We start from the raw sequence: 144,179 nt of genomic DNA, 5'->3' as shown, positions 1-144,179 counted from the left end.
TTCTGGCAGGCAAGCTAAACATTCAACTTAATTGAAAAAAGGTCTTTGTTTTTCCTTCCAATTAACAAACAAGGTCACTAGATGACCCTTTTAGGGTCATCAAGTTGGGCTTCTTAGGCCTAATTTTCCTTGCATGCTTTATTACAAAGCTAAAAATCCTTACTATTGCCATCACAGGACTAATTTGCCCACACTGGCACTCTCAGACGACAAAAATGGCTCCAACAAAAGCCTGAAATACGCAAACACAGAATCCTTTCCTGAATCAAGTCTCCAATATTCACTATGTGCGACAGCAGAGCTGGAACCACACTTTGTTAGAGATAAGCTATGGGGTGACAGTAGAGGGGCTTTCTTTTGGCATGCATGCATTAATCATGCATTCCTCTAAAGAGACTTTCATTTTTAGAAAAGTCATGTGTCTTTTACTGAACAATTAAATCCATTTCAAACCAGGTCTACTGAATGTCCTTCCACTGTCACCAGGTATTCAACCTGGGCACCATGGTAAAGTTAACTAGAATTTTATATAGTTAAAACTTGATGTAGCAGAGAATGAAAATACCTTCATTCTCCTCTTTAAGGCTGAATAGGAACAAACCTTAGGATGGCCAATTTGACCATACCAGGCAGTACTTTGCTTGACCTGACTATAACTCGCTGCAGGGCCAGGATTCCCACAGTTTTGCAGGTGGCTTCGCAAAAGAGAAAGCAAATCTTACAGGTTTTCCAAATTCCTTTAAGCCTCAGAGCACAAAACTATTCTACATCCTGACCTTGCACTGAAGAGTTTTGTATTTAGTTTAAACAGATTGCACAAAACGGTAGTCTGAACAAGTCTAGTCTAGTCTGGGTTAGGTTTTGGTTGGTGCCTTTACAGCATCAGCACCTTGGATTTCGATCCATTTCTAGGGAGCGTACGTACTATGATCTTAAATGGGCTTATTTGTTTCTACGTTAGCAAATCCTCCATACTACCTTACTGAACTTATTTGTCTTTACTCCAAATGGAGCAGATCATCTAATTCGTCAGTGAAGTTTTGCTTGACTTTATCTGTATTTGACCTTCTGTATATTCTCCGTCTCCTTGGAATTAATGATACCAGCAATATGAGGATGATGATATTTTGATAGCTAATGAATTAGCATGAACAGATGTTGAACGAGATGTTGCACTCCTGCTTGTTTTAGCATCATGGCTCATAGAAAAATTTTTCTTAGCAATTCCAAAAGATAGTATTTAACTGCCGGAAGAGCATAAAAAAATCTTGATTTAGAATTCAGATCACTGAGAACTCACAGATATTCACGGGATAAACTTCATGAAGTAAAAGAAAATAATACCTGTCAGACTCCTTATATCACTTAACAATGTTGTCTCGGATCTCACAAAAGCCAAGTAATCCATAAAGTTTTGAAACAGAAAACACAATGCTTTCTGTGTGCAAAATAACATGATGTGAAATAAAACTAACAGATATGTATATTTGAAACCAGTGTTACCACAAGATGTCACTCTAAACTTTATTTAGAGAAAGGTTTTGACTACTTTAAGTTTAAAGTTAGCAAAATTACTTTTTTTCCAAGTATGTTTATTTCCTTCAAAATTGTATTTCCAAAACTTACAACATAAAATTAATTGCCTTTAAGGAAAAAAACAACTCAAAAAACATGAGAAATATAGTCCACCACTCCAAACTGCATTGGTAAATCCTCTGGGAACACAGGACAAATGAGAAAAGAAACCAAGTCCGTTCAGGTTAGATTTCCACGACCCTTCCCAGAATTACATGCTTGTGAAAGGTATGAGGCGAAGACCCTGTTTCCGTGGCTATGGGATGTTGCTGTACCCTCCTTCTGTGCTCCATCTGGTTTTATCAGATTGCTCCACAGAATTATAGAAAGAAAAAGTCTGAAGGTAGGCTGGGTATCAAATGACTAAGAGAATAAAAAAGAGCAGTCTTTTGCTTTTAGACAGAAGTTAAAAAAGAAATAAATTACAGTTTTATATTACACTTCAACACTGGAGATTCAACACTGGAGATTCAAACTAACTCAAGGAAAAGCAAGGCTTATGAGAAAATAGCCAGGACACTGCAGCTCTGGGTCCATTGCTCTGTCTCACTGTTTGCCATCAGGTGGGTTTTCTCCTATTTATTATCTGTTTGGAAACGTACTCCCCCAAACAACCCTTCTACTACCTACATGTACTCAGGTGCTGGGAAGACAGTGGCTCTGACAAACTCCCCATGGGACCTGAATTTTGTAGACTGATCTATTAAAAAAAAAAATTGGAAAATATTTCTACATATAAATATATATATGTATATATATAACCAGAATTCACCTACAGCTGATCCTCTAGATGGGAGAAGGCAACACGGGGACTCTTGATTCACGGTTGCTGCCTACGTGTGAGGGAGGCAGCAGGGCTGGCAGAGGTCATGCAGCAAAGCAGCAGCAGAGCCAGGAACCAACAACAAGTCTGAGCCAAGCAGGCAAGGGCGCTCGCTCCAGCACCATCTGCTCTGACACTGCTATCACCAGCAGAACATCAAAAATGATGGTGATCCTCATCCCAGTACCTCCAAGAAATATGTCCCAAATCATCACTTCTTTTGCAGAACAATCTAATTCAAATGCTGGGAGGGCAAAAATCAGATCCGCGAGAGCACCCCTGGGAGCATCAGCATCTCCGTTAGCACAAGGCAGCAAAGGCCTGTGCGAAGCAGCTGAGCTTGGACCTCACTTTAAAGCCATGTGTGCTATCCACATCGTTGCGTGATGCAATCGAGGGAGAGAGGCTCTGTTTACTGTCCTTAAAGTCTAAGATATAATCATATAAAATTAGCTTCGAAATGCCAATAAGGTTGTAAGGTTAATGCTCCAAAGGTAGAAAGTGTCACGACTAAAATTTGACCCCATTATGCACGTGCTTTCGGATACAATCTCTAAATATCTGATCACGTACTGTTTTACTCTCTTCTCTCACACCTTATCCAAAATACCACTTTGGGGATATTGGCTGGACAATCTTTGCTCCATTTCTCACAGCGGCTAGAAGGTTGAGAAGGGTAAGAAGATTTCTTGGAGGTATTTTTGCTCAGGAGCATTCAGTGACACCCTGGGGAAGGAGATTCTACCTCTGACTCTTAGAGAACCTCGTGATGATAGCAAGTCACATACACTGCATTTTTTCAAAATGATCACCAGTTAGGCGAGTCTCATTTTTTATGTGTCCAGTCTTGCTGGAATAGAGACATTCCCTGTTGCAGCTGGAGCTGTGGCCAGATACGTGCGGCATAAAGTTGTGTGTGGTGACGCATCAGGTCAGAAATGTCTCCAGTCAGGCCTCTAAAATAAATAGATATTTTTACTTCTATTTGTCAGGGCTTTGGCATCACCTCTGTAGAATGCAACCACAAGCAGCTCATCACAAAATAAATGATGGTGGGAAAACAATGTTATTAAATTAAAGTTAAATATTTGCTTACGGGCACTACTCCTTCTGTACGCTGAATGAAGAAGGATTTCTGAAGGAAAACAGTATAAAGTCAAATAATTAAGATGCATCATGCTGTATATACATAAGGGTATTGAAATAAGTTTGTAGAAGCTACCTTGATTATAGCACTGCCCAGCTTCTGACCACAGTTTTAATTATGTATGTTTTGTATACATCATCACACACATCATATCTGTATAACATAATATAGGTTTTCTTGCTAATTCCAATCCATTGCAATAGCAATTTTCTATTTCTAATATCTGTGATTCTACATAATAGTGCCTTACTCAACTACATCAGTAGAAATTCAAAACCAGACAATTTTGATGGCAAAATGGAGACAGGAAAGACCAAATGAAAGACATCATTCAGACTTCTTTAAAAAGATCTTGGAACCTCGGTGACAGGACAGAGTGATGGAGCCCAAAAGCAGCTGCCGAAAATGGACAACTCCATGACAGAATAAACACAAGATGGGAATGAACGCCACAGGTTTCAGGATTTCTTGTCAAGACATATTTTAATACCCAACAACTCTCCAAACTACAGAAGCACATGTGAGCAAACTACAATATACGTTTGAGATAAATATGATATCCGCAGTTACCATCTTTTTTCTTTAAGATTAGTCAGTCTACTTTTGTGCATCTTGCTGTTCAGTGCCCAATCCTGACTGCGCGTAAGTCAGAGGATGTTTATCACTGAGCTCTGATACTGGAAGCACCTCACTGACTATAATTATGGGGTTAAAAAAAGAGAGTCTTGCAATTCCGGAACAGCCAGAGGTTGCACCAGGCAACAAATTTGGCTCATTTCTAACAGCTTTGCAAACCATAAGCTATAACGATCTTCAAGGCTAACATATTGCTGTGATTTTAAAATTACCACACAGCTTCTTAAAAAGTTATATTCACTAAACAAAAATCGCATTATAGTTTAGCCTAAAATGACTCTACAGACCACAACATTAGAGAGGGAGAAGAGCTCTGGTATTTTAGAGACAAAAATAAACACTAGGATTACTGATGGAAGAGACTGGTCCAGATTATTTTCTTCCATTTTATTAGTAGACGTACAAACTACATTAGCAGGATATACATCCAGTCTTTCCCTACTTAATGCAAAAATTCTTCTATCTCATTGTTTCTTTATGTTTCCTTAGCCTGAAAAAGGAGAATGCATCATTTGAAATAAAAACAGATTATCTCAATGCATCTCAATAATTTGTCTCTAGCTCTCATCACAGACCAATAATAAAGGGCTACCTCTGGTTAATGCAAAGAGAAAGATAAGCTTCACACTGGGAGAGCAGCCACACAGCAACAGCTGCTGCAACTGCATTTTATTAATTATAATTACACATTCAATCAATATGGCCATGACATACTTTACAAAAGAAAACACTAGAGGAATAAAACCAGCTTTTATTCCTTGTTGGATATTGAAATCTAACAAGCTCAACACTTACCACATTGCTCATATTAAAAATTGTTCAGATGGTTTAATTCCAATGCCCCATTTTTTGTGTTTAAAATGAGAAAAGTCCACAAAGCCTCTGAATTCCTTCTCTGAGATGTAAATGTTATCATTCATTGGTTAAAAGGCAGCAAAACATCAGCAGAGGGTTGCATTAGGATTACCAGCGATTATGTATTACCTAGGTTGTAGCAGTCCTGTAATCGGTTTCTTCTTGTACACAGATAGGCTGAGAATCAAAACACAGACCTGGGTTGGGATTCAGAATTTTTCAGAGTCCATCAGCTTTCACATCCAGATTTTTGGTTCAATTTGTTAAGGAAAAGGTCAACAGCAAGGATGAGATCCTAATCAAAATTCCCACAAATTTAAGAGGTATTGGAGCTTTGCTTTTGGTTCAGGTCTTCTCCAGTAATTAACAAGCTTTTAATATTTAAAATCTTTCAAGCAAAAACTGATGTGGGGTACTTGCACAAGACTTCGTATCTTTGCACAAAGGCAGAAAATATGCAAATTATTTGAACTTCTTGTGGCACCTTCTCCTGGTGCTACTCACATCTCCAGGCTGGCTAGCAAGGACACAGAGCCATGCCCTGGCTCTGTTTGCTCCTCATATATAACTGGTAAGGCGTCACTGTAACACCCAGTAAGTCCCACTGGCAAAAGCAGCACTTCTGAGATCTTTTGGGAGTACAGAAAAATTTCAGTTCCTCCTTCACAGACACAGCTACGTAATACTGGACAATGTTTTAGACCTCAGTGAAATTATCTTCTGGGGATATCTTTAATCTGACTTCCCTATAGTAATGTGATGTCTGTCTGTCCTTTTCCTGTATGGCCACCTGTCTGCCGGTTGTCACCTGCTTTGAACCCTGTGCCCAGCGTCAATGAAACTTGATGAAAGTCAGGAAATCTCAGTTCCTGTAAATTTCGTAAAAGATAATGTTAAGTAGAAGAGGAGAAAAATCCAAACTAATGCCTTCAGAGAGAGATTGCACTGTGAACGGCACAGATTTCTCTTCTGTCTAGCCTGTCACTGCCTCATCAGCACGTTCATAGCTCAAAACCATCCGCAGCACCTACCAGACCAGCTTGCGCTCAGGGCACACGTGAAGGATCTGCAGATATTGTGGGGAGAGTTAAAAGAGCCGGAGAGAACTGAAGATACCGCAAGGGAAATTTCACATTGCAGTGGGAGCAAATATGGTGGTGGGATACAAATCTATAGGAAACCCGGTTACATTAGATCTGCTATTTGTAGAACAAATTGTTCACGCTGTACGTGATACCAGACTTTCACTGGAGAACTGCAAGGGTTATTTCCCTCAGCTGGCTGCAGTCCAACCCACAGCTCATAAAAAAAGATCACACGACTTCAAATCATCCCAAAGATCTAGCACTGCTACCTTTAGCTCCTTTGAGAGAAAGCACAAATTTGCTTACTAAGAGAATTGGACTTCAAGAATAAAAGCAGCTGCAGCTGTCTTCGGGCAAAACAAAAGCTGCCCTTGAATTTAAATTTCAGTTCTGCTGTAATTTATGCTGCAACAAAGAAAGATGCCAGTTTGGGAAAGTAGGACTCTGTGAGGAGTAATAACAGGCTTCCCCATTGTCAGAGATGTCATTTGAGTGCTTCTCAAATGTGACAAAGCACTGAAGGGTTTTTGCACATTTTTTTGCTCCTCAACATTTGTAATAGCCAGAAAGGGTTTAAATATTTTTAGATATGTCTATAGAAGAATCTTTATTTCTCAGTCAGGAAAGGTCTGAATATAAATTTCTGGAAGAATCACTCTAATACATGATCCAAGGCAGCCCAAGTCAATGGGAGTTTTTCTATTGACTTAGCAAATGTTGGATTCAGGCCCTCAAAAAGAGAATTGCCTAATGTTACTGGGCCAGATGCAGACTTGGCTATACTGGATTAACTCCTTTGGGATTCAGTGGAGTTATACTCAGTGGAAACAGGTTGACACAGTCAGAAACCAGCTCACTGAGATTACGTTTAGAGAACAATGACATAAGAGATCAGTAACCTTACATTAAAGAGCAGTTTAAGTAGCTGAACCTGCCAAATACAAAAACGAGGTAAAACATCTATCGAGAGCGAGCTTGGCGAGTGCAACTAGATAATACCCAGTTGTTCTTTCCTACTGAAAAGTTTCCCAGTACAGCAATTTATTTAATGTCCTTTTGGTTCCTGAAACACTTACACAGCAATATCTGCTGAAACACGACCCTTTCTGTGGATTGAGAAAGACTGGTACCAGCTAAGGTTGCCATCATTTTACAAAGGTGATTGTCAGTCACGTTCTCCATTTTGACATCCTCAACATTAACGATTTTATGAGCAGCCTTGTGAAATTTGGTGTTACTTTGTTTTCTGCAGTCCCATGAAGGTGTCAAGTCTCCTGTTCATCTGAAGCAAGAAGGACCTTTCTAGCTTTGGTGGCTGTGGAGAAAAGCCTGAAAATACGACTCCAGTGTTTCTTAAAGACTCAGATTGTAGAAGCAACTGATAACAAGCCACGGCATTTTATAGATTATTTCTGTGCTTTTTATGCAAATCTCATAGAGCCTTTTAACACTGGAGGCCAGCAGTACCATCTATGACTAACACTGGATTTTCAAGGTGTTGCATTATCCTGACTTTCCTGACTTCTATAATCACTCTTCAGCACCTACTTTGGTGCATCCTCCTTCTCCACCCCAAAACCATGTTGCAGGTCTCCTGCTCTTCTCACCATTTATCCAGCTGTTCCACACATCTGTTCCCACATCTTGACCCATCTCCTTCCATTGGTCTCAAATTTCCTATCATGATTTAAATGGTTTTCCTTAAACTTAACATGCCCAATCAAATTCCTTGGCTCTGCCTTCCCCTCAGCACTAAAGCCTACAAACGTGTGTGTGGGAGCAGGGGTATTATTATTCTTAATTGACACACATGGCTAAGTCTATCAAAATCTTGCCCCTTTTTCGTTCTTGGCATTTTCCTTTTGTCACAGGTGCAGGTTTCAATATCCCAATATTATTCCTATGGCAGCTTCCTCTCCACTTACTTTAATATCTAACTATCCTGAAGTTTATACAAAGTTTTCTAGTGGAAGTTTTCTTCCTTGCTTTTCCGTTGACTTTGTCTCTGAATTCTTGTCCATACGTCCTTACATAAGCATGGGTTATAATTACATTTCCATAGTTCCACACACTCAAAATTCTTTTTAAGTCTTCGGGTTAAAACTTTCCCCAGAAAAGACCCAAAGAAGGGTCTTTGTTTGAGACTACCTCTCAGTCCCCACTCCTCTGGCCATAAGATTGATCAGATTTGAAGTGGATCTGCTTATTAGATAATTCACATAGAAGGGAGCTCTAGTAAACGCCCTAAGGGCAAGAAGAGTTTCAGACACAGCTCACAGCTTTTTAGACACCAAAGTCAATCAAACTAAGACAAATCCATAGAAAACCAAGCTCGTCATCTGCTTTATGCTTAGAGTACTAAATATTGGCATCTGTCAATGGCTTATACATATTTTAATAGATATGCACTTTACTGGTTTCAGAACATTACAACACTAATTAAAGCAAATGGGAGCCTGCTTAGTTAGGCTCTCTTAAAGTGTCAAATGGCTGTATTTTATGTCCTCCTTTTATATCTTAGCTGTCTTATAGCACCTTCCAGTAAAACGGAGGGGTGCAAGATATAACATTCAGATACCAATGTAACACTGCTTAGTTAGACTGCCACTTAATTTATAAAAAAATTAATATAAAAATAATATGTGATTGCAGGATAATCTGACCTCCTTCATGACTTGGTTTAAAAGACATAGTCACTCTTTAAAATGGATAGTTATAACAGGGTTTATTTAAAAGTGAGACAAATGAGCTGAAGAGTCTAAAAAATAAACTTCTTATTAAAAACACAAAATCATATCCCAGGTCTCTAAATACGGGCTGTGTCACAGATGACCAGTAAATTATGTAATCCTTACCACAGTGTTTACCACAACAACTTTTAAGACAGGCAGTTTTATAATATCCACATTAGTGTGCAGATATGGTACAATACCATAAGAAAGAAGAAGATGATGGAGATTTTAGCTGTAAGCCTGCCAGTTTAAAATACAGGCAAAATTACACAAGTGTCAGAAAAAAAGACACGGTTTAAAAGTCCCCAGGAAACATGTCACCCTCTAGAGACTGGGTTTATCCAAATTTTAGAAAAACCTACAGAGATTAGGTTTTACCTAATACCGCATAAGATGATTATAGCTATTTGTGGCACTTTAATTCCTGCTAGAAACAAAATGATGCTTTACAGAGAAGTATCTACAAAAAAAAAAAAAAAAAAAAAACTCACATGAACCTCTTTCATCTATTCTCATCCCACAGAACGGCCTTCTAAGCTGTAAAATCATGTACTTTTCTTAATGAAACGAAGACTAGACAAATATATAGCAGAGGTTTTTAGAAATATAGTACACTAAACTGTATGCATTGCAATATAAATACTGATTAAGTTTCATAAAGAACAGAACTGAAAAAAAAATGCTTAGTAGTTTTCACATGTCCAGATGACTAGGATTTTTTAGTTTCTTATTACCATTGTTGCTGCTGTTATTATTACTCTAATTCATGGTTTTCCTCTTTTATCTCTATAATCTGCCCCATGATGAGACAATCCCAACAAACGAGGCATTTGGATTTCAGTAGGTTATGCTGAAGGTCAGTTTAATTCTCTCTTCCTTGTAGAGTTACTTCTAAAAATATACGCTCGTATCACAACAACATGTGCTACAATTTGCGAGGACCCAGTTATTTTAATGCCTTCTAGCTATGGATGCCTCTATTAAAAGCAAAAATCTTTATGTGCTCATGATAATGACAGTGCTATAACTTACATTCTCACCGTGCCATAGAAGGCAGCTATTGGTGCCATCCTTTTTGCGAAAATAATTTGGAATTGATTTAGAGAAATGTCGATATCTAGATAGGACTTCTTCCCCTTTCACTCCATTTCCATCCACTTCATCACTCAGAGATTTTTTTCCTTTTTTTCCTCCGCCCTCCTTTTAGAAAAATAGGGCTAGATTTTCAAAGCATTGTGTTTGGGCCACTTGAGTCTAATGGGACTCCAGAGACTGCAGCTCCACATGTCACTTTGAAAATGTGCCTCTTAGCAACTAACTCAGCAATAACTAAACCCGGCAACCCTAATAAGAAGTCTAGCAACAAGAACAGCCTGAAGGGAGAAGGAGATGCTTTTGAACCAGAATTAAAATGTAAAAGGCTAATCCATCAACAATCCTTCAGTAAATCACTTACAGATCTGTTACTTCAATATTTGTAGTCACTTTTTGCATGCGTAGAATATAGTCATGAAAAATACTGAATCCTCAGAAAATTTTCCAGCATCGCATCTCTCATGTTAATCCCTACGTCAGTAGTCAACACTTAATATTTATGAAACACATTGAAGATGATTAAAAAAAGTCATGCGACTATTGAGAGTCTACATTCAAACATGGTTGCATGAATCAAATCACACAAGCATAAATTTGAGCACAAACGGAGCTAGATAATACTCAAACTTAGATGTTCAGATTTGAAACATGTTTCTAACCATATCTATTCTTCTTTAGCAGTTCTTGTTACACTAAATTTAAAGATAACCTATGGATTTTTAAAGAAATTTGGAAGTTAACTAGAACTGAACACAATGCAATCACTTAAAGGACAGGAGTGATTACAACAACTGAATTTGGTCCTAAAGGAATGCAATTCCACCTAAGCTGTAGGACCAACTAAAGCTGAATTTTGCACATAAAACAACGTTAACGTTATGCCTGGTAGGAACATGCACTTCTGTATCCAGGCTAAGGCTTCTATACAAAAATCATATTTTTCGTTAACTGTTACAGGCTAAATAACTAAAAGGTCAATCAGTTATGGATAAAAACAGATGTTTGTCTGCTGTAAAGGAGATGAAGTTTGGGAAAGTGTTGAACACTCAGTCTCCGAATATTACTCAAAATTGGACACTTTCAAGATCACCAGACGTTTTGTAAATATAAAAGACAAAGGAACATAAGCAGTACAGAACTTTGACAGAGACCAAAAGCTCTTCTTTCTTTGGTGATCTGACCTAAAGGTGAGTGGAAGAAAATATGACGGGAAGCTAAAACAGATGTCCGGAAGTGGGTTTTTCTGAAATACTGTTTACAAAAGAACTTCATTATTGATTGTGTAATAACATCAACTTTCACACTTAAAATATTGATGAGAGGTCACTTTTTTGTATTACTCCAGAATCTAGACCAAACAGACAGCAAACCAAATGTAATAATGAGAGACTTTGAATGTCTTGTGATTCCCAGATCTCTTTAATAAAAAGAAGTGTTGAAGGATGAGGAAAAGATATCCAAAGGCCTACAAATTAAAATTCTATCTAACTTCTGAAACACCTCACTCTTCAGTGTGTTATTTTGGCAAACAAAAGATTTCCTTTATTCTTTGGATTCAACCTTAATGTAGCTATAATGACTTGTTCATTTCTCGCATATGTAATGTATCAAAAAATATTACAGGGTAGTCACACACAAAGAACACATGTTGTTGGAATACTTTGAAGGATTATTTTAAGTAAAAGTAAATGAACAACTAACAATGTTTCAGAGGTTTGCATATTTGTTCAATACATACTTTTATATTCATGGTTATCCTCATAAAAATTATATAGGAAATGTCCCATCTTTTTTTTCTTTAGTTCAAATTTACTTATAAGTATTTGGTAAAATTGTTATGAATTTATTTGCTTTTTTATAATATGTAGCCATTAAAAATTATATAGGATTTATAAAATAAAGCTTACCACTCTGAAGAAGCTTAGCAAAATTACAAGTAAAATAGCATTGACATTAATTACTTCCATTTGCAGGAAATGGAGACTGGTAACATACATTTTTCATAAATGCTACAGAAATTACTGAAACTATTCCCGGACCTCCCTTCTCTTCATAATAATAGTGCAATATTGATGTGCTTCTACTTTTATGATGTATAATCAAATTTTTTTCCCCTAATAGCTACTGAATGTAGCTCTGCAACAAGCAAAACTGGTACTCTGGCTTCAAATAGCCACAACTTTAAGGAACATTCGTTTCCACAGCCGACATTTGCACTAAGAAATGCTCCCTTCTGTAGCGGAGTAGTTCTGGACCAAATTTACAGATGTTCGTGAAGGAATAAAACTCAGGGGCCAACACAACGTGAGCCAGGTGGCAGAGAGAGGTGAAGCAAGAATGACAGGCAATCACTACCGCCACCTCCTCTGACGGGCAGCACATACACTGCACTGGGCAAGGCACAATAGGGAAGCAACAGCGCATATCTTAAACATCTCACGGTAGAGTTCAATGTAAGTTCAAGATCTTGAAAGCATTATTTTATATGTAATAACCTCTGCAACATCACATCGACTGGGAACATTCTGCAGAAGTTCCACTGTGTCCTTGAGCATTTTCCTTGACTAATTTCTGAGTTCCCTTGGCTGACGCTTCTCATAAAAACAATGTAAAAGCCACATAGAGATTTAACATATTTTGCCCCCAGCAAAGTCAATGAAACTTTGGCCATTTACCTGTGTGGAGGTGCAGTTTCACCTTCAACTTTGCATGAACAATTATATCCTACTGCGGTTCAGTAATTTTCATGAAACAAAGGAAAGCAGCAAGGTTTAGGAGTAACCACTCAATGTCCTACTTTGCATGACTTTTTGTTACTCTTTCTTCATTATAAATAAGGAAATGCCATTGAAATATCTGGACAACAAGTTTACCCATAAAGAACCTGGAAGGATCATCTCAATGTGCTGTTGCATTGTCAACACAAATTAGATAGTGACCAATAAGAAGAAAGTTATTAGGTCTGGCTTAGATCTGTCCTTCAAAAGCACGTATCTAGCTTTAAACATTAGTACCTACCTAGAAGTGCTTGAAATAAGCTGCTCTTAAAGATGCCCATCACCTTTCTGATGGCTTTTTTCAGTTGTTGCTCTTCTGGCTTCCTTAGCTTTTTACAATATTCTTCCAGCAGCACTAAAGCTCGGTCAGTATCTAAAAAATGAACAAAAACAGTCTTTTATCGACTCAGGAAAGCATTCAAATACTAACCCCCCATTTCTAAAGGCCTCATTCATATGTAATGAACACTTACACCAAATGGTGTTGCATTCTGTTGCTAACTGGATGCCATGAACAGCATTACAACACAGGCAAAATGGAAAGATTAACCAAACACCAAAATAGGAAGACTATTGCATATCTGAGATCTCTCTGCAAAGGGAAAACAATCTTTCAAATGACATGTACAACAAGCGTTTATCTTTTATTTATTTAAAACTAGCTGGAAGCTATGTGTTTTGAACCAAATTACAATTTGCAGAAGCCACAAAATTATAGACAATAACCATTATGGATATCCATGCAGAAAAACTGGCCTTAAAACATATTTGGAGAAGACATCTGAAGCATGGTTAGAATCCAAGGCTCACTTCCCTCTTCTCTGAATAGCAAATGTGTACCTGAAAGGCAGGTCTCCAAGAGGGGTCATGCAAAATCCAAACATCATCATTTTATATATAAGAAGGTACAGGAAGATGGAGAATCAAACTTCCCCTTTCCTTCTCCCTATCCTAGCTAACTCCCAGAGACATCCACTTACATATATATGTATGACACGGAAATGTCTGCACACACTCTTGTAATTACACAGTCCCATAAATTTGCAATAAAATTCCCAAATATTAAAAAGTGATACATTAATAACTACAATGAAACAAGTGCCTCAATCTAAACATCTTACAGTAGAGTTCAATAAAAGTGTCATTAGAGGGTCGTTAGACTCATTAGTTAGATTAAACTCAATGAAGTACTGTCAAAACGTTTGCAAAGGTAGAACAGACTGCTTTTATCATTTTTTTTCTCTAAATCTCTCAGAGCAAACTTCTTTATCACTACATGGAAATTGATCCTCTTTGTTCAACCGAAGATCTTGAACAAGGTTCAGCACTTGATGGGCCTTGTGTTGTGACAATTAAAGGAGTTCATAGTGTGTGAAGAAACAAGCTGTGCATTCTGCATATTGACAATATTCACAAATTATTTAATTAATAATTAATGTTTAAGAAGTTATGATTTCTCTTCCCTGTCCTCACAGAAATGTTGGCTGATCACATGCATTTTATCAGAGAAACAAAAAACATATAGTGAATAAAAAGGAATGGGAATTAAATATATATTTTTTCATATATATATATGTATGTATGTATACATGTTCAGCAGTGAGGAAGATTAGGGAACATTTTGGAGCAGTCACTGGAGGAGGCAAGGGTTAGGCAATTGCCTTGCCTCTTTGGTTAAAGCCAGTAGTGCAGTTAAGCCCCATTTATAATCTCAAAAGCCAACTTGGAGCACCTGGACACCTGTAAAAGAGCAGCTCCAAGAGGCAGAAAGCGAAGTGCTGTTAACAGTTGGTTCTGCCAAACCAGACCAGTCCACTGTTTCGTTGCTACCCAAATCAACAGTACAGCCCCAAAACAAGGTTCTGTGCCCAAGTGGAGTAATTCTGGCATGAAATTGTTGGGAATACAGAACTAATTCTATGTATGAGCTTGGTCTCGTTTCTCCTGAAGACCCTAGTCATACCATACCTTTCACTGAGATGATAAAAGTGTGTCCGGCCTGCCTGTGGTGCCTGTGCTTTTGTCTGTGTACTCAGAGTTCTGCCTCCCCTGTACAAAATAATTAGTTAATAGCTTAAAGCACTGACTGGAATCAGGCACCCACCTTCACCACCAATGCAGACAGTCATTCCCACATTAGCTCTTTGGTGCAACGTGTGCATGATGATTATATTAAAGTGAAACAACTTAGAGTGGAAAAAAACTACTGCAAAGTATCCAGTCCTGAGGATGCTCTTCAGAGTCTAAATGAGGGAAAGGGGATTTGAATGCATGCCTCCCTCTGGGCTACACACAAAGGAGACACCCTACCACTCCTTCCTTCTTAGTCATTTTGTGAATGGTATTGACATCTTCTTGTCAATTATTCCTTCCCTGAAGTGTTTGGTTCTTATTCAAAAGACAGTTACGAACACTTAAAAGTAGCTTTTTTTTTTTTTTTTTTTGCAATCAGCAGAGTTTTTATTTTAATTCAAATTATTATTTTTTAATTCAGCAAGATGAAAAAAAAGCCTGCTCTGGGTTGACCCCAGAGCAGTCCCAAACCCTAAAACTGCACAGAACTGAATAGTTACAGAGCACAGTTCTAGTGTTAACTCTAAACCCTGGCTAAATTCCAGATCAAGTAATTATCTGTCTGCCTGATTTTCTTCTTCAGCTTTAATAGGATACATTATTTTTTGCTTCCTATCCTAAGCCCTTGCATGGAGTTGCAGTTTTTCCCCACGCAACTGCACTCAGTAGTAGATCAAGTTTTCCTAATAGTCTGCTTTCAAAAAGCAATTTTCAGCCTTTTGGTCAAACCTTACTGATTATAAACTACTTGGGACTGGATCTTCAAATGGATTTGCACTGTACTTAGCGCAACGGGGCTTAATTCTGTTCAGCACCTCTGCATGACAACGGTCAGTGCCTCTGCATGGCAATCACACAGAAATATGAAATAATACAATAATATGGCCATGTTTGAGGAATATTAAGTGCTTCCTCCAAGATGATAGCCATCTTCAACTCCCAGTTACACCCAAAACAGATGAGGACAGCCAGCATGTTGTCATTTAGGCTTAAGTAATATCAGGCTGGAAGAACGAACTGCCTGGACTGCAGCGCTACACTTAAATAAGAACCACATTCCCCGCCACACAAATCAAACACAAATTCCTGATGCTGAATTCCAACACGTTCTTCTCGTCAAGGGGAACGGCAGACTGGTGGTTTTCAAGAAGGACTGGACCACCATGTATGTGGGATAACAACAGCCACTGGAGTACACAGTTAATTTTTTGGCATCCAAAATAAATCCTGTACCTTGCAGTCTGACTGTGTCATGAAATGCAACCAAGAAATCCTCATTCCATTGTTCCATTACTCTTCAGTGCTTATGCCAAAACCTAATTCAAGCAAGACCAAAAAATCTACTAAACAAACAATCTAATAGTCTGAGATCAGAGCCTCAGTGCCTTAAGTAGGTCCATTGTCCACTAACAAAAGACCAGTGAAAACTAAATATCAGCTATAGCCCGTGAAGTCTGCTGGACACAGTTCTAGCTTTTCTTACTGCTGCTTTGCATACTATGACACCATTGTTAAATGAATACACTAATCTGAAATGTTAAATAAAACCAAGCATAATATTCATTGGAGTCTACTTGTACAAACTTTGACTCCAATGACTGATCCTATTGGCTTTGAAAGATCACTTTGGTAGGAACCACTCAGATATACAGAGTCCTACAGAAACTCATATATATTCTAGACAGTACCTGCATTACTATTTTGTTTAAATAAGAAACAAAGTCATAAAATCTTAATACAATAGGAAGAAAAAATTCTTTCAGGATAAAATAGAGTTTATGGTCCTACAGTGTATTGTCCAAGAGATTAGCAGTTAAGCCAAGCTAGCTATCAATTCTGTAAATTTTATCACTTTTTTGCTACATAAATGTTTATCGAGTTCATAAATGTTCACGATTTATGTTACTTATCAGAAAATGAAAAATTTCTACAATACAGCAAATCAGAAATATATGTGATATTGACAGAAAACTGTAAATGGGTAACTTTGGTTATTAGATTTCTTTGGAAAACTGTTGCCTCCCTCAAACAATCTAAAGTTTTATCTTACAAGAAATGTTTTTGGTTTTTTTTTTACAGAATGTGTTTTTGCTTAATATAATGTATTAATTTCTGAAAGATTCAGAAAAGACCCTTTCCTTGGAGTTATTATTCTAGATGTGATCATTAGAGAATAATCCATACTTTATAGTCCCCAGATACATTTTTATGCAATGTAGATTTTTAAAGCTGTGTAAGTAGACAGTTACACCATGAACCAAAACATCTGTTGTATCAATGCTTATACAACTGAGGAAATAATAAAAAATAAAATGACACAAAAAATACATTGTTAATACAACCCAAATAATATTGGAAGGAGCATTGCTTCATTATCACTTACAGAGAAAAAGAAGTTTTCCAGGGACACTGCCAACAATAAATGCATGAACCCATCCATACAAACAGTATAGAGAAATATATATTACAGGTCAGGAGACATGAACTTCTTACCAATAGAAAACTGTTCCTTGAAGCATTGCTCTTAAATGTAAACTAAAAATATGCAAGACTAAATATTATATTATACCTATTTAAAAACAAGAAAGGAAATTCTAAAATGAATTTGTTTTATCATTCACTTTGGTAAAATGATGTAAAATCACTTACATCAGAAGTAAAGTACTTTTTGCAGAAGTAGTACTTAAGATACTTCTCAGTCTCCATATCAGAGATCTGGATGGCACTTGCAATACTAACCAGGACCTTAAAAGCAGAAGGATTTCTTTGCTCTCTGATCTTTGCAATGTTCTCTTGTTTTGCAAAGCAATTTTAGAATCACTGAAACTCCACATTTTGCAAGAAGATACAGAAAAATTTTAGCTCCAATTTTTTCAGTAAAAATGTAACAGGTGGGCACTCATTTTTGCATGAATATATAATAATAAACAGGAAATAATAAACTGGAAATCTTAATGGATTTATGTACACAAAAACTGAATTACAAGCCGATATGGAGCAGGCGCACTACGCTTGCATGCTTGTGACATCTACTCAACTGCTGAGTGAGTACAGAAATGTACATAAGGGCTGTGAAATCAGAATGTCATTATTTTAAATTCGCTTTACACTGGTATAAGCAACAACACAACTACAGCACAAGAGAGGAGTAAACTCCATAGTATCCTTTGAAATATCTGCACATTAGTTTGACCCTTTAAACCTAATGCTCAGCTATGCTTAAGCAAAATGGAAACATCCCTGGGAGTTTTGCTTGCCTGAAGGCAGCAAGGTTGGACCTCACTTACAAGCCATCTGAGTTCATCTAAATACACTTGTTGCAGCACTTGAAGTATAGGACCAACATACCAATTCAAACAGTACAACTCTGTTGGTGCAGGGACAGTTACATTGATTAAAAGGTCTTTGATACATACTGTGTCCTCACATGGGACAGAGAATAAGTGTGATCTTCTGTACTGATAGACCTTCTATACTGATAGAGCTGCTTCAGTCCTAAAGCTTTTACCAGCAAAAGCTTTCTGAATTTTTTTACCTAACAGAGTTTCCCCAGTAAAACATTTCAATCAGGTCCAAGAAAACTTCCACCCCAAACCCCTTAGTGTCTCCGTAGGAAAACATAAAGAACATGCTCCTTGCATTTCTCCCCAGCCAGCAAGTAGTCATCTACCAGTATATTAGTGCAAGGCTGGGGATACTGGTCAGGAAAATAGTACAGATCCTAGTGCTGTGCTGAGAAAAGAAACTAAACGTGCTCTGGGGAGGCTGAAGATATGTTTCTCTAGAAATGCTGTTGATAAACACAAGTATTGGGAACTTTTTTCATGCCAGACTCTTCTAAACCACTCCTGCATTGCTGCTAACGTGGTCAAGCCAGCCTTTGGCCATTCACACAACGTGATGTCCGTGGGAACGTCTGCAGCTATAGCATACAAGAAACTGTTTTCCTAAATACCTCCCAGATGTTATCCAACCCATTTATCCTTTAGATCAACTAAATATAGTGAGTCCGAAGATAATTTCTGGATACCTATGAATTTCAATAATTAAACTGGAAAAGATTTGACTAATAAGACTAATTCAAACTACACAAGAAAGAGAAAACTCATTCAAAACCAGGCTCTGAAAAACTCCATTTTCAAAAAACGCCAAACTAGGATATGCTGAATGATGATGAACCAAAGCAAAGAAACAACTGAGGGAAGCAGCACATAATTCAGGCAGAGGTCATTATCTGCCAATGTCCAAGCCTTATAGCCTCCTTCAGGCCACAATAAAGCCACATAAGCAACACTCTATATGGATCAGTATACAGTACTGATCAGCATCAATTACTATTTTTTTAGACAAGCTGCTATGTATTGAACACCTGCAAGATGCTGAGAGAGCTGCTGCTGCCTTCCATGGAGGTACGATACTGTCATCCAACCCCTGCTGTGAACCAGGGAGCTCAGAAGATGGAGAGAAAAAAAGAAAGTACAAGTCCAAACTCAGCAGGAACTGGAAATTTCTGCCTTGCACATGCAAGAAATCATAGTCAACTGATTAACAGTAACCTGCACCATTACAAGGTAGCATTAGGTAGCTACTGCCTCTCAGGAAACATCAGATTTGCTCAGAGGCCTCAAATAGCTTATTGGTAAGTTTAGGGTCATATTTGCATTTCTTTTTTCCTTTTGGCATCAGAGGTTGTGAACTAAAAGACTTCTGGGTTGCAACGGTATTGAAAAATGTTGGCTTAAAATAAATGACATATTGTTTCATCAGTGAGAGGTGTTTAACGTTAGGTGAGATCTAACCTAATGGACTTAACAAGATGAAGGTTTTACTTCGGTTTGTCTTTTTTTTTATAATTGCATCTGCTCCTCCTCCTAAGAAGGATTTTGACTATTTTATGACTAGTGAAGTCTTTGGCATAGGTGACTTTTTAAAGAAAAAGATGCCAACACATTTCAAGAGAGTCTTTCCAGCTTTCAGAGAACCAGAATTGGGAAAATGTAGGGCACTAAAGCTGGAAAAGGCATGAAGAATGGGGGAGGAAAAAAGCAGCAGCCAAAATAGAAGTGAGAAATGCAAGCAGAACATGCAAGCAAATGCAGAGCAGGAAGGAGAGCAAAGAAGTTTCCTCGGTGAACTTTGACAACTATAAAAGAATCTCAAAAACTACTTTTACTCTTGGACCTCAAACCTTAATTCAGATGACCGATGACAAACAAAAGAGCTAGAAGTCTGAGCAAACACTGTTTCCTGCCTCAATTATTTTAAGATCTCTTCATTTGATCCTCATCTCTGGAAAGCTCAAACATTTGAAATGTTATAGACCAAAGTGAGAGAATTCAGTATTTTCCAGGAAACTTTCAAGCAACTTGCATTGGACCTGATCCAAGCCTAAGCCATTGGTAACTCATTTACCATCCTTAATCTTCACACACAACAGCAAACACAAAGAGATAACTCCTATTAGCCCACAGTGCTCTTTTCATAGACCTGGGCTTTAAAACTCCTACGTGAGACTGTATTTTAAAATCTGAAGTTCTCATTTATAAATAGAAGCCTATTAAATTTTAGAAAGAAACACAGTGTACCAAGATGGCTGAGGAAAAACAAGTTACAGGCTACGGTGCTTCAAAAGGCTTGAGGACTATGGGAAGACAAATGACAATCATAAAAATATATATTTATACATAAATATGAGATGCAAAAAAATGCGTAGATTGCACAGAGGGACATCAGATAGGGAATATTTGGGCCTATGCAAACCAGAAACCTCTTGGCATCCCTGGCCCTTCATACCCGCAACAGGACATTAATGAACTACCTAGCAAAGGAACATATGGGTTATGCAACCTTTAGGAAACATAAGGCATTACGTATGTGACAACTACTATCACCAAGTGTGAAGACTATCACATCAAAAAAGCAAAAGGACTGCAAATAACAGCTCCTGAGAGCATGTGTGGCAAGCAAGCTGATCTTCTGTCCTGCTAGGGAGAACAAGTGGACAGAAAAGGCGGGGTTTAACCATTTAGTTTTAAGTGATTATCAGGCAGGTGTATTTCTGTGCTTTTAGTCTTTAAGGAATCAGATCAGCAGACAAGGGAGACTGTCACAAAGCTCAGATTAGCCTGTGAAGGTTAATCTTTAGTCAGCAGGCAGAGTTTTTCAGGAAATGATATTTAAAGTTAGGGTTATACCCTGAATTGCCCTGCAGAGAAACAACACACTCCGTTAACTGTAAGAAGTGTAGCCTCCCTAAATTAACCTTAACCTACACTAATTGTCTCCACAGACTGCCTTCCTGTAAAACACAAACTTAGGAATGGTTTAGTTGTGAAGTCATTCTAGACCTTGATGCTGTTAGCAGCCAAGAAATGTGCCAGATACTCTGTTTATAACTGCTATGCAAGCATAACAGCAAATTTTACAGAACAGGGCAGCATCATATGCTCAGGTATATTAAGGGAAAACCAGGCATCCAAATAGCAAGCAAAGCTAGAATAAGGACAGGCAGCTGCCTGCTAAACTATGGTAACATGCAGTTGTGTTGCTGCAGATCTCTGCACTCCAAACAGTCACTGCAAAAGCAGGCAGTCGAATTGCAGAACTTGTACAGCAGTGTCTTTTTACAGAATATTGATTTGTGAAAACGCTGCAACGAACGGGGCTAAAGGCTATGCAAGTGAGATTGCTTAGCAGAGCGTTAGCTATGCCATGATCTGCCAACAGTCCTCTGGGCCACCGGAATGACAAAAACGCAGAGCCTGAAGGGACTCCTCCAGGGTTTTTCGGTTTACCTCCCTGCTGTGCAGAAGGATCTGGACTTATGCATCATCCCGTAAATGTTTGCCTGACTTCTCTGGCAACCTCTTCCAAAAACAGGCCACAAGCTCCCTCACCACCTAATTTCAGTGCTTTAAGGTTCTAAAGGTTTTTTCCTAATATATAATTTCCATCTTTTCTGTTGTAAATTAGGACAATTACTTCTTGTCCTCCGGGGGTAGATGCATAAGGCAAATGACCATCATTCCCTTTATAGCCTCTTCTGCATCAGGTGACTGTTGTGTTGCCTCCGTCTGCTCAGGCTCCTCTTTTCCAGGCTACCAGTCCCAGTCCCTGCAACTTTTGTACAAGGTTTACATTTCTGAAACTTCTTCTTCTCTCTTCTGGAGTTAAATTTATCTTAAAGCACAGTCTCTAAATTCCAGCTGAAGACCCAGGAATGCCACAGAATAAAGACTGGTGGATGAAACTCGATAGAAAGTACTATGAGCTTTAAGAAATATGAATGACACACACAAATAACCAGGGAATAAATGGTAAAAAAGTGCTTGGGTTGTTTTTTGTTCGTTTGTTAAAAATCAGCCTAATTTACTGTATGGAAAACTGGATCTTTATGAAAATTTTAATGATCAATGATGATTTAATAACAATGTAAGTTCATTATCTGCATATCTTTGCACTTGATTTTACAACATGTAACTATATATTTATACTGCTGCGTTTAAATTCTTTTTAAACGTATTTGTCTAAACTTGACTAAATTTACTTACCAAAGTAATATGATACCTACATAAAGATCACCTGGGGAGAAGAACAACTTCTTCAACATTTCTGATTATTGTGAAAACAAAGCTGCAATCCTACTTTAGTGCTTCTAGATCCACCTGAGCGGATGGGAATATCTGACCCTGCAGACCCAATAGTTATCCCTCCTCTATTCTCTCCTTCCTGTAAGGTACAATTAACTCTTGAAAAAAACCTTAATATTTAGTGTACAATCTGCTTGTCTTATGTGCCACCCTTTGCTATCACAAGGGAAAAGAGTCCACTTATTCCTGCATTATCAGAGGCTCATTTGGGGACCAGTGGTCCCTGGGTTCTTCATACGGTATCTCTTCTTCTTTCCAGGGACCACAGAAGGGCTTTAGCAACTGCTGTTATCAGCTGCTAATCCCACATGGGCCATTCTCTTTTTCAAACCAGCTCTTTTTCCCAGCCATGTTGAAGGTAATACAGGGCCTCCTTGTTATTGATCCTTTCTCAGATTTCTTGTCCTGGCCGCACAGATTGTGTCTCAGATACTACAGCAAGCAGATGCTGGGGCCTTGAAAGTCCTTTTCCCTGCAGCTTCTAAAATAAGAGAAACCCTACAAATATAATTAGCTTCACTTGAGCTTCTTGTTCATGCCTTTCAATAAGATTTAGGTGTAAAATGCTAATATTAAATCAACAATGAAAATATGAAGACAGAATGAAAAATGAAGTCAGAAACCCCCAAAACTATAGAGGATCAAATTAAAGCTTCTTATTTAGGCAGCAGAATAAACATAACATAGCTTAAAACAGTCACATAAAAATTAGAGTCCTGCTTTGAGGAGCTTACAATCTAATTGTGTATAATATACAAGGCTACTGGAACTTGAAACATAGTTACAAAAGTAAAAACCAGGAGTTATGCACTCATCATAGCTACGGTGTAATTTTTTTTTCTATAAGAGAACAGTAATATATTAAAATTAACATAAAAGTGAAGATTCAATGAGGCAGAAAACTAACCAAAAGCAGCCTGTTCTGGGATAAATAATTTCCAAACTCATACAAAAAAAGTATTATTTCACAGGAAAGAAAACAAGGCAGAATTAAGAAAATTACTGATACTGTTACTAGAGATGCAAAAAAATGAAAGGGAAGGAGATTAAATTACCTTTATTACCAAAATATGCAATATGGTCTTACATTTTCCCAGATTCACTCTGGATTTTTTCCTTTAAGAACCTTTGTATTATACCACAGTCTCTGAGTTGATAAACCAAACGCGTGCCTCCAAGCGACTACAGAAAACGAATTTTACGCTTCAGCCATCAAATAACTGAATCTATGCAAAGTTTGCTTGGGGGGTTGTTTGGATTTTTTCTTAAAGCACAGATCAGCAGGCACCTGCAAGACAGTATTATAGGAGTGCGTAACACCTGGGCCTAAAGTTGAAGGTCACTTCAACTATTCCGCTATTGCATAATGCGATGCACGCCATACAGAAAAGCACTGTGAAACATAAAATGCTGGTTTCTACTTGTAAAACTATAAAATGGTTTTCCAGGAAACTCTACCTGATCCATTCTCTGATAAATGTGTTTTGAAGGGAAGAATACCTCTTCATCCCTAAAGTGAACACACATTAAGGGTATTTACACTAATGTATCTTTGCAAAGAGAGGTTATTGCCACAGAAAGGTCCTCAGAACAACAGATGTTAAAAAGAAAACAGTTTCTTCAGCTATTTTGTCTGGTGGTTGCTACTGTCATCCCCAATCAGGTCAGGGTAGCTTGGCTGGCTATTTCTGAGATGAATATTGCGTTAGAAAATGTGATCTTTATTTTTAAAATGATGTTTGGGACTATTTAAACTACAGTAAATACAACAAGATGCCATAGTAAAAGAGAGTTTAAATACTTGTGAGAATCAAGACCTGTCCAAAATAAGAAAATCTGAGTAAGGCAGTAATCCTCATTTTGCTGAAACAGGGACTGCAAAATCACCTTTTATCACATTTGGCCACTAGTTACACATTCAGCTTTTTCTCTGTGGTCACCCTCTGACATCAAACTTTGCCATCTGGCACAGATTCAGAAGGACAGATGAGAGGACCAGAAGGAAAAAAATGCTTATAAAGCAAGATACCATTACTTCTGCTGTGTGCAGTAGGCATTTAACAGGAATGGGGGAGAGGATGCACAGCTGCCTCTTGTCTCTGTTTCAACATTATGGTTGCATCCAGTTCTAGGGACTAACAGTTAAACAATTTACAAAGCCTTTTCCCCACGAGAAATTAATGTGTAATTTTAATTTATAGAACTCACTCTCATAAAGATCTCAGATAAGAAGGTGCCAGTTTCTATCTAAAACTTATATGAGAAACTGAGATTTATACCGTCTAACTGAGGAAAGTGAGTTAGGAATGTGGCTACACTATGTTCACTGCACAGCCTAAGAGGAAAGATAAGAGGACACATTCTTAAGACGACAGTTCAGATCTTCGGTGGGTTAAAATGTACCTGAAGCTGCATCTCTCTTCTGGCAAAAGAAGCCCCCCAGAACGACAAGATGGGCTCCCTACTTAGGTGAGGCAATTAAAATGGGATGGATTGGCATTAGAAATCTGACAAATACCAGAACAACGGTAGAACTGGGGAAAAAAGCATAAATTTCTCTGTTCCCAGTCCAGAGTCCTTTCAGCTTTGCAGCCTGCATTAATATAACAAAGACTTGCTCTGTATTGTGTCTGCTTCTACAGTCATTTTGTGTGCAAAACATCCCACCATTTCAGTAAGTTACTCATAGGGAAAAGACTGTATGATTGGAAAAGATTACTGCCATGAAAGAAGATACACGTTTAAATCGAAGCTTTAAGGCAAAAGTTGGGAAAGGTTAGAGACTTTCTGTCACACTTTTTTTTTTTTTTTTTTAACTCCCAGAAAACTAAAATTGTTCTTTTCGCAGTCAGTCTGTGAACCTAACCATCAGCTTTGCACTGTTCCTAGTCAGTTCACTGTAAAAACTGACAGGGAGCTTAATAGAGCTTGGCATGAAAAATGAGGCTTTTAGCCACATATTTATTTGGCAATATCTATACAGTAAAAACTTGTAATACCAATGACTTATTAGAAGGAAAAGGGAAACAAAAATCTCCTACTTCAACATGTACTGGATTTCCTACTTAATAGGCTATAATGAACACATATACAACTAGATTCATTACCATTTTTGAACCGAGCACCAAAAGTTACAAGCCTAAATCTGAATTTTGTTATCTGAAAAGAAGTTACTAGAGTTAAAGAGATTCAGGGCATGAAGAACTCCAATGCATTAATAGGAGCTAGCTTTGTCTGGTCCTTTATGAACTTTGTTTTAAAAATTCTTACCTAGTCATTTTTAGACCCTTTCAACAGATCAGCCACATAAAACTAGCATTACCACTACAAAATCTAGCATTTCATAAAACATATCTATCAGAAGATTTTTCTAAAAGGCACAGGAGTAGTCCACATTGGATCAGATTGAGACTTTTTAATTTTTGGTGTTGATCTGATTAATAAAACACGTCCTTGAAAGCATTTCTTAATCTAAGAGGTAAGATGAAAAAATGGTATTCAAATAAAAACAGAATCAACATGTCTTTATAAACTAGCTCCAAGATAGAGTGGGTCAAGAGGGTATTAATGGCAGCCCACAGGTTGCATCTGGCTCAAGAGACAATTCCTCTCAGTCTCAGCAGTGGAAAATGGGATGAAGGCAGTGCATAAAACCCAATATTCAGGGATTTTCTACTGCCTAGGCATAGCATGATATGTTAAGCGCGACAAGGGGGTTACACTAAAAGCACATGTGCAGCCAGGCATTTAGATGTGGGGGTTCCTGCCATGCCCATGCGAAGCACAAGCAGGGATCCAAAACTGGAACCTGCTCTCCATCACAGGGGAGTATGGATTTAATGAGCTCCTTCTGTCACTCTGATGTCACTGTGAGAAACATGAATGAACAGTAATAATATTTTAGGCTCTTCAGTATTCTGTAAATGAATACAAAATATATGCAATTGCAAATATAAATATAGTCCCTTACAGTTACTAGAAATCAACTGGGTAAGTAATTCAGGGAGGGAGGGAGAAGAAATCTAAAAACATACAAAAAACTGACTTCACTTACTAAGATTCTTCTGTGTGGTAGTATGATTTTATTTTACAGTAAAGCTTTCTTTAAGAAGCTCTATAAATTTGGTATTAATAGTTGTATTGAAACATATCCTAGTTTGTTTGTGAAAGTAAAGTAAAAATTAAGAGAAAATAATGTATCTACTTCTCTAATTTCTTCATCCCATATTGTCTCCACATGGCACGATGTCCAACAAATAATTTCATAACTAAAAACAAGTTTAGAGTTTGATTTCAAATTTTAAGTGTACTTAAAACAAATGAAAGATGAGGAACCAAAAGCCAAAGAGAATAGTCATTTGTTTAATCATGTAACAGCAGTGCAAATACCCATACAATGTCTCATCCCTTATCTAAAGGAAGCACATTCCAATCCTGTGGGGCACTTCATCCTCCCTTTCCAGCCTTGATTTTTTGTGTTGAGATTGTCAGCAAGCATGCCAACTTTGTGAATATTCTTAGGAACGCGGAGCCTTATTTCCCTCCAGAAACAGAGGCAACAAACTCACTTCACTCTAGCACATCAGACAAAAACAATCACATACTGACACAAACATGATCAGAACAAACAACAAGCCTCTTTCTCCACGTCCATATGAAATCAGTGCTTGTTCCAAGTTATATGCTTTTACTATTAATAAAACTATTCTTTCGTGACTGAGCAGGCCTGAACTTTAAAAAGAAAGATGGTAGACACTGCTTTAAACAGGTAATGCAAAGTGTAAAGTAGGTCCAAAGCTATGTGAAATCTGAAGACCAGTAGTGGAGGTGAGAGCTCTTTTTAAGGCAAATTCTCAAAACACATTCATTGTTCTTTAGAAAGATCAATAACTGGTCAATTACAAAGAATGCAGTTTTGGGGAAGAGCTTTCAGTGACAAATATCAGGATATTTTAAAGCTAGTTTTTACAGGCTTCTCTGTCTTGGTACCGGTTTTAGGAGAATAATTTGATCAAATCCAAAATAACAACAGATAGAGAAGGAGCGCTGAAAAGGAGAGGGATAATCCTGCTCTTACTGCTGTTATTGAAATACATACTTTTGTACAGCCTAGAAGGAAGTATCCCACTGGGATTTCTAGAGATTACATGGATTGGGAAGAGAGACTATATGAACTCCCAAATATGTAACACCCAAAAGGGAAAATAAATCATCAACAAAAGTATGAAACTAGTTAGATACAAAGTGCTGTCAAAAGCATAAAGCAAACAAATGGGGGGAAAAAAAGCATAGGGAAAAATCCCCTCAATCTCCTTTGGTCATAGCAATATTAGGGATTATTTATAACAATAGCAGATTTTTTTTCAGATAGAAGTGTTTTTCAAGTTGCCAGCATGCTTTTGATTACATTTAGAAAGTTTAAGTCCATGGCATGGATCAGACAAATTAAGTAATTCAAGCTAATAATAGAGTTGCTGATTTGCTAACATTGTTAATCCTTTAATTTACATGCTTAAATACATTTTAACAATATCTTTTTAATACTTAAACACATTCGCACTGGCAACTTTAATATCCTGGCGATGTGATAAGTTGAAGTATTTCAAGGAGGATGTTTGGGTCTCTATTGATGTTATATTTTAAAATTGCCAAATACATATCCTTGCAGGACAGAAGTAGAAATTAAAGTCTAAGATCTACATTAAGACTGAACCAGACTGTCTTGAAACAAACAGGAAATCCACAGATTTTTAAGGCCAGAAGGGACCGCTATGATTGCCAAACTAACTTCCTGCACGAAAGAGCCCGTAAAATCTCACCCTAAAATTCCTGCAGCAAGTATTTTGTAACTGAACTATAGCTAAACATCTGGCTCAGAAACATCCTCACTGAAAATCACATAATTCAGAGTCAAGACTTAAGATCTAAAAAGACACTGTTTAAAATTTCATGCTGTAACACATAATACGTAAGCCTCACAGTAGACCAGGGTGACATTTTTACAGCAAAACAGGATGAATTATAAGGATATTAATCAGGGATGATACATCTCCATACATGTTGCCATCTTTACTACGCATAATTATAAATAATTACATCAATGACGATATGATTTATTAAACCACTTCACAGTTTTGAAAATTTGTTTCTACACTGTCATCTGTTAAAATACAGCCACAAAATCCCATTCATTCTATCTAGTTTGAAAATAATTCTAGCAATCTGTATGTTTTTACTGTTTTTTACATAGTAAATGTTAATTCATAACTCATACAGAAGGGATATTCCTACCAGGAAAAGAATGAGGAGTCTGAATCTATCCCCACATCTGCTGTGTAACATTCACTTTTTGATCTTTCCCCCATGTTTTGGTTTTATCAAATCAGGGGGCTTCAAGTTCTGGATAGATGAGCTGAATGGAAAAGGAGCATTTGCCATTTATTCTATTAGCATATTCTGAAATCTTAAATAACATCCTCAATTAGTGTCATGTTTGCAGGGAACCAGAAATAACCTAAGGTCTACAAGTGTTTTCTACCCTCATATGTTCCCCAAATCTTGTTTGAACACTGGAAACCACATTTTCCAAAGCTGTAATCACAAACTTGAGGGCAGAAGAGGTAAAACATAAGGCTGGTTGTCATTTTTCAAATGCTGCCATACTACAGGCATAAATATATTACTTTTATATTGTATTAAGGCACAGAATTCTAAGTTAGTAAAAATCACATTTAAAAAACACATTCAAATCACCTTCATATTGGAAAATACAACTCTTGAAAATTTTATTTAAAATTAGCTTGAAACTTTGTTTAGTTATTTATGCTGCTACTGATGGCTAATGTTTATCCGCCAAACATGTAAAGAATAGACAATAGCCTAAAACCATGTTTTTAAAATTCATTAGCGTTTGTAAGAGAGGTTTCTCACAATATTAAATGCCAAGATTTCCTCTTGGTGTCTGTTTAAGATCTCTGATGACTGTTTTTTATAAAATATGCATTTAAGGTCAAATTTGACATGGCAAGTCTTAAAACATGACACAGACATGCTTTTTAAATAGATTATTATAAGTGTACAGATTTTTCTCCCATTTTCAGCGCAAAAGAAAAACAATTTCAATCCCCCATTCAAACACTTTTAATTTCAAATTGTAAGTATGAGAAAACTACAATCTAACAAGATGTAGATGCAAAATGAGATATGAAGCTTCATAGCCCACCTTTCTTCTTGACTGGCATTCTTCTTCCTACTTCTGTTACTGCTTGCAAGCACTTATTTACAGGTATTAACGATGTACCACTGGAACACTTTGCGAGGTCTATCTATTGCAAAACACTTTTACAGTTCAGTTATGAAATGCAGCTTCAGTCTTCATTTCTACCAGGACTTGCTGTTTTCCTGCATTGAGCTTCCGATGCTTCCCACAAATAAGAAAAAAAAAGGGGGGGAAAAAGAAGCTTTTTGAATTTTTTTAAGAGAGGTTTTCAATTTCTTTAAAATATATTTGAATCTATAAAAATACAAGAGGAAATGTTCCTTGGCAGTATAAAACCCTATTATAACTCCTCTTCTGGCAGCAAAATTTGAAAATTAAAAGATTTTATGTAATACAATTAAGGCACAGTCCATCTCTAGGCAGCTCTCTTAATACTCCACCTTTACATGCTCAAAAGCGTATTATTTGCAGGACAAAAACTCCCAAATAATCCAAATAAGGAGGAAGACAAAAACAATCCAAAGTGACTCTTTAAACTTCTTTCACTTCTTGAATGAATTTTGCTAGCTATGTATTAGGTGACTACACAGCAGACTGAAAAGGTCCCTTTTTCCTCACCAGACAACAGCCTTCAAATATCACCCTCTTACCCAACAGAAGTCACTGGCCAGTCACTTTCATTTTTATTATATCCAAGCCACCCAGCCTTATGGTCTTTAATGTCCCTCTGATCCTCCCATGTATTAAAAGAGAGGATTGGAAAGGAGGAAAGCAATCCCTTGACCTGGAATTATTAAAGTGACAGTGCTGCTCACTGGGCACTTTGGCAAAGCAGATTGCTTTATAGTGGAGTCATTTACTTCATGCCATTTCTTCCCTTGCAAAGCAGTCACCTCGTGAAAAAGGAGTAAGGAGAGTTAGGAACAGAGCTTCACAAAAGGTTCATTTTCAGGGATAACGAAGTATTAATGAAAGAAAAAAAGCAAGCCATGAGATCAGTCCAGAGTTTCCCACTCAGAGGCACAGCTGGCTGCCTTCAATGCGAGCCTCTCTCTCCCCCTTTTTCTGGAAAAACAAAAAACAAAAAGAGAGAAACAGAAAAGGGATAGATTTTCCTCATCTAGCTCGTTAAGAAAATGCATGAAGAAGGTGCGCGAGCTCCTAGCGCTTGCCTTCCCGCCCGAGGAGCTGCGATGCACATGACAGGACTTTGCTTTGCATCCTCTTCCTCGGGAGACGGCAACGGCATTTTTTTTTGGGGGGGGGGGCGGCTCTGCCGCGCTCGTTACCGCTCCCAACTGAGACGGATCTGCCTCTGCCTCTGCCTCCCCTCCCGCCTGGCCTCTCCCGCTCCAGAGGGGGCCGCCTGTCGCCTTCTGAGGCGGGACAAGGCGGAGGGGGGCGGCTGGGGGACGAGGACGGGCTGCAGGTGAAGTGGGGGAGCGCTGAAGGAAAAGGGCAGTTTTCCCCGGGTGGCAGCGGCGGAGGGGCTGAGGGGGGAGAAGGGGCGAAGCCAGCCGCAGCCGGCGGGGAGGGAGGGAGGGGGCTGGATCGGGGACGCACAAAGGAGCTGGCGGAAGGGAAGGAGGCGGCAAGGCAGGGCCGGGGCTGAGGCGAGGGGCGGGAAAGGGCCCGGGCGGCGCGGGCAGCGCCCGCCGGCCGGGATGCCGAGGCCGGGGTAAGGGGGAGAGAGGGTCAGCGGGTTACCCCGAGGGCTGAGCCTCCCCCCATGGAAGGCTCCTCGCTCCGCTAGGGGGAGTCCCCGCGTCCCGGCCTCCGGCTGCACGATCGCCGCTCAGCCCCGTCGCCATGGAGGGGCCGCCGCCGCCGCCGCCATCCGCCTCCCCTAGCAACCAGCGCCCGGGCCGGGCGCTGACCCGCCGCCCGCAGCCAATGGGGAGGCGCCGTGCTGCGCCGGCGGGGAAGGCCCAATCAAAGGCGCCCTCTGAAGGCCTGGGTCATGTGGGCGGGCTAAGATGGTGGCCCCCGTGGAGGGCGCGCGAGGTGGGAGGGGCCATGTTGTAGGCTCAGCGGGAGCGGCGGGGCCGTTGCGGCCGTTGGGGCCTGCTCGGTAAGGGGGGAGGGGGGGAGGCAGCCGGCGGGGCCGCGCCGCGCCGTCCGCTGGGCGCCGGGGGGGGGGGTGGGTCGCGCCGGACGGAGCACGGCCCCGGCGGCTGCCCGTGGGGACGAGCCCGGGGCCGGGAGCAGCGCTGGCCGCGGGCAGCGGCGGGGCCACGGGCAGCTCCGGCCCGCCTGAGCACTAAATACTGTCGTTATGGTGTCTGACTTCGCCTATGTCCTTGGCTAGGAGTGCCAATAAAAATAATAATAAAAAAAAACCATGGGCTGTGGGATCAAAAAGGAAAGAGTAAACATGATTTGTTCCGTTCTTTACCCGAGTGTGGATTTATCTGTTTTTCTTAAGGTTGCTGCTTGCCTATTAAGTCGGTTTAAGTGTGGAGCGGCCTTGCCTGGGCCGCCGGCGCTGGGCTCGGCACGGCAGGTGGGGATCCAGCCCCTCGTCCCTCTGGGCAGTTCTCATCTGCTCCAGGTTGCCGTGCGGCCCCAGGGTTGGAAATACCCTTACAAGAGAAGGGGGCCGGAGGGTGAGACCGTGCCTTTTGGGCACAGCCAGTACTTCAGCTGGCTTGGAGCAGTTATCAAGCGCAACTGCAACATCCCCTGCTAAAGGACAATTCGGTGAGCGTCCTCCAGCCATAAATTTTGTAGCTGTCTACGGCTAGATCGTGCCAAAAACCTTGCCATGAAAAATAGGAAGAACGTTGGGATTGCGTAGTACCAAAAGAATATAAGTGTTTATTTGATATATGCTGTTGCTCTGTAACTTTGATTGCATTTGTTTGTTTGCTTGTTCCTTATGATCCAGGACTTTGAGATGACAGGAAGAGAGTTTCTTGAGCTAAATTCTCCACGGCAAAGTCTACATTTGGAAAAATTAAAGCAGATGGAATTCATGCTAAAGCTGTTTGATGGGCTTCCCAAAGAAGATCAGTAAGTGCTGGTAAAATATATGAAGATAAGAGCATCAAACACTTTAGGTCTTGTAGAGGCTTTTCTCTCCCCTTACTTTTGTATTGCAAGTCTTCCATGGAGTTACAAAAACACTGAATTGCAAAGATGCTTATTATTGACCAGAACATAAAACTTGCTCTGTGTTTCTAAATTTGGTTAGCTCACTGTTAGCTCTGGTTCTGCTCAGCTGCTTTCTGGCATGTGCTCCCCAGTGCTTAAGGTTCTGGAATGACTATCAGCCCTAACCAGCTCTGAGCATTGATACAGTCCTGTGCTAAAGCTAATAAATATTCCAGGAAACTGGAATGTTGGAGAGCATAAGGCAGATACCTGTGTGGTTCTGCAGGAGTCAGGTTGTGTCCAGCATTGCCAGGTAAGCACAGAGCTACTAGTTTCAGCATCTTGTTCTGCAGTGCCCCCCCCATTTCAGGAATGTGAAGCTGAGGTGTCTGGGTGGTGTTGTAAGGGTCAGCCAGAGTCCAGCAGGCTTGTTAGCAGAGGATCTGTGCTGCACAAAAACAGCTGAATGCCTTCCAGCGCCTCACAAGCAATTTCTGTGTTTTGTGATATTGCATTTGCATGCAGAACCATACTGGACCTGAGCTGGTTCTGTGAGTAGCTGGCTGCACATCTGCATCTTGGATAGATTTTGCCTGAATGATTTAGTTATAGGAAGTGTTTCTTTAATAGGACCAAATTGCTGGATAAGAAAACGACAGATAGTAACAAAGGGCCTTCCCACACAGGTGGAAAAGAGCAGAACGCCAAGGCTTTATCCAGCGCGTTACGGTCAGTGGTGCCGCTCTCTGCAGGCTCTGCTGGGCTCACGTTCAGTGTGTAACACTTCTTCTTCCCCAGAACAGCCAGGGAGCTGAGGGGGAGGCAGACACCTCAGCGGTGATGTGGTAGCATCTTGATAGCCAGAACCTGTGGTAGCTGGGGTCTGGGGAGCCTGGGAGAGAAACAGCTGCCAGAGGTATGGGCCTCTATTTGAAACTGCCCTGGCAGGACTTAGTTTATATACCCAGAAGGGAGGTCACCAATGACTGGGAGGAAAGAGGAAGCATATTAGAGTCAAATTTATGGAGCTCTTGTTCATTGTTTACCGAAGCTCTATTTTTTTTTTAATACAAGGGAGCTAGTATTTAAAAAAATAAAAAATAAAGCATCCTTCACTTTCTTTTCTTTATTGCAGTGTGGCTGTTCTACAGGTCAGTAAGCCTGACTAGATTCTGTTGGTTCTGGGTGCTCTATTTTGGATTCTCAAATACACTGCGAAGTTTTAATCTCAGTTCTCCACGTGTGTGTACATGCACACGTGCTTTCCACAGCCTGTGACTGTAAATGTGCCATTAGAATAAAATGGCTGGGTTGCAGAAACTGCTCTGGGGGACATTCAGTGAATGAAGTCCAGTGCTGTGAAGACACTGATCTGAAGGCAAATAGGCCCTTTTCTTTTCTCCTTCTTTTCTCCTTCTTTTCTCCTTCTTTTCTCCTTCTCTTTTCTTCTCTTTTCTTCTCTTTTCTTCTCTTTTCTTCTCTTTTCTTCTCTTTTCTTCTCTTTTCTTCTCTTTTCTTCTCTTTTCTTCTCTTTTCTTCTCTTTTCTTCTCTTTTCTTCTCTTTTCTTCTCTTTTCTTCTCTTTTCTTCTCTTTTCTTCTCTTTTCTTCTCTTTTCACTCCTAAATAAGATCAAGAGAGATGTTTGACCAGCAAAGTTCTTTTGCTATATAGCATCTTAATTAAATTGTTAGTAGCTTATTTTCATGTCTGAAGATCTGGTATGTGCAAAGAATTAAAGTCTTTTCCTATTCAGAATAAGAAGTAATTGATGCCATTGATGTCAGATGCTTTTAATGTTAAGGTTTTTGCAGAATAAGCAGCTAAATCTCTGAAGTCTTTTTTTATATAGTTTGTCAATGATTAATATTACTTTAAGCATTAGAATGTGAAAGAGTATTTTAAACAGGTGGATTTTAAAAATCATTTATTTTAATTGCTGAATGCTTTAGAGCTTGTCATATTTGATTTGCAAATAAATACGACATTTGGTCTAGGATACATTTTGTGACCGGTTAAGCATTTTATTGTCTGCAGGGCTTTAGCTGTAAATCCAACTTATGACGTATTTTGACAACACACTTTTAACATAATAATATTGGCACAGCTTCAAAATCAGAGTGCATTCCAGTTAATTGCTTGCCTGGCAATAGTTCCTATTCTGGGGAATTTTAAATTTGTGGAAATCGAAGACTAAAGCAAAGAGTTGTTTCCACTAATCAATTGATTGTGCCAGGTATAATGCTAAAGATAAGGATGGACAACTTCCTTCTGTAAGTCAAATGAAATAAATCACAAACTGCTAATCAGGCTTGTAAAATGAGCGCACTTTTTCATTCCCTCTCCTGCTTTAGCTACTGTGATGGAATGTACTCCAGTGAGAACTGTTTGTCCAAATAATAAAGCCTGGCTATCTCTGACCAGACTGTATTCTGTTCTCCTATTGCAGTATTATAGATTTCAACATGAGCAACTGCTCCAAACTGCTTAAAAACATGTAATCAATAGCTGAATTCAGTCCCTCTTATCAAGGGAAAAATAGAAGCTCCAGTTCTATAAGCTCTTATTTTGAACCCAAATCTATACTTTTGGGTAAGCAGGCTGATTACTGGAGCTCACTGGGATTTGGTGATGTTTTAATTATATTGTTTAATTATATTGTTTTAATTATATTTGAGAAAAATGGCGATTAGGAGGTATAATTTCATAAAGTTTCCATTAGCCTTAGCAAAAATCTTGTAGAAAAGGCTTTGCAGATCCAAGATGCAGCTCTCACTGATATACTGTAACCTGTAACTGGGCAGTTACCTCAAATGTGGGAGACCCAACCTCAAGTTCCCCAGGTAGTTTGTATAAATTTATGCTCTTTCTAGGACAGAAAGAGAAACCACCAAAGAATTTTTACAAAATGAAACTGATATTTTTTGGATATGAAAAGAATAACAAACAGTTTATACAAGTGAAACACGCAGCCAGAGACTTGAAAGACTGACCTTCTAGCTTGGTGTTCTACACAGTTGTGCAGAATGTGTGCATTCACATTAAATTCCTGCTTCAACTCCTGTGGATTTTTTTTCCCCCACAAACCATTATTGTTATTTTTCTGTCCAGCACTATGGTACTAATACTAGCTAAAATAAGGGCTTAATGTTTGGGACTCCACATTGTACTAGATGCTGTACAAATATTTTGAAATCACATTTTTAAAGAATCTGATAGAACATGGATAGTAGCCCACACACGTGGGTGGAGAAGAGGAAGAAGGATGGAGATAAGGCTGCCAGTGAGGCAGTTACAGAAAGGAGCCAATGCACAACTCTGATTCAGTTCAGAAGTCGTTCTGGTGATCAGTTAATATATCTTCTGTTTACACAGCATTTGTTTAACATAAACTTCGCTGTTGGCTTAGTTTCTAACAATCTTATTTAACTTGTGTGTTCATATTTGTTAAAACTTCTGTCTCTTGGCTTAGTAGTGTCAGAACAAATTGGCTGATGTGGGTAGACAAAAGGAAGATGGAGGAGAAATCCGAATTGGGAAAGAGGGCAGAGAGCTTAAATTTTCTCATCATGCGGTTCACTCTAACTTACATTACATGTGCCCTTCACATGGGCATACTTGCATTTTGCAACTAAGACTGCTTCAGCTATTTTTGCCTGTACGTTTTGTCTTTTTATGGTATTTATTATGTAAACTTGAAGGCAAGCACTGCATTTTATCCTTCATACAGGCATTAGAATATTTTGGGAGAAACTGCAAGGTAAATAACTTCTGTCTGCTCTGTTGATAAAACTTTGGAGTACTAGTGCTCAGCAGAGGTTGGAGAGCCAGGACATCGGTTAGTTTGGGGGGGATGTTTTTCCCTGGGGTCACACCCAGCTAGGAATAAAGAGTGTTGGAAACAAACTTTATACTTTCCTTGTCCACATGCGTGGCAGTAGTACATGGGTAGGTTTGTGTGCACACAAGTGCATACATGCAAGTATGCGCACTCTTGTTGTCCTGACTTTCTTTTCCTTGTGCTCTTCCCCTCTATATCACTGTGTTTAAAGCAACAGGATTGATACCCAGCAGCAAGGGGCTGTTAAGAGCGGGGGGAAACTCCCTTTGCTGCCCTCATTGCTCTGTGAAACATAGCAAGGCACTTAGGAACTCTCTCTGCCTTGCCTTAGGAGCACTGGACATCACGGTAGTTTATACTCATTTGCTGTTAGTAGTATAAAGCACTAACCCTGTCCCAGAGCTTAATATAAACACACAAATATGTGAATCAGGATCCAAATTCCGTTGCTTCCTGTATGCTTCTGCTTTTTGTGTTTCACTAAAAGTAGTTAAACTCCAGTAACAGGCTTGCTTTGTGTTGGGGCTTTTGAGCTGCCACAGTTCGTGCAGTGTTTAGCTTCATTCCCTCAGCCGTATGGATGATGATTGCAAAGACCCATAGGGTTTAAAATAGATATTTCACATTGATATTTCTGCTTTATTTCCACATAAAAGGATATGGACCACTTAATTATGTAAGGAATCTCATCACTGCAGCCCTGAAACATGAGACTGAATTACATCTACCCGTTCCTGTCACCTGTTATTTAGCTCTTGCTAATTCTTGAACTGGGCAGCATTGTAAAGTAGAAGACATTAATGTCACTTCATTTGTGAGGCTTGTGTAACTCAGGCATATAGCAAAGAATGCTGTACTGGTTGCTTTCGAAAGCAGTTAATCTCCATTTTGGATCTGCAAGAGTCACATCTTTTACCTCTTATTGTAGAATATTCAGAAATAAATTATAGCATTGCGTAAACCAAACTTTTTTATGGTTCTCAATTACTGAACTTATCTTTCTTTTTTTTATTTTTGCAGGAACCTTTTTAATCATGGATCATACTTCCTTGCAGGAAATTCAAGCTTATGCGGCTTAGCAGCAAATAATTTCTTCAGACGCACCCTAAATATCACAAAGGCTCGCTTTGTATCCGCTTTGCCAATGGCCGTTATACCGTTTTTATCAACGGCAGCAGTTTATGAAGTTTTTTTGCGTCAGCCTTTATTGTTAGGTAAAATTTCATTATTCATTGTTTCTAAAGGGCTTTGCTTTCTCTACATGATGTAACACTAGAGGACATTTTCCTCTTTGAACAGCAGTGATCTTAAACTGTTCTTCAAACCCTGCCTTGCAAAGCAAGGTTTTCAAGATCACAACAGGTCATCTAGTGCATTGGGCAGCAGTGAGTTCTTTAAGTTGTGAGTGGGAAAGAAGATACCTCTATGTGTGTGTGTATATATGTATATGTATAAGTGTGTGTGTGTGTGTGTGTGTGTATATTAAAAAGGAGGTTTTTCTGTGATATGCATCACTGATACTTCTAGCGCTTTTCACCTGAGAAGTCATATAAAATTTGTGTTTGAACTGCAACAAGGCAGTTGAGTTTCTGCCATCTGTATGATTTCATTCAAAGGCCAATTATAAAGCAATAAATTACTTATGGATTGGAATGACAGTAATTTTTTCCAAAAGAAGGAGCCCTTTTTAATTTCCTGAATGCCTGTTCAGCATGGCCTTTCTGCCAAGTGCCTGTTTCCACATTGTTGCAAGCAGCTTAAAGCTGATGTTTAGGAACTATGTGGATATTGACAATGAAATGTTTTGTTTTGTTGTGCAGGTGACCTAAACTGTGAGGTCTGTACTGTGGTCAGAGGAGGATTAATAGGGGCTGTTGTGGGTGGTCTCTATCCTTTTCTTTTGGCTCTTCCTGTGAATGCAAGCCTTGCAGCCAGGTACGTCTTATTCACTTGCTGTGAGTGAAATGGATTTATTTCATCAAATCTTGGTTTTCAGTTTCAATTCTGCAGATTTTCATCCTGCGCACACCTATCTTGTAGGCACTTAGTACATGGAAGGGGATTTGCATTAAAATAACTCATCTAATTACAGAGCAAAGTTCATAAAAGCTATGCTAACAAGCAAGCCTCCAAAGCGAAATGAAATCTGCAAACTGAGGTGCACTGTAAAGCACCTGTGTTCAGCTGGACCCTTAGAACCTACCCATGAGGCACAGGGATGTGTTAAATTGTAACTACCACCCCTGAAAGTGGGGAAGATTGCTGCTTAGTGCTCTTTGGCTGCACAGCCGAGGAACACTCCAGCTTCAGAGCAGCAGCCAGTACCCAAATTCTATGGAAGGTGTGATTTTGCAGATTTGGTCAGGGCACAGCGAGGGAAGGTTAGAGCTGGTGTCCCAGCAGGCGGTCAGCTGCATTGCAGGAGATATTTCGTAGAATTTATCCAGAGAGGGAATTCAAAATGTCCATGCAGTCTTACAATTAAAATTTTAAATATAAAATAGTATTTAATGTCACGTAGCATACTTGCAGGCATATTTACAGTGAAACAATGACATATTTACAAATGTATGGCTCTTATTTTTGGCTCAATATCTGAAGGACTAATCACACACTTCCTGTAAAAGAAATTAAACTTATCTAACAATTAGAAAAATGTATTTAAGATCTTTTAAATAGCAGATTGACCATAAGGTAGAACTAAATATTTATGAAGCATGAGAGCATTGCCTAATAAACAGAATGGTGACGGAGAGCTATACTAACCACACCTCTGTGGCTCCAGAAGAAACATTTCCATTTCTGTCATCCCACTTCCCAAATATGTCTTAAGTATTCAAAGGATTAGCTTGTGAGGTACTTCATCAGTGTAGTAGTTTAATGTTGTGGAGAATAAGAACTGACATAAGTTCAGGTTGTTTTTCCAAAGTGCTGTAACAGTAATGGATCCCAGTACCACCAGCTAAATTTAACCTGGGAGAAGGAGTGAATATCTACTTAATAATTTTTAATTACTTTACTGTTAAATACTAATGTTTAAATGGATAAAAACAGTAAGTTCTTACAACTGTTTATGTTGTTTAGGTATTCTTCATCTCCCTTGCCAGGGAAAGAAAATCTATTACGCTTCTGGCACAGAGCTTCTCAACCTGTCTTTAAAAAGATGAGTTTTGGTATACTTGTACAGCTTCTAACTGGAATTTACCTTGCCACTAAACATCATGGAATATATATCAAAATGCTGCAGCAGATAAAACCTAACAGGGATCCTGAAGAGCTGGAAGCCTGAAGTTGAACAAAAAAACTTCCCAGTTGCCTTGGACAGGTAACCATAATAAACAAAGAAAGAAGTTGTTGCTTGCTGCCTTTTTTTTAACAGAAAGACAAAATTAAGACTCCACATTAACATTCTTTTCAGCTCTAAACTTAAATGCAAATTAAGGTGTTTACCATGTCCTGCTTAATATATACAACTTAATAATAGATTTATAAGGACAAGTGTTTTTCTTTGGAAGTGGAAAAAAGTAGTCTCACTATATAAAGTGATGCTACATCTTCCGGAAGCTGTAAATGAGGATTATTGGAAAAGGGTATTTCTTATCATACTGCAAACCACAATAACTTGTGGAAAAGGAAAAGCAGATTCAGTTAAGGTTTTTCTAGAGATTACTCAGAATCTGAGTATTTTCTCCCTGAGCTTTCCCCCATTCTGCTATCTTCTAGTTTTCTTTACGCTCTGACCACAAAATTGCCCTGCTTAGGCTGTTTCAGGGGATCCACTTATACACTGTTGGGAACACTGTTACCACCAAGCAGTCGGAAATGATCCTTGTGTGTCAGTGACTTCCCAGCTAGGAAGAGGTAGTAGGGTGTGGACAAGTTCTGGATGAAACTTATCCGATATGCATGAATTACTGCTGACTAGGAGAAGCAGTCTCTTTCATAGAGCTACTGCAACTTACTTTTTGATATATACTATATAATATATATAATATAATATATATATCCTATATAATTGTGCAAGTAGTTATACTGTTAAGAAAATTAAACAAGCACACACTTGCTTAAAGCTTTCCTCTTGACTGTACTGAGCAAGCCCACAGGCTTTAGCGGGCATCTTAAACTTAACTAATGCTTATAAGAGGCACATAGGCTAAATCAGGCTTTGTATCTTGAAACAGCAATTAGCCATTGTTTTGAATTCCTTAAGTGTTTACATGGAACACTTCAATGACTTATTTTTGTGGTTAAGGTTACAGCATTGAAACCCTTGCTTTGTAATAGTAGCTTGTTACTTCATCAGGTGAGTGAATGGAGGAAACTAAAACAGCAGGAGAATGCTGAAGTACTAACATTGGCCACTCATATATATGATAGATTTTATGATTACTGATAATTTTAAAAATTGTTTTCAGAATTCACTTACAGAAGTGCAAATACTAGAGCAAGGTTCTGTGGAATTAAATACATATGTTGAAATAAAGTAAGCCATTACGAGCTAGATTACACTGCAAAAGCCAAATGCTTAACCTGAAGGGGTTTTTTTTGCTGCAGAGTAAGGAAACAGGTAAGATAGATACAGAAATTTTTTACAGACAAAAATGTAATAACTTGTTTCCAATATTATAATTTGGAAGTTTTGATATCTTATACTTCCTAAAATTAAGGCTGCAACAAAACAGGTTGAAAGAATCTCAGTACTGATGCTCAAGTCTTCAATGAACAGATAACATCTTTTTAATTTGAAAAGAGTTAGCACATAAATTTATATTGAGCAGCAAATAAAGGCTAGCCAGAACAAACTTTGTCCCTGCAACCAGTTTCACTCGAAATTAGTCTTTTCCTGAAGCAACAGATTGTTCAGAGGCCTCAAGCGGCTGGTGCTGCTACTGCGATGTCCATCTCTGTTTCCTCTAGTTTCAAGATTAATGGTCCAGAGTACTTCATTTGTGAGTCAGGCTTGGTTTCGTATTGACAATTGTATGATCTAGAGCAATATTAATGTCTAATGCAGTTTGATAATTAGCAGGTTTCAGTGTATTCTGCAGTTTGAGAACTCAATCAAGATTTTTTCAACTGAAGCAATCATCTCAAGTAAGCTGATGCACGGTCTTCACTGTAAAATCTGTATAATTACTGGTCAGCACACTTCCATAAAATGCTAGTATCCCCAGAGATGCATGCGATAATATATATTAATGAAAAGGAAGAATTCAGCACTAAAACCTTTAAATGGCTTTGAAAATCTATGCTATGGTACTGCTGAAAAGCATGCTGAAAGAGCTTAATCTTGTTTATCTACTTTTTCTGACAGATTTGTTGTTATAGCAGGGAAATCATGCTCTATAACCAGTAGTAGCCTGATTTATACACGGAATTAGCAAAATGAGACTGTATGCATAAGCATTGTTATGCATAATTAGTTTAGCTTTCCTTAATCTAAAGTATTCCATTGTCATGGTGTTGTGATACCAGACTGCATCTAAACAGGTATCTGGGCCTTACATCACCCCCGTGGTACAAATTCTCATGGAGCAAATATTTGACAAGACAGTGAAGTATGCTGTCTCCAGGGGAGGTCATATCATCAGACTTTAACCAACAGAATCACTTACCTTTGGTAATAAAAAACTTAAAATACTAAAGCTATTACTTTGCAATAGTATCTCTAAGAACAAAAATGAACAGTTTGGTTAATATGAATATTTAACAAGATATAGTTAAGACATTAGAAAATAAGGGCTAGAGTGTTTTTACAGAGCATTATTTTCAAAACCATCTTCCATTCCATGTGCTATTTTTGGTATCAATTCAAGTGATAATTATTCTGAGTAGTCAAAAATGCAAGCTGTGATACTTAATGATCTGATTCAAACTGCATTTTTTTAGATCTTAAGTTCCTGAAAAGGGGAAAGGTTGAGAAGTTTGTGTGTAACGGGAAGAAATTCACATTCCTCAGCATCTCTGAATAAGCTGCAAAGACCAATATTTACTTCGAGCAAACAGGTGAATACACAAGCTGCAAGTATTTTTTTTTAAGTGTTCATATTTTAGGTCATGGCACAGGCCAGCTACAATCCTTAGGCAAGGGGCTTAAAATCAAGTCAACCAAGGTGGGGGGGGGGGTTGTTTTTTCTTTTTTTAAAAATGAGATTTTTCCCCTGTTGTTTAAGTGGAAGTACACAGGCAGTACAATTGAAAAGTTCTCAAAACTAAGGTAAAAAAGACAAAGTGTTTCAAAATTCAGCAGGGGGCAAGGTGCTGTCAGTAAGTTCTAGCATGCATGCATCTGAAGCAGTGCTTTCACTGAGGTTTGGAAACGTACCTGGATACAACGTACTTTGTTTTACAACTCTGAAGAAGTCAAAAACCAAGCTTTTACCAGTTCTTGGCCTCCTGCCAGCTCTTAACAAACTCATCGCAAACACTGCCTCCCTGTTTGAAATCTCTGAGTTAGAACAGATTTTAGTTGTATCCTTTCTTCTACCATTATAGCAGAAATAAACTAGTCACAGACTATACATCAGAGTAATGGCTTTTATTGCATTCCTAGAAGAATGCACGTGTCTAATATATAAGCTATATTGATGGACACTGACTACTAGAAGTCTGAACTACTTCCAAAAGGATGCCAAGAAACTGGCTCTAGATAAGAATCACGACCTACTTAAAAAAGCACCACTTCTGTCTTCTATTACATGTTCCATTTTGGTCATGAATCTCAACATTACAATCTATTACAGAGCAGATACCTTTGCACATCGTAATAAAGAATAACACATTCTTACAAGTCCCCTGACTCCCTCCTGTTTTTTCTCCCCCTCAAGTCCCACTCCTGGCATGCTCCTGCCAAGAAGTAGAGCCAAAATTACCTAGCCAAATCTTCATCTCATATTTCATTTAAACTGTGCAAAAAAATCTAAAAATCAGCTTTCATCTATATACAGTTGTACAAAAGGTTTTCTTTAAACACAGAGCCCATTTGAATATCCATCATACCTAATATATACTTGAGACATTTACAGTCTAACAGCAAATGTAACACTATAAACAGAGTATCATTGATTCTAGCAGAAAAATCTCTTTAACTACAAACTTCTGAAAACACTAAGTTTTTTAAAATAGAAAATTTTACAAAAGGCCTTTGTGTTTTACAAAAGCTCTCAGTGTTTCACGGGGAAAACTGAGTCTGGTTTTGTCAATTAACATCAGAAATCTGATAACTCAGAAGTGCCAACAGATGCCAAATTTTGTGAAATGGTTCCCATTTATTTTGATATCATCTCTCCAGGCAGTTAGAAATTGCAGAAATGCTGTTTTTTTTCCCCAGATGCTGCTACTATTTTGAGAAGAGAGGGAGAAGTTAATTTACAATGCTACTAAGATTCACGGTACCAGAATCAAACTTTAAACAACTAATTGAGTACTGAGAACAAAACTGTTTTTTTTTATTTAACTACTAAACAGTCTTCAAGCCAGGCTGAATAAATACTGGAAAATAGAAGTAGCGTAGCTGTGCAATTTAACACTGAGAGGTTTTGGTTCTGTGATACGTTCAATTTAACAAACTAATTCTGATGCTACAACTGGAAGCCAGAAAGCAGAACATGCCAGTATTCCTTTGAACTGGTCAAAGGCATTCATTACATTTTTAAGCATTCTTCTTCCTGATTTTTTTAAGCTACAGACAACTTTTATTAGAATACTTGAATGTTAGAAAGACAACCAGCAAGCTATTTTAAACTCTGCTCTCTACAAAAAAAACCATTTCTTTGAGACTTTCACAGAAAATTAAGACATCGTATTGCTCACTCTGGGGCTTTAAAAATGCTATGTCCTTTCAGAACCCTCAAACCTTCTGTTACAGTCACCCCTGTTGTTTAATGTGGAAATAACAATCTGATGAAAGATTACAGTTTAACAGCATACTATTAGCCAGGCATCAAAATTAGGAACCTAGGAATGGAACAGAAAGGAAGATACCAATAAAACATGGAAGTATTTACACAGAAATTCTGTTCTTCCATGGTTTATTGATCAAATATATCTACATTAATAAAAAAGAAAGAGAATCCGCTGTAAAATACAAAGAGCGGTGATACTCAGAGAAGTACAACTCCATCTTAGGTTCAAGGAATAGTGCTTTTTTTTTGTCCTCACCACAAAAGTTAACTTGAAAGACAGGTGACCAAGAACATGATTTCTCTTGGGTACCCTGCTCCATTTTATCTTGTTTTCCAATGTATGACCCACACAGATAGCAGTAAGAGCATTTTCCCCTTTCTGATTCCCATTTTGTGCAATGAACCACTTCATTAAAGGAAGGCATTAATAAGAAGAAAAAGATGAAAAAATATTTGAGCCCATTAACTGAAAGATCAACAAGTCTGATTTTATTATGATATTGTATTCTTATCTGGATGGCACATAATTACAAAGAAACAATTACAATATTTTTTCAAGTATTAAGTTGTATCATTTCAAGGCTTCCACTTCAAAAAGCTACATTAATAATAAACTATACAAATAATACAGTTGGTCAGCATTTCAAATAACTTCCTCCCCTCTATTTGGTTTGAATGTGATTCAGTAGGCACTAGAAATGCCTGCAGCCACTTACTTTCCTGGGACTTGACCACCTTCTTGTACCAGTATGCCTAATTTTTCATGCCATAAAATCAGCTACTCTCAGACACAGCTTGTAGATAGTTTTATGACTAGAGTGATGTGCGGGTTCCTAACAGAGACCAGAACCAAGTCCCTGACTCCTATCACTTAGCAGTGATGCAAAAAGAAAGAATGCGTATTTAAATTAACTTAAAATACACTTCTACTCTGAAGTAACTGTAAAAATGCCATTGTAACATCCCATACCTGTTACATTACTGTTTGTCTTTTAATTAAGCATGTTAAACTTTATAAATAAAGCATGTTTACTAAGTCTGAGCTAGGCAGATTCAACCATGCTCAGTCCAGCTCAGTTATTTCCATTTTGCATATCAGTTAGTACAGATGATTAACTCAGATTCATGTGGCATTTGTACAACCCATCAATTACAGCAGGGTTACACAGTTTAAGACTGAAACTTTAAACAGTCCTGTTGATGCCACAGGGGTGTAACATAACGTACATCCCACCAACTCTCTCCTGCGCTGGCACTGTACTCTGTGAACAGATGGAATTCTGAATACACTGGAGGAAAATCTGTTTGATAGGATACTGTCTTTCGAAAAACCATCTTGGACGACATTAAATGATCCAGCATTCAACCTTTTTTTTTTTTTTTTTAAAAAAACAAAGACAGCAAAAGCCCTGTTACCTCTTTATTCTCATTTCTTATACTACCTTTTAAAATAAAGCAGGAAATGTGGCCAGCAGCTGGTCCCGTCTCTTCTGCCCCAACACAGCTGAATCCACTTTAGCATAAAGAAAAACAAGGATGCTAAATACACATAAAGTTTATCACACAGTGATGTTTCACAAAGAAAAATCAAACTCATCTTTTATTGGTGTACGCTTCTAAGGGTCTAGTACCAATAAAACAAAACACTGGGAGAAAATGCTTCCACCTTCTATTTAGCCTTAAGCACAAAATTTAAGGCTCTAAGAAATAAGACAAGTAACATTAAATGCAATATTTTTTAAAGAAGTGAAGTTAATAAATGAAACTGTTTTAAATAAATCTATTCTTTGTGAAACCTCACTTTACATATTATTATTTTCACAGTCCTTCTTCCCCCAACTGACATAAACATTATAATACAACTGAAAAAGACAACCCACTCATCTTTCATGATAGGGAAAAACTCTGACTAGTACAAGAAAACACGCACTACTGTTTATCAAACTATTTTTCCCCCTATCTCAGTTAATCATCGAGCATTTTTCAAACCATTAATCTCAAGATACATATTTGTTCATCTCCAAGTTGTGCTTAATTATATAAATATAGATTTCTGGATACTGTGAGAGGCAAATTTAAGATCTCTACAGTGAAATTAAGCACATGCGTATACATGCAATATCTTTAAAATTTAAAGCTATTTTGAAGTAACATAGGAATTTCAGTGTGCATGGGCATAGGGATTACTTATGGTAAGCTAAAGTAATGAGTTACTTTGATGCACTGCATTCTTCAAACCACAATTCTCATCAGAGTTCCATGCAAAAAAGTGACACTTCTACATTAGGATTCCACTGTACAGATGTAACCAGTATTCACATTTTGTTAAATTAGGCAAAATTCTGCATCATGAATTAAAACGAGCTAGAAAAGGGCTTTATAAAGATACTGTGCATCCCTAATACTAGACATAGTATTTTATACTAGTAGGTCACAAATTCAGTTTTTTTTCCATTTAAAAACCAACTTACTTATACTTTTGGGAAATTCCCCAATGATAAAAGACTGTAAATATCACATCGCACTTATTACCATGTTTTCCCCTTTTGCCTCATCAGATATACAGTTTAATAGCAAATTCCCATTTCAAATGGCATCAGCATTTATTTTGTAATTCAAAAATAGCTGATATATTAGCTACTATGTTCATATTAAAAAAAGAAGAGGAAAACAGCTAATTAGAATGATGCAATTATAACTTTCACTATTGGTTATCATCCAGAGCTAGAAACATTTTGGCAGAGCAGGCCAAACAGTCCAAGGACCAGAAAAATAATTTTCTGAACCAGTCATTAGAAGAGACTGGAATAAGCAAAGCAAGCTTTCTGTTACCGCATTATGGGAATATATTGATCCTTACCAGGTTGCGAGGTGGAAAACGACTGTTCTTTAACCCCTACACAACGGAGCCTGGCAGGGCAAGCACCTAAAAGAGAAACTGTCAGAGAGGTTTTAATAGTAATGTATAACTAAGATGCAGTACAATTTTATATGCATGCTTTTTTTTGCCGATCATTACTATTTTCTTAAGTCTGTCCAGTGATGATGTCTTAATGAAGTTTTTGGTTTGGTTTGGTTTTCTAAGCAAGCATTTTCGGCTCCTCGGCATAAGCAGGCTAGACATTATCTGACTCAAGACTGGGTAGGCATTGTTATCTTTACTGGCAGCTGTGGAGTGGAACCGAGCACACCTTCATGCATCAGGCCGGCACGAGCGTTTCGCCCAGGCGCTGCAAACGGGCTCCGGGGGCACCTCAGCGCGCGTCGCTCTGCACCACAAGCATGGCCCCGCTGCACGCAGCTCCGCACGCTCCTTAGGCCAGGCGGCTCAGAGCGCTTTACGCGGCCTTTAACCAAGGCCGCCGCCTGGCTCCCAGTGCGCCGCTCGAGAGATTCAATTTTGTGTTTTGGGACCCAGGCCGCTTAAACGCCAGGCTCCCCTGCTCTGCATCTCCCCCGCTACCACCCCGTCACCACCGCGCTTTTTTTTTTTTTTTCTTTTTTTTTTTTCTTTTTTTTTCGCCTCCGCACCATCGCCTGCTTCCTTCCTCCGCCGCGACGCGAGGCCCCCAGGGGCGAGAATCCCCCGAGCGCTCGCAGCCGCCTGCGCGGCCCTACATTCTGCGGGCCCGCCGGGCGCAGGCGGAGCAGAACTCCACCGACACCCGGTCCCGCTCCACGTGGAGGCAGAGCCCGCCGGGGGCCGCCCGCGGCTCCCTCGCCGCCTCCTCCCGCCGCGGGGGCCGGGAGCCGGGCAGCGCGTAGTCGTGGTCGCTGCTCTCGCCGCCGGGCCGCGCGTGGGGGTGGCGGCGGGGGCCGCCCGCGTCCCCGAAGAGGCTGGTGCCGAGCTGCAGCCCGCCGGCGCGGGCCCCGGCCAGGCGGCCCAGCAGCTGCGCCAGGGCGCTCTGGTTCGCCAGCACGGCCCGCAGGTAGCCGCTCTCCCGCTCCAGCTCCCGCAGGCGGCGGCTCAGGCCGCGGTTGCGGTCCCGCAGCTGCCGGTTCTCGGCGGCCAGGCCCTGCAGGCGGCTCTCCAGCCCCAGCACGTACTGCTTCTTCTTCAGCCGGTTCAGCCGCGCCGCCGCCGCCGCCTTCAGCCGGCTCCCCGCGCCGCCGCTCCTCCGCCCGGGCGCCGCCGCCGCCCGCGCCGCCGGCTCGCCGCGGAAGCAGCCGCTCAGCTCCGCGTCCAGGTCCCAGTCCGGCCGCGCGGCCTCCAGCAGGTCCCCCAGCTCCAGCGCCGGGAACCAGTCCTCCTGCTCCCACGCCGCCAGCGGGCCGCCGGCCGCCTCCGCCTCCTTCTCCTCCCGCCGCGCCGGCGCCGGCAGCGGCAGCTGCTGCTCTTGTTTAGCCCGCGCGGGGCCCGGATCCCCTTCCCCGCCGCCGGCGAGCGGCCGCGCGGCGCCGGAGGGGCTCGCTCCGCCCGAGGGGGCCGCCAGCAGCTGCGCCAGGCTGTGGCGCATGGCGGCGGCGAGGGGCCGGGGGCGGCGCGCGGCGCCTGCGGAGCGCGGCGGCGGGGGCGCTGCCGCCGCGGTGCCTGTCGGGAAGCGGGGGGGAGGGGGCGCCGCGCGACTGCGCCCGCGCGCGGGAAAGCGGCGGCGCTGCCCGCGGCGGCTGAGGGGACCGTTGGGGGGGGAGGGGGTGCCTCTCACACACAGCTGCTGCCGCGTCGTTTTCTCCCCGCTCTCCAGCGCCTTTCTACGCTGTTTATGCCGTCTGCGCGGAGGTTAATGGATCCCGTTATCCCGCCTGCATCGCGGGCATGTCCACCAAAAAAAAAAAAAATTTTTTTTGAAAAATAGGTGCGTGCCTTCCGTTAAATGGGTGTTAAATGACGCGTGTAGGAGCCAGGAGCAAAACAAAAGGCCGTGGTTCTTCACGCGGCCGGGAGTTGAGCGCTGCAACGTCTTAACATGGGTTTGTGTGGGCCGAGGGACAGTGTGGAGAAGTTAATAGAAATCTGTTGATAGCTACTGCTTACTTAGGAACTGTATCTGGTTCAGTAAGTGCTTCAGATGAAAATGGTCGTGAGCTGGGAGATCCCCTGGGCATCTGATTTTGGCCACTCCTTGTATTGGGTCCAGCAGAGGTTTCGCTTGACGCAGCACAGCTGTTTTGTAGATGCTTAAGACCGACAGGTAACCACACAACTAGCTAAAATGTTGAGTTACCCCAAACTATGCATCCATGTTAAAAACGTGGAGAACTCTTACGGCTGCTGAAAACAGCCTAGATGTGGGATACCATTCGGGCTGTCACTTTTTTTTTTTTTTGGTAGACTTAGTCTGGGGAGCAGCTGTAAGAGCAGCAGTTGAAACTCAGCAGCCAAAGACCTCCTGCCTGGCTGGGGGAGATGCAGGAGAGAGTAGGAAGCTTCTCCATCCCCCCGTGCTGACAAGAAAGGGAAAGATTTTTGTCAAAATTGCCAGACCAACACTCTTCAATCTTGTGCATTACTGCTATTTTCTCTACAGAAAACACCTAGTGCTCTAGTAAGTAAGTAAACTGGCAGAATGTCTAGAACCTAAACCTGTTTCGAAAACCATCAAAATAACCCAAAAGACCTGTCGCTTTCTTTTGAACAGAACAGGGATATAAATACTGCTATAATTTTAAATGAGACTAAGACAACTGTAGACATCTATAAGACAACTAGAAAAACTATAGATAAAATCCATCTGAGCATTGGGTAATTAATTGTATGATTTTATTGTTTTGACCTGTTTTAATTCTTTATTCCCTTTTTTTGTATTAACTGCAAGTTGCTAAATCACAACTATTTATGCCATAGGTGTTTCAAGGTGGAATTTCTTAGAGCCTCAAAGATACCAGTTAATTGCCCAGTCTCTTTTGAACTTCAAGGGAGAATCAGACACAGAGACTAAGGATCTGAGCTTTTGTTCTTTTGTTTGTCTTGGAAAGTAATGCATCTTTGACAGTAAAAACTGAAAATCTATGATACAGCAGAGGTTGGGACCAACTAAAACAAATCAAACTCGTATTTGTAGATTTTTCACACTAATCCTTTCTCTCACACTGTTTGACTAGTTCAGCAAGCCCTGTTCAGATTTAACAGTGTAGCAATCTTACTTGTGTAAAACTATAAAAAAAATGAGGTTACAGACAGTCCCTTATGGAAGGATTTAAGCTTGTTGAGTACATAGACACAAATCTGTTAGAAGATTGTCCCAGGGAAGAGGAATAAAAAGCAGTGGTATGTTACGATAGAGGCATCTGCTGACAGAGCAGAACAGAGGAGAAAGTTGAAGTTATGCAATAAAATGACGGAGTTTGACATTCAGCTCTCTTTCTTTAGTCAGTAAGTCCTGACTGTGTTTTTTGTAAGCATCAAACTGCAGCCAGAGTTCGCTGTATGCCTGTTTGCTGCTTTCTAGCTGCTGTCGGAGCTCTTGGACCCTCAGATCACCGCCTGCTGCTGCTGCTGCCTCTTTCACGCAGCGCTCTTCTGCTAGCTGCCTGGCTTTTTCTGCAGACTCCAGCTTCTTCCCCAGCTGCTGAATTTCCTGCTGTTTCTCTTGCAGAGCTTTGCCCCTCTCCACGGCCAGCTTCAAGAGTTCTTCCTTCTCCTGATACACCCTCTCCAACTTCACCTCCAGCTCACTGCCCTGAGCCCTGTGCTGACTTTCTTCCTGATTTACCTGTGCAACAGCTTGCTGGTGCTTCTCCTGTAGGCATTGCAGCTGTTTTTTTAATGAATCAACTTCCCTGGCGTAAGCGCTTGCTTGTTGGGTCTGAGCTTCTAGCATCTCCTTTTCTCGCTCCTGGGCTCTGTGAATCTCGTAAGCACATTTCTCCCGCAAGGAATCTAACTGCTGAGAGAGCTCTCTTGCCTGGGAAGTGAGCTGGAGCACTTCAGCTTCCTTCTCCCTCACAGTCTGGCTGAAGAGAGTTTCATTCTCTTGCGTCAGGCGCTTATTCTCCTCCCGCAGTTGCATATTCTGTTTCTTATGTTCATCCTTGAAGCGGATCATTTTTTCATGGTTGCCAGCCAGGTCCATGAAACGCTCCTCCAAACACTGAATCCGCTGGGTCTGGGCTTTCAGTTTCGCAGCGTCCTCAGTCCTCAGTTCCTCCAGCTTCTTGCTGAGCTGCTCCAGGCCTTTGCAGCGTTTGTGTGCATCGTCTGCTCTTCTCTTCAGTATGCAGATAAGGTGATACTGTTCTTCTATGCGTGAGCGTAGCGCAGCCTTCTCACTCTTCTCCTCTTCAGGGACCCCACAGAATTTCCACAGGCCCTTATTCAGGTCTTCCATGTCTCTCTCTGTCTCTGGATCATTTGTGGGACCAGCCCTCCCAGGGTCTCTCTTACCTTCAGCCATGGACCAACTGCCTCTCACAAAGATGAAGAAAAGTTTATACTGACCATTGACATTCAGCGTATCTTAGCTGTCCCCAGCAGTTCTTGTTTGTGGCCCACCGCACTCCACCAGATGGGCGGAGTTTCTCCGGAATGTTGTTTTATCACCTGTGGAGACCGGGGCGTTCTGAAGCCAGCAGCAGTCTGCAACCAGCCCTGGCCCCTGCAGGCAGAGCCACCAGCTTCACGCGCATTCAGAGTTGGGCAGACTGAAGAGAAGGATGCCGGACGCAGTGATGCAAAAGCAAAGCAAATAGGCTTAGTATTTATGCAAGCCTATTCATTTGCTGGTGACTGGCTTTTTTAATTATTCCTTCTCAATGCACTGCTGTTGTAGCTACAAGAAGTACTATTATATTTAGGTAAAAAGCCAGTAAGTGATGAAGCAGTAAATAATTCCTTAAGCACTCCTCTTCCTCTGCCCTTCTTTCCTCCTATAGATCTAGTATTATAAAAGCAAGTAAAACAGTGAGGGTTAGATGGGTCTTCTAACTGATTTACAAGTTTTTAACAATGTGTTATATTTCTCATCTAAAATAACTGAATAGCCTTGCCTTGTCCTTAGAGATTTATGATTAAAAGAGATCTACACAATGCTAATAATTATTGAATGCGTTGTGATATAAAGACTTGGTGCTTGGAGAAACAGTTCATAATTTGAGTTTTGGCAGTGATTTGCTGGTTTATTTTAGGCACATAATTTTAAGTCTGTTTTCTCATCTGGAAGATAGGGTAAATATTTATATTATGGTAGCACCAAAATCAGTACTGGTGCCTAATAATGCTGCATGTTACCCAGAGGTATGAAAAGTTAGTCTAAAACTGATCTCCATTTTTTTCATTCAGACACAGGCCTAGAAATAGGCAGCATGTAAAATAGTATGCTGATAACTAGCTTTTGTAAACGTCCTGGGTTTTAACTGGAGGTAGAATGGGATATATGACAGAGCCAGCTTAAAGAAAGGAGTAGAGGAAAGATGAAAAATACTGTAGAGCAGAAATGAATTCAAGCTAGGGCAAAGCCTGTGAAGCACAGAGTGTATAATGCAAGGAGCCAGTCTACAGATGCAGAACCGCATAGTGGTGACCTTCAGTGGGGATACTACTTCTAGATGTGCCTTCCCGCACTGCCCTGCTGCTGCTCCTACTTTCTTTGGCTCCTGCCAAAGTATTCAGAAAAATGGAGAAGAGAGAAAGGGATCCAAAAGTTTAGGCTGTCTAGTGGAAACATGACAAAGAGAAGGAATTAAGAGGAGAAAAAAAGTTTTCTTACCAAGTGTTTTCTTTTCTCTGTTTGTTGCTACTCCTACTGTGGGGTTTTTGTCTCCATGGTGATATGACTCCAGTCACTCCAGAGCTGGTGCCTTCAACTGCCCTGCTTGGAAAAGGTCCAGCTGGAGCTGGGCCAATCCCAGAACACTGACAGAAATAACTAGGAGTGTTTTTTAGCAAACAAATGATGCGAACACCCTCAGAGTAACCTAGGTTCTGTAAAAGGAACAGGATTTCCAGAAATACAAAGATCTCCCCTCTCTCGGCCTGCACCGTGTGGCAGAGGAAATCATAATGGCAGGCTACAGCCATCTCAGAACATGCTGAACATCCACAGGCTAAAAGCAAAGACCCAGCTCTTGCCCTAAAGAATTTACAACTTTATTCGGTGATTAATGAAAAATCTGGCAGATGTAATGGGGAAGGGAAAAGCAAATGCAGCTGGAGGGAAAAGTCAGGTTCAGGTTTTGCTGACTCCTGTCTTGTTTGCTTCATATCACTTTCCAAAGAGGGCACAGTACCAGATCTTTCAAAATGAGTAAAATGGGAGCGATGTGGGTCGCCAAGCCCACTAAGGTTTGTAGGCCTACTTGCAGAAATGGCAGGTAGAGAAAGACATGGGGATTTTTCAGATACGCAGCATGGAAGGTGAGCCATGAATGAGCAAAGGGGGGAAGGGTTGTGTTTCTCCCATTGATTTTTTTGAGCAAGGATGAATGCATATAATGACATTCTACAGGTATTGCTGCTTTTTCATAAAGGTGAACTGGAATCAGAGCAGAGCTATTAATTTATCAAACTGTACTTTAGTGAGCATCAGCTACATCTTAACTACATGACGTCAGAGTTTTGGTTATGGATGACTCTAAAGCCTTTCCTGTTGACTGCAGAGTAAGAGAGAATGCAAAGAGACCAGTTTCCTAAAACTTGGTCTTGGTCAACTGCACAAACTTGCATTTCTCTATCAGAGCAAGCGTTATCAATCTGGAGCATCCTCCTGTAGTTAGGAATGATTATGAAGTTGATGGAAAACTGTATTTATTACATGAGCCATGTTCAGAGGAATGTCAATAAATAAATAAATAAATAAATATTTTTAAATGTACGTTTTCAATCATTTTAGTTGGGTATTTTCAATGCAAACTTCCTGCTGGTTTACACAGTTAGATCCAATGATTGTCTTCAATTGCTTTTTAATAAATCAATATAATATCCTTTAGCAGGAGGTAGAATTTTAGTTTTTCTGCTTTATAGTTAAAAATACACTTTCCACTGATGATGCAGCTTTGTTTGTAACCCTCCCTTACACTGAAGTTCCTCTCACCAGGACAGCTTTGACTTTTCTTGTGTATTACAATACACCGTAAAACAGTAAAAAGATGATAAGCACAGCTGCTAAAGATCTGCTAAAGATCTTAAAGATCTGTAGCTTGATACAGACTCTATTGAAGGCTAACGATAATAATAATATAGTTTTAAAATATATAGCATTATTGTTAAGTGCTAGCATACTTCCCAACGATACTGCTGTGACTACCTCTGCTGACCCCCTGCAGATTTGGAAGTAGTATAAGGGAGGCTCATGTTTGTTTCTGGTGATGACTATCCTTGTGTGTTGGCCTAAAATAGCCTCTATTTTCTGCACATCCTGTAAACAGCTGTTAAACAAGTTTGAGGAGAGACTGAGTTTTTGTACTAGAGGGCCTGTTTGGGTTATTTGGTTCAGTGTCTTGGTTATCTGGATGACTACATAATGCTGCTGCGTCATTACTTAGTCATCTTACTAATTACAGGTGCACAAGTAAAGCTTATGTTCAGGTAGCTTTTCAAAATTTAAATTAAGTTTTGATATATTTATTGTAGTAGTAAGCAGCTTGGTTGGTTTCTAGGATGGTTCAAGAGAAGCGAGACAGAATACGTTCTGTTTGACCAAAATACAAGATTGGCATTGTCATAAACTAGACATTTTATTTTTATGGCAGTTAAATGTTTAACTACCAGAATTTTGTAAGTATAGAACACAGCAGACTACATGACATATTTGCCTGCAACTCTAAGAGCCTCAAGACCCTGTCCCAACTCTAAAGTCCCAAAGCTATTTTAAGACAGAGCTATGTATTTAAATTTCACAGGAGGAAGAACAAAGAAGCAAACACTTATTTACCTATTAAACTGTAGGTCATGCTCACAGCAAAGTACTTTTCCCAGGTGAAGATGAATTCATGTAGGTAGCGAATACAAACAAACTAGGTGTCTCTTAGATACACACAAATCGTTATTTTTCTATGAATAGAGAACAACGCGCATACTACACTTCATAACAAAATACATCTTTACTTAAATGATGCAACAATTACATGGCTTCTGTATTCTTAAATAGCCATCCCTGAAAGGGTGGTGCTTTTGGAAAAGTAAAGGTAAAGTGGCATCTGTACCAGCTGCCAATCTCATCCAAAACACCTGAAGCAGGAAGAGATTGAGACTAACACCTACTTTGGGCATTTGTAATTCCCACAGACTGTTGATCAGAGAGAAAGTGGGTCCCCCAGTAGGTTGAATAGCACTGTTCCTTTCCCCCCCCCCCCCACTATGGTGTATAATATCAAGTAGTCTATATATTTACTTTTGTATAATTAAGTTCAGCAACTGAGTTGGAGGTGAACTGCCCCCTTTTCCTCTCTGCTCTAAGGAAATGCTGAATTTTACCAGCTTCTAGACCTATGCAGTTGCAGCAAATACATATGCATTTATTTTGAAAAGTGTTTTTCTTCTGCATTTTTTTATATTCTGTACTGAATTGCTAATAGAAAATACTTTGAGTTTTAATTAAACATTGAATTCCTATGTAGTTTTAATAGACTGCTTTTATTAAAAAACAAAAAAATCCAAAACAATGTAATACATTTTGTATTTTATGCATTTAGCTTTCGTTACTGGCATGCGTTTCTACAGGTGACAAATTCCAGTCCTATTTCATATGCTACAAAGCTATCTCCTAACGGTGGCGCTAAAGTACAGATAAATTACTTTTTGCAAAAAAAAAAACAAGCCAAAGATACAGGTACAGATGAATGAATATGCTTTACAAAATAAATAGCCAACATGTTTGTCATCATTAAAACTGGCAATTTTAGATGCTTTAGAGTAGCATTTGAACAAAAAATTTGACCTCAATGCCTTGAGCATTTAAGAGTAAGGTTACTATACTAGCAAGGTGATTAATACATATATAAGCAGACTCTTTATGACCCTGATTCTTCATTGGAATTAACAGTCCTCTGCACCTTGCAGAACAGAACATCAACAGTACCACTTCATAGAATGTTTTGTTCATCATGGAAGGTACTTTCACAACCTAGAAATGTAAAACTACAGATATATATATATATATTTTTTTTTAATGAAATCTGCATGCTCAGAATTCATGCTGGAGAGATCTGACATAGCATTAAAGAGGATTCAGCTGCGTACTCACACTAGTGAGCATGAAACAAACCCCAGTCTTTTGCTATCTGATTAATAACACCTCACAAACAATCCTACTGATGTGCAGAAAGAGTTGCCCTTCCTTTTTTGCTGGCAATTTAGATCAAGGAATCAGAAACACTTCATTTAGGCAATACAAGCATCCAAACATCACAGCTACCTCTATCACTGAATTCTGTAAGTGAATTCTTACTTGAATTCATTTTCAGTGAATAAAAAAAATAAAAGAACTCCCTAAATTTACATAATAATCTGCAGGCAGCAGTTTAATTTGAAATATGAGTGACATTTGATAGCACAAAACAGAAGAGCAAGAGAAAAGACACCATCAAAAGAGCTACTGTGTTCCTCTTCCAGGTTTCTCCCCCCTCCCTTTAATTTTATTCCCAAGGTTTCTTTTTGGCACTAGCAATTAAAAAGGCACTTTATTTTGTCAATTTTGCAACCATGAGCATCCTGAGAGGTAGCGTATCTTCTATCCATGTGTTTGGCGAGTTCATCATCTTCTCCCACAGGGCAGTTTCAGCTGAAGTAGAATCCATCCAATCTACTGTAGTTCCATAGCTTTTGCCTAGAAAAATGTCAGTTTTAAGGGAAAAATGAATCACTTAATATGCTTCAAAGTTGAGAGCAGATAATCAAATCTGCCCCCTTCTAAAAAAAAACTAGTACTTTCAAGATCCAATTCTATATTTTTACACTTCAACAACTTCTGTCAAATGTAATTAATGACAATTTTGCACAGAAACATCATCATCTTTTTCCTTTTTTGTGTGTGTGTGTGTGTTACTATTTGTCTTATTTTGTCACAAGCCCAAGAAAAAAGGTAAGACAGGGTACCAAATACAGGGGGTTGGGCTTCAGTCAGATGCTTATCTTTTGCATAGATGGAACAACATACAGGGACTTAATATTTGAGAGGAATTAAAAATAAAATAGGCCACTGATTTTGGTACTGAAATACAAGCTTGGCTACTTAAATTTCAGTCTGAGACTTCCTCCCCTATTTTTTATTTTAGGTTATGCTAATGAACCATGCAAGAAGTTCCTTTGGGAAAAGTCTTTTTTTTTCTTGCATTTGCTTGAAAAGACTCCAAACACATCCCTCTCCCAGACCAAAGAGGGCAATGAAAGGGACAAAATATAATGATTGAGAACACATACAACTTTTCCATCTACCCACCTTCTTATACTGCCTTTTATGCTAAAAGCTTGTTTCCATTTATAGTAGTAGTATTTTTCATCTTTCCTCTATTCCTTTTCAATATCTCCAAATCTTATCGTGCATTCTCTATCTGTCCTTGTATGTCCACCCAGTATTATCTCTACACCATGTATCCTGTTTTGCATGTGTAAATTTGTAAAAGGTTATCAAGATTTTAGGTGCAGATATCACTTACTCTGTGCTTCAGACAGTGCCAGGTACTATGAATGGACAAACACAGGTTTATTTCTAAGATTTCTTCTAACTTGTCAGTCATCCCTAACCATCATAATACTTCTTCTATTTACATTACAGGATCTGTGCTGAGGAATAGATAAATTAACGAAACTCTTTAGCAAATAAATAGCCACAAGGCTGTTCAGTGATCTTTGCAAAAAGAGAAGAAATGGAAAGGAAACAAAGACTATATTTTGTAAAGAAAGGATTAATCTATCAAGAGGCCAGTACCTGTTCCAAGGCCTATCCTGAGACCTCCCAAAAAGTGGTTGGCTAGTTTGTTGTGATCCCAGACCGTGAGTTCTACACAGGCTTCTTTCAAGTCTTCTGGTCTAAAGCCATCATAGACCATGGTGTGGTTGAATACTGGGTTTGTAGTTTTTGCCACTGTTCTTGTTTTCTGGCGACTTTTCCTGCTAGTATCTGGAAGAATGGTACTTCAGAAGAGAAAGCATTGTCAGTTTACACTTGGTCAGCACAGACTGCATTAAACACACTGAATAGAAGAAAGCTACTGATTAACACTCTTCTTTGCGAGTCATAATGTGACTAAAAATAAGATGCTTTAGCATCATGGAGATAAGCCAAAGGTTGCCTTCTCAGTCGCTTCCAAGAAGTACTGGCAGGATGTGTCCACCCACGTGCTTCAAACAACGGAAAGGAAGTCAGGTGGGGAGGAGACAAGTGAGCTTATTTGTTGGATCATCAACAGTGATGCTGAAACATTTTTGTTGCTGCCAGAGATTTCCCAACCATCTTGCTACTCTTCTCTCTTTCCATTTCAATGTGTTTATGGAAAGGCAGGCAGAAGAAATACAACTGTGCTTCTCATTTCTGTCTCCTCCTGTGATTTGCTAAGCTAAACCATACTCTCGCAACAACCTTTTTCATTTAAATGCAGCTAAAAGCAGATATAAGATCTGACTTAATTTTGACTAGCCATTCCACTAAGCAGCTGAAGAAACAAAATGAAAGTGTAAGGACTATGAAAGAAATTCTCCCAGTACATTATAATGGGTGGTATATCCTTAGCGTATTGAAGTTTTAAGTCCTGCAGGACTTGAAATAAAATAGAAATACAGAATATAAAGTAATTAGGTGTTCTTTAATTTAAATTAAAAAAAAATGAAGGGAGGATTAGAAAGCATTATTAGGCCACCACGTTATGATTTTAACCACAGTTATTACCACTTAATAAAAGAGTTGATCCTGTTGCCCTTCTGAAGAGGAAGGTCATGGCATTCCTTCACCCAGATGTGGACCTCACCGGTGGATGGAATCTTCTTTCCTTAAATAGAAAAAATATACAGCAAATATACAGCAGTACTGAATACTTCCTCCCAATACAGTATTTGGTAAAAACTATCTGCACAGTGAATGAGAGGCAAAGGAAATGGAGAATAAAACTCCTAAATAAGAAATCTTTCAAACTTGGGAAAAATATTTATCATGAAAATTGAGAGCATGCCTTTCCAAACTTATTTTGGAGAAAGCACAATAGCAATGTTTGACAAAGCAAGAATAGAACACATCCCCTCTGTTTCCAGCTGGATGGGGTGTTCTACCCTTTCTGTCACAAATACTTCTGCAACTACACTGTATTATGTTTATTTAAAACTGAATGAAGTAGTATTTGTTCTTTGTAGTGCTTTCTTCCCTTCACAAACATGAAGTGGGGGGAAAAATAAAATAAAAACACTCTTAAACTTTCACTTCCTTTTCTTTGGCTTTCTCCTCAATGTAAGTACTTTTGAGCTTTTCTCATCTTCAAAAGTCATTTTTGCCACAACTTGCCTTTCTAAGTACTTTAAGTACTCATTTCTCCAGAAGCTTATCAGGGTGATTACCACAGATGTCTGAAGGTCCTCATTCAACTTGATGCTAAATTCACCCTCTACCCTACTTTAGAAAGAAAGAAAAGGTCTTGTTTCTGCTCTCACCACCTCAAGACCCCTTTACCAAGTTCTCTAATGAGATTTTTCTACTAATATTGGAACCAGACACTGTCTTCATCCACCTGAATAGATAGAAATCAGATAGCATATCTGCCTTTCAGAAAATTCTCTGAAATCCTGTCCTCCTAGGACTCTGTGATCCCACCCACTCCTCCCTTTGCTACAGCTTCTTCACTAGGTCATTTGAAAAGTCCTCCTTAATCCTCTCCTTTCTCCAACAGTGAGAGTCCCACAGGGTTTGTCCTTGATGTCCATCTCTTCTTGTCCTGCATCTTTGGATATATGATCTAAAACCACAAATTCCTGTTTGCATGGCTTATGGTGTACCTCTTCAATCTGTATCTCATTCAGGTTAAAAAGCTTCGCTTATCTTGAATGTCTCCTAGTCTTCAGCGCTTTAGTAGTTTTGCCTTCAAATCTTCTGTTATTCATTTTGTAGACAATATCATCTATCTGTCACTCAGAGCTGTAACTTGTTCATCATTTTAAATTCTGACCATTCTCTAAAACATCCTGGTTCTGATTAAGCCTTACAAATTGCTTTTAAAGGTCATCTCCATGATGGAGCCGTTCCTGTCATCCATTTGCAGAGGTGATGTTCAGCCTAGACTCTCATTATCTCACATCTTAATCCAGCATTCATTTCTTTACCCTTGAAGCTGCAATCTTCATCCCAAAGTACTGCAAGACCACACTATGTCAGTATTCCTATAATGACTTCTCTTCTGTTACAAGTAAACAAATGCAAGCCACTGGTCTTCTCTTTCCAAGTCTCCTAGGTGAAGAGATCAGCTTGTTTCCAGTTTATGTGATGCCAGCTTTCATTGGCTCTTACATTTTCAAATAAGCTCTTCTGCATTCTTAATATAATTGATACTTATTGACTGACTGGTCGGACCTGATCTGGCTTCATTGTCAGAGCAGACAGTTATCAGTTGCCAGACAAGAATAAACACACAGATTGTACTGCTGTGAACTGCTACATTCTGGGTGGTTATGGCTATTTCCCCATCTTATATTCCTTGACTTTAGTGTCTTGTCATTGTGTATTTAGCAAATAACAGCACCTGCCTGACAATTTATAACCAGTAAAGTAATTATTGAGAAAACAGAACTTTATTACATATACAGACTGGATTACAAACCTAATAGATCATAACAACCTGGTAGTTTCTTCTGTAATAACAATAAAAGCAACAAAATGGCCTTGGATCCTAAAGTGAATTAATGACTAGATTGACTTAGCCCTCAAGATGATTTTATGCTTTTATATTAAAAAATATGACTGAATTTGTTGAAAAACGCTAAAAGGTTTGGGGGGGGGGTTGTTTGTTTGTTTTGTTTTTTTTTAAGAAAAAAACAAAATCCCCCAAAGGGTTGACAAGCCCAAACAAAGAAGTAATGCATACCTCCAACAGGCCGTGGGACATACTGGAGGGCTAGTTTCATCTCCGCCCTGTTTTCTACTTCAAGAGCCATTGTTGAAGCCTGCAATAATAAAAATAAACGAATAAATAAAAGAAAATCACCAGCCCCAAACCTTGCAGCTCACACTCAGAGTTTACTGTGCCAAGTTTTCCCACAGAAACAAGCTTGACTTCTATAAGAGAAATTATTTCTTGTTTCCTTATCCTTCAATCTTGCCTCAGTTTACAGGACATTTTCCCTACTTGAAAAACCTGCAACCACAGAACGCAAGGCCTGAATAAACAATCACTTGGTCTTGCACTTACACAGTGAAAAATACAAACCAAACAACTCAACCTTAGTAACCTACCCTTGGCTTAAGCGGAAACCAGTTGATCTGCTTGTTTGTTTTTTCATTCCAGTCCCAGGTTCCTAAATCTAGCTCCACTTCACCAAGGAAACTATTCCTCCCAAAGGTATCGTTGTGCCAGACAGAGATATTGAGCCTTTGCTTCTTTAGGACAGCCTTCTCGATTTTGTACTGCCAGGAGGGAGAAAGGAAAGAAAAAAACGTTGAAACAAGTGAGAGCTTCATCAAAGCCATGTCTGAAAGTGATAAGATTGGAGAAAACATGCCTGGATTTATACAACTATAATCATTTCTTCATTTCAAAACAAAACCCTTTTTATGTTTTAATCTTTATTTCAAACATTTTAAGTTCATACTTGGGTTTGTTTGTAAGAATTATAGAACAGTCAAGGTTTCCATGTCATATCCAGAGCACGCTATATAGTTGACTATCGGTGGAAGGAAATAGGTACTTTTATGGAGCAATGCAGCATCTGGACTTGCACTGAAAAGTTCAAGTTCCTAATATTTCATGCATATCACCTGGGTTTTTGTCTAGTAACAGTTTGATAAATACCCGCAGTATTTCATTATAGACTGGATTGAAAGTTTTCTTTTTCACGGAGGTCTTCCGTTTGCCCAGCTTGTATTTTTCTGGAAGCAGGTAAGTCTTTACATACCTAAAATTTAAACAGGCTGGTAAAAAAATTAAGAAAATACCCTTCCAACTTCCCCGTCTAAAATACACAAGTCAGTGAAAAATAAAATACAATGGTCTTATAAAGTAAACTAAATCCATTTAACTAGTCATTATGTTGTTCAGTTTGTGCCATTTAAGAAATGGAAAAACAGTGGTTTAAAAGTTATAAAAATAGTGCTTATTTTTCCAAAGTGGGGCGTAACCTTTCTCTGCCAGGGGGAAGCTATTGGAATGTCTCCTCAACCCATACAAATGCACAATGTTTAAATACAGTATGCCTAGATTTAACATTTATAGGCTCTTATTCTATTAGACACATATCACAGCAGGATTTACCATCTAGAAAGTTAAATTTAAAACCTAAGAGTAGAGTTTTATATTCTTAAAATATGAAGCTTTTGAGCTTTCAAAGTTATTATATGCAGTAATTTACAGTTATGCAATTTTATATTCACTTCAGAGGGGACAACAACCATGGAAAGCATGTTATAGCCTCTTCATTCATTTATTTGGTTGTTTAATCCAACAAGTGGTAGTGACTGAAAAAAAAATCATTTTTCTTCATTTATATATTAAAAGAAACTTTCATCAGGAAAAATACATATAGTCTAGTTATACTTACGGGTCTGAACGCTGTTGCTTAACATCTGCCACTGCCAAGTCTTTACACTGGCAAATAAAAATGTGGAGCTCGTTCAGCTGTTCTACATAATCAATAGCAAACTGAATGTTCCCCTTCACATCAACATTGCCAAAATCTCCACTGTAGATGCTCATTAGACTTCCGCTTACCTGTATCATACAAGAGGAGGAAAAATTTCCAGGTTTTGAATTTGGCCAGATACTTCAAGATCAGGTAGAAGACTGCTCAGAATTCAGACAGTAAAGAAATCAGCTGTGTCCTTTTAAGATTTAATTAAGAAACATAAGGGAGACTATTATACAAGCTTCTCGGCAAGCAGATTAACAAAGAATATTATTTATAAGTCTTAAAGATGTTAGGCCAAACTCGCTATAAAAATGCGAATGTGTTTATGACATTAAGATAGAGGTAAAATGACAGGATGCAGCAGAAATGGTGACTGCCTGTGATCAGATATTTTAAGTATCTCTTCAGCTCATCTTCCTCAGAGAAAGCAGAGCCTAGACTTGAAGGGAACAGGCCTTCTGCAAATAACACAAAAAGATTAGGAATAAAGTCTTTATGAGACTGAATTAGGTACCTAAATAAAGTATATTTGAAAATTAAACCCTAGATGGAGTGAAAAAGAAGGAGGGACAATTTTTTTTAATCTCATTATCCTTCCCCCAAATTTTTCTTTTCCCATAAAGCTCACGTAAACTAATGACTTCTGGTTGACCAGTCACTGGCTTAATCACCATCCCACACCAGTACTCTCTCCTTCTTTCACTTAATCCTTTTTTCTCTTGCTCCATTTCTTAACACTGGCTTTGTGTACAGTGTCCCTCATTTTGAGCTACAACTGTAAGCTCTTAGGGTAAAAGCCAACTGTTTAGTTTTTAGAGAGTACTCTGCACAGTCCTGAACAGGCTCCAGTATATGACTATAGTAAACACAAAATATGATCCATCCAATACTCCTTAGAGGAATCAATAATGTAACAATATCAGTCTTTAAAAAAGAAAAGTAGAAACAACTGGTTCCCTTTATATACCATAAAAGTGGCTTTGGGCATTTTGTTTTGTTTTGTTTTTAAAGGAACTCCATGCAAGGGTTCACGTGGCAGATGGAAGGAAGGAAGGAGACAAAGATGCCAAGGAAAGAAAGAGAAAAAGAAAGAGAAAGCAGGTGGAACACTGCTGAAGAGATTAGCGTAAGCAAAGTGCCATTAAAACAAGGCTTTGGTTTACATACAGAGGATAAGGAGGCCATGCCAGAAGAGCTGCTAAGATTGGTTAGAGAGCTGGGACTCTTCTTGATTCTGCCAAAGGAATAACTCCTTTCTGATGCTGTATCTGTCTCTCTGTCATCACTCTACAAAAACATCACAGAAAGAAAGTCTATGTAGGCACTATGGAGTCACAAGGAACATTTAAAAAAATATAAAGCAGAATTTTAATAACGCAGATTGGGACTTAGTAAAAACCTGAATTTAAATCCCCTAGGAGTGCAACGTTAGTAATTACTATGTTCTTAAAAAGCTCATGCACTTAAAAAAAAAAAAAAGTTGAAAGGGAATTTTTCAGATGGAAAGCCTTTTTTTAAAGCAGTAATGCAACTAGCCTCTTTTTTTTAATCTCAAATAGCAATGGAAAGTAAAAAGTTAATTTTATTGGGTCAATTAAACTCAACTTCACTACACCATGAATAAAATTTTGCAAATGATAATGCTCAGATCTTTCACCAGTCCCTTTCTGCTATACAGAGAATACTATCAATTCTCAAGTCTCAATCTTTAAGACAGTTAAGTTGGGAGGTAACATGCACAGTAGAAAAGCACTCTGTATTGGATACAATAAATGGCTTTTGGAAAATGTGTTCATTGCAAGAGAGCAAGCAGAACCCTGTCTTTTAAAAAAAAAAAATCAGGAAACTATAGTTTTGATTTACTTGGTCATTATCAGATCAGGGGCTCACAACCTCATTCTGTCTCCATGTCTTCCCGGTACAAAAGACACAATGCTGCTTTAACTTCCATGTGTGCTTTGGGATCTTCCTACACAAGTTGTTATCACCCGTATTCCAACTGTGAACATATGACAAGGCTTTCCCCCTCCTTTATACAGTTTTGAGCAGCTGTCGCAGACCTTCTGCTAGCAGATGCGATTAGTAAACAATATTTTCTACACACATAAAAAAAAGAATATTTATTTATATTTCTTATTTATATTTCTTCATGTGTCTAACAAACGTGTCTAACAAGCATTTTGAATAAGTCTTTATAAACATTTATTGATCCTAGCTTCTATAGCTACATCTACGCTAAGTAAAAGCAGACCAGGATTGTTCCCCAATCCTGAGGCCAAAGATGAGGGCTGACTAACATCTACCCTGCCTAGGTCAAGGCTCCTTGAGAGAAAAATTGTCTTGGAGAGTGCTATTTGGAAGTATCCAAAATAAATCCAGGGAGTGAATTAACAGTTAAGCAGTGTGGATGAACAGGATTTTGTGCTTATCCCTTGCTTTCTTATTTAGCCCTGTTACATGTGCACTTTGCAGGGCAGGAAATCCTAATCCCTGTTTTACAGGAGGGACATATGGTTTGTCTAAGACCATTTTAGCTGCTGTCCACATAGCAGAGTCAGGACTGAACCCAGTTCTGCTTGCTTGCAGCTATGTCCTTAATTTACTCGGCAAAGCTTGCTCCTTGGATGGGAGCAGTCAAAGGTCGTGTGTTTGTGGAGCGGCTGGAAGTTCAGAGACATGGAGTTATGAAGCACCGAGGTGACGGCATGCCTCCAGAATGCACTATGACCCTAATTTTTTTTCCAAGTTAACTCACAATTTTAAATAAGGGTTTTGTTAGTATTTGCAAGTAAAGAATCCTGAATTTTTTAGGCTGTTATCTCCTTGGAGCAGAAGGATAAGACATTGGCACAGTAACAGAGACTGTTTTCTTTATATTTGTTTTTTTTCAATTAGAAAGCATTTTATTATCAGAAGAATACTCCATTTTAAAAATAATTTCAGAACTGAACCAACACATAGAAACAACAGTTAATTCCACCATGATTACAAGGCGTATACAATGCTTATTTCTATTTGTTATTTCTATCAGACTTATGTTATCTATTCATTAGTTTCATGCTTCTTATTGACCAGATGGTACTTAGGTGATAATAAACTCAAAGGCAGAACCAGCATATGTGAATAAGCCTTATAACATAAAGTATTTTCATTAGGATCTCTATAAATATTAGGGAATGGCAATCTTCAGAAAGAACACAATTTATCCTATTGGTGGGGTATTAAAAGTTTCTTCAAAATAAATCTTAAAATAGTTAAGAATTAGTGCTAGTATATTCTTATTTCATTTAAAAAATAAATATGAAAAGACAAGTAAAGAAAATATGCAAACCAGATGGCCTGTCTTGAGTTATCAAGCTAACAGCAGAGGATGTATTACAAGACAATATTAAGACTAATCACATTTTTAAAGACAAATTTGAGGGACAGGATAAACAGATTTGGGTACTGACAATTTCTTAGAATATCAAAAGGGACCATCCTAAAACAGTTTCTACTGTGACCAGATTGACTATGTATAGTCCATCGTCTTTTCAGTATTTGCCAGACTGCTTCATTTCAGAACTCACATTAGAGTTTTTTCAATTGGCTTCTTCCAGAAGCTTTAACTGGTTATTTTTAGATGCCCAGCTACGCATTTCAAACTTGCTTGGGATCCCACCTCTAACATTTTGAGCTACTGATCTTTTGATTTGTCCATGGTTCAATGCCGTAGAGAAGTTTCCTTGCGTAGTTCTCACCAGAAAGGGCATTAGAATGCTGTAATTTTACAGAATCTTTATTTAAAGAGGTGTAATTCATAGACACTGAATGGTCTTGAGTTGTGCACTAAAGTAAGATTAGTCAAAGCTGTATCATTGCATTTTGGATATTTCAAACCTTCAGAGGGAGAGCAGGGGAAGGCAGGGCAGAGCCTCATCCTGAAACCGACCCTTAGTCCTTTCTGCCACTTGTTTTTAGAGAAACAACCCAAAATGTTGATGCTTCTGCTGACTGCAGTTACAGCAATAAGGACAGGGGTAAGCAGTGTAACCATTCCTCAGGTTAATAGCACAGACATTTTTTTGTGGCATCTATGACCCAAATTCCTGTGTCACATCTAATCCTGTTTCCGCTAATGCATATCCATCATCGACAGGACTCAGGTGTTTAAACCACCACTGGAAGACAGCATCTGTAACTTTGCTTTGCTGACAGCTTGGAGGACAGGAGAGGGGGGGTTCGTGTGCACAACTGCCACGCAAATTCACATTCAATACATTTACCATGGTGCACAAGAAAAAATGGAGGAACCTATCATGTTATCTAAATTCAACAGTGTTGCAGTATTTTCTGTTCTCTAGAGCTTCCCATTCCCTGTGACCAATGGAGAATATCTGTACAGATATATTCAGCCTATCAATTTTAGACTATCATGTTAGGAGATTGGTGCTTGGTCCATTTACAGCCTCCACATCTCTATCCACTGACTGTTCAGAGTCACAGACTAGGCAGTACATATTGCTTAACACCCTCAAACTTGAGTGTCAGATCAGGAATAAGCTCTGAGGTCATACTCAGATCTCCAAGACCTCTCACCATGCTCCTTTAAATAAAGTATACAGACTAAGCTGAGGCAACTTAAAAAGGCACAGTATGTTGTTGAAAATTCTAAGAGTACTTACATAGAGAAAGACAGCCTGGCACCTGGACCCAGATCCCTAAACCGAACACCAAGCAAATACCTTTCTGAGAAGGATCACCAGATGGTGCCATTACAGATAGTCTTACAAGCTTATTTTAGACCATAAGCAATGTATGCTCTGAAAAAAATGCTTCAACCTCTGAGATAAAACATGCTCTACGTGTAGACCTGTAGAGCAGGAATAAATCTCTGGTTACTGAACTAAAAATTTCTGAAAGATGAATCAGCCACAGGCTGCCTGTGATCACCTCCTGCTAGTTGCACTACAAACTCAGTATCCAATAGGAAACTGAATGGCAGACCCTGAAAAGTACTATCTGGCAAACGCATAATGCCACTGTAAATGAAAGCTTTAGTTACATTATTTCAAATACGGAACTTGCCTCTTCCTGTAGGAATGACGGTACTGACTTGCTCAGTCCTTTGAGTTTTTCAGGATTCGACAGCAGCTTATCGGGCTGTGAAGGCACTGTGGAAACTAAAGAGCAGCAGCAATTCAAAGTTTCAAAAATAAGTTTGTGCATCAGAAGAGTGAGATTCCATAGCAGGGAATGGTTAGAAACAAACAGCTTCAGATGAAATACATGCACATGCACAACCAGTTTACAACTTAGATGCAAGATTCTCTTCATCGGACTCACAGAAGCTACTGCTAGGACAGTCTAGTTTGACATCTCCTATAACACTGGCCACAGTGCTTTGTCTGGCAAAAGAAGTGTTCATGTTGCTTGACATAATGTACAAACCCAGGTGCTGCAAGAAAATTCTGATCAAACGCAATGAAAAAAACCAAAACATTTTCAGTTTACCTTCCAGTTTTTCTTCCTAGAACAGGGAGGAGCGTGCTCATACACTAACCATACCATTGTTGACATTAGAGTCATCATAAGGTTCTTGGTAAAAAGTTAGTATACAAGCCAACTGCTCTCTTATTTACTCAGCCTCATTAATGGCAATAGGAATATTTGTGTAAATGAAGCAGCGCTTAGACCTGAACAAGGAAGTTCCAAATATTCCTAGGTAGTTATATAATAAAATATTCCTAGGTAATTGGATAACACATATCCCATTGATGATGCAATATCTTGCAGCAGATCTCTTCAACTTTTGTACAGCTCAACTGAACTTTTTTGCGTTGTTGATTTCACTGTACAAAGCTTAAGCGCACAAGCTAGCTTTGCAAAAATCCTGTCTGCAGGAAACCCACAATTCTCAGAATTTTCTGTGCTGTAAGCCCACTCATAGTTAGCAATACATTAAAACTCCACGTATTAAAGGCATTTGCACTGGATGCACATTGCAAAATGCACCAATACTCAATATCTGCTGACAGACAATTATTTAGTAACAAACAGCCACCCTTGATGGTACTCATCTATTGCATATATTTAAACATGGCACACCTGACGGGATTGTTTGCAAGGTGTAAGTTAAGCTCTTCCAAAGTTTTTGGCATTGAAGCTCAAATGGCACCTGGACATATCAGTTACTGTCAGTATGCAGTTAGATGCAGTTTCCCATTTGGCAAGCATTTAGTCTAGATGTGTAACTTGTTAGTTATTATAAAAAAAAAATGTATTTTTAACTTGTAAGTTTAGATATCAGTGGAGAAATCTCTCCACTGTCTGGTGAAAGAATCCTATTACTCACTTCCTGCTGCATTTTCATTCCTCTCTTGATGCTGATCAGGTTTCAGATCTGCTCAGTGCAGTATTGACAACAGTTACTCAGTAGCACAAACAGCTTTGCAATGTTATAAATAGCATCAATATATCTTATGTATGGAAAGTCTCAGCTTTCCCAAGACCCTGTATTTTTCTGTTTTGCATCACTCCTGAGGAGCTGGATCATAACAAAGGGAACAAAAGTGTACAAGCTAAGTGAATCAAAAACGTGAATGGTATTTTCAAGAGAACTTGCCTGATTCTGTTTGCACAGCTATCAGTTTGACTGTGTTGGCCGTTTTTTCAAAACTGCACCCTCAATAAATTTGACTCCCAAAAAGCCACTCTTTTCAGCTAAGTGACTGCATATTCCAGATTGAACATGCAGCATATTTTCAGTAGGGTCTGACACTTGGTTCCCTATTTCAAAGCAAAGTTAAATATGGTACGTAAGTCTTGTTAGCATGTTGGACACTGTGTATCCTATTATGCTACAGACCACTAACTCACAAAATGCTTGGAAGCATCTAAAAGGTGATAGTAAATCCTACTATGCACAACTCATTTTTAAAATGGTAGTGCAACAACGCAATAAAGAATTGTGTGTTTATTTTTCACCATACTCAGTTATTTGATGGTTTTCCAGTGTGTTCATCCTGACATGTTCTTGGAACAGGTTTGCTTTGCTTTGCTTAGATTTGGAATTCCTAAAAGGGTACAGGCACATCAGTGGCTTTATGCACATACCTAATGCAAAGTGTGACCAACAAAATTTAACGCTAAGGCATCTGTAATGCACTAGGAGATCACTGGTATCAACAGCACCTGATCCAGTGACTCATCTATTGCTCAGAGTAAGTAATTCTACTTTGCTGGATTGAGAGAGGGATTCGAAGAGGTTCATTTTCAACGGATGTATTCTGAAGTGAGCAAAAGTCATCTTGCACCTTGTAATGCAACACATGAGCAGACAAATTCAACATTTAAATGGGTTCAGTCTTTCAACTGAGCTAATGTTCAAAGCTCTCAATGACTGCCCTAGCCTTTTCATAGACAACATGATCAAAGACTGAAATAGTACACTAGTAGATGGCACAGAGTTTCTACAGGAATAGCAGAACATAATATAAGTATACGACTTAAGAATAAAATAACACAACAAAATTCTACAAAAGCATTTAAGTCATGCTGAAGCTAAACAAATCTACAAGAAGAACACAATTCTTAAGTTTGGAAAAATCTTTCAGCAGCAAACAGAGGACATTGAAAAAAGAATAAACTTCCATGCAGACACAAAATATATTTACCATCTTCAGCACTAAGAGCTAATTCTTCCTTTGGAATATTTATTTTTCCTTTATCTGTGCAGGAAAAAAGTAACACATAGTTAGAAAGTTTGCTGTTCAGTATGATAAAGCGGATTGCAGTGGTAGCCACAGAGTTAGTAGGAGTGAGGGCAAAACCCCCCCAAACAAAAACCAGCAGAGCCACTGGCATGGTTAAATTCAAGAAATGCTTTTTACTTAGTAGGCTACGTTAAGTCTGCCTTCAAGAGGGGATCTCTTATGTAATCACTGACACAGTTTCTATCAGTGTTGTTGTAACAATATTAGTACATCTATACCTAAAACCTAGGAACTAGTTAGAAGCAAGCAATAGCGTAAGTAGTATTAGAGGAGTAATTTGTCCACAACAGCCAACACCTTTCAAAATCTACACCTCCAGATTTCAGTTTATAAGTAAACATTCAGTTTATGTTTCTCCATTAGTCATGGAAAAAAAAACAAAAAAAAAACACTGAGGGGCAGGGTAAAGGGAGACAGGAACAACAACAACAAAAATCTTAGGGGGCTACAGATGGAGGCCTAAAATTAGCTCTAAATACAGTCCTATCTCACTGCAGTCTCTTAATGTGCTTGGTTACATTAACTGCTAGAATACACAGGTGAAACTCTAATAAACTAAGCAGAGTTTTTCATACTTCTACTGTCTACTGATCTGACCCAAGCAAGCAGCCTAGAGAGAAGGGCAGTTCTTGCTCATTACTGGTTTGAGTATTTGCCAATACTTTTGCTATATAAGACTTTCTCACTATCCAAGAAATAGTTCATCAGTGATTAAATAATGCATTTTTTCCTGCTTCCAGTGTTGTTTCAAAATGAAGAACTGAAAACAAAACTGTATGAGAAAATAAGTCATTTTTCAGTACTATATACTGCTTATTGAGAAGTAAAGTAAGACAAAAATATGGATTTCACTTTTAAAGTACTTTGTGTGCTTATTCAGAAAGTGATTTTCCTGCCAAGGTTCGGTGTCAGGGTACTAAGATGCTATTTGGCAAAGCTGTGTGGAAGAACAGCATGAACATGTTTAAGCCAAACTGAGGGTCATAGGAGACACAGACAACTTTGTGCTCACTTGAGGTGGCTGATGGAATGTCCTCTAGACTTTTGGAAGGCATTTTCCTATCTGCACTCCTTTTCAAAGCCATCAAAACAGGGTTTAATTCTTCTTCTGAACCTGTTACGAGACAAAACACGTGAACACTGCACACACAGACATGCCATTTTAAACAGCTCACTAAAAAAACAACTGATTTCTCACAGAAATCTATTTTGACCTTTAGCAAACATAGTGAACATTCAATGAAAATAGAAAATAAATCAGTGACATAGACTGAGGGATGTATTATGTTCAGTTACTCCAAAATTAGAGACATGGGAACAAAAAATTAGCCTATGCTTCTACGATACAGACTTTCAAAAATAAGTATTTTTAAGGAGCTACTGAAACAGATACCTGAGTGTTTTAGCTTAAAATGACTTAAAACGGAAATCAAAGCAAAGTGGACTAATTTTAAAATTTATGGGGACCAGGTTTAGCGTCCGATATTTGTGAAGGGTTTGTTTCCATGATGGCAACAGGTAACTTCTCATTACCAGTTCATTTATGTAGACACGTATTTTAAGTGATCAGACATTTGTGATCAAACATGTAGTATAAATGATACACTAAAGGGATTCAGGACAACCAAAATTGGACTCATGCCATTCAATCAACATTAATCCCATCTAGCTTTAGGCCTTAAAATGCTTACATTAAGAATCTGCTCGGTCTAAACTCTCTCAGCCATCTGTGGAGAGATACAGGCTGGCTGATTTGCCCCCTGTAGGTACTTCTGTCTGTACTCGGTAATAAGGGGGTTTAGGGCAATATGGTACCTAAGTGCCTTAAAACTAGATGGAATAAACTCAGACTGCAGCTATTTTGTTATGAATCAGCACTAAAAAAAAGTTAATAGTTTTGTTTTTCCTCTGTGCAAATTTGTCCTTTTATTTTCTCCCCTGTGAAAATCACCTTTTATTTCAATACTTGAATAACAGCCATAAGAATGCCGGCTGTGGAGAGATTCAGATTCCTGAAATTAGCATGTATTTGTCTCCAAGGGCAATATCAAGGCAGATCTAGCTCCTTCAAAATTCTTTTTTTAGACTTTCTCTTCTCCCTACCCTACTTTTCCCCCCACCAGCCAACCAGCTAGGCCTTACGGACCGCAACACTGTAACTTTGGGTTAAAACAAAATCTGTTTCATTCCTCCTCATCTGTCATGCAGATCAGAGTTCTCATTGACTCCCATTGGCATCTCGCTTACGTAAAATGTTGAAGAATTAGTTAGCAGGCCCTTCAAAATTCACAGATTCCTCAGTTTCTCCATGTAAGGAAAATATTCCCAATTTAGCCTTTTTATTCTGCTCCTGAGAAACTATCTCCTCTACCTTAAGCTCTTCAATGACTGCCACACTCTATACATGGACTAGAGCTGTCATTTAACCAAATAATGAGAATCCTGATAAAAACAGAACTTCATCTTTACAACCATATTCTAATGCAACAAGCAGCAATACTAAATTAAAATAGCACAGAGTTCTCTCTGGAACAAAAGATTTAGTATCGTCTTTGTATCCGGCCATTTCACTGATAGGCATTTACCTTCAGAGACTAAATAAAGATTGAGCTCAGTCAGTCACTGTTTTGGGTTGTATTTGGGGGGGGGGGTGGTGTTTAAAAGAAATATCAATATATGAGCAGTACAATGTTACTAAATTGAAAGACATGTCATGGGGGAGGAAGAATAGGGTAAAGCATGAAGACATGCAGTTGATTCATGTTGCTAAACTCCCCTAAGCAAAAAAAGCTTACCCAATGCAGTACATGCTTATCAAAAAACTTTCCAATTAAGAAACTTAATTAGATCTTCCCATCCCCCACCCGAAATATCCAAAGCATTCAATTAAGAAATATGTGAACTAGAAGTCTGTGATACTTATTTCAAGTTGGCCATTAGAAAAATTGCAGTCATGTTTAACAACCAAACACCATGAATTTTAGAAATCAAAATGCTCACGAGTTGAACTTCTGGTTCCAATGTGGGAATCAGAGTTTTCATCTGAAAACTCAGATCCCAAACTTGAGCTGTCACCTTCCTCTTCATTGTCACGACGAGATGTTAGCCAGAGTTGTGCTGCTTCTAGCTGGGGGGAGTTACTCTCATCTTTAAGAGGTGTGCTTGCTCTTCTGAGTTTCAATGGTGCTTTTAATTCTGAATTATTTTCAGAAGCAACCAATGATGTGCTTTCAGCTGTCTTTATTTTTTCATTCATCTTGAATGACTTGATTGTAATTGTCTTGGTCTCTCTTTCCAAGGGGGGAACATCTGTTGGAGCCGTATTTCTCTTTTCCCTTTCATGAAGTGTAACATTTCTTTTAGGGAGATCAGAAACTTCAACTTCATTTACTACCCGATCAGCTAATGAAGCTTTGCCATTTTGTTCCAAAGTTTCTCTCTTGATACCTATTTTCATCCGTGTATGATAGTTACTTAAAGCATTATAATAAGGCTGTGGCATTGTCATGGACAGAGTATCCTTGTTTGATGGAGACATAGGATCCTGAAACTTTCCTTGTACATGTAACTCTTTGGATATTGGAGATGAATATTCAGATGCTTCCTTAGGAAGCTTTTCTAGGGAACTACTGACTTCACTGAAGTCTGTGTGTGTTGAAACAAAAGTTTTTTTGATTGTTTCTTTTATTTCTTGAGGATGATCTCTCTCTTGATGGTATGGAGCACACATACATTGACTAGTCAGTATTTTATCTTCCATTTTCTTATCCATATTTTTCAGCATAGGAGCTGGCATTTCAGAGACCTCTTTCAGAAGCTTCTGCAAATTAATATTAAATACTTCATATACAGCTTTGGATGGAGCAACTGACCTTTCTATGGTCTCACTGACTTCCTGAGGTGACTCTGCATCACGCTGATAGGTTGCACTGCTAGCTGGCATCTCAGCAATCCTAGGTACTGCTCTGTCTGAACCCTTTGGTTCAGGAGGTGAAGTTTCAGCGGCCTCCTTCAGCAGCTTCCCCAAAGCAGAACTGAATCCACTGGCCTTGGATGGGGCAACTGACCTTTCTATGGTCTCACTGACTTCCTGAGGTGACTCTGCATCACGCTGATAGGTCGCACTGCCAGCTGGCATCTCAGCAATCCTAGGTACTGCACTGTCTGAACCCTTTGGTTCAGGAGGTGAAGTTTCAGCGGCCTCCTTCAGCAGCTTCCCCAAAGCAGAACTGAATCCACTGGCCTTGGATGGGGCAACTGACCTTTCTACGGTCTCACCGACTTCCTGAGGTGACTCTGCATCATGCTGATAGGTCGCACTGCCAGCTGGCATCTCAGCAATCCTAGGTACTGCACTGTCTGAACCCTTTGGCTCAGGAGGTGAAGTTTCAGCGGCCTCCTTCAGCAGCTTCCCCAAAGCAGAACTGAATCCACTGGCCTTGGATGGGGCAACTGACCTTTCTACGGTCTCACCGACTTCCTGAGGTGACTCTGCATCATGCTGATAGGTCGCACTGCCAGCTGGCATCTCAGCAATCCTAGGTACTGCACTGTCTGAACCCTTTGGCTCAGGAGGTGAAGTTTCAGCGGCCTCCTTCAGCAGCTTCCCCAAAGCAGAACTGAATCCACTGGCCTTGGATGGGGCAACTGACCTTTCTATGGTCTCACCGACTTCCTGAGGTGACTCTGCATCATGCTGATAGGTCGCACTGCCAGCTGGCATCTCAGCAATCCTAGGTACTGCACTGTCTGAACCCTTTGGCTCAGGAGGTGAAGTTTCAGCGGCCTCCTTCAGCAGCTTCCCCAAAGCAGAACTGAATCCACTGGCCTTGGATGGGGCAACTGACCTTTCTACGGTCTCACCGACTTCCTGAGGTGACTCTGCATCATGCTGATAGGTCGCACTGCCAGCTGGCATCTCAGCAATCCTAGGTACTGCACTGTCTGAACCCTTTGGCTCAGGAGGTGAAGTTTCAGCGGCCTCCTTCAGCAGCTTCCCCAAAGCAGAACTGAATCCACTGGCCTTGGATGGGGCAACTGACCTTTCTACGGTCTCACCGACTTCCTGAGGTGACTCTGCATCATGCTGATAGGTCGCACTGCCAGCTGGCATCTCAGCAATCCTAGGTACTGCACTGTCTGAACCCTTTGGTTCAGGAGGTGAAGTTTCAGCGGCCTCCTTCAGCAGCTTCCCCAAAGCAGAACTGAATCCACTGGCCTTGGATGGGGCAACTGACCTTTCTACGGTCTCACCGACTTCCTGAGGTGACTCTGCATCATGCTGATAGGTCGCACTGCCAGCTGGCATCTCAGCAATCCTAGGTACTGCACTGTCTGAACCCTTTGGTTCAGGAGGTGAAGTTTCAGCGGCCTCCTTCAGCAGCTTCCCCAAAGCAGAACTGAATCCACTGGCCTTGGATGGGGCAACTGACCTTTCTACGGTCTCACCGACTTCCTGAGGTGACTCTGCATCATGCTGATAGGTCGCACTGCCAGCTGGCATCTCAGCAATCCTAGGTACTGCACTGTCTGAACCCTTTGGTTCAGGAGGTGAAGTTTCAGCGGCCTCCTTCAGCAGCTTCCCCAAAGCAGAACTGAATCCACTGGCCTTGGATGGGGCAACTGACCTTTCTACGGTCTCACCGACTTCCTGAGGTGACTCTGCATCATGCTGATAGGTCGCACTGCCAACTGGCATCTCAGCAATCCTAGGTACTGCACTGTCTGAACCCTTTGGTTCAGGAGGTGAAGTTTCAGCGGCCTCCTTCAGCAGCTTCTCAAACAACTTTTGGGATGGGCTTAGAAAGAAATCAGAAGATGCCCCGAGAGTTTTATCCTTGTCTGCTGCCTGATGTTGTTGATAGAAAGGTTCAAATTCCCCAAACAGTTCCCCTAGGCCTTTTTTTGCATTTTCATCCTTGCCTATTGATGGTACATCCATTTTTTCTGAGTTTTCTCTTATTTTCTCTTTTTGATCAGCAGAAGAAATGTCATGGTTCTGCTCTACGCTTCTTTCAAAGAATATGTACTGGTCTGAGTAAAAAGCTGTCCCTTTGGAAATGTTTTCTTTTATGTTCAAGCCAGGTGACATCTCAGAGGCTTCTTTTTCCAACTTCTTTAGGCTTAATTTAAATACATCAAGCCCAGCTTTAGGTAGAACAAACTTATCCACAATCTCTACAACTTCCTCTTTAGGAAGATCAGCATCTAATGGAGTAGTCTTGTTCTCCACTGTTTCTATAGATAAACATAGCTGATCATCTACTGCCATCTCCTGTTTTAAGGCATCTTTATCATCAGGTGATTGGAACAGCTGCAAGGAAACCTGAGGCAGTTTCTGTAAACCAGAATTAAATGTGTTTTGATGTTCTTTTGATGAAACAATACTTTTTTCTATATATTCTTTAGCTTCTTGCTCTGGAAGACCCACCTTTTCCTTGGGTTTTGAGATAAATGCTTTTCTGACCAGTTGGATGGAATCTGTATTTTTTGTTTGTGACACATTCAGACCTTTAAGGGTAGGAGATTCTAATGGCAGTTCACATACTGCAGAATCTAATTTCTCTGTTTTCTCTCTCTCAGTTGCTTGGATTTGCTGTTGAATTAAGTCTTGTTTGCTCAGCTTACCTCTGCCTTTTTTATCTTCTTTTGATTCTCTTTGGTAGGTTACTGAACTAGTATTATTTGGCAAAGAAACATCTCCCTCATCAATGCTACTCTGTAATTTCACTCCAGTATCCCAGAAATTTCTCAAACTCTGAAACTGTGAAGGATTTGAAACTTGATTCTTGGGCTTTTCATTCATTTTTTCTTTTAAAGACAAAACCTTGAAGTTGGGCTTCTCTTGGGAACAAGAAACACCTTTTCCTTGAAACATTTCTTTCTCATTTTTATATTTGCTTTTTGGGGAGAATGAAGTCACACCAACTCGTGGCTGTAAGTTATTGGCTTTTGGCGGTTTTGTACATTCATGAACTTCACCATCAGACGGAAGTGTTCTTTCTAGTTTTTCAGCTGCATGGCCTGGCTCAAACTCAAAAGAGTTTTGGTGTTCATTTCTTGAAACCTGGCTTTCATCACTTAGTTCAGTTCTTCGTAACATATTGTTGCTTTGATCATCCAATACATTAGGTAAGTATACTGCAGTGGGTTTTATTTTGTCACTTTCTTTGAGGCCCTTTAACATGCTGCCATCTGATGCATTAATACTGACACCAGCTTCTTTCTCTCCATGACTGGGGATAGTTTTTTCCCTTTCCCAAAATGCTCTAATCTCCCTTATTCTTCTTTTTTCTCTAATTGCCTTCTCTGATTCATACCTCTGTGATGGTTGCTTGTATTCTTGATGTTCCAAGAGGCTTGATTTTTGATTTTGATGCATGATTTCTTGATCAGATTCTTTTTCTTCAGCTCTTCTACAGTCAAATCCTGTTAGTGATTTGTCATTTTCTTTCTCATTCTTTTCCCCTTGCTTAGGTTTCCTCCTCTCTTTTATCAGCTGTGTGTCTTCCAAAATACATGCTGGAGGTGAAACACTCTTCAGTTTTTCAGTCTTTCCAAATGGTAACTCTTCTGTAACTTGCGTTTTTCCATCCATGCTAGGCCCACTATGTTCGGTAGTAAGAACTGCTGTTCTGGTTGAGAAGTCCACGTCCTCTTTGGGTTCCCTGCCTCGCAATCTGGCATATCTAGGTTTCCTATCCCCAGCACCAGAACTTCTTTTAAACCAATCTAATACTTTTGATACGGACTCATCAGATGTTTTCACAAGGTCAGCAGCATGTTTGTCAGGCTTGCAAGTGGTTTTAGCATCTCGTTCCTCAACAAGATCAGGCTTACCTTGTTGAAGACCTGCAGAATTAGTATTTGACACCCCACGTGCTTCTGTCTTAGCAGAAAGCAGATGTTGGTCTGCAATATAAATAAATTTATCAGAGTTATGAATCGGACATAAGACTCTAAATCCATCTCAAAAATATCTCTCAGTTTTTACTCTTTTGGCAGAGAAGAGAGTTCTCTGTTCTTGTGTTTTGGGGAAGAACCATACAGCAAGCAATGAACTGGAAAAATAATTCCCACATTGAGATATCCTCCTGGAAGAATAGTCATATTACTTACTTTGTTTTGGGGGAGTGAGGGAGAGAAAGGAGAAAGAGGATGGATTAATCCTTAATATAAAGGAAATAGCAAAATGGAAGGGGGGGGGCGTAGGCATGTTTGTGTTAAGTCACATGGACAAATCCTCAAGTCACAACTGCATTACTATCAAGGACAGGCAACAACAATACACCAAAAATTCTTTAGTTCTCATGCAGACAGAACTACCAGATCTTAAGACAGAAATTTTGACAAAGTGCCATCACTTCACCTTCATCATCCATGATAAACATGCCTAGCTAGGATCTGATCTGATTGTTAATTCTTAAAAATACCAATAGAAGATCTTCTAAAAAATACTGACTACATTAGAGCATTAGAACACAAACAAATGGATTAGTAGTTTCAGAAGTAGTCCTGAAATATGTAGCACATTCCTATTATTTCTGCTTCCTAGTTAATAATTTCTAGACACTAATGATTTGAACGCTAATGAATTTGGACTACATGCTTTTGCATTCTGTTCATCAATCCCATCAGTTCTCTTACCGGGAGAGTTTTTTAGTGACTTTGATTCATGGCTCAAAAATTGGTTTGATTTGTTTTCACGCGTCTCATCAACAATCAGTTCTTTATTGTTATTTGGCAGGACAGTGCTGGAGGGCCTCCTTGGAGTTTCGAGTTTCTTAGAAGGAACTGTCTTTGTCTGCAAGGTTTCACTAGCCAGGAAGACTGACCTGTTAGTGTCAGAAGGACTGGATGCCAATGTATCTTCTTGTAAATGATCTATTTCATTTACTTGTAAAGCCGATGAATAGATTCCCAAAGGCTTTACAGCAGAAATTTGTTTATTCCCAAGTGAATCTGACCTAATAGCATCATTTTCACTACTCTTAATTTCATCAGATTCTAACAAATCAAACTCTCCTATTTCTCTACCATGATGCAGCTGTGGGCTTTGCAGAGGTTCTCCTTTACCTATGCTAGAAGAGAACCTGACTTGTTTTAGTTTTTCTAGGGAAATTTGTGAGGAATCTTCCGCTTCTTCCATAGCAGAGTTTTTCTCAGTTTCTCCTTCAAAAATAGTTGAAGTAGGAAGACCACTCTTAGTCTGAGCATCAAACATCTGATTAACACGAAGAACTTCAGAATCGGTGGAACTTGAACTTGAACTGCGCTTCAAAATGCCCCTAGGTGGTGTACTAATGCCATTAACCCTGTCAGTTCTTTTAGCTGGTTTTGGAACAATGTCTTCTTTTTGTGACACTGGATCTGTTGCTTTCTGAATGAATTTTCTAGCTTTTGGGACAGGAGGCTTAACTGGACTTCTCTGTGATTGATTAGTAGGTTCTACAGAAGACTTCTTAGGCTTCTCTGTTTCGTTGGTTAGTAAGTTTGTTTTAGGTTGGTTCTCTTTTGAAGGTGACAAAATCTCTGCAAGACATATATAGAGAAGAAATTCTGAGTTTACATGACATCCATCTGCATAAACAGAGGGGTATGACACTGTGCAGACCTAGTGCAGCAATTATATTGATTTATTAAAACATTTGACAATGAAACATATGGGGGAATTCAATATAGGTGTTGATTTCATTTGTATAGAACAGGAAGTCTTGATAGATGAAAATCCTCTAGTTAGTTAACATTTCTAGAACAAGAAACATTTAATGATTCTAAAGATAAGGAGCACAGTATCAACACAATTCCTGCAAGGGAAAAACTCTGCAGGGAAAGGCAGCTTTTGAATACACAAACACTTTTTGAGGTTCAGAACATAAACAACACTCTACAGAGATGAGCAGGCTATTTTCACCTTCAAATGGAACAAGGTAAAATGCAGAAGTGATCTCCTAGTAGGCGTATGGATTTTTTTATTCCTAATGTGTAAGTCTTTTCCTTTTTTCTGTTAGCAAGCTTCATAACAGAGACAGGAGAGTAATTTTCACATATGAGCCTGTAAATTACAACTGCAGTTTCAAAAGCCTGTATTATGGTATGTCATCTCCTATCTCCTACTTGGTTGCAGAGCATACTGTGGGAAAGGCAAGATTCTGAAGGAAACAGGACTGAGAAAACCAAGGAAAAAATGAACAAAGATTGAGAGCTAGGTTTGACCCTTCTTCTGTAGAGCCAACAGGAGCAATGACTAAAGGTTATAAAGGCAGTTACACCAAAATCAAGGAAATTTCTCTGTTCTTTGTGTTTCAGGACAAAACAGCCCTCTTAGATACAGTGCTTAATGCAGACTAGAAGTGTGGGTGAGGAAGACAAAAGCAAAACATATTTACTTGCATGAACCAGCCATTTCCTAAGTATATATGTTTTACATGAAGTTTGAAATGAACTATTTGAAAATTTTAAGTTGCACAGTTAAGATACCAAAATCTGTTTCATCTTACAGTAAGAAGTGACAAAAGGAAAAATAATTTCCACATCCACCGTGATGAAATTCACATGCATATGATACACAAATAAGAATATTTACCCTTCTTTGATAGCTGAGGTAGACTGACTGGTCCATTTTCTGATTCTCCACTGTTTGGGTTCTCACCTGATGAAGTGGAATTAAATGGATTTCTCCTTTGCTGTAAAAATAATAGACATTATCATTGGAGTCAAAATATTATACCAAATACAGTCTTGGCAAAATAAATGAAAGTGCAGCAATTTCCTCTGCCTCACTACCCTGTCAGCAAGGAATCTAAAAGCATGCCTCCTAAATGGGATACATGACAAGAAGCCTAAACAATTAAAATCAGTGTACTGACAGAAATGCTAGCAGTAGCCTAATCCTACTCTTTTTGAAGTCACCAATAGCAGACATAGGCCAACACTTAAAGACACTCAAGAATCCCAAATTGTTGTGAACTAGATAATTTTCTCTCTATTTCTGTGACTTGAGAGATATTGGAACAGAACAAGACAATTCTTTTCCGTGGTTGAGGAGGTTGGAAACAAAGTCAGACATACACAGCCGCTGATTATAGTTATAATAGCACCTTAGCATTGAACTTCTAGTGGTTCCAAGACCAAAAATATTCAAAATTTCCAATTTGTTATCTTACTCCCTCAGTTCTCTAATTATCTTTACCACTCAACCAGAGAAACACACAAATTGTAAAAGATAACTTTTGCTATATTCAATATATCATACCTTTACTGGTGAGACTGCTGCCTTCCCAGATTGTCCCTGTGGTTTGTCTAACACAGAGGTTATTGTTTTAGAACTGCAAGGAAACAATATATAATATGGTCAGCAACCACGACATTAAGTCTAAACCCCTCCCCTCCAAAAAAAACAAGAAAAAAAAAACCCACCAAGAAACCCAACAGAGATTCAGCTGCACATACTTTACTTTCAGTGCCAATATAGTATATTTTTCCATTCAGCCTGTTCTCATCATATTCAGAAGCAAGCTTCCCCCTTTCCATAGCAAGGGGATATTCTTGCTGATTTGTTTCCTTGCAAAAATTTCTTTGCTTGTGAAAGAACTCAATATAACTACTACCTGACAGAACAGAAATCATCTTTCTGGTAACTTTTAGGCTAGCAAACTTTATTGAAATAGAGCCATTCTCTAAATCAGATCAGTATTAACATCTCTGTCCTTTTCATACACTAGTACTTCTAGGACTGGAGCTTATGTGGAAGAAAGTGTTAAAATCTGATGATACGGAGTTTTGCAAAGTGTCCAAGCCAGAAAAAAACAGAAAAACACCACTACAACTATACCAAAGATGTGATATGCCACAAAGACAGTTATATCCCCTCAGTGGTACAAATTATATGCTATTCCTTCAATTAAGATGCTATCAAATCACAGGTTTTATAAATAAGTAAATTCAGTTATTAATTGTTATCCTAACTGAGCATATCCCAAATTTTAAAGTTTTTAAAAAGCTAAAGAGATAGTTCCTACATTATACCAAGAAATATTTCTTGTCTATTTGCAAAATAATGCAAGGTTTTTGCAAAAGAGTCAGATTACGTTTATATTTTGAGTTTATTTAAACAACCCAGACATATGAAAAAGCATTAATTTTTGAAGGCAGAAGTTAGATGTGGATTTAAATACGGTCTTCATATAGTGAAAAATCAATCTAGGATTGTCCATTAACCACATTCAGTCTACTAACTTCATATAGTACAATGCTGGCATTAATCAACTTACATGATTATGATTTCGGGGATGAGGGAAACAGGATGAGGCAGGAAAAAGGAATATTCTCCAGGTAGGAAATATGACCTCAGGCTAGGAAGGAATGCCACTAATATGTTTTTTCCAGTATAGACGTAGAAGGAGACTGATACTGAATACCTCCTTGGTCAACGATCTTTAGCATTGGTGAAAATACTTCGGGATATTGATGGGTAAGTAGCAGAGCCACGAAATAATGCTTTTGAGGGGGGATGTGGTATCTCAGGAGGAGAAAACAGCTCCCAGCTCTTATGAAGTTCCAGGTCTAAACAGGAGCCTCCTCCTCACATGGAAAAAGCCCTCTGCAGTCAGGTAGTTAGTGACACTCTGCCCTCCTGGGGAGGGAACAACTTCCCCAGCTCCTCCAGGTTTCAGCACGCAACCTCTAAATTGGGAAAGAAATGGCTGGCAGCTACCCTCGAAAGGCTGCCAGCCCCTGCGCTGCTAAGTATGTCCCAGAAGTGGCATCGTTCCCCTTTTACAAATGGAAAAACATAATTACAGAGAAGCTAAGAGGATCCAGTAAAATGAGCTGCTTGAACACAAAGCTATGAAAAAAATCCATTAGTGGTCTGAGCTATAAACTTCTGTCTCTCTTTCTTGCACTTTTGGTTCAACGTTACCTATATAAATACATCTCTACGCAGTCTGATACAAACTTAAGGCACATACTTATCTTGTAATGGAAACCATCTCACGGGTGAACCAAAGAAACTGCTCTTATATTTTAACAGTAAGAGCCTGTATGTGTGTGTGTGTGCGTGCACACATATATACATACACCTACACACGCACACTATATACACATACATACACACAACAGGTATAGCAGATGTTTTTTTTTTCTTTTCTACTCCTAAAAACATATATTTCTTTCATTCTCAGAGAGTTCACTATTGCTCTAATACTCTTTAATTCTGAAAATATATACATTTAAAGAAACTCTGTTCTGCTGAGCTGGGGTTTGGGGTTTTGTTTTTATGAGTATTTGCATGCTCCTGCACCTGATGTCTTATCTACACCATTATCTCAACAGGTCAAACATGATTTTTTAGGTCTAGGTCATAAACACTAGAACCCTTCCCTCATTTTAAACAACGGCAATACTGTTATGTATTCTGGGCTGCAAGAAACTGATAAGACATTCTTTTGTCTACAGTTTCTACAGGTGGGGCAGCAACTTTTTAAATTCTCATTAAATGCACGCAGTCCCACAATATTTTAATACAATGATAGTTCAAATTTGTCACAGAAGAATTTAAAAGTTGCTATTTTGGCATTATATACTGAAAATCCCGTTCTAAAGAAAGTATGAGCTAAAAAAAAAAAGGTCAAGATCCTAAAACTGAGTTTCATGACAAAAGGTCTGAAAACTTGAGTTTATCCTCAGCCCATACAGGTGAGAAAACAGAAAAAAATTCCCAGATGTGCTGCATCAACACGGCTAGTCTGAAAGAGTGTATTAAGCCAAGCTACCAAATACAGATGGAGGAAGGAATTACTGCATTGCAGTTCGGCAAGACCAAGTTCTGAGAGAGACAGTGCAGAGACACCCAGTACAGACCTGAGCTGAACCAGACCTGTGAGAGCTCTGTGCAGGCTGCACGGCACTGTCAGACCGGGGACCAAGAGGCAACCAGGCCAAGGCAGCCGTGAAGCTGGAGGAAGGCGTTACGGATTTGCATGCACTGTCAATAGAGTCTGCTCAATTCAACATCACATTCAAACAAATAAGCTCCCCTAGGATCATCCAGAAGGCTAGAAAGTCTGGGGCAGAAATTCCCATCTGGAGGGAGTAAAGTTATTGTGATTTAACTGTGCTCCATAGAAATGGTCTTATCCAGGTATCCCAGCACCCCTGTTATTCCAGAAAAGAAAAATAGACTGTAACAAAGTTATGTGGATTTTAAGAAATAGGGCTTTGGTGCAAATTTTCACCCTACAGAACTCTAGGACACTCATCATCTGTTCAATATGGTCAGCTAAGAATATTTTCTAGCACAGGGAAGAGAGAAAAAAAAAAAGAAAAACCTATGAATGATAATCTGAGAGGCAAAACCCCTTCAACACTGCCCTTTCTTGAGGTTCAGCTTGTAGATGGATGGTATCACTGAACAGAGGCAATATTGACAGTGTGAGTGAGTCACACCACGAAACTCGTTCTGTGCAAGGTTACACCTTCAAAGACACTTCACACACCCAGCCCATGAAGGCTCTGATACGCAAGAAAAGCATCATGGGGGTATAACACCAAAGGAAAAAAAATTTGTTTATAGCTTCATTACTGGAGTTAGATATTTGGGGTTGGGGATGAAGATTACTATCCTAATTTTAAGAATATATCTGTGGGCTGATTTTTGTTGTGCCTAAGGTAACACCTTGACTTGATAGCAGTTGAACAGGCCACAAAGCTGCGTTTGACCTCAGCAGTTCACAGACACAAATCTCCTACCAGAACTGCACTGTCTTCACATTCAGTAAGAACTGTTTTGGTTTAAGAACAGGACCCAAGGCAAACATCTGGGTAATTTGCTGTCACATACCTTCTGGGCCCAATCCTGAGGTTCAGCTGTTTGGTTCATGCAAAGCCTGCGGGCCAGTGCTGACCAGAAGCCCATTCTTAAGGGAAGGAGAGGAAATAAAACAAAACAAAACAACCCCCCCCACTCCCTACAAACCTACCCTTAAATTAACACTCAAAAATCCCAAGTGCCTGAACCACCTGTACGATTTGGACACTTGGAAACTGTTAACCCGCTTTATGCAATAGCAAACTCCAAAATGATGCTCAGCTTCATCTTTTTAGTTCTAGCCATGTTGAGACTATTGTTTTGCAAGAGGAAGAGTCAAGAGGAATAACTCCTTGCGGCTCTGCTGTCCTAAAGACTGAACCAAATGCATGCAATGGCTGAACCAAATGCATGTAATGGCTAGGCCTTCCCTTCCCACCCTAACTGGTGGGGCTATTGCTTTCCCAGCATACTGTGTTTCCCCTCAGTTCCTAATCAGCTGCTGTCATTAGAGACAGGCATGCCAGCCATGTCAGACCAATACAAGGAAAACAGAAAAAGAGTATTTTAGAAACCTATGGTCCCTCCTGCAATTTCCCACATAAAATATTGCAGAAGCTAATCTTAGTTATAGTGAAATAAACCCTAGCTGAAGTCATAAGCATTGAATTGCACACAGTGCTACCACATTCGTTTGCTTCAGCTTTCACATTTCAGAAGCCAACAGAGATGTTTAATCAAGTATTTATGCAAATAGTCCTCAAATCACCTCAAGTTAAAGACCATGATCAGTTCACTGACTTTCAGAACACACTGTCTACATTTGGCAGAGGAGAGAGAGGAGAAAGAAAAAAAAGAAAAAAGAAAAAAAAGCCAGACTGTAGTTTCATAATGCTTTCTCGCAAGCACAGATCTGAGCTTACCTGATGAACTTGTTCTTAAACCTCATCATTTTATATTTTTTGTGAAGAGGTTGTCCTATCAGTTGTCCAGAAGTTTCTTATTGCTTATCAATCACACAATCTGTTGTGTTGTGATAGTAGGAGTAACATTATAAAGCTGTACTTATTTCAGAGTATCACTTTCTTTCTGCAGTGTCCAAGATGATATGCAAAACACTAAAATATATATTAATTTAAAATTAAACAGCAGCATGTCTTGTGCTGTCCATAAATAATTCAGTAACAATCTTCTGAAGGTAAAAGCCAACTGCAGAAAACTACGTTCAGTAACAGCTAACTGTAGCAGCATTATTGGCCAACATTTTTGGGAGGGTCTTAAGTTTCTTCCTGTGATGAGCAACTTTAATCATCACTACAGAACAACTTCATCTTTTGGGGAACACTGTAACAAAGGATTTTTTATGTTTGACCTTTTTCAACAAGATTTTACATGTGGGTAAGATAGATAACCCTCTGAGCTCACTGAAAATGATACGTAAAGGATAAGTAAAGACCAGTAACGCAAGCCAGACTCGTTAAGACTTACACCAGCCTTTGGTGCCATTCATCGTGAGGGTGGGTGCCCAGTTTGCAGACCATGAAAGTGAAAGATGGAACTGCTACAAGGTATTGTACAAATGCATAGTAGGAGACAAGCCTTGCTGCAAAGAAAAAACAGATGATGCACAGAGAAGGACTTAGAAGACAGGCAAGAAAGCGAAAGGTTACAGAACTGATCAACAGTACAACCAGAAGTACAACAGTCATCCTAAAAAGTAACTCTGGCTCTTAACTGACTCTATTCACTGAAAGCACAAACACTAGCTACCTTTGTTACACCCTGGTCCCCATTCCAATGCTTTCTTGTTTCCTCAAACTAGGAGATTATCACTTTTCTTTTCAAATGCAGGTTTTTGGAAAGCTTTTCATACTGCCAGATGAATTACTGCATGTAGGCATTTTAAAGAGAAAACATTTCCCTTTCCCCCAGAAATAAATTCAGTACATTTCTGATCAAAATGGAGCTGTTTGGGATGTTTATAGACTTGAGATGGAATGACTTAATACAAAATCCTTTTCAGTTCAGAAACTACTTCTCATGCAACTTTCCTGCAACAACTAGATCCATTCAGTCATACTCAAGCAGACTGTCTTGCACCACTCTGAAAGGAAGCTTCTCTCTTACAGAAAGACTTTTTTTTTTCTTGGTAGAATCAGATTTATTTTTCCTCAAATACCCAAAGGTTCCGGTTCTTCCCACAAATTTAAAGCTCAGGCTGAATCAATAGTCTCTTCTCATTGAGTGACTGAATGAAAAGATGAAGAAGTTATTGTCCCCAAATTAGTGACTGTGAAGGACTCAACATGGTCAGCAGTTCGAAACTGAAAATCCTGGTCTCACTTCTGGAGGCAGACTAAACTCTGACACAAGAATGTGTGTGGGACCATTCTACACACCTTTGACAACTTTCTCCTTGTAGAAGTCAGCCAAAGATAGCTGCATTCAAACACAGAACATTTAACAATGCATAACTAAGATTTGTCAACCTTTCACAGGCATGAATTCCTCGGGCCATTCTGAAAAAATATTTGGAGCTCTTTGAAATCAGAAGAGAAGACAATATTTTGGAAGGAACTTACAGCTCCCAAGTTTCACCAGTCCTGATGCTCACACGCTAACTCTGAACAGACAGCTTACCTTGAACTAGATTTCACTTCTTCTTCTTCTTCTTCTTCTTGATGTTCCACAACACCATATAGTTTTGGTGGTACAAAGACTTCTTTATTGACATTGCTCACCCAGCTGCTCTTTGCTTTGTTTGATTTGTTCTGACTCACTTCAGCTAAAACATGAAACAAGAATATAGTTGTCTCCTATATGTTCACACAGGATTTCACAACAAGCAAATACAATAATTTACCTTCAGTCCTGCAACTACTTCCTAAGTCCACTATACTTATGTGCACAGTCCGGCGATTTCTGAAGAATAAATTTTTCTTACTACTAGAAATTTTGCATACTGCAGTAAATACTTCATTCTACTGCTCCAGGTATAACATTGGCTTTAGACCTTAAAAGTGATCTTAAATGAGGAAGATTCCTACAACAACCCAGGTAAAGACTGATCCTCTAGTTCTTGCAGCTAGGTACACACGGAAAATTCAGTGACATGTCATGAGGAAACAAATACAACAAAACCATAGGAAAACTGAAAAAAAATTTTTTTTGAAGTGCAGTAAATGAAGTCAACCACTCCCTTGTTATAGCAGTAAATTGGAAGTTGGTCATAGTTTTCATTTAAACAGGTGGCTAATTCTTTATTGATAGAATTAACATAAAAAGATAAAGAGTAAATAAATAAATAAATAAATGAAGCAAACGAAAAAAAAACCCAAGATCCACACTCATTCATATATTTGTATATTGACCATATAATTGTATTTCTTTTCAAAGTGGGACAGAACCCTCTTTTGGAGCCAAAACATTAATGATATATTTATTCCTCTACCATTTTCTGTACTTCTGCAACAGTTTAAAAGTCAAGATATTTTCAGTGTTCAAAAATAAGATTTGTGTTCCCACTTTTGCTATCTATAACAGTAAGCAAAAATATTTTGATGTTTAACGAGTCTTTGGAACCAAACAATTGTGCAGTTCTGAATGTACCAGTATGTGCCTTTGTTTAAGTAATAAGACTGGGAGTAATTATCATTCCTTAAAGATAATATGGTTTTAGGTACTTTCCTCTAAGCCATAGGCAACAGTTGCTGTAAAATATAAGCCAAACACTAGCTAGAATTTTACAGCTGATTTTTATAACCCTCAGTACCAAAAACAGGCAAAACCACACACACACCACTCTCACCACCTGTGTATTTCTGTATTCCTTTCTGTTTCAGGCCTTTTCTTGTTAAGTTAAAATCCCCAAAACCCCTCAAAGTAATCTCAAGCTGACCAAACTACCATTATGAAAACAGTTCCAGTTGCCAGAGTCCTAGGCACATATGCTTCAATGGTTGTAACTACTAGCTCTAGTTTATAGTGCCTACCACTGCAATCCATCTGAAGTACCTTTGGTCACCTTAAAAAAAATTAAGTCTCAGAGGTCTCAAACTGAGCACCCAGAATCTGGAAAACTCATACTGAAAAGTGATTTCTCAATCCCTGATTCTTTGCATGATCCAGGGTGACACACAGGGCCTCAGGATTGAAAGTGAGAATGGGATCCAGGACTGGAGGGGGCTTTTAGTCCAGTGCATAAACACAAGACAGTCCCTCCTACTAGCAGTCAACACCCCAAATTCTCTCTTTGTACATAGCATTGGGGGAGAGGAATGCTTACACCATAAAATACACAGGAAAACCCTCCTTTGCATAATTTTTTGCTCACAAGGCTACCTTCCTTGGAGATATTCAAAACTTGTCTAGATACAATCCGGAGCAATGTGCTCTAGGTGACCCTGCTTGAGCAGGAGGGCTGGACTAGATGATCTCCAGAGGTCCCTTCCAACCTCAACCATGCTGTGATTCTGTGATATTCTTTTTGTATTTCACAAGCAACGATGTCTGAGGTTACCTAAGTAAGAGCATCATCTCCATGCCAGCCTTTCCAAAATAAAATATAAGGAAAAACATTATAAGCCGCATGCTTACCAAGCGTGGCAGGCTTCCTTCGCATGGAAGCTCTGATAATATCTGCTCCATGTATCTTATCTCTGTGCCTCTTTGACTTTGCTTCATAAAACCACTGCCCACTCATATTCTTTAGCTGGACATCATCTTTGATTTTTTCCGGTAAATGCCTGGGGAAAAAAAAAAAAAAAAGAGTGAGAGAGAGAGACAGAGACACTGTGCTTATTTGTATGAACAGAACAAAAGTCCGCAAAGGGAAATACTAAATCTGATGTGCATATACAGGTTCACAGCAATACTGAAAGCAAGATAACAGAGGGAGGGGGAAGAAAGTGGAGAAAGGTACTAAAGAAAAAAAAAAAGCTAAATTTTTTTTTAATACACTCACCAAACTGTCTCTTTTAGAAACCAGGAGACTGCATCATAATCAAAATCTTTAGGTATAAGCACAGCATTTATCATGCTTAAAAGTACAAGGAAAAGGGAAAATCCAAATGCATCAGTGACAGACTCTTCACGGTCTGTTGAGATGACAGTTTCTACTTTAAATACAGCATATAGTGTTATTCTTACTCATCTGAACTGAAATTAAATTTAAGCTATTCAAGTAGTTTTTACAAAGAGGTATTTCTAACTGGTTTCACTAGCACTGAATGGATGTTGTGTACAGACAGATGCCAGACTCCCCCATGGGATCTTTATTGCCATGGGAGCAATTTTGTACTTCCCTTAGGAGAAACCCTGATTAGGGCAGCCTTGCTGGCTGCAGGAGAAAAAATTCTTCCCACACTACTAGCAGACTTTGTAAATCCTAACAACTACTGTGCAGAAGAAATGCTACTCATTAAAACACCTGATCACTGCCATTTTGGTTAGCAGATTGCACAAAATATCCACCTCTTCACAATAGTTCATTTACTTAAATTTCAGGAAGCATGGCTTCAAATAAAGGCTGTGAATTGTAAACACCAGTATCTTAGACACAAAACATACATACTCCGTGCAAGCGGCACACTAACTGTAGTGGATGTACAGCTACGCTCTTTGGCTTCAGGCATGTCCCTTTGCTTCTCAGTCAGCTAGGTAATTTAGCTCCAGAGACACCAGCAGCTGCCTTTACTTCTGTGATTCATGTACAGTAGTTGCTTAACTAATGTTTTTGTAGCTTAAAATCCATGTTGATAATATAAGGTGTTCCTTTAAAATTTGTGTATCCTTCTAAAATAGGGAATCTGAGTTCCTCAACAGCGGATCTCTTCAGTTATCTTATGAACCAGGACCAAGATTCAGCCTCTCAGTAGACACGACCACACTCTCACGTGGCCGCGCCAAACGGGTACGTTCTCTTCTTCTGCAACTTGCTTTAGCCTCCTCCAAATGCTGACACTTCCTACAGCACAGGATCTCTGATCTGTTCCACTGCTCTGCTCTGGAAGTGCTTAGAGATTTTTTTTAAGGCTGCCTCAGCATGTTATTTCCATCCTCCGACCTTTTACTCTCCTTAATTATGGCAGACTACAATGACACAGCTGGGAAGGAGATAGCATCAACCCTATGTCAGCTACCATAACTCCTTAAAAATATGTTTTGTTCTAAGCCTCTCCCGCTGAAAGAGCCCTGGAGAAGCCTCCAGTAACTACAGATCTTGACTTCTTGCCCCTGAAGGCTGGTCCTCCAAGGTTACGGTTGAGATGAGCTAGCAGGGCAGCATAAGAAATCTGTGCCAAAATTAAGACCAGGGTTGTCTTGGGGCTCAGAAGATGCGTTTTCAGGCTGTTTATATGGCACTACTTTCACACACACCCCTCAAAGTGCTCTGGACTGATGGTGCCATACTTTCTATAGGTTACCCAAAAGTCTTTATGTGAACACATGGCACATGAGTAGACAGTATCACGCAGAGAAAATAGCAAAAGATTGTACAGTTTATTAATCTACAGGTTTCCATCACAAGCACTGCAGCTATTTTAAATACTGTGAAGCAAGTTTGCAAGAGTTTAAACTCAGGCTTCAGGGTCACCCCGCTTTTATGAATCACACTTTATGGAACAAAGAGCTGCTGTGTGCAGTTTGGGAGGTTGTTTTCTTTCCTTATTAGGGCACATAACTCAGACATCTGCCTAACATATGGCCTGGAGACCAACCTACAGACCAGGAAAGTTAATACAGAGATTTGGAGAGAGACTTAACAATCAAAAATTAAGTCAAACTTCACCTGCCTTCTCCATTCATGACTCCTCCTTCAGCAAACAAGCTAATAACACAGCCCAAGGGAGAAAGAAAGGCAATTCTACAAGTTACTCGGAGGCTTTAAGGCTAACTACGGTCCACATTGCTATCTGATGGTGCTATCTTCTAAAGGCCTGATGGCCAAGGAAGTCAATGCCAGTTTTATATTGCTCACAAGTTGAGAAGAATCTTCTAGTCCAATCAAGCAGCTATGGTCATAGTCCTTTTATTTCAGGTCGTAGATTTGATCCTTAGATTTTACCAGTCTAGTACAGACAACCATTGAGAGCTAGGACAGGACACTATGAGCAGGTCCTAGCCCCCAGGCTAAGAAAGGCCACTCTCCCCTGTCCCTCAACCCCTCCTTCATCCTTGCGTGGCAAGAAATGAAAAGGCTTATTTGAATGCATTGGCTACCAGGACTTGAATACTTAAACTTCTCTTCCAAAGCAGCTGTCAGCAGTCAGTCCTTCCTAGGTGTGAAACAAGCTCTCTGTCTTGAATCAGCTACGGGGAGTTGAGGTTGCCAAGAGCTGAGGTCATCACTGGCATTTTTGGTGCCAAGATTCAACGGTCCATAGCAGTACTGGACAACTTAGAATTTAGCCCTCCCTCCTGCTTATAGCCCTGTGCTTCTCCAAGAGCCAAAATACACTCTTTTCATCTGCTGCAGGTCCTCCAAGTTGGAGAGAGAACACAGTAGGAGCTTCCCTCTACCCTTAAGCAAATTCATTACCCAGCTGTGAGCCAACTCCTCACTACTCATCCAGTTTATGAACACAGCCAGCAGGAATAGTGATTAATATGACATGCAAGAACTTTTACACAGCTGATTGCCTCTCCCTTTCGCCTGCTTTCCCATGTGTTATTTGCCTTCTTAGAACAGATATTCCTTAAGGCTAGGGACTGGCTTTTCAGCTATTTGCACAGCCCCCAGGCCAGCAGAGCTCTGACCCCAGCTAGTGCTTCAGGGCAACATGAATCAATGCCAAGGGAGGTTCTCTAGTGGGAAGGTCCTGAGTCACAGGAGAAGTATTCAATGCCCTCACCTTGTTTGATTCAGCCCTTTTACCCTAGATACTGCTAATTCTTTCTGCCTTTGTATTTGAATGAAACTAGGGTGTGGTAGGAGACCTTTGCAAGTCAGCTCAACAGATCAATAGATTGCTGGTAGAAGCAGCTGGTTCAGACCACAAGGATCACAACCTCTCAGCTAAGTCAGACTGTTTACCTGCTGTCCAATCCTCAGATCTGCTACTGATAAACACAGCATAAGCAGGATAGAGAGAGGCATGAATGTGTCATGGCTCGAGACTCTTATTAAATGGCTCTCATTAAGTGCTCTTAATAATGACTCTCATTAAATTAACCCTTGGCCAATGCAGCTGTCATTTTTGCTGGAAGTGAATGTCAAACACCTGGCTCCCACTCCTGCTTGCTGGCTATGGAAGCTAGCATACCTCAACTCCACCAGCTCAGCAGGCCTTCTAGAATTCAACAGATAATTAAGCTTGCTAACATAGGTAGAAATTAGGTCTACACTTACCCAGTACTTTCTTTACAAGTGACCAGTCTGGCTGATAGAGCTCATACTTTAAGAAGTGACAGAAGTTCACTGAGGCTGACTTGCAAACTGCTTCTTTTGCCCTCTCTTCTCACCTTGACAGTCTGATCACTTGACCTTTGTCAGCTTGACTTACACCTCTTCTCCTCAAGAGAAGTATTTAGCTTCTTTTGAGGAGCTAAGAGCAACATAAACTTTATAGCTGTTCCCAGGCACAAATAAAAAGAGGCAGATTTCCATTATCAGAAAGACACTAAGCTATTAGCTCTAGCTCTTTTGTTTTGCAAAAACAGCTGCTGAGATTAAATGTGAATCTTTACAGTGCTATTTGAATTCTCAAGCTCTGCTTTGAGCAGGCATCAGCAGAAGTACCAAACTGATTGAACTGTGTGGCCAAGTTTCACTGCTCTGCATTAGATTTAGATTGTGGTTTACCTTGAAAGGCATGGTGCAGAAGCCATCAGACTGTAGCCATTATTTTCCACTGCTGCTTATGCCTCCCAGCATTGCAGCGCTGTAACAGGACTAGATGCCAACAGCGGGTTCTGCGCCGGCTCTCTCAGTAAACAGAACGGCTAGCCAAGCTATGATTACGTTATTTGCTTTTGGCGACAAACGAACTAGTAGGCATCCAGCTTAAGATTCAGATTGCAGGCTCAGTTTGCAAAGTTTGCAATTAGGAAAAACGCAATCATGGCTTTACATATGAAGTAAGCATTTATTCTGGAGTCCCTGAGTGGCCTGTTAAAATGCCAGTTACCCTGGGCTGCAGTTTTCAAAGTGAAACAGCCTGAAGTTATAATAAAGCTAGTGCTTGTTTCTTCTAGAGCAACGTTAAATTCAAGAAAGTGAGGGTGCACAGTTAAAAAACTGACTCTAAAATCCTCTTTTTAAATAAGCCTGGAGTTCTCCCTTTACTTAATATGCTGTTTCCAATACGTCTCAGTGAAGCATTTTTGATGTGGAGAAGACAAACGTTTCACCTAAGTACGTGCAGTATCACATTGAAGATGCATGCAAAACAACCGTGAGGCACTGTGCAGGCAAACAAACAAAAAACCTACACATATCAACTGGGCCATGGCTCCTCACCCCTGCAAGGTCTGATAGCCAGCTAAATCACATGGTATCACAGCAAGGCACAAAATCTGCTCTCTGATCTAACCAGTCCGTGTAAACCTTTCTATCAGCAAACCCACAACAGCTTATCTTGTGCTTTGTAGGCGGGTATGATAGCTCCCTGCATGTGAAGGCAAAGTGATACTGGCTTCTGTTTCTTTTTTCTTTTCTTTTTTTTTCTTTCTTAATAATAGTATCTAGCAATACATACCTGTATCTAACATTGTTCAGCTGCACCTCCTCAGTGTCTCTTAATTCCTTCCCTTTACCCCCTTATTCAAAGCTCTTATTATAAACCACCACAGAATTAGCAAGATGACAGTCAACAACTTAGTAACTTTTCATTCGCTTATTCCTCAATCAACAGCTTAAACTGAGCTTTTCAGACAGGAGAGTCTGTGCAGTGCCGGCGCATGCTGGGACTTCTTGTAGCAAATTAAGAACAACTTAAATCAAGATCCATGTTTGGCTGAAAGAGACAGGATTTATTAGTGTCTCAAGTACCCAATTCTAAACACAAAAAAACCCCCACCTTAGTGGCTGGTGGCAAAATGAAGACTTTTTTAAAGCCCGATACAGCCACCATATCTATAAATGCACTTCAAAAACTTCTCTCCTGCAAATGAAATGCCAAATAGGAGGAGAAGAGTGAAGGAGAGAGACTTTTGAGGAGTTTATCCTCACTTCTGTTTACTGCAAGCACAACAAAACCCAAACCAGCATAAGGGAGACAAAGGATGTAGGTTCTGGATCACCTTCCAGACACCAACAAGCAAGATAAAGTTTCTGTAGTACCGCAATAATGCAAAAACAGGAGTAAAAGGAATTAGGAGGTGGCATTATAACTGTCAGACATGCCGATTCAATTTTTTCCCTCTATGAGATTGGGAAAAAACGATAAAAGTTTTACAAGGCAAAAGGAGTAACTGTTTAAACATCAAACTCTGTATGAACAATGTTTCTTTAGTCTGCACATATCTAAATCAGGCATAGGAAAAAATGTCTCTGTTCTGGTACTTGTTTGAGAACTACACCCAAAAGATTTATAAAGGGCCACTGGGGATACGTTGAGTTGGGGATATGGATAGCTACGTACATACATGAGATTCAAAAATCTTACCATCTTACTGTTTGATTGGTATAAGCAATAAAGCCATTTAAACTGGTTGAGGGTTTTAGTAGGAAGAATAAAGCAGACCAATGGGATTATGTAACCTCTCCCCATCCCTGTCATCAGTCCGGTCAGCAACATCCCTTCTAATCCCTGCCTTTGGGGTCTCTTTGGATAGTGAGTTTTTGAGTAGGTAAAAGTAGCCAAGGTCATGAGGAAAAAAAGTCAGTACAGTTCTGTTTGTTGTCCTGTATATTCTTCCTTTTTGCCCCTGTCCTGAGGTGTTTGATTTATTAGTAAACCTAACTCAGTTAGCATCTTGCTTTTGGATCCTTGGAGAACTAACTACGCTGCAGCCAGCATGATCCCTCACGACAAATCAGACAGTGACGTTTTTTCCGACGTGGAAAGGGAAGATACGGACAAATTCAGGCCTGAAGTATCAGAATGACTGAATTACACACTTGTAGGTGTAAGACAAGTCAACTGAACCACAATCCCAACTTCTGTGCTGAGCAAGTGCCCATGAAACACACTGGCCAAATTAACCCTGCTGCATATCATTTCCTTGTATATCATCTCCTCATAGAAGATTGCCATATTTGGGGCAGACAGATATGTTATCCTCTTATTTCCTTTAAATTCTATACACATCTCATCCTGAAGATGGAATCATTCATTTTTATATGCTTTTCTACTACTACACCTGCAGGCAGACTTATCTTCCTATTACTAATTGAAGCTTATTTCAAGCTTGAGAGTGCATTTTACAAGTAATATATTATATATCATGTAATTAGATATTCCTCTGACAGACACAGAACATATAAGTTTACTTGGGCATTTCTTACCTAGTGGAAGCATAATTTTAGTACATTCATGAAACCTGTAGCTTGACTGTTGAGGTTACAGCGTACAGGAGGTAGGCATCTGTCAAGGTCTGCCAGCCTTCACAGTTTCCACTAACTTCAACTGTTTTCGTTTCTATCATAGCCTTGCAGTGTTTGGTTTCTCTGTTTGTTTTAAAGGATTTGCATAGAGGTTCCCAATGGCCTCCCATCCCTCTTCATATATAACCAAAACAAACCTGCCAAGGAGAAAAACAAAAGCCTTTGCAACGAAGGAACAGCTCCTCTGAGACAATACACCTTTGGTATCAGAGTCAGCCTGGGAGAGCAGCGCAAGGTGACTTGAATCCAAGAAGGGTAGGTTGCTAGAAAGATGTGCTTTCTGTCACAGGATCTGCCCAAACACAAAGACACCAGCGCTCTACAGGCATTAAAAGCAGGCAGATGAAGCATAAAAACAGCCCTGATCGAGTGACAGCCCACAGGATGTACACAAACAGCTGTAAATGAGCAGAAGAGCCTGCATCACAGCTTTATTCACACCACCAGCAAGGGCACTTCTAAGAAGCTGACGCTGTGTTACAGAGTAGGTTGCATTTTAGGATTTCAAGCTACCTACAATATCAAGACTAATTTGTTCTGAAGACAAAGGTTTCATTTTGGCCCTCAGGCATAGAATATATAGTCTCAGGCATGAGCATGAATTGTACTGCCATAGAGGGACCTTATAAAAGTACGTTTTCTACTGTAGGGAGAACCATACTTGGTGAGGAAATACTAAATTTAAAGGTTAAAAAGCCGTATTAGCTCTCAGTTTTTCCCTAAATGCATTCTTCTGCCACACAAAATAGTCAAACTCCACCCTGCTTCACTAGCTGTTCCCAACAAGCACTGTCAAGTCAAATAATCCATCCACTACTACTAGATTAGCTAACAATCAATGGTGGGAAGACGCGGTATCAGCCCAGTTCCCAGTACGGCTCAAAGCCATGCCTGTTACCAAGCCTGAGTCCTAAAAATACAAGAATTTAATAAGCTGCAAAGGGAGGTGGTTTTTTTGTTTTTTTGTTTGTGTGTTTGTTTTTTGTTTTTTTTTTTAATCAGTTCCAGAAGAACTGTAGGCTTTATTTTATTATTAGCTTCACTTGCTTATTTCTAGGCTAATTTGAATAAAAAAACCACCAAGACCTAAGTATGACACCAGTCCTCCCAGAGGAACCTCAGAATCGCGTTGCTAGAGGGGATGCTCTGACAGAATTTTAACACATCCTTAGCTCCAAATTTAGAGAAGTCAATATTATTGTCCTGATGGGCTTGATCCAGAGCCCAAGCAGGCTTTCCAAAAAGTTGCAATTCAGATCAGAATGGACAGCACACAGCCTAAGAGATGTAAATTAATTACATGCACAAGCTGTTGTTCTGTGTACTGGTCAGGACAGAAGGAGAGAGCACGTACAAACACACTGTGTTTTCGCCTTGCCTGTAGGCCATGCACATCTTGCTATTTTTTCATTCGTTTATAGATACCCATACTTTAATCATGAAGCTGTGCATATGTACCAAGAGATTTATAAGAAAAAGGAGTGGAGAACTTCTGGAATAAACATATTTGCAGAAGTTCAGCTTTAAAGAGTTTCTAGGTATTGCATGGCCAAGAGGACAAACAATCCTTCAAAATCATGAAGCTAATGTAATTGGTGCATAACTACCAGTCTATGCAGACACTAAAAAAACAGTTCTGAGGTATGTACTGCCCAATTCATTCGGGTGGATGCCAGCTCAGGTACTGAGGACACACTGAAGATTTCTACATTTGGAAGATAAAGCCTGGAGCAGAGTAGGAAAAATGGGTACTTTTTTTCAGGAAACAGAGGGTTAGCTTTGACAGCACCTCTAACACAGAAGCTCTGAACTCTTACATGTTCAATCAGCCCTTTAAACTTGAATTGGCATCCATGTTCAAAAGCACCTCCACCAAGAACACTGCCTCTGTTATGCATCTCCCATAACGGTTACATTTAACAGGAAAGCATTTCATGAAGATTTATGGATGTGTTTGGATGACAGTCATCGAATGCCATATTGACATTGCAATGGTTAGACCAGTTCCCCCAGTGTCCACATTCAGCTCACTCCAACACCCCAAATACCTCCCGTCCTAAAAAAACCAAAACATGCTTCCTTCTGACACAGTCTACAACATAAGGAACACTGCCTTGTGAAGTGACTATGGTATTTGCTAAAGCTGACTGGGGGAAAGAAAAAACAAACCTATTTACACAAGGGTTTTTAACAACAGCCCACTCCCACTGAACATCGTAGGAAAGTTCAGTGTACATAACACCCAGCAGAATCAGACCCCTTTCCCTGAAGCTTTCCGAGATATGTAGCGCCACACCAACATATGTATTAAAGGGGTTTGGCACATGGCAGTCACCACCCACCACACAAACAACCCTGCATCAGAATTTCCCTATCGTTAGCCTTCTTCAATTTACAGAGCAAGCAAACAATCGTGAGCACGGCCCACGACAGCATTTCCAAGAGGTTCTGCTGGGAAGGGGAGGCCCGGTAGCCACAGCGGGGAACCCTGCCACAGAGGCAACCACAACAGTTTTCTGCCTCAGACATGCTGGTGCCAGGGGCAAGCCACTGCCACCACAGAAGAGTCTCCCAACCACAATCCAGAACTTCAGACACAGGCGTATTTCTGTCCCATGTTATTGTCACCAGAAGGGGCCCTGAACTGTGGTGATTCTGAACTATGAAACTGTAAGAAGAGTTAGGGGCTACGGTAAAGCTGCTGCCAGGAAATTCAGTTACGTGCTTAGACCATTCACTTGTTTGATGCCTAAAACCAAGCTGGAGCGGGGTATATCAGTGACTCCCGGACAGGAACAAGGATGCTAGCAAAAAAAATTAGCAACATGATGAGAAACAGCTTCTAGTTTTGACGAGCTTTCACCCAGCTCTTCGTTTTATGCCATTAACCGCCTTCCCAGCAGCACTGCCATTCGGGGCTGGCAACTTCTCCTGGGGAAATGAAGCAGAGAGAGGTATCTTCTTGTCCCAAGAAAAAGAAGGATGCAATGTCTTTTCATTTCCCTGCATCACACCCTCTTGTAATCTGAGATTTCTTCATCTCCCTGTTGCCTGCAAGAAGAAAATGTCAATATCCCCTTTCCTTTCGGGGATGGAGCTGGGCAGAGGTCACAGGGGGAGCAGATGCACTGTTCCCGAAACCATCAGCCTCATTCAGAGGAGCACAAGAGGAGCAGCAGGAGGAGCTGAACGCCTGTTACAGCACTCAAAAAATGAGAGTGAAAGCAGACAGCCTAAAGAGGCTGCATGGGCCAGTCTAACAGGCAGCGTTTTACTGTGGATGAGCAGCAGTGGGAGCTGTCAGCAGAGAAGGGATCTCCTCAGGTGATCTGTAAAATTCCACCAGGAAGTTGCTCAAAGAGGAGTCTGTAGTGTTACCAGTTTGTCCGTGCTCCAGGAACGCGACACACGGATTCCACAGATGGAACAGATTATTTCAACACCCTTCAAACCTCAGAATTTCTTTCTAGCAGGAAAAAGATCACATTAAAAAGACTTCCATTATATGCACATACAAATAACACCTTGTCAGGGTGTGATGTTTGGATGATGACATTCAGCCCCAGTTCTTGGAATCTTCCAGGTCTGCAACGCTGTAATACTCAAACTAAATAGTTATATCACTTTGGCTGGAGATATAATTCAGGTAATTTTTTTTTAATATATATTATATAAAAAGCAAGTTCAACATGTCCTATCTACACCGAAAAATCAGTTGCATATATAAGCTTCCAACTTCTCAAAAGTCAGTATATTCAGAAACCAGAAGAGAGATGTTATTGTAGAAACAAGCATGCTGATTATAGGATATACAACCTGCAGTCCTTTGCATTTTCCACCACACCCTCTTGAACTAGAATTACAAATGGCAAAAAATCAAAATTATGCAGACAAAAAAACTTGTCCACAGCACTTTTCAGACCACCACTAACAGCTGGATTTGCTGTGCCAGGGAGTATTTCTTTCCCCAGATGCTATTTTCAAATTCATGTCTACAATTACTTTTCTTGAGCACTTTCAGACCTGGCACTGCTGTTTCTACTGCTTTTCCTCACATCTCAGGGTACCTGCATTACTTCAAGCCATTCCAGAATTAAAGCTCATATTTCTGTATCTACAGTAGAGACAAGAAAATTTTGACCTGTCAGCATCTAAGGATACTTTTTCATTCTTCTGCCATTTCTCATTCTGGGATAATTTCCTTCACACGAGGAAAAAGACAGACTGCTAAAATCCTCAGTCTTGACCAGTTACCTATCTATAACAGCTGAAGCCACAATTAAGCTGCTATTTGTACTGGTGCAGGGGACCTACCCAAAGTCAAGTCACCTGGGCAATGCTGCTTTCAATCATACATCTATAATAACAGCAATTACCCTAACAGTAGCTCTAGGAAAACCTCCCAGCATAGAAAACATTCCAAATACAACTTTCCAAACAACTATTTGCTCCTTCTTTGACACCACAGGGAAGACAGAGAGCAGTATTCTGCATTAACCAGGGACTGCAAGGACTCCTGTCAGCATGGAGTATAGTGTTTGTATCTCATCTGGCTCCAGCTCCAATGCTCCACATATTTCAGGCAACTTCTTCACTCAGACATATCACTGGCTGCACCTACACTGACATTTTGGTCTGGGGCACTAGTGCTCTTTCTAAAAACAAATCCCCCAGTCACCCCCACTTACTACACATTGCTTCAGTTTTCAGAGGTTTTGATGCTTGCAGACTAAGCCCTTTTCTGAGGAAACTAAGCCAGAAGCTCTGTTCAGATGCACACCGAGCATGCTTGGACTCTTACGGGGTTGTAAGGGTCCAAATCAGCAGCTAGCCTTTTGGACAGTATTGAACCATTAGAAAGGTATGGATGTTCCATCCAGGGACTACACTAAATCTAGCCCAGGGTAAAAAACTCCAAACTATATGTAGTGTGGAATATGAGGGCCCCAGGAACAACTGTTTTAATCTTCTCCCATGATCTGAATAACTTGGTATACCACATGTGTACATCTTCCCTGAACAGCCGAGGGTGCTCGATCCCTTACCTGACTCTCTCTTCTTCAGCTCTTTTAAGCTCTGCATCCCGTTGCAGCACCTTCATTATTGCCTCTTGCTCTTCCTCTGTTAGGAAGCTTAGGTCGATCATCTTGGAAGGGCAGGGGGGAAGAGTCCAGGAAAATCTTAAATCCTGCTGAGGAGGATAGTCCTGTAGTCCCTTTTAAAGGTATAGAAGAACAGAAGTCTTCTTCAGCAAGCACTGAGAAACCTGGACAAGGTTACAGTCAGTGGTATAAAGAACCCCAAATTTTGCTTTCTTGCGGTAGAGTATGTGCATGCTTCCCTAAATAAGAGGCTTTTGATAAGGTGTTGCATTCCTGCTTGCCATTTCAGTGATGTCCTCTGAGCTTGTCCTCTCAGCTCTGCTTCCTGGAGTAACAGTTCACTGACCCAGCATATTCAGTGTTTAGGAGCAGCCAAAACATCCCCTAAAAAAAAAAAAGAAAAAAAAGGAGATGAAGAACAAGCTCTAATATCAGGGATCAGGGAAGTAGATTATGTATGCATTTTTTTAAATTAAAAGAAACAAGTTTTTCACTGAGATTAAACTACTTTGTGAAGTTCAAATGGTCACTTCAAGTCAAACCTGTTTTACAGGCTTCTTGAACAAAGTGGTCATGAAAATATATTCCTGCCCAATACAGTGACTCACACCCTAAAAGACAGAATCAAGTGTCATTCAAGTGCAAAATTTAAAAATAAATGATAACTGCATTTTAGGTTTTCCTTTAAGTCAGCAGAACAATTTGGAGGAGGGAGGGAAGGAAATCAAGAACATCTACCATGCAACCATGTAAAGTTAAAAATGTCTACTCACAGGCACTGAGATTATATTCAAAAGTACACAAGAAATCTGTGTCTGTGGTTATCATATGTAAAAGACAAAAGCCAGGTATCTCTGAAGAAAAGTTCATTGTTGCTTGCAAAGATTTTTAATGCAAAGAGGCAGATAGAGTGAGGCAGCCCAACATGAAGCTATTTCCACCTGTGGTGTTCACCTTCTGCCAGTGTAGACTTGGACCATGTTTCTGAACTCTCTTCACAAGGGCTTGAAGTTGGGTTTTGTTTATTTAAACAAAGATTGCCCTCAAAAACACATTTGGGCTAAAAATCATGAGCTTGCCATGCTGGTTTACTTAGCATTTGCACATTTCTAGGACGCCAGCTTTGACTAGTCACCAGCTAAAGAGAACAAAAGGATCATCCCATGAGTACAAGCCATTGAACTTTTGGACCCAACTCCACTCCTACAAAATTGCATGCCTTGCCCTCCACACCTGTCTTCCCACTCTAAGTCTTCAAAGGCTCCTTTCCCCTTCCAGATCAGAAAGGCAGCAGTCATCACTAACCCCGGAGGAAAAATCCTAAGGAAGTTTGCAGAACCCTGCCAAATGCAACATGTTCTGGCAACGAGATGGGAGGAGACTGGGAATGTATTAGAGGAATTTACATGCTCTAATCCGAGACTTAGGGAGTGTGTCCTCAACTGGTGCAATGACTCTTTCTGCAGGACTTTGTCTATTTGTAACAAAAACATTTATCACTTCTAAGAGCTTCTTGTATTCTACTTCAAACTGCACCAGCTTTAAGAGATTATTTTCCTCAGACACTTATTCACAGCATTTTACCACTGATAATGTATAATTATGACATGAATATGATCCCATATAGGCCCTAATCACCATCATATGGAACATAAAAGCAAAACAATTTCTATAGCAGCATCTTGAGTTTGTGGAATCAGAAGTCATGCAGTCACATGAAGGCTTATTGCTTTATTCAAATCAACCTGCATCTATGAATAATAATTTCAAACACTGTTTTGCCTCTATTTTATAGACCATGGTTCCAGACAGCCAAAAAAAAAAAAAAAAAAAAACCTCAGAGGAGGACGGAAAGTCAGCTGGGTCTACACTAGAGTCTCTGTTAGTGACTCAGAGTAATCGCACCATGAATGTAACAAAGCCCAAGAAGAAAAAAGAAATAGCATGAATTTAATAAAGAAGAATCCCTAGTGTCAAACCTGGTGGGAAACAGAAGAGAAGCAGACCATCTTTTTGGCCATTTCTCTTCATTAGGCAGCTATCACCATGACCTTTTAGATTTGTGTGTGTCTACTCCAGGTCCTTGCGGTACAACATTACCATCTGGCTGCCTCTACAGCAGGGATCTCATGAGCGCTGTTCATGCAACTAGTCTTTGTGCTTGCCTCTGCGGCCACAAAATCTGGAAACAGCTCAACCAGGAGATTAAAACAATATATTGGCACTGCCACTACTCAAAGGGAAGTTTTCATCTCTAAAGATAACAGCATTTCTTACAGATGGGGAAGGTATCTCCAGTCAGGTTAATGCATATCTCTTAAAAACACAAACAAACTTCTGAATGTGATTATGTTCAGCTGTCATATTTATCTTCTCCATGATCTTCAAAGAAATTTTGTTCCATGTAGTTTTTGTAGCAGCCAATACTTTAAACAACCTATCTGTAACTTTGGTCTTTTAAAACAAATTTAGAAAATGGCAGTTTATCCCACAATTATACAGAAGTAAAAAGTGCTTACTGTAGAGCCACCAACAAACATAAAAATTCTGAATTTTTTTGAGAATCCAGCACGTGAGTTCTTCAGTTTATAAACAGATATGGATGTCAGTTTTGACTGCCATGTGTGGAAACACTCTTCCTAGCATCTCAGTCTGCTTCTGCAGTATTAATTCAAAGCCCTGCACATTGACTGACTGGCAGGTGCACGTCTGCCAATAGGCACCAAAAATTATGTTGCAACCACAAAACCTGAACAGCTCTAAACTGGAATCGTCAAGGTTTTCGTCTTGTCCATCAGGCAAGTTTCTTGCCTCAGGTAAATCAAGTCTGTAAGAAAGTTGTTGTAGGATTGACATCTTACGATGTCTTTTCCTTTGTTTTTAAAAGAAGGCCGAGAGAGGAGTGTTATATTTGTCTCACAGTTTAAATTGAAGATCTAAAAGAAATAGCTGGACAGCATTCACAAAACAAGCTGCAGGCTTCATCCACATCTCACAGTATTCAAATTAATAAAAATAATGGAAGCAGAACTTCAGTCCTCCCCAACCGAGTAACACCTTGCAAGGGCTGATTGTCCACACAGGTCTCTGGAAGGCCAAAGCAAGATGCCCTTCTATTAAACATCAATGATATCATCATTCAATAGAGCAATTTCTGCAAAAAAGTTCAAACTCCCGCTTTGTTTTTAGGCAGGTGCAAGATACCACCTGCCCTAACAGGCTCTCAACCAAACCCTTCCTGGCAGACATCATACAATATTGTTCCATGACTAAACATTAGTTTCACAGAGGTCTTTTTGCTAAGTGTAACATGCTTCCTATGTCTGGCTTAACTGGATCTCATTCTCCTCCCAACACTTCAGAGGAGACTCCTGTGTGAATTCTGTTCCACTAATCCACTTGCATTTATCCTGTATTCAGATTTACATGGCATTCTCTTAGTTGTTTTTTTCTCTTACCCTAGTTTATGACCAAAAACCTAACCAGGATTAAGTAGCGCAGCTGAGACCCTTCTAGGTTCCTTGGTAAAGCGAACAACGTGATGCTTCAGTTAAGGCATGTCCGAGTACTTGAAAAAGTGGCCCCGATCTCACTGGATAAGCAGTTAAAAGAAACTAGCAATAATCAGATTTTTTCTTCTTTAATGTGTCATCCATATAGTGCAAACTCTGTATCACATTTCACTATGATAAGAAATCTTTAGTCATTGGCACCATACCAGTCAAAAATGAAACTACAGTAGATTTTAGTCTCCGCACAAACAACAAGAAAGCCTCTTTCTGTACTTGGCCAAGCTTGTAAGAGCTGCTGATAAACATTAGTGCAAGACCAGCATTCTGCAAAGGATTGCAAACACTGATTCCAAGTACAGAAGGTGAAAACTGCTGGCTGAAAGGACAGTATTTGTTATAGATCTAAGGCCAAATTTCAAAAATCAATACCCTCCCTCACTCCAAATCCCCCTCACCCCCAATTTTAATTCATTTGCTTTCCTTTTTTGACAAATAGTTTTTCTTAAAGTTTGTATACATGCCAAAAAGAACCAGGAGGTCTCAACATTTCTTTTGGAACTACTTTAAGTTCAATGGGAAGTTTTCCTTTTCAGGAAAAGTTTTGAGACCTTAAGTGTCAAATAAGACTTAAAGATCCACATTGACTAATCCAGACTGACTAAATCATGAAAATGGATAGAAATACCATACTGACTGGTTCCTGGGGAAAACCTGTCACCTTATGTTGCAGAGTAACATTTGTGAGTCTTGGGATATTTGTCACAAATTTTTTCTTAAACCTTAAATTCAAATAAAGCTACATGAAAAACTTCCCTTTCATAAAAGTTTTCTCATCCTTGTTATAAATAGAAGTCTGAAATTATGTTTTATGTAATTCATGCATCAAAGTTTCTACGGTTTGGCAATAAAAGAAACAAAAAGGAGGCTTGAAACGGGAGTTTTTTTCCACTCAAAAGCCACTCACAACTCCCAAGTGCTTTAGGACCAGCTATCATCCAAACCATTTTTCTCACAAAATTTCTCAAAACCTACATGGGCAGTTATACGTCTTAATTCATTTAATTTAAACTTCAGATTTTTCTACAACATAATCAAGTCATAAAAAACCCACCTTGTTCACAGACGATATTGTTTGCTCTACACAGAGCTCTGTTTTCCCCCCCTACTGCCTTCTCCCAAATACAAAAAGGGAATCGTAATTGTAATACTGTGTGTTCCAAACATTAAGAGGTACCATGTTATAAGGTACCATAATCACAGCTTAGATTTTTAAGCTTTTATTCAGTGCATACATATGGGATGTAATGAGGGAGAGGCAAGAGGCTGGAGGAGTTTGGCATGACTGACGGATTAAGTTCAACAGCAAGATCAGAAACTGAACAGCAAAACCCGACAGTCAGTTGCTCCATCCAAGCCAGCTAGGCTTCCTTTTACATACATCAGCCCAGTAATGCCCTAAATTTACAATGCAAAATTATTTTTCAAGTGCTCCTTGTACAGTAGAGCTAAGCTTACCAGAGCTTTGTTCAGACGAGTCTTTCTCCCAGCCAATGCCTTCTAACAAGAGGAAGGAGGTCACAGCTGGTCCTACACTTTTGACTGGTTTTGCATCCGTGTCTGTGCCAACTCCTTCCAATTGAACGAACGATTACCCTGCAGGCCTGGCTGATGAGCAGCTCTCATCTGTGTACGTCATCATCCCATAAAACATTCAATTACAAGTAACCCATAGGCTCTTATAAATAAGAGGGTTTGGTTTTATGCATTTGAAAGCTACACATTTTCCTAACATTACTCCTTCAGTATGTGCTACAACATATCAGCACTAGCAGCCAGGATGAGTTGGAAGTCAAGACCTAAGGCAACAGGAAGCTGAGGAAGACAGATAAATAGAAGTGTGCGATATAACAGTTTGCCTCTGCTGAGAAACTCATTATTCTCAGAAAAGAGGTAACTAAGTTTGTCCGTAACACCCATGCCTAGGAAGTAATAATCTTTTTTTTTTGGAAGCGAGGAAGCCAAGTGAGAACTTCAGGTGTAATGAAAGCTTTACAGAATTGGCACCTGTCACTCTGGGAGGTCCAATTAGGCATTACCAGTGCCCCTGACAAGGAGAGGGACAAGCTACAGCCCTACAGACACTGCCTACTTCTCCAAACAAGTTTTATTCTCCACTGAAATTTATGCAATACAATTACAGGAAACTCAGCACTGTCCCAAGCTTACAGAATATAATTTCTGTATAAATACATGAGAGGCAAAGCTCATGAAGGGAAGAGAGCTAATTAAGCTAAATGCCAGTGTTGGCAAAGGCACAAATAGTCTAAGCCAGCCACAAATACATGTGCAGAAGATCAGAAGACAGAGGAAATGTAACAGACTGCAGTTTGAGAAAGGGAGACAGAAGTAGAGAAATTCTTATTTATCTGGTTGTGAACAGCAGGGTGGTTGTAGAACAGGGACCATTGCAGAAATGGGGGATATTTATGATGAGGCAACACTGAAATTGCTCTTACAAACACAGAAATGCTTTGTTTTATTCCAGTAATAACCTACATGCTTTCCTATGCAATATTAACAATACAGTTAAGGGAATTTAAGGGAAATCATAGTACCAGATAGCTGCTGAAAACAGCCACAATGGAGAGAAAAAAAATGATGCACAACAAGCCTTATTCTTGTTCACTGGTACCAACTTGATCCCTGTTGTTTTTAACCTGTAAAATAGCTGCAATCTTAAAATATTCTTACTGACAGCATTATATAATGATCTTCAGTCAGCTGAAAGAGAAGGTTTAACATTATGAATTGGAATATTTCAGAGCATTTGACATTAAGATCTGTTGGTTTTAAGGGAAATGAAGCTAGAGTAGTTCAAGTGTTTTAGAAAAATTCCACCCTTCTCCAGGAACATCTGCTTTGCGGGTCATACGGATTTTAGTTTTAGTGATTTAGTTTTACTGCTGTTTGATAAGAAATTAAGACTTTCACAACTTTGAGACTAAACAGGCAAGTGTACTGTTTTTAGAGGGCAAAAAGTTAATAACTAGGAGAAGAAAATGAAAGTTAACAACTGAAAATTGGAGGAGGAAAGAATAATTTGTTTTGATTTTGGTATAATCCCTCTAATGAAGTTTGGCAGCTTGCCATTTCTTTCACAGGGCTTGGATATTACTTGGCAGCAGTTCCCAAGAATGTCAGTCTCTACACCCACTACGGTGCACAATCATTAGGTGAGTGGTTTTAAAAGGATATGGTCTCAGGAAAAAAGATGTTCATAAATTAAAGAGAAACACACCTAAAAAAGGAGATCATAACTGTACTTTTCCCTGTGACCATTCTTTGTCAGACTAACTACAGGCTTAATGATATTTATTTTACATTGGCATAGGCATAAAACTACGCAAGAAACTATTTAATTCTATACTTAGCAACTTCAAGATTTCTTTAAGAATAAAGATTCCAGCAAGATATCATCATCAATAACAGCATATCTCATTATATATTCTGAGGCTCTCCGATCCTTAATGAATTTCCTTGCACATAATACCATCAGCACCTGCAGATTATTTGAATTAATAATACAGCTCATTTGCAAGAACTTGATTCTTCTAGTCACTAACTTTTTTTAAATCAGCAGCCACAATATGGAGAATATATTCCCAGGACAAGGGACTTGAAATCCAAAGTTGAAGATGGCTCAGTCCCCTGGATCTCTGAAGGCAGAGCACTGTCTGTTGTTCTCACCTCCCCTTACAGAGGAAAGGGACTCCCTCCAAAAGCTTCAGAAAGCGGTCGGCTCACAAGACTCAAGCTTCCACTGCAACTTCCTCCTTCTTCATGTCAGCATTGACATTAGAGCTACACAGGGTCCAGCTTAAGAGGGTGTTTTTATGTCTTATTTTGAAAACAGATTTAAATAAAACCTCGTAACATTTAAGAGAGTTTGGAAGCAGTCTCATTCTAGTCTGAGGTGTGGGGTTCCCTACACTAGGCCAACGAGCGTAGTTTCTTGACACAGGTCAAACAAAACAAAACAAACATAAAAACCCTCATATGCACTAGGGAAGCCCAATATTTTTTCCACAAAGGAAAACCAAACCAAAACAAAAGAAAGTCAAAAGACTAAAGCGGCTTTGTTGGAGTTGTGGGATGTGTTTTCTATATTAATTCCCTTGATATGGATGGTCAAAGAATAGCACTGTGGAACTGATAAAAGAACTGCTATTAAATGTGTTGCTCTTCGGTTTCCACAAATTTTAGCCTTAAGTAAATCATAAAGATACAATGTTCCCAATATAGAGGCATTTACAAGTTCCAGATATTGGAGACTTCAGCAGAATTACTCTACTTCCTTGCTTCCTTGCTCTGCTAATATTAGCAAGTACTCGGGTCCTTTTCATCAAGGACTCTGTTCTGGAAATTGCACCACTCAAGAATGAAAGCGTGCAAAACAGTGCAGCTAATTAACAAGTGATCCCTATCAGCAGCTACTGGGAAGTGAGACACTTCCTGCATCTCTGTTTTTATATATAAGATTATGTAGTTGAGAATACTGAGCAGCAGTTTACACAGTCACAGTGTAGTCCAAACTGTTTGCTAATACAGTCGTCTTCCTCACAAGTGGACTTTACTAAGGGGTTAGCAGTGTTACACGCTCGGATACAAGAAAATTCTTGTTACAAATAACAAACATAGATTTGTGTTCGAATACCCACTTAAACTAATGCTCGTTCAGTAGAACTGATAGTAGGATATTTTGTACAGCAGCTTCAATCTTGGAAACTTCTTAAGCAGACAGTGCAAAAGGTTCACTACAAAGCCTGTCCACATGACTTTTACAATGATTTTACCCCGTTACTATGAGAACCCAGTAGTCAGTATTTGTTGCATCCTTGTGACTTTAAGAGTCCCCTCCCCTCTCTCCTCCTCTGAGTTGATATAATCAGCTTTGGAAGTGCCTCGTTGAGCCAGGACAGCCACTATCCCTGCAGCACAGATTTTCCCCTCACCATACTTGTAAAACCAGGAACCCTAGGGCTGACAGGCTGCCTCACTTACGCATCACTTTTAGAACTGTCTTACAGCAGCATCAGCCAACTGCTCAGGTCGCAGGTGGCAGCACACTTCCTCTGCAGCAGGATTCACAATACAGCTTTGTGATACAGGCTGAGCGCAAAACTACAACATCGGGGGGATTTTTCATCATCTTTGCTGCCCCTGAGGGAGGCCCTTCATCTCACAGCTTCGCCAGAGTGGCTTTGCTTTTAGCCCAACACGAAATTGGGATCATGCAGAACATTGGCTAGTGGCCGCTCCACATTCTCAGACATGATTAACTGCGTAGCAAGCAGCTGTGGGAAGCAAAATCATCCCTTATTCACCTAAATCACCCTATTTAATTTGTTACTGCAGGCCCCCTACTTTTCCACTGTGGCCACTAACCTTGTTATTGTAACTACAGCTCTGCTTAACTGATGACTACAGAGCCAGCAAATGAACCAAGCCCTTTGGCCGTCCTTTCTCACGAGATGACTGACCACAGGCCTTGGACACTCACTCCTGTACGCTGTTTAGAATAAAATTACCCCACCTAATAAGTGATGTAATCTGAAGACTACCAAAAAAGTTTGCAACAATTAATCCAGTCCTGGCTACAGTAACTGAGGCACACGCCTACCTGAAAACACTAATTTACACAGAATCCAATTACCAGCAGAAATCAGGTGCCAGAAGAGAAAGAATATTCTTTAGGAGTCCTGCAGTCGTAGAAGCAATAAGTGAGTTCAGGAGGAAACTGGGAAAAAGAGCACTTTGGTTTACAGAGAAGTCAAAATCAAAATGCTTAAGAAAAAACCTAGCCCATAGTCTGCAAATAGAATACAGTCAGAATTAGGTCTCATCTCAGTGATCAAAATTAACTTCAGTTTTGCAATGAAGTTTTTCTTTTTTTTTTCTTAATACATACATTAAAAAAGCCTACTTTAGCTCCCTATCAAGAGGAAGATCACTCATCCTTCAGTGCTCAATGATATTTTGCTGGATGTCCTTCATAACATAGATATTTTACCTGCTAGCAGGCTCATTCTGGCCAGGAAGCTCAGCAAGCAGCATCATCAGGCCTCCTTAATTGTGATATTAAATTGCAAGAATAACAGGAAGTCTATCAGCCACGAAAACTTCACTCACAAGATTGTTTGCACTACTGGGCTGGGCTATATCGTGCAAAACCCAGTCTTCCCCCTGACTGGCACATGTTTCATTGAATCCAGATCCAAACAGAGCAATTGGGCACCTAAATACAAGGTAGCTGGCTCCAGGCACAGAGCTGGCCCTGGGATGCAAGAAACCTGGAAGGGTATGGAGACAGCTAAACCCCCTTGTTACACTGAGTGAAGTGAGGAGCAGGGAACAGCCAGTTTCAATAGCAGCCTACAGTTGCACTGGATGAGGTGTAACGTCAAACTGCGCTGTACAAACAGCATTTGCCATATGAAGTCTGCTGAATAGCAGGGGAATGGGAAGAAGGAGGGAACGGAAGGTTGCAATTGAAATCGTTTCTCACACACAGGCACCAAAATCAGGAGTTTGGAGGTGGTGAGGCTAGGGTTCATAGTATAGTGCCTGTCCCTGAACACAGCTATTTAACTTTTCAGGAGTGGCTCATTCTTTAAGAAGATAGCTATGCAAAGTATTAGCTCATTTTTGCGTAGAGGCTACAGCACACACCCAGAACGTGGATGAAACAAGAGCCCCCAGAAACCTCTTTAGTCCAGGAGGATTCAAACTCACCTCACCTCACCTTATCCACCTAAGCAGCAGTCTCAGAAGGTTTCACTTGGGTTACTCCTAACCTCTCCTAAAGCTGTACCACCAAGGATTAAGCCACCCATCTCAGACCGATTATTAGTTTGAGGTTATCTCACAGCCTTGCAAAGCAGAAACAAGAACCCAGCTCTACCCTCTCTCAGTCATGTCGCCGTGTTGCAACTCAAGATCCCTCTCCTTAGCTTCCTTCTGTCCGGGCAGCCCTGCACTCCTGGCTACACGTTAGTCCAGGTCTAGTAGGGATGACAGGGCAGAGGGAACAGGAAGAGTATTCCCAGGTTATTTATTTTTAATTCAGGTCTCTTAATTTCCAGACAAGTATTCTAATCTCTATGAAACAAGACAAATTTAATGGCATTTCCACTTACATAAAGTATACAAGGCTTCAAAAATAAAAGCAACACAACTCAAAGTGCTACAGACTCATCTGTGCACCTAGGTGGGATACAGGCGACCTGCAAACTTGGCTCAGCAAAGGCAGTGACAGTTTTGTGTGGTCAGGACCAGAAGATTAAGGGTTCACTTCTTAGGGCTGTTTGATAGATTTCTGTCTAGGACGGAGAGACATACATCTTGGTAAGGTGCCTACAGTGCAATTACATGGCTTTTCTGGATATCACCCTTAATTCTTCCTAACTGATGTGCTATTTTCAAGGCTATTTTTTGAAGCACATGGCCCATTTAAATTTAATAGAGCAGAAGAGCATGGGGGGAGCTTTTAAGATCTAAAAGCTGATAGTCTAAAACCATTTCCAATACAGGAATTCTAGAATACCCTGACCTACTGCTGGAGCTCCAGTTACATGGCTGAGGTTACATAGTCTTACTCTAGTCCATCCTGCCTGTACAGCAGTAAATCACTGCCAACTTACCAGCCAGTCAAAATCAGGTTCTTAATAACACTGGGCTGACAATTTCATCTAAGTTTACCATTATGCAGTTCGATCCTTTTGTAGAACAAAAGCATCTAGTAATGACTCTAGGATGTTGTTCTGCTAGTTACTCCGCAAATAAGCATCCCCTAGGTTCTTACCCTTGAGAGAGAGAGAGAGAGAGAGAGAGAGAGAGAGAAGAGTATACATATAAGGTAAGGTATACATATATGTGTGTATATGTATATGCACATGCACACACACACACACACACATATATATATATGAATACAGAATTTCCTTGATTGGGAGAGAGGAGGAAAAGAAGAATTTACATTTATAGAATTTATCCTACAGAGGAAAAGAAGTATAACTAGCTGGAGGAAAAGAATTTTTGTCAAGTAGTTTGTTCATTCAGTGCAAACGCACAGGGTACTGAGCAGGATTTAGTTCAAGAGTAGTTTGGCATGATCATCCAGTAAAAGAGCTATAAAATAAGGAGGAGGGGAAGTACTCATTTCCATTCCCCCCCACCCACTATATCTCTTTCCATTGACACTCTCAATGCAGTAAACAGAGTCAGGTTACATATAGCAAGGAAACCTTATACAATGAAGTAAGAATCTAGCACAGCCAGTTGCTGTGCCCAGGTGAATCTGAATGACTCCCTACCACAAGAATGAAGCACGAAAAGGTCTGCTAAAAATCAGTCATAAGTTACTTAATGCGCCAATCAGCCAAAGAACTGGAGACTGCTAATGCAGCAAACACTACATCATCTGCTTGACATACAGCAGTATTTCAATGTTCTAGCATTGGAAGACTGAACTTAGGAACTTCCTTAAATTGACTTGTTCAAGTTAAATAAGCTGACCTTAAATGCAACATCTGGTGGACTTTAAGCACAAGAAGGTTGCCTATTGCTTTCAGCAGTTATCTGTTAGTCAGCCACCTCAGATGAAGAGCGCTTGCTGTGCAGAACAACAAATTCTTTATTATACTGCAGAAGAAGTCACTATTAAATGAACTGAAGATTGACTCCCATAGAACAGAACCATCACTTCTAATTAGAGAAAAATAAAATTAACTTTTTTTTCCTACTGAACAACTAAGAATCACTTTTAAGCTTCCCTGCAAAAAATGTTTTCTTAGTAGCTTTGTTTGTGCAAAGTCAGTTTTATATAAAAGGAAGTATTTGGTACCTTTACTCTATTCAGCACTGGCAAAGCAGATTCCTTTCTGTCCGAGTGCAGGAAACTCAATACAGGGCAGAAAACAATCCCTTTGACTTCAGCCCACTGTTCAGCTTCCTGGTTAATCTTTGTTGCTAGATGCAACAGTTAATACTCCGCCTTCTGCGCCAGCATCAAAGTTTTTCTCCAGCTACTACACTGGAGCAGCACTGCTGCCTGGGAACCCGGCAAGTGCCTCCTCCAGGGTTCACCGCGTCTCCTTCAGGACGTAGATCTGTCCATGGTCTCCGCCTGGTGCCTTCGAGGAAAGAAAAAATCACTTCTCTAACACTGGTTTTGGGGGGTAATGGGTGATTCAGCAGCGCTGTTTAGTCTGGCCTTTGTCAGCACTGGAGGACAAGAACACGATGACCCGTTTCACTGAAGTTTAAAAGCCTGACAGTGAAACCGATAATACACTAGTTTGGAGCGCAAGAGATGCTGGAGGAATATTTCCTTAACGTGAGACAGGTCCAAAGACAGTTTCAAAAAATTCAAGGATATGCTTCGTAGCCAAAGCAGAGGCATGCTGCACCCATAACGTAGAAGCCAGCTAAGCAAGATAATTAGTATTTGCTTGCATTAAGCCCAGGCATAAGCTCACAGAAATAGGATGACCAGTGACTGCATATAAACATTTTGTAACATTTTGTATTGCAATAGTATACTGTGAAATAATAATAGTATTTTACAACACAGTCACACATAGATATTCCAATAATATGCAACTGCAAATGGGCAAACAGAGACTTACAGTGCACTTGCCCAAACGGTGCAAATAGTAAAATCCGTGAGATCAGAGCAAAGGCTACAGAGCAGGCAGGAAAGTTGTCTGGCGAAACAAAAATAATCCTGGAGGACAGGGAGGGAAGATGGAACCAGAATACCCCTGCGGGACAAATCGGAAAGATGCCTGGCAAGACCAGAGTGAGCCTTAGTCGAGTCAACAAGGTCAAGTTTCTCTCAGGTCACCCCGTTATGAACGTTTTAACCCCCACGCAGACGCAATTAAAGCTTTGAGAAGGGCCCGAAACGCTCGTCTCGCCGCTTGACAAAGCTCCCCCCCCCCCCGTCCTCTCCCCCCACCGCGGCGCCGCTGGTGTTACCCGCTGCCGCTGCCGCTGCCGGTGGCGGCCGCGGCGCTCGTCTGCGCGGGGAAGGCGGCGCGGGCGGGGCGGCCCCGGCCGCGGCCGTTGGGGCCAATGGCGGCGCCGCGTCCCTCCGGGCGGACCCGCCCTCCGCGCCGGCGCCTCGCCCCGCTCCTCCTCCTCCTCCTCCTCCTCGCCCTCCTGTGGGGACTTTCTCCCTCTCCTTCCTCCGCGGCGGGGCAAGGAGAGGCAGGTTCCCCCGCTAACCGCCCCGGCGAGGGCCGCCTGTTGGGCCCCGGCCTCGGCGCAGCGAGGCCGGAACGGGGTTCAGCCCCCAGCCGTTAAACCGGGCGTCTCATCGCTGAACCGTCTCGCTCGACGGAGAGAGTGAGTCCCGCCAGCGCGGCGGCGGTTCCCGACTGGGCTCTTGCAGCGGCCCTGTGCCCTGCGGCCACCACAGCCGCGTGGTGCCCTTCACCCACCATGGCCATGCTCATGTTCGGCTCCTACCTGGGGTCCAAGCTGTGGAAAGTGGGTTTTGGGGGACCAGGGGGCATCACGGTGAGCCTGCATTTTTGGCTCAATAAATACGTAGGGCTTTGGGGCGCCTATTGGGGAGGGCGCTTCTGGGGCAGAGCCTGGTGGGAACGGTGGCTTACCTTCCTAGCTCAAAGCGGCTATTTCACCTAAAGTCCACACAGGGAATTTAGGCTCGGCTAGTTGCCTTGAGGTAAAATGACCAGTGTTTCACTTCTTCTGCACTTCACCTGTTGCTAGATAACCAAAGACATGTGGAGATACGCCTATTTGCAGTAAAGATGCAAGCAATGATAACAGAGGTTTCGGCCATCTGCCCAGGAAGCTGCTGTATGTGCCTTTCTTTGTATTTAAACATTGGCACAAAATACACGTGAGGCCATGTGGGTAGGATATTTCAGCAGTATTCAGGAGGCTCTTTCCTTTGAAATATGCCTTGTTCAGTGGCCAGGGGACCAGGGTTACTTCTGAAGCTGGAGTCCCTCTGGTAGAGGGCAACAGCACTGTCTCCCCATCATTTGGAAAGTTCTCATGATGGTATTTGCACGCTGTATATGTTCTTCTCAAGATGTGTATTATATTTTAATTCTGGTTTGTGGCGCATTGAAGATCTCACAAATAGTCTCTGGAGTGCCCAGGAGTGTAGCCTGCTTGTAAAAACAGCCTGCAAATTGCGTATCCAGATATGCCTCCTCCTGGGTTTACTCAGTGGGTGTGCTCTGTTGCCACTTGTGGGAGCTTAGACTTATGACTTACCCATTGTGTTCATGGTTTGAATCAATTCACTCCAAAAATCCTAGATTATCAGCACTGACTTCTTACCTATCGCAAACTGCTCCACTTCACCTACTGCTTAAACTTGTATATGGTGAAATAATTAAATGCTTTTTAGAGACAATTTAGTATATGCAGCGTTTTTATCAAGATTTAGTAAATTACTTGCATTTTCAACCCCACAGATTTTATATGTGGCTCCTCCTTCCTGCCTAAAAAATTAGGCACTACAGTATGCTTTATGCATTAGCTGGTAAAATTCTGGGTTTTAATAAAGCTTCCTTTCAGTTCACGTGGATCGGAGTGAATCAAAGAACTTAGGAAAGCTTAAAACTGTTACTCACTGTAATGATTTTCATTCAATTGCCTCTTATCCACATTTCCTGTTTATTCAGTCTAATGTAGTGTACTAAGCTATTCAAACCTGCACTGAACTCCTGATAGGTGCAGATCAAGAAACATAACACAGTACATTAAATAGAAGTGGGGGCCCTTTTGGCATTCTTGGTTCATGAGATGTATTTTCCTATTGCATTAATATTTCTTACTGTGTTTTTTCTCACAGCAGTCCCAAAGAAGAAAAAAGGAAGGTAACAGTAAGATTGAGACTTTTTAGACCAGATACTCTACATTAGCTGCAAACTATGGGTGCATCTGGCCTCTGCTGGATGGAGCTGGAACTGATGGATCTAGTGTACTACCGCCCAAACTCATTCCCCCTTAAATGAAGGAGTTTGGACACAGGCATAGGGAGCAAAATTTTTATGTTCTGCTCTTGCTGCTAGGAAGATCCAAGTGGCAGAGGCATCCAGCATAGTGACAGCAACAAAGTCACAGTGATCATGAAGCTGCAAAACGGTGTACAGGGTGTGTGCTGTATCAGTTAAAATACATATCCATTCTCTTCTGCAACCATTTAGTTTAGTGAACGGTTCTTGAAAGAGATTCAGGTGAAATCTGTGGGACTACTTAGGTATGCAGGTGCTTACAAAATGTGAAAACACCTGTCCCACCTCAGACCAGAAGTTCCTCTGGTGCAGTATGCTGTTGCCAGTTTGTGGCTTGAGTGTTTGCAATAAAGAACAAACTAAAAATACCTGAATGATGCGAATGGCAAGGGCCCTCAGACTGTATACAGCCTGTCCCCCCAGTTGCTCTGCCCAGGTGTAGTAGACCTGAAGAGTCTGATTTGTTGTGTAAGCATGGAGTGGCTGCTTTTGATGTGAACTGAGCCTGAGCTCTCTGAAGATGGTACTGAGAAGACCAAAACTACTGCTGGAATGATATACCTGTGCTCTTGAGAAAAGGATTATATAATGTTATTTATCCCATCTTCTTTGCCTCCAACCCTCCTCTTGGTCTTTTGGTCTTCCTTGTACATAGTCCCAGAATTCTTAAGTTCTCAGTGCACTGAAGAGATACAAGCATGTTTTTGATTGCTGTGTAACACAAAGTGCCAAGATATTTTTAGAAAAAAAATGCAAGTATCTTTATGTAGTAGCATTCTTATCAGATTCTGAAAGTGGATCACCTTTCTTCTTTCTCCTTTTACCCCTAATTCAGCATGTCTTTTTCTCTACCCATTATCCAAAGCAGATAGGAAGTCACCTTTCTTCTCCCTGCAATTCTTCTGTTAAAGGAAAAATAAATGAGTGCTTTGGTGTGGTTATAGAATAGCAGGTATTAACAGACAATAGCTTTCAGTGAAGAAAATACAAGCAATTGATGTGACTCTCCTTCCAGACAAAATCTCAATCTCCTTTGAGTACTCAGCTGCTCCCTGTCATGAACTAACATTAATCACAGCTAACTCATCAGTCACTAATATCTTTGCTGTCACTAATTTCTTTGCTGTAGTCATCATTTCCCTGGCTGGTGGCTTTGACGACATCACCCCTTGCTCTGCTTCCTTCAGTTTGCTCTTTTTTCTCTACAGCTTAAACAGAAACTGAGTCTTCTGGCTTGTTCCAACCATATGTAGGACATGTCTGCCTTGTGCAATGGAGTACTGTGAGTGAGCCCTTTCTGCTCCCTTAGGGACAGGGAGTTGGGATCTGAGGGGGATAACATGGCTGGCTGGGCAGGGACCTCACCAGTCAGGGCCCCGTCCCACAGCCCCAAGCAAGGCAGGCAGGGCAGGCCTGGGGTTGGCAGCTGGACTCAAGTGAGAGTCCAGATCATCAGGCAAGTTCATGGCAATGAGGCATGTCCAAGGTCAAGCTGGGAAGTCAATCCACAAGTGAGGGTCAGGATCAGCCCAGTGATCACTTGGCAGGTTCACAGTGATGAGGCAGGACCGAGGTCCAGCTGGGAAGTGAATTCACAGGTTGGCATCCAGATCAGCTGGGTCCATGGCCAGGCACTAATGTATATATTTCACTAATGTATATATTTCTCCCTAAGGACCTTCCTCCTGATTCGTCAGGGAGGGGAACAGGATGAGGCTGTTGGTGCTGCTTGTGTTGGTGTGAGCACTGAGTATTTCTGTCGGTGTTGTTCTGTGTGACCAACCATGTGTGTGTATGAGTGTGGTATACATATGTTCGTGTGTGCGTGTCTATTGGGAATACATGCTGAGCCCTGCTCCTGGCTGGACCTGGGAACAGGGAGCTGCAGCAGCCTCGACTCTGTCAGGCTACTGGATTCAGCAGTCCCTGACATGCACGATTCACTTTTTTTCTGCAGAAAAGAACGATGGGAAAAATAGTTAGAAAATGTAATTTGTCCTGAAATTTTCATGTGAAATTAATTTTTAATTTTCAAACATAGATTTACCACATTTTTAAATGGATTTTTTTTAAAGAAAATTTCCATGGAAAACCTAAAAGTTTCAGCTGTGAAATTTTATATGAGAATCTTCTGAAAGCCACTTTGCCCTGACAATATGCATCTATTCCATCCATTCCAACATGCAGCTCACCCTGATTTATCCTCATCCATGGATGAGGCATTTTATCCAGTCCCAATCCTATGGCAGGACAATGCTGGAATATGATTTCTTTGTGTGCTGAGTATATGGGGGTACTACTTCTGACCTCTTTGTTGGGTCATGTCACATAGGAGGGGAAAATCCTTTAACATCTTACCAACAGAGGTCATTTCTTTGCATTTTTAAGAAATAAGTCTTCAAAAATATGTTAAAAATCCTTTAAAAGCTCTTTTTAAATATAGCAAGAAAGTACATACCACAGGTATAAACTGTAATAGAAAATGGGTAGTGTGGCTAATTTAGCTGTGTATGGAGCTCCCTGTGGTAAGGAAGAGATTGTCTTGATATTGATGATCACAACAGAGATTGTTTTAAATAGCAAGCATGCACAGATAGGACCTGATAGTTTTATCTCCTCTTTTGCTCCTAAACAAAACAAACATAAGTCTTGCTGCCGATGCTGAGTCCTTAAATTTGAGCAAGTATCCAGCATTGCCAGAGACTGCTGCTGAAGGCCCAATTGACAAAAAGATGGGAAGCCTTAATTTGCTCCCTGATGGTTCCTAGGATGTGAAAAAGGGCCCATGAGGAAACTGCAGCTTTCCGCAAGGACTGATCAAGGTAGTTGCTGCTTTGTCAGTCGATGGGAAGTGGTGGCTCGTATTGAAGTAGTCAGTCCTTTGTCATTAAACGTGTTATTGCAGCCCCTGAATCCACCTGGTTGTAGCTGTGCATTTGCTGGCCTAGAGACATTTCCCAGCTGGTTAGGCATGCTTCGTCCCTCTCCTTCAGGAGCTGGTGAATGCTGCTGCTTTCCCTGTGCAAGTGTAGTCTGTGGGAACTGTCCTCTATGTGCGGATACGTGTACAGGTTTACTTGCTGTTTTGAACGTGATTAGAGCATGGAGCCAAAACGAGTGCCCCAGAATTGTGACGTCCCGAGGCTGGTTCTGGCCCTTTGCATGGAAATCTCCGTGTCCCGGTCAGCGCGACAGTTCAGTGAAGGCAAAGGAACTGAGCGTCTGGGATGGGGATCCCGATTAGACGCAGCTGCGCGGAGTGAACGTTGTGAGAAGCCTGTTCTTGGAGCACCACCTTCCACAGCCCATCACAGAGGCACGCTCAGACGGACACCTACTTCTCTGCCCTCTGCCTTTTAGGCAAAGCCTGCGCTTTCTCAGTCTCTTTCCTGCAGGGTGCAAGGCTGGGAACTCTGGAAGGGAGTACGGCAAAGTAGAGAAGACGTCTCATCCTGTCCTTAAAGGTGTTTGCAAAAGGCTGCCTTTCCTTTCTGTTGGTACTTCAGCTGGCAGCCTCTGGAACGGCCCATTCTGTCCCTGCCCTTGTATGAAGATGGACTTATATGGAATACAGCAGGACTTGCCAGTCCAAAAAGAGCCCTAGCAGTACTCTGCTGTCTCCCATTCTTTCTAGTGGCTGGCATTTTCTTGGTGAGGAAAACAGGACTTCTGCGTGTGTGCTGAAGGTACTTGTGTGCCTCTACTTCTACCGCTACCTGCCCTCTTCCTGCTCTGCTCCCAGGTCCCAGGCCTGCCAGAGGCCTTGCCAGGTCCTCTGTCTTCCTCCCAAAGCCATCACTCAGCTTTCTGTATGGCTCAGGAGGAGCATCAGAGAAGACATGGTCTTGCCAGTCAGCCCTTCCTTCAACGTACCTGAGAGTCTTTCCCCACAGGGAACAGCTCCTAACCCGCTCTCGCTCACAGGCTTCTCAGAGGAGCAGGTTTTAGAAAGAAGAGAAGACCGCTGCCAGGACTTACTGGGGTATTCAGACACCTCTCGGGTCTTTTGTAATGAAAGGAACAGGGATTCTCCTTGCCCCGTCGCTTCTTCCTCAGGCTTCTCTTAGGCAAGCCCCCACTGAGGGTTCGGCCACGTAAAAAACAGAGCTAAAGCAGCTGGAAATGGCCAGAGGCCGCTCCTCCACACTCCGGAAAACAAATCCCCATCTTGCCAGAAAACTGCCAGCCCACAGACAAGTGCACTCTGGGATCACCTGCCCACCTCATGGTGTTCCAGGTCAGGTTCAGCTACGCAGCCCTCTCTCCCTCCCTTCCCCTGTACAGACACAGCTCAAACATACTGTAAGAACAGCTCGTTCACACACCTCACAACAGCCCTGCCTCAGCCGGGGGCTTGTCAAGAGGCCCTTGGCCCCAGAGAAGCACCGCCTAAGCTTCTGTTCAAGAAGCAAGGCTTTATTTTTGTCAGTTGACTGCGCTGGCTCCGTGGTAACCCAGACAGCCATCTATCTGTGGACTGGCTGCCCTTCCCTTGCCTGTCGGGCCTTCCCGTTGCTCACTTTCGGCACTCAGCGGAGGTCATGCTGATGACCTCCTAGTTGCTCTGATCATTTCTCAGCTCTGGCCAGTTGTCTCCAAGGACCTGAGCTGCTGCCTGCTGCACGCTGGGATGCTGGTCTTCCTGCATCAACTGGAGAACTGAAACAACACAGGCAGATGCATCAGTGACTGTCAAAGGCCAGGACAGACTGGTCATGCCTTCCCAGGCTCTCTGAGCAGAGCGTCACTTGAGAAAGCTGCCAAGCCTTCCCTGGCCTCAGTCCTGGGAGCCCGTGGCAAGGGTGGGATATGAAGGCTGGCTTTGCACACGGTCACTGCAAACCCGCAGCCTTCTGCGTGTGTTCAGCGAGAGAAACTCTCTCCCGGCACCAACGGCCCCTCCATTTCGAGTCTTCCATGCCCCCAGATGCAGGAAGGAGGCTTCTTCTGCCTCCACCATTTTGCTAAACGCGTGCAAAGGTCTAGTTTGGCAAGAGCTTGACAGCTTTCCCCAAGTTTGTTTTTATCCAAAAGACCTTCTTGGTTTAGCAGGAGCTTGGCTGTCTGGGGATGCGGGAGCTCTTGAGCCAGTCCATATTCACGTGGGATAAAGTCATAGCCAGGCCGAGGTTTGGGGCAGGACACGAGAGAGAAGGGGCAGCGTAGGGCAGCAGAAGGTGGTGACATCTTTCCTCAGACAAGGAGAGAGTGTAGAGCAGGAGGGGCAATTTTAACTTACTTGCACTCAGAAGACTCATATTGTGCTTTCTCAGCCACCGGGCATCTGCATTCTCCAGGATGACACCTGCTCACACCATGCAAATAGGTAAGCAGCAAGACACTTCCCACAGTAGCCCTAATTCCCAGTTTATTTTCTGACTAGTGTCCGACGTTGAGGATGGGCTTTGAGGAGCACCGGGATGTTATAAGCATCAAAGCAGCAGGGTGCCTACTCCTTTTAAGTTCTTAGGGAGAGGCATGAAGCAGAGCCGAGCAAGTGAGTGTGCCAGGGGCCCAGCCTCATCCGGAGCACTAACTAATGCCACTGTGCTTTTCCTACAGAGACTTCAGCCACTTTATAGCCCTTAACTAATTCCTCCTGCGACCACCCGCCTAAGGCAGGCGACTAGTCCCAGCCCCGTTGCCGAGAAAGTGGAGAGGGCCCTTTGCTCTCTCTTGGAGGGAGGAGCAGAAGAGAACTGCAGCTTTGTCTCTCACCAGTTACTTTGACGGCCGCAGTCCGCGTGCCCCAGCGCAAGCTCCAGAAGTGGGTCAGGAGGGCGTCGTAGAGGCTATCGAGAAGTTCTGAGCTGTTTCTGGCCTGGAGGGAAACAGAGAAACAGGAGCTCTTTGGCTGAAAAGGCCCTTCCGTTGACCCTCGGCAAGGAGAGTGGACGACCCAGGAGATCAAGAAAAGAGCAGGTGGCTGCAAGGCACAAACAGTTCCCCTCACTGCCATGCCAGATCACGCCCTACCACCTCTCTGAAGGGCACTCCACGCTCCAGGTCTCTGGGCCAGGGAAAGTCGCTGCCACCAGTCAGTCTTAGGCTGGGCCGCAGCTTACTCACTAGGTGACTGCAGACAGTTTCCTGAAGCTCTTCGGCGCTCTTCTCCGTGCTCAGAGCAACGTGTGCCTGGAGCTTCCGCAGGCCCAGCAATGGAGTGCAGAGCAGGAAAGTGCTTCGACAGGCCTGAAGAGGAGAGTTGCCCCAGCTCAGTCCTCCCTGGGCCCAGCCAGGTGCCTTTCAAGGGAACTCACTGAGCTGAGCGCTGCTGCCCTCCTTCAAGAAGAGGAGGTGTTTCGCTCAGTGCAATTTCCAGATAGGAGAGGGGAAGGATTGCAAGAGCAGGCATCGCTCCCCTGGCCTAGTACTTGGCACCCTGGAGACAGCAGCAGTGCCTGAGAGCTGTCGCCTGTGGGAGATGGCTGTTAGCTCACATCGCCTTGGGAGAAGGGCTGGACCTGAGGCGGCAGGAGCAGATAGGAAGGGACGTGGTCAACAAAGACTTGGAGGCAGGTCTGAGCCCTGACCACTGTGGGATGTGGAAAGACTGCCGGGCGCCTCAAGCCCCAAACCGTGTTGGAATAGGCTGAGCAAGGACCGTAGAGAGAATGTGCAGCTACGTAGAGAGCTGGCAGGAAGGGCGGACGCGCTCTGCTGTTGCCGTGCATCGCTCTCCTTCTGAAGAAAGAAGTGAAATGTGGCTCTTACATTGTAAACCCCAGGATCTGGGTCCCGAAGGTGGAGCAGAATTCTGGCCCAGGTAGTTTTGACTTCTTCCCTGAGAAAAGATCTCCATTTCCTCTGGGCAGAGGAGACCAGGATTCCATATAAGGTGAAGGCTGAGGACCGAACGACCGCCTCATCCTGCAAGCAAGAAAGCCCAGCTGTCAGGTTGCTAACTAGGACCACAAAGCAAACCTCTCCTGACCAGCCAAAGGCTTCCAGCTGAGCCCAGCGTCCTGAGCGATGGTTCTTCTCAATTTGTCCAAGGCCCAGGGATCAGGAGGAACCATTTCTCTGAAGGACATCCCTTGGGAAGCAAGAGAGGGTTGCCGTGTGCCAAGCCCTTCCTTGTGCCTTGCGCAGCTTCTCACGGCCTTGCCTCCTGAGCTCCTGGGCAGTGGGCTTTTGGTGTCTGAGGTCCTCAGCAACGTTACGGGCAGCTGACACAGAGCCAGAAGCCTAGAAGCTCTTGGACTGCCAAGGAGTCCCGCTGAGGGACTCCCTCCCTTCGTGTCCAGACTTCCTTCACCACTCTCCAAGGGGAATCCAGAGGTGACTAGCTCTGTGTGGCACTGGGGATCAGGAGACATCAGCCCAAGCCTCATCCTTCCTCTTCAGCCTTTTGCATGAACGACCCTTCTTCCCGGAAGCTGAAGAGTCCTCCCCTCCGCTTGTCCCCATCATACCTTTCAGATGACCTTACCAAGACTGCTGGGACACAAGTTACCTACTGCCTTTCACTTACAGCATCAAAGAAAGTCGTGGTGTACAAGGCGATGTCCCTGAAGGTGATGCCAAGGCCCTTCTCTTTCAACTCCGCCACCACTTTTGCCAGCGCTGACAAGCTCTCCGCTGTGATGCGCGAAGAGGTGATGTCCTTGGTGGCCCCCAGTAACACCTCCACAATGGCCGTCTTATGCTTTCTCAGCTGTCAAAGCAGAAGGCGTACAAGAGCTTCTCACTATCCCTACCTCTAACATCTCTTCTTTACCATTTCTCCCAAGAGCAGAATTTGCTGGAAACCATTGCAGAGCACCCCTTAGCCCAAGCCTCCACACTCAGCCTCACAATACACCTTTGCAGCCAGAGGGAGGTCCTAGCATGGCGCACGGTCTCAAGAAGCACCAGCATTTCCCTTGTTGCCGCTCTGTCCAGTTTCTTCAAGCCTTGCGCAGCTCTTCACTAGGACCTTTCTAGTGCAGGGCTGCCTTTAGTGAGCAGCAATGTCATTCTCACCTTCTCAGGTGCTCCACTGGCCAGATTTCCCAGGCCTCTCGCTGCCATCTGGCGGACAGTGCTGCTGGCGTCCTGCGATTTGTCCAGCAAGGCAGAGAGGACCGGCTGAAGCAGCTTCGTTTCCTGAAGGAACTGGTGCTTCATCAGCTAGAAAAGAGCAACATGACCATTAGCACCGATACAGTGATGCTGACCACTCACCGCGTGTGAATAACAACATTCATGGATTCCAGCACGGACGGGAGGCATTCTGCCAGGGTCGTCCCGGAGAAAGACACGTCCCAGGCAGCAGTTTCCAAAGACAACTGCCCTCAGCCCTTCCTTTCCCACCTTCCGTCTTACCTCAGCAAAGAAGGACGTTGCCGTGGTCCTCAAGTTTGCCGCTGGCGAGTCCAGCCACGGGAAGATAGCATTTACAACGGCCAGTGTGATTACGCCAGCTCGGAGCAGAACACTGCACACACAGCACAATAAGACAATGAGGCAACAGCCCATGGACTTCCACCAGTCAAGTGCTGTGATGCAGGTGGTCTTGCTCAGCAGCTCAGGACAGGCTCCCCAGGCAGACATGCCGGAGAGGTTCCCATTTAGCCCCTTGCTGGCTTAGAGTCACCCCCCAAGAGGGAAAGAAGACCTCCCGAAGGCTCTTACCTAGTCAGCAGACACATCCCCTCATGGTGAGTCTGGGGATTCTCAAGAAAAGCCCAGGTTCTCCGCTTCCTGAGAATCCCCGTCCATTTTTCATCAATGCACTTGCAGAGCACGATATCGAGTGCTTTGATGGAAAGCCTGATTTAAAAAACAATTGGAATCAGAGCGCTTGAAACTGTGCCCTGACCAGAACTAAAGCAGCTCAGCCACTTTCTGAGGTGCTCGTTATCTAGGGTTCTTCTAGTCATCATCTGGAGGGAACTACCAGCAGACCATGGTCGGCATCTCTTTGCCCTGACCCTTGAGGAGCATGCGCATTTTCAGAATACCATTCCGTGCAAAAGATGCACACTGAGGCCCCCACAAAGTTGGGGAAATGGACAGTAACGGGCCAGAATGACCATTCGGTAGTTGCATCACCACTTGTAGGTACCTTGAACAGACCAGGACGAGTGAAACAGGAGGCCCAGCCCAGCCTGAGAGGGGCACTCAGTCATACAAGACCAAGAAATACTTTGTTCTCTACCATTTGCATGAGTAAAGTCTCTCAGGTTCCCCAAAAAGCTGGCATCCCAAGCTGCATTTGAACAGAGGTAAGAACCACCATGACAATCTGCCTCAACATCAAGGAAACAGGGCAGACCAAAGAGGTTCCTCCATGCCAAGAACAAACCTGACCTGGTGATGTAAACCAAAGCCAGCCCCCTCCATCTCTGCCCATTTTGCTCATCACCTGCAAGGATGGCTGTCTTCTCCACGCGCCACATGGACCAGCTTCTCCTCGACTCTTCCCGGGGACGAAGGCATCTCCTTTCCGAGCGTGTCGCTGATCTGCTTCATGAGCGTTGGAAATAACCACGGAAGCAAGAAGGATACTGCTTTCTGGGTCTGCAGAGCCGACACCAGCTCAAAGATGGCACAGGTCGCCTAAGAAGAAATGCCATCACAAACAATCGGTTGGAAAGAAGAGCTTTCCCCACCACTTGCCCCGCCTGCCTGCCTGCCTGCCTGCCTGCCTGCCTGGAATTCCCTGTCTGGATCTCTTGACTTCTGCCGCAACCTCGAAGATCGGGAACAACAAGCTCTTGCAGCTTCTCACAGTGATAAAAACGAGGCTGACCTAGCAAAGCACACTGTGAGGCTTCTCCATGTGGATTTGCAAGTGCCTGTGTAACAAGACGATGCCCTAGCCCTCGCTTTCACTCAGCAGGATTCTCGGCGCAAGCAAGAGGGCACAGAAATGCACCTGTCAGTTTACATACCGTGAGAGGTTCCAGAGCAGCCTCCTTGTTCTTCACGGCATCCTCAGGGCAGTTCCTGCTGCTGCTGCTGCTGCTGCTGCTGCTGGTTTCTGCCCTCTCGAGTCTCTCTGCTAGCAACTGGAGCACTTGGATTGCAAAGCAGCTTCTACCAAGGGTCCTCCACAACTCCGCTGTATCACTGGAAGTTGAACAGATGTTCCCCCTTGATCCCTTGTGTTCTTGCACCTACAACCCCTCAAAGACAGGTGCAATGCTCCCCCTGCCCAGTGTGGAGCTTTAGCAGCTCCGGTTCGTTGCAAATCTGTAAGCACGTCACCTTGCAACAGCCTCACTTTTCAGGGAGAAGAACAGCCTGCTGCTTGGTGGAATCCCTTCTAGCACAGTCAGGCTGTGTTACTGCAATGGAAGGGAAAGAGGAGTGGCACCTACCTGTCCATTGGCAGGTGTCTCTGCAGGAGGCTGTTGGTCACTGCCTCGGGGTGATAGCAGGCCAGGACAGACACTGCATCAAAGAGACTCTCTTTTAGGTTGTCTTGCTGGCAAGCTGGCAGATGGTCATAGATGACTGCCAGGACTTGGGGCACCTGCATGGAAGGCGGCAAGAAGAGGTTCAGCATGCAGGCTGAGCCCCCACGACTAGAAGCACACATCACCAATGGGCAAAAACTTCTCACGAAAGGAAGGCAAGCTTGCAGGCGCGCTCAGAGATGACAACAAAACAGGCTCAGGCAGAGCAGAGAGAACCAGAAACACAGCGATAGGCCCTGGAATTGTGGGCCAATGAAGAAAGAGCAAGGAAGCAGACTGCATGAGCAAACATATCACAAAAGCCCAGCAGACCCGAGGCTGAGGAGAGGGAAACGCCCATCATCAGTATGCTGTCCTTCCCAGAGTAGACCCTGAGACACCAGTGGCCCTCTACAAGCCACGCTCCCGCCTCCTTTCTGTGCAAGGCTGGCACCGTCCACCCTCCAGTGCCCCCCCCCACACCCAGAGGGGCAGTGGAGAGCAGAGCAGAACACCGGAGAGAGGGGCAGGTCGTAGAAATGTGGGTCCTTCAGGTTTTCTTCTTCTTGAGACTGTATCAGGAACAGCTGGAGACTTTGCCCTAGAAGTGCTTGTCTCCGATTGAGAGCAGCTCATGGAGTAGGTTGCCAGGACTTCAGCTACACAGCTTCAGCAAGACACTCTTGGCTCTGCCCGCCAGATGCCCTTCTGCAGCCCACATCAGCTACGCGAGGGGTAGTGCAACAGCCCAATGTCAAAGTCCAAACTCCAAAGATAAAGCAAGGGTGTTTCACCTCTGGGAGTATTTCTCTTCCACGTTGCTCCAGAAAGATCCTCATCCACTTTCCGGCTGCATTTGCACAAGTGGGGCTGAAGGACAGTACGCTGCCCGAGACAGCCTTCATAAAGTCTCTCGCCTGCTCCAAGGGGAAGTACTGGCATGCAACCTGGAGAGCAAGAAGAACCAGGAGAAACAACATCACAAGTCTGCTTCCACTCTTACCAAGAAAGGACAAAAAGGAAACACACACACACACACACACACACACACACACACACACAGAGATTCACAGAAACGTTGTGGACGCTGTTGTTTTCCCCAGTGGGAGCACAAGAGACCATTATACTTCAAAGCCCTCTTCCTGCTTGCTAACAATGGAGGCCCCTTTGCAGAGGCCACCCTGAAAATGGAGAGCAAGCTTGGAAGTAAAGAAGAGAAAAGTGAGCGGAGCTTAGCCACCAGGTAGCCACAGCCCTGTCAGTTACCTTGGCAATTTTGGAGGATGTCTTCAGCAGAGACTCCGCATCTGTGGCACTTAGTTCGTCGCAGAAGTGTTTCATCTCCTCTTTCTTCATGTGCATAAGCTCGGCTGAAAGAAACACAAGGGGGAAAGCATAGGCACATTTTGTGGAACTGAGCCTCCAGTCTAGAGACATTGATCAAGGAATACCCAGCTGGCGGCAGTGAAGTGCGCAGGTGAAGTGCAGCACCCTTCTGAACTCTGGAAGCAGCACTTTACGAGTCCAGCCATTGGATCTGAGCGTATGCCAGTCAGGACAAGCAGCCTGCCTTTGCTACAGCAGTTTCCAGAGTGTGCCTGCTGTCCACAGCTGTAGGCCTCACTGTTCTCCGCATCTCCAGCCCATATTCTAGCAGAGGTCACTCCGATCTCTGACAGGCAGGAAGCTCTCCACAGACTGGTCAGTGTGGGCAGGTGATGCTGACCAAAGCTCACCCAAGAAGCCCAGCTGCATACCTCCCTTCTAATAGTTTCTAAAAGGGGACCGTTGCCTTGCAGAGCCAGAAAATGCTGCTTCTCTCCCTTGATTCCTGAGAACGTTGCCCTTAGACACAAATGCAGAAGGGCCCTCATTCCCCACAACAACTGGAAATGTCCCTGAGGTGGGGCTCCCCAAAGAACTTCCCCAGGCCTCCCTTGTCCTATGGCCAAGAGGAAAAGAACGACCAAGGTTTGGATGCAAGAAACTAGCAGAGTCTGCTGCCTAGTCCTCTTCTCTTCGGGCAAGGAAATGCCGTCCCTGCATGTTGCCTCTGCTGCTAGGCAGTGGAGAGAGGGAAGAGGCACCTGAAAGAAGGAGGGGAATGGCTGTTCTTCTCACCTTGTGTAGAGAGAAGGCAGCTGATACAGTTGAGTGCCCACTGGCGGGACGTGACCAGGGAGTCGCAGCTGAGAGGCCCCAGCACTCCAATCAGGTAGCCAAGCTGCGCAAAAGTGCTTTCTCCCTGGTAAAAATCAAAAGAAGAAGAAAGTTCCCAGGCTACATGAGCGGCCCTTCAACCTTCTCCTTCTGGCGCTGACTGCCGACCCACAGGGGAGCATCTGGATCAATAGAAGCTCAGCTTTATCCTCCTGGGAGTTTTTCAACGCTGAGACAGCTCCAAGCAAATCTCCCTTTGCAGACAAGAAGCAGAAGGGATTGAGGAGGAATGCCGTGTTTGTGGCCGATGGGCACTGAGGCTAGGGCAGAACTGCAGAGAAGGCCTCCTGGCTCGCCAAGTCTGCCCGCACGTTTCTTCCCCTAGCTGCACTCCAGCTGCAGCCACAGAGCTTCCAAAGGCTTCTGGGAAGAGGGAGGCAATACTCACAGTGTCCGCAAATCTCTCCGCATAAGCCTTCATCAGCTGAGTGCAGACCTGAAGGGCCCTCTCTCTTTCCCACTCTTTCTCAGAATGGAGCCAGGTCTCTAGGAGCTGTTGGAAGACCACAGCTAGGTCACACGAGGCACCTTTTATGCACACACACATGCGCACACGCACACACACACACACACGCACACAGAGTCCTTTCCGATCTCCTGGCATTTCTGGCAGCTTCCCCAAGGAACAGCCCTGCATCCTTGGCCTGCCTCTTGACAAGAGAGGAGAGTTTCCCTTTCTCCTCTTTACTACTCACATGGAAGGTTTCCTCGAGCCAGGATGAGGTCAGGTCTTCTTCAAGAGTTGCCATGAGCTGACCAAGAGCTCCCAGGGATTGTCTATAGAGAGACTAAAAGCAGGAGAGAAGGCTTGGCAGGTGAGCTCCCATGGGGCCTCAAAACTCAGCCGGAGTGGCTGCCAGAATTCAGTGCAGCACTGAACACTCAGGGCAGCAGCGGGGCATTGGCAGCTACCTGCCCGTGCTGAGCATCCTTTGCTGCCTGCCCTTCCTCTTTGGTCTGCTCAAGGGGAGGCAGGGCAATTAGGCTTTGCGAGCACTGACGAAGGAGATGGCAGTTTTCCTCGCGGGTCAGAGACGGCTTGATCTTGCTGGCAGGAAACAAAAGAAAGACAACTCAGAAAGGAGACTTACCAAGATTAGCCCCAGGGCATCCAATGGCAGCTAGAGTTCATCTGAAGCTGGAGCCCCAAATCCCAACCCTGCGGTTCCTTGACAGGGAGCACTTCCGCCTGCTTCCATGGATTCTTGCCTCACTCACAAGCCACAGGAGAACATCAGACTCCCAGGGTACAGAGAGCTGGCAGCTCCCTTCCCTTCCCTCAGCCAGGCAGGCAGGCAGGCTGCCAGGCAGAAGCCTTTCGCTCACACCAGAAACACTCTCTTCCCCACCCTCCTCCAGTCTACAGCCCCAAGCCATCTCTCTCCAGACCTGGGCTCCAGTCACTCTGCCACATTCACGCCTTCCAGGAGCATACCAAGTGCTGACCATCGCCTCATCCCACACCACAGGCACCTCCTGACCCCACACTCGGCTCAACCGTGAAGCTTCAGTCAGCTCCTCTGCGGCACGCAGGAGAATACCCAACACACAGGAGGAAATGCCCTACCTCAAATGCTCAAGGGCAAGAATTGCCTTGCAACGCACAGGAGAAGCCAGACAGCCCACGGGCTCCTGCTCCACCAAGTCCTGTAGTTCACAGAGAGACAAGTACAGAGAGTTCAGCAGGTAGGGAAGAAGAGGGCCCTCCCTCAGCAAGAGGAACGGCCTCTTCTTCTACACTTGTGACACACACACACGGCCTTCCTGCACACTACTCCCTCGCAGAACTCTGCCCTAAGAGCACTTCACAGCTCCAGAGAGGACAGACCCATTGCTCTTCCCAGGCATTGCCCACAAGGCGGCAGCCCAGAAGGGTCCTGGCATGCTGGGCACTAGGCTTCGGAAGCGCCCAAGTTTGCCCAGGGTCTTTCACAACCAGCAGAGAACATTGCATCTCTGAGGAAACGTTTGCGCGTCTCATTGCACAAACAGCAGCTCTTTGGCAGCACAGCCTCCCTCGCGCCATGTCACTCACCAGCAGAATGGCAAGCAGCACCCTTTTGGCAGAGAAATTAAAGCTCTTCGCGTTGCTGGCACCTCGAATGGCACAGCTGACTTCTGTGACGCTCTGGATGAGGGCCAGCTTGAGCTCTACGTCCTGAGGCCCGGGAGAGAAAAACAAGATGACACCCATGAGGAGCTGTTCAAAGGACCAAAGGGCAAAAGGCTAACACGAGCGCCAAAGAAGAATTAAGCCAGGGCCAAAGCCGTCCGCAAATAGTGGCGTACGGGGGAGAAACAGCATCCTCCAGAAGCCTCAGCGCCCTGAGCTCTGGGTCTATTTCAGAGGCAGGAGATGTCCCCTCGGGTCCTAGGAGGAAGTGGCCTGGCCAGCTTCTTACCCAAAAGAGAGCCCCCGCACTCCAGCCTAAAACAGTGGGGAAGCAAATCTGCTTGCGCTTCGAATCTCTGGCATGTCAGACAAGCCGCCCAGAACACAAAGAGCAGCAGCAATGACAGAGGGGTATGAAAAGGGGATACAGTGACAGGTTTGAAGGCGGAGGTTCAGGGCTCTTCCTGAGAGGGGATCTTTCCAGGCAGACACTCTGTGTCAGTAGGCTGCGGCTCAGAGGAGGGCTGGAGCTGGCTCTAAACTGATAGCTCGAACAATGAGCATTCTGAGCGCCTACCTGAGGGCTGCTCCTGTACTGGCGCAGGATGTTTTCCACGATGACCGTCTCGACTCAGGAACAAAGCAGGTGTTTGGGAGCGTGCAGAGCTATCTGGCTGTAGGCTAGCATGAGAGGAGCGCACATCTTTGCTCTTTTCGCCTTTTGGTTCTCCTGGACAGTTGGAACAGCCATCAGGAATCAGTCCAACCTCTTGGCTTTCCCTCAGCCTTTCCACTTGCTTCTCATTGAGAAACTGCCTCCAGACCCGTACGAGCTTGCCATTTCCACCCACCCTTGCCAAAGCATTTCCTCCAGGAGTTTCTCAAAGCCTCTCTTAACTCTCTGGGGAAGAGAGCTGTTCTCCCTCACACTAGCTGGAGCTCTTAGGCAAAGGAGGGCTGAAGAAGGGCAGAACCTCCTTCCTTGACAGCCCTGGGAGTCTGATCACTGCCCATTGACCCTTCCTCTTTCCCCTTTGCCAGTTGACTTGCAGTCAGGCTCAACACTGTTCCCAGGGCCGTTTGCTGATGTTGCCCCCAGTGCGGAGCTTTCACCCACGCCTGGGTAAACATGCTCCTTCCTGAAGATGCCTGAAGGAGCAGAACTGCAGGGTATAGGCTTCAGGCAGGTCTTCCACAAGCAAACAGAGGCAAGAGAAGAAGGCAAACCTGCTTCCCTTACCTCCTGGAAGGTGAGGACCCTAGAAAGTCTGCTTTCCCGCTCAGCAGCATCAAACTCTTGGACTGCTGTCAAGGCGAGGTCAAGGTGGCTCTCCGCAGAGCATGCTAGCACAGAGATTGGTCCCTGCAACACAGTGAAGAGTGAGTCGGATTGCATCGCACACATTCGTGCCTTGCCAGCTGCAGTGGCCAAGCAGGATATTGCCTGGGGGAGTCAGCAACCAAAAGCCCCAAATGAAGCCCCACCAGAAGGTGGAGTCCGGCAAGGAGAGCCAAGCTCCCCGGGGGAAGACTGGAGAAAGCAGGAAGAGGAAGAGAATGCCCACCTCTCTCTCAGAAGCTTCCAAAGAGCTGATTCTTTCCAAATACTTCTGCATCTGCTCTTGAACGTAACTGACATTCTGAGAAGCTGCCAGTGCTGTCCCCACAGCCTTATACAGGAAACTCTGAAAGAGAAGAGGCCAGCCCCCCTGTCATCGCTGCAGAAGCGGAGCACTCGGGTACCACTCCATCTCAAGGGCCAAGACACAGCCAAGCGTGCAAGACTACAGAACCAGCCCATTCTTTAGCCCACTCCAGTGACCGGCTCTATACCAAGAATTAAAATAATAGCAATAATAACAACAACAACAACAACAACAATGACAACAACAATAATAATAATAATAATAATAATAATAATGATGATGATGATGATGATGCCGTTTTGGAGGGCAGACAATAGGAACCGGTGGAAAGAGACGGTGTTGAAAAGACCATGTCTTAGATCACACGCCAGTCAGAGAAGCGTCCTGTGGCTCTGCCACCAGCCCTCCCAGAGACAAGCAGTAGAGACAAAGTCCTAGCAGAGAACCAACCTTCTCCTTGGAAAGGTTCGGATGCTTGGCCATCTGCTGAGTTAACTCAACGTTCAGGTGCACGATCCAGGTCTGGTTCCCTATTGTCTCTAGGGATGTTCTCAGGAACTATGGAGAAAACACAAAGGGAAGCAAAGGCTGCCTCAGCTTTTGTCACGGCCTTCTGCACGTTGCAGCATAACAAGAGGTTCTCTGGGGATAGCTAGCGCTCTTCCTGCGACATGGCAGCTACGTTTCCCCTGGGTCTGAGGAAACTCTAGACAAAGAAGCAGCAGCGCTTTTTGGACAACAGGCCCAAGTTTAGGGAGAGGACAGGGACGTCGAAAACCTCACCGCTAAGACCCGCCCCGCCTCCCCCCAACCCTCATTTGTTTCCTGATCTCTGCAAACCAAAGGTGGGGCTGGAACTTGAGGGAAACCTCGGAAGATCGGGTGGGTGATCTCACGCCTGGCCTGACACCCTCAAGATGTCCCTTTTCTGGTGATCTTCTGTCATTCCTCCTGACCCAGTCAAGCAGGTCAGAAAGTCAAAAAGCTATTACACCAAAGAATCCAAAACAATCCCGTGGGTTCGCAGAAATGCTTTCCAGCGGAAGTCTGCATTTTCAGTTCCATTCAAGTCATTGCAATGCCAATGAACAGCAAAACGCATTTTGTTTGTCTTCGCACTAAAGCGGCCGTTGTCTAGTTAGTAGGATCCGTCATTGCCTACTGTCCTTTCCTCCCCACAACTTGTTTTGCTCTCTCTTTTCTTCCCTCTTGACTTCAGGCATCCCAAAATAACTCTGTACCTTCAGCAGAAGGCACTCCCATTCTGCACAGTCCAGGGAGCTCTCATCTTTTCCTGGAAAGCAAGAGGCACAACAGCAGGTCATCTCATTTCAGTGAGGCCAAGAGAAGCGTCCCAATGTCTCCTTTGTAACCAAAACTCCCAGCTACCAGAACACACCGAGTAGGCCAGAGCTAAAAGACACCTGTGCCACCGACCAAAGGCATAGAGCATGTCTGAGCCCCATTTCTTCCACGGCCACTGAATCAAATCTGGGAAATACTGACCCCTTGTCCTGCCCACTGCTTCAAAGCAGCTGCCGCAAGCATTCGGAACACAGCACACACGACACGGAACACACGTTTTCTGCCAAATTATGGCCTTTTAGCCCACGCTGCCAAGCTACTGTGAGAGGAGTTTCAGGAACGGGTCATTTCGCAAAGGGAAGCCGAAGGGCCCTTCCAAACCACCTTGGGTTTACTGTGAGGAAGAACTGCTGCTGCCAAGCTGGACTCGAGTGGTGACTCTGAACTTGCAAAGAGAAGGCAGTGTCACAAAACCTCCAGAAGGGGGAAGGCGATCCCTCCCAAATGCTATCCAAGCAAGGATGGGGGGATGCCGCCAGAGCCTGCCATTCTGACGCAACATGCGAGGCTAAATCCCACCCAGGGATCGGTGGGTCTCAGGGGCATTGCTTCTCTCAACTCTCTGTTCCAGCTGCCTGGAACTGGAAGGGATGCAAAACAAGCTGGCTTTGAGGCTCTCGAGGCTCTGCTCGTCTTGGTCACCCGGGGGACCTGGCTTTTCCTGCCTGCCCTTGTGTGCTCTTCAAATCGATCCCTTCCCAGCAGACACCTTACCTTCGAGGTACTGCAGCAGGGAAGGGATCTGCACCCTCCATGCAATCCCCACCGCTCTGTGAATCTCCTTGTGAAGGGCCTGCAGCAATTGCAGGGCAGCAACTCCGTAGCCACCTCCTTCATAAGGAAAGCGGGCAAGCGACTAGAAGAGGGAAGGAGAGAGAATTCGAGCTCCAGGCCTGCCAGAGGAATAGCAGTTTGTTCCAGAAAGAAGGAGGGGTCTGCTCCTGCCATGGCAGCCGGCACCCAAGAGAGCTGCTTCTCTTTTTGCACTGCCTCCCTGAGGAATGCCGCCTCCTTGCTGCTCAGGAGGTTCACAGGAGGAAGGCCCAGGCAGTCCATGAAAGGAAAGGTGTGCTCCAGCAGACTTGCTCCTCCCTGGAGGCTGCAAGCACCTGCCATGCAAACAGTCTGCACCCTGACCTCTCCCCCTTCCCCTTGGTCAAAAAAACTCTGCATCGCTCCGTCCCTGCCTACTCACCAGGAGGCGGACCAGCAGAGCCTGGGGAGTTGGCAATTTGGCTGGAAAGAGAAAAAAAGCTCTGTTTCAGCAGGCCAAGTCCCGCTCCTCATATTCACCCAGTCATCTCGGGGAGGCCCTCCACCACAGGACCGAAGGAGGCTGATGATCTGCGGATAGTTTGCCTTCCCACAGCTCTTCCCACCTGAGGGCTTCCACATGATTAACGTCCTGAAAGGAAGGTAACTCCCCAGCACTGCCATGAACAAGTCCCCCGTTTTACAGGGAGAAAGCTGAGAAAGGAAGAGCAAAGCATTTCCTCCGGGGCACAGAGGAAATAATACAGGGCAGGCCTCCCTGCCCCCTAGCAGAAGGGTAAGGCTCTTCCCTCTTCCTAGCCTCCCGGTTGACTCTGCCAGGAGACAGACACACACACACACACACACGCACGCACGCACGCACGCACGCACACACTCAACCTCTCCACCTGACAGAGCAGGACAGAAGGTGTTGGAAGGGCTTCTGCTTTCTACCTCGTTCTTGGTAGCCCGGGTAGCTGGGTTCTTCCTTGTGCCCTTCTGCTCTCTCCTGTCTCTCCGTTAGCGCCCTGAGGCATCGGGAGAGTGGGATCAGAGTGCCGGTGTACTGAGCTGGCACTACGTACTGGAGGAGCCTGGGCCATAAGAGCTGCAGAGAACAATACAGCAAGGCAGTGTGTCATCATTTCCACCCCTCCAACTCCTGTTTTCTGAGCGGTTGTCTTCTGTGCCTATGACCCAGCCCCTCCACCTTTAACCTTCTCCAGCGTGTTACTTCATGTCCCTCCTGCCCTTTCTCTTCTACCTCTTCTCATTCTAGTCCACGGCCCTAATCCCCACTTGAGCCCATCTCCTGGGTTGTAACTCACAAGACTGTGTTCTCCCTCTCCTCTGACATGACATTCTGGTAGCCTCAGGCTCTGAAGAGCTTGTCAGTGGAGAGGGGGAGGGCTAGAAGAAAGTATCCTCAAGGCAAGAAGTAGCCCCAGGTGGTGGGATGACTTACTCTCGCCATCCCGCTCACGGAGACGTCCAGAGAGTGAAGGACTTGCAAGCACAGAGTTTGAAGCGTGCTTTCTTCCAGCACTTCCCTCTCCGACAGGTTTCTTGTCTTCTGCAAGAGAGAAGTTTGCCAACACTCCCATCAGTTAGTGTTTCTTCAACAGGAGGCTAGAGGCTTCAGTCAGAGACTTGGCTTTTGATTTGGGAGCACAGGTCCCCGAAGAAAAGGCAAGAATGGGAAGCCTTAGAGGGCGGAGGGGGCGGGGGGGGTGAGTGTTGGGGGGGTAGGAGGGTGGAGGCAGATGCCAGGCTGCAGGAAAAGCTACACAGAGAGGGCCACTGCCTGTTTGGATGCACAACGCAGTCACGTAAATTGTGTAGGAAGCACGCGAGGTGCTCCGTGGCGCAAGCTCTCTTTTAATGACACCAAAGGAAATGCAAGGAACTGTGCTCTTCCAAGGGGTTACGCTCATCTCCTGCACTGGAAATGTATGAGGCCATGGCTGGCCTCAGGGTGGAGGAGGAGGAGGAAGTGGGAGTTCTTTCCACCTTTCCCCATACAAGCATAGGAGGCCTGCAGGAGCCTCACAGCAAGCGAATAACCAAGAATTGCTCCTTGAGGAGAGAAAAGGCCCAGCCACAATTAAGATCTTCAGCAAGTCACTCTTGTAGTGAAACATCTAGGAGGATTCAGCCCCTGTGGACCTGGCTGGCAACACTCAAGAAAGACATCTGCCAATGGCCCCTTTGCTTCCCGAAAGGACACAGAGCCCCAGCCTTGTGGAGAGAGGACAGGACAGGTTGGGAAGGGACGGAGAACAAGGAAACAATCCTGCTTAGCCCATGCTTTCTGTCTTTTGCTGTCTTTTGCAGTAGAGATACCCGTGGTGCATGCCCGTTTGGATGCCAATCAGTTCATGACACCAGGGACTCAAGAGCTGCCGTTTGGGGGCCTCCACATCCTCAGTGAAGTCCAATGGAGCGGTCAGCATGCAAAAGGCACAGAACACCGTCGCAAATGTCAAGTTCCCCTCTTACCAGTCTGCTGGTGGCCCGACTGAACTCCGTGAAAACATAGGCCACCATAGCCCATGCCGAGCAGTTCTCCACACCAGAGCTGAACAGTTCCTTGATGAAAGAGAGGACCGCAGCCTTCACCTGCCAGGGAGGCGATTGCAAAGAAGGGTAACGATTAGGCCTTCTCTCCAAAAGCTCAAGGAAAGCTGCCTTTCACCGACATATGCATAAAGGCCCTACGATCTTTGGAGAGATGACAAGGAGACAGAAGAAGTCTTAGCTTCTGGTTTCAGTGCTGGGCTTCACTGCCAGGCCATATCTTTAGGCAATGCAAGAAAGTGGCATGCCCGTTCCCCTTGGCAATCTCTCTGCTGCCTGTTTGCAAAGCTCCACTTAGAGCTCGTCAACCATCACCTGGAAGACGTGCCGAGCCGCTCGTTTGGCAGTCCCAGCCCCTGGCCAAGGCAGTCCCCGAGGCCCCCTCCTCGCAGTAGCTCTGCTGCTAACATGACAAAGCTGGAAACCTAGGCTAGGTCCAAAATAGCAGCCTACTGTTGTTTCCTTGCCAGAGTCGACACAGAGGGAAAGGCTTTTTCTGCTGCTCACCGTGGTACCATCCCTTCCCCAGCCACCTCACCTTACTCCGGTGGTCTCCAAACACAGATTCCACTGCCTTCACAATGAGGCGCATTTCCTTTCTTATGCTCGTTGCTGAAAGAAATACAGGTACAGAAATACAGGGCGTGGGCCGCATTTAGCGTGCATGCGGTCAAACCCACACCACTCCGCGGCCTTTCTTCCAGGTGCTACTTACGGTCCCAGCGAACCAAAGATCTGAGCAGATACAAGGACGTTGTTCTACAAGCCTCGCTCTCAGTCCCCAGCTGTGAGAACAGAAACTCCACGGTGTCATGAGGGAAACTTCGGGCTGGAGGGAAGAGATCATGGTCGAAGTTAACGGTCACTGTCTTCCCCCATTGCAGAGGTTTGCGGGAGAGAGACCAAAAAAAGCACAGCCAGACTCTGCCTTCTTCTCCTTACCTAGCAGCAGCACGCAGTAGGAGAGCTCTGTTTTATGGTCAATGCTGTGCTGCTTGGTCCCATCCGAGAGCTGTGGGAATGAGGTACGTTTTAGCATGAGTCTTCAGAGGGACTGAAAAGAAGCTCTGCTCTCGGGTCTTGTCTCCTTGGGAACTCGCAGGGAGACAAAGACGCTATTCCAAAAGTACACTGCTTTCTGCTCCCAGAGCCGCCTTCTGCTATCCATCAGCCTTCTCTCTCTCCAGAACTCGACGGAGAGCGCAGAGAGATGTGTTTCTGCTCAGACAGACAAGTTCTAGGTCTGGGAGTCGGAGATGAACACTTTCTTGAGTGTCTCGCCTAGTCCCCTGCAACCCTCCAGCGGGAGCTTGAGCCCACAGCACAGGACCCACAGACAGAACGAAGGCTACGTGCCAGGGGCAACAGGCAGCCTTTGAGTTCCAGTCAGGGGGTCTGCAGCAGCAAAAGGTGACTAGGATCCAAGGGCTGGCTAGGATTCAAAGGCTGAACTTGAGATCTCTGGGCTCCACACTGCTCCTGCTCTCTGCCTGAGAGACAGGGAAACTCTACCCTGCCACCCCATCGGTCTTTCTTGCCAGCCTGAGGCAGACCTGCTCAAGCCAAGGGGAAGTGTGAGACATTCAGCCCCCCTTACCTGGCTGTGCACAGCAGCGCAGATGACAGAAACTCTTCCTTTTGGAAGAAAGAGCTTCCAAGCTCTTCCAAGCCCTGCCACAGCTTCCAGGAAATGGCTGAGACTCTACAAGAGGAAGTGAAAACAAGAGGGTGGCTCGTGACTTGGAGCAGCTCAGTAACACAGGAGTGCACACCCTCCCCCGACCTACACAGCCATGCAGTGCCTAGCAGGATGTCTCACCTTGGTCACGTGAGAAGTGTCCTGGACCTCTTCATATTGGCCCAGGAGCCAGCACAGCTGCCTGCCCACATGCTCCTGGTACTCTTCTTTGTGGAGAAGGAGGCCCATCATAGCTGCCACAGCCCTGATGACGGCCTGCTTGAGCTGTACGCAGGGGAGGCAGAAGACATTTGTTTGCTCCAAATGAAGCTCTGCTCTACTGCGCCACATCCCCCAGACACAATCTTCCCTCTGCACAACCACTGTACCCAGAGCGGTACTGCAGCGTTACAGCTGCTGCTCTGCGGCCACAAAGGCAGCCATTCCTACCTCCTCCTCTTCACAGGTCAGCCAGTTTCTGGTCACATAGCAGTACAACGGGAATGTTCTGTCACAAAACTGGGCTTTCGCCATTCGAGGGAAGGAGCATTTTGCCCAGTCTTGGAAGTAAAGAGTTACAGCTTTGGACCACGTTTCCAGAACTGCAGCAAAGAAGGGGAGAAAGGTCACTATGTCAAGCACGCAGCAGGGAGAATCTCTTGTATTATCACGCCGGCCTGTCTCAAACTGCAGTCCCATGCTCGCCAGTGCTCAGCTCTGGAGCAGTTTTGGATTCTGGGGCAGGCGTGAAATGTTTTAAAATGTCTTCCTTGAAATGCTAAGCTGTTTCTCTCCTCCCTCTTCTCCTCCTTGTCCCCGCTAGCCCTTTTCCTCCTCCAAGGTTTGCCGCAGGAGGCTGAGTAGCAGAATTCCAACAGCTCCATTCCTTTCCTGGGCACAGCAATCTCCCGAGCTTCAGACACTGTTTTGACATTGTGCCGACCTTTTGGAGCTAGAAGGGGCATGAGCTCACCTGAGGCTCGGAACCTGCTGTAACAGCTTGGGAGAGAAGAGCCTTGCATGTTGAGCGCTGCTTGCTAACTTCCCCTTCCCCCTGCATGGCAGTGGAGCCCTGGCACTAGGCTCTGACACTCACCGCCACAGACAGCTTGCTTGATCCTGCTGTTATGTGCTCGATTCAGCATGATGAGCATGGCATCCCAGGTCGTCTCCACAAAAGGGATGCAGCTCAGAGCTGCAGAGAAGGGACAGGGCAGAGGGAAAGAGAACAACCTGCCATCAGGGAGATTCTTGGGAGACTTTGGAGTCAAGCACTTCGCACCTTGGACAGGCAAGGGCTATGGGATGCCAGGCCACCTGGGACTGTGTCAGAAGGGGAAGGGCAAGGGGGATTCAAGAGCTGCCGCAGAAAGTGACTGGGCAGGTCGCGTGTGTGGCAGAGTGCCCTGCCAGGGTGCAAGCGTGCTGGCTGACCTTCCCCCGGAGGCATGGGAGCTGGGAAGCCCTTCAGGGTGGGACTGGAAGCACAGCAGAGCAGACCTCCGCTAGGCTGGGTCTCTCTGCTGTCCCCTCCTTAGGGCACTTAGCTCCGGAGCTAAGTCACAAGTTCCAGCTGCTCCCTCCCAGGCAGCGAAAGACACGGCCGGCGGGCACCACCTCGTAGCCCTCCTCTTCCACAACGGAATCCCTTCTCCCACTGCTCGAACAACCCAGCATCAAAGCATGAAGCACAAGTTGCCGTACCATGGCTTGTGGCAAGTTTGCTGAGGGTAATAAAGACAGACTCCTCAGGGATTTTCTCCACAGGCTTCAGGTGACTCTGCAGCTCATCCATGACAAGGAGGAAGTGCGACTGGGCCAGGGACACCAGGATGTCACTCGCAGCTCTTTGCAATTCATCCGTTGCACCCTACAGAAAGACATGAAGGAAAACAATCAGCACGGGAAGGGCTGAGGCAGGCGGACACGTGGAAGTAGCCAACAATGGCTGTATGACTTCAGCTCTTCCTTTTCCCGTTGAAGGGAACAGGGAGAGAAGTCTCATTGCTCCAGAGAGATCCATCAGTGATCCAGATTTCTTCCCGCCCTGTTTGGCAGTCAGCACTTTGAGCTGTTGGGGGAGCTCGGTAGCTCAGCAGTCCCAAATGTGTCTGGCAAGGGAGGAGTTTGCATGGTTTGCCCTTCTGTAGTATTGCTTCCTCCCCCTTGCCTCTGCGAGAGCAAGACAGTAAGAACAGAGAAGCTCCAAGAAGGCTCCAGCAACAAACAGTCTCCACACAGGAGGCCAGATGGGACATTTGGTGCCGCAGGAGAGGGACTGGCACCGTGCCCCGGCTCCTCCTCAAAGCAGGGTAAATGCACAAGACTGGTAATCCAACAGGCAACCGTTTAGAAGCAGCTGAGTTTCCACCTCCTTGCCCAGAGCCGTTGCCTTCAGGAGAGTCATGCTTGCTGCAGCACTCAGGGGCCTGCTTGCCCCAGCTCCAGCCAAAGCCTCAAGTAAACGTGCTGCACAGGGCAGCTGCTTCCGGTTCTGCGCCTGCTCAAGAACTGTGCTGGATATGGCCCTTTCCCTCAAGGAGCCAGCACCCCTGAGGACGAGTCTTCCATAAGAGGACCTGGGAACCGTCACTGGTTCTTAAGGCAAAGGGGAAATCTTTGGCGTCCTAGAGCTTGCCGAGAAGCTGGGCTCTAGGCAGGATTCTCTGACTAGCTTCAAAGAGAACAAGCTTACCTGCACCACTCTCATGTCCCTTGAAGCCAGTGTTATTAACCGCCTTAGGAGATGACTCTCCAGATTGTCACCATCTTCCTGCAGGAGTCTCCCCAGTGTCCGGTAAGTTTCTACTCTATTACCCTGGGGACAAGTCAGAAAATGGAACATCTGAACTTCTTTCTCCTTGGTGTGCACAAAGTCTTAGAGCTCTTGTTCCATACAGCCTACAAAATGGCATCCCGCAGACAGCTCCATTCCCAGGGTCTAGTCATAGAAAGCAGCTGAGCAGCTGAAAACAGCTTCAGTGGAAAGGGTTTCAGGGACCGGAGGATCCACCTATTGCTCTGGTAAGTATCTACTGGAGCTCAGAACTCAGCTGAGGTCTCCTGCTGGCTGGCAATAACAGCATTTCTGTGAGGCGGTGTTTGCCAGAGAGCACATTTTCTGTTTGCCAAGAGCACATCCCATGGCACCTGATGGGAGCCCGGCACGTTGGGAATCACAGCACTAGAATCCAGGCAGAATCCACGGACACTACCACCGCCTTACCTCATCCTCCTGCAGTCGGCTTAGCAGAGAGGCCACAGAGGCAGCCAAGGTGCTGATGGCTGCAGGGAGGGACTCTGTCCCCCTGCCTCCATCCTCCGGCTCCGCAGGACTCACCCGGGAAGTTGCTTTGGGCAAGCAACCTGGAAGGAAACAATGCGAGGATGACCCGCCCTCCGGTGCTAGCATCCGTTTGAGGGTCCCATGGCTCCCCGGCCTTCAGAGAAGTTCCTGCCCTCCGT

At 42.3% G+C, this 144,179-nt stretch overlaps 4 protein-coding genes across 7 annotated transcripts; 1 reads left to right on the top strand and 3 right to left on the bottom strand.

Annotated features, from left to right (window-relative positions):
* Positions 1–31,642: 31,642 nt before the first annotated feature.
* On the top strand, positions 31,643–45,898 carry TMEM126A (transmembrane protein 126A). Of its 2 annotated transcripts, XM_067315973.1 has the most exons (6): positions 31,643–31,737; positions 32,554–32,678; positions 37,619–37,812; positions 38,419–38,533; positions 39,683–39,923; positions 42,488–45,898. In XM_067315973.1, exons 2-5 carry the CDS (start codon positions 32,563–32,565, stop codon positions 39,885–39,887), a joined length of 630 nt encoding a protein of 209 aa, XP_067172074.1. In that variant the 5' UTR covers positions 31,643–31,737; positions 32,554–32,562; the 3' UTR covers positions 39,888–39,923; positions 42,488–45,898. The 2 variants fall into 2 exon arrangements, with proteins under 2 accessions (XP_067172074.1, XP_067172014.1); XM_067315913.1 differs by lacking the exon at positions 42,488–45,898 and having other exon boundaries at positions 39,683–39,948.
* Positions 44,970–48,982, bottom strand: CREBZF (CREB/ATF bZIP transcription factor). 2 transcript variants are annotated; one of them, XR_010886908.1, is made up of 3 exons: positions 48,550–48,634; positions 47,363–47,440; positions 44,970–46,015 (listed from the first exon to the last, which is right to left on the bottom strand). XR_010886908.1 is itself a non-coding variant. In XM_067315772.1 (2 exons), exon 1 carries the CDS (start codon positions 48,957–48,959, stop codon positions 48,117–48,119), a length of 843 nt encoding a protein of 280 aa, XP_067171873.1. In that variant the 5' UTR covers positions 48,960–48,982; the 3' UTR covers positions 44,970–46,015; positions 47,363–48,116. The 2 variants fall into 2 exon arrangements, 1 of the variants encoding a protein (XP_067171873.1); XM_067315772.1 differs by having other exon boundaries at positions 47,363–48,982.
* An 808-nt stretch (positions 48,983–49,790) lies between these two features.
* Positions 49,791–54,890, bottom strand: CCDC89 (coiled-coil domain containing 89). The gene is made up of 2 exons (XM_013943076.2): positions 53,148–54,890; positions 49,791–52,316 (listed from the first exon to the last, which is right to left on the bottom strand). Exon 2 carries the CDS (start codon positions 51,834–51,836, stop codon positions 50,766–50,768), a length of 1,071 nt encoding a protein of 356 aa, XP_013798530.2. The 5' UTR covers positions 51,837–52,316; positions 53,148–54,890; the 3' UTR covers positions 49,791–50,765.
* Positions 54,891–55,992: 1,102 nt separating this feature from the next.
* Positions 55,993–114,965, bottom strand: SYTL2 (synaptotagmin like 2). 2 transcript variants are annotated; one of them, XM_067315486.1, is made up of 19 exons: positions 114,821–114,965; positions 102,350–102,790; positions 90,353–90,501; positions 88,397–88,541; positions 82,202–82,274; positions 81,533–81,632; positions 79,594–80,478; positions 78,787–78,858; positions 71,960–72,061; positions 70,849–70,902; positions 68,261–68,355; positions 64,361–64,480; positions 63,107–63,276; positions 62,362–62,464; positions 61,806–61,976; positions 61,438–61,516; positions 59,262–59,361; positions 58,305–58,510; positions 55,993–57,203 (listed from the first exon to the last, which is right to left on the bottom strand). In XM_067315486.1, exons 2-19 carry the CDS (start codon positions 102,448–102,450, stop codon positions 57,058–57,060), a joined length of 2,871 nt encoding a protein of 956 aa, XP_067171587.1. In that variant the 5' UTR covers positions 102,451–102,790; positions 114,821–114,965; the 3' UTR covers positions 55,993–57,057. The 2 variants fall into 2 exon arrangements, with proteins under 2 accessions (XP_067171587.1, XP_067171660.1); XM_067315559.1 differs by lacking the exon at positions 114,821–114,965 and adding an exon at positions 107,434–107,458.
* Between the last annotated feature and the right edge of the window lie 29,214 nt (positions 114,966–144,179).

The sequence above is a fragment of the Apteryx mantelli genome, chromosome 1, assembly GCF_036417845.1.
Source record: "Apteryx mantelli isolate bAptMan1 chromosome 1, bAptMan1.hap1, whole genome shotgun sequence".
In the NCBI taxonomy this organism is placed as follows: Eukaryota; Metazoa; Chordata; class Aves; order Apterygiformes; family Apterygidae; genus Apteryx; species Apteryx mantelli.
This window is presented reverse-complemented; position numbering and strand designations above follow the sequence as displayed.

Excerpts from the sequence above, each read along its gene's own strand:
- CREBZF (XM_067315772.1), bottom strand. The coding sequence starts at position 48,959 with ATGCGCCACAGCCTGGCGCAGCTGCTGGCGGCCCCCTCGGGCGGAGCG.
- TMEM126A (XM_067315973.1), top strand. The coding sequence starts at position 32,563 with ATGACAGGAAGAGAGTTTCTTGAGCTAAATTCTCCACGGCAAAGTCTA. Across the intron at positions 37,813-38,418 it reads GCGTCAGCCTTTATTGTTAG|GTGACCTAAACTGTGAGGTC; the intron begins GTAAAATTTCAT and ends TTTGTTGTGCAG. Across the intron at positions 38,534-39,682 it reads AATGCAAGCCTTGCAGCCAG|GTATTCTTCATCTCCCTTGC; the intron begins GTACGTCTTATT and ends TATGTTGTTTAG.
- CCDC89 (XM_013943076.2), bottom strand. The coding sequence starts at position 51,836 with ATGGCTGAAGGTAAGAGAGACCCTGGGAGGGCTGGTCCCACAAATGAT.
- SYTL2 (XM_067315486.1), bottom strand. The coding sequence starts at position 102,450 with ATGATCGACCTAAGCTTCCTAACAGAGGAAGAGCAAGAGGCAATAATG. Across the intron at positions 88,542-90,352 it reads AAGGAAGCCTGCCACGCTTG|CTGAAGTGAGTCAGAACAAA; the intron begins GTAAGCATGCGG and ends TTCATGTTTTAG. Across the intron at positions 82,275-88,396 it reads GAAGTGAAATCTAGTTCAAG|TTCTAAAACAATAACCTCTG; the intron begins GTAAGCTGTCTG and ends GTTTCCTTGCAG.